This window comes from Sarcophilus harrisii, chromosome 3 (genome assembly GCF_902635505.1).
Source record: "Sarcophilus harrisii chromosome 3, mSarHar1.11, whole genome shotgun sequence".
NCBI lineage: Eukaryota > Metazoa > Chordata > Mammalia > Dasyuromorphia > Dasyuridae > Sarcophilus > Sarcophilus harrisii.
In genome coordinates this window covers 28,374,824-28,519,002 of record NC_045428.1, presented here as the reverse complement: position 1 = coordinate 28,519,002, position 144,179 = coordinate 28,374,824, and the positions used below count along the sequence as shown (strand labels likewise).

Here is a 144,179-nt window from a genome sequence, read left to right as displayed (position 1 = left end):
ATCAAGATATGGAAGGGAACTCAGAGGGCATCTAGTCCAACTTCCTACTTTTGCATATTAGGAAACTGAAGTTAAGTGGCTTGCTCAAAATCACACAAATAGGAATCATCAGAAGCAAGATTTAAATCTAAACTAAATGACTCCAGGGTTGCTGATATTTCTACTGTTCCACTGTCTTTCATTCTATTATCTTTGTATCTTCTTAGGTAAGTGACTTTATTTCCCAGATGCTTCTATTCTTGATTTTTTTTAAAAAAGGTGCTAAGAAGGACCTATCAGCCAAAGAAATGACAATAAAGAAATCTCAGTCCCTGAGTCTCTATTCTTCCATCTGGACCTTCCCTGGTGAAATGCTAGGGGTCTGATCACAGCAACTCGTGGTGACTATATACAAAGACCTGGAAAAGTGGCAATTTGTTCTTTTAGAATGAGTACCCACACTGATGGAGTCAGTGAACCTGAAGTCAGGGTATGGGTTCAAATCCCACCTTTGGCACTTACTACCCAATGGACCTTGGGCAAGTCATTTTATTTCTCTAAGCCTCAGTTTCCCCATATGTGAAATGATAGACTTGGACGGAATTGTTTCAGTGATTTCTCTCTGATGCTAAATTCAAAATCCTGTGATTTATACAAACTTGTAGAAGTTGCAGAACTTTTAAAGTGCAATGTTTTTGTCTACTGAGAGAAGAAATTAGTGAAGGAAAAATTCATCAGGTTATTTACTACATCTTCTGGCTTCCGGCATTACACACTCTTTGTTGGGAGCCATGTTTATTTAGTTATTTCTTGGAGGGAAGCCATTACAGCAGATTATTTATTGCTTAGAGGCACCTGAATTTTAGCTGAGGAGAAAGTTACTGCCTCTCAGATGAAAAATATTAGATTTTAGCTGTCTTTCTCTTCAAGGACTGCTCTTTTTTATATTCTAGTAAATAATGAGTGTGTGTCCTATAGTATTGAGAGTCAGGCTTCCAGCACACAATATCTCATTCTTGTGACTACTTCCAGCACCAGTGCATATCACAATCACTCTACATCTCAGTGGGCAATATGCAGAAACTATCATGGCTGAAACCATTCGTTACTTACTAGCCATCCTTCGGATCTTGAGTTTTGCCAAATCTGGCTGGGCTGGTTCTCAGTGGACAGATGCCCAAATTATACTTTAAATCTTTCCAGCCCAATAGAACCTGCTGGAATCTACCATCCTTTTACTTTAAAAAAAAATTTGGTTTAGACCTATGATTTCATCAATGTGAGGATATCTTGGTAAGAAAACAATCCCTTGGAACAAACTAGCAACTTTTAACCGATGAACTTCCTCTTACAATCCTCATTTGAACATAGGTCATTTCTCAAAAGCTCTTAGCATGATGGGTGAGGGAGGAATTCGGTTTAATACAAACCAACAAACTTTCTTTGTAATCCAGACCTTTGATTATACTAGCATAAAGAACTCCTTTCATAGGGAGGTTAATTGATTTGTCTGTGTTTGTCACACTCCGTATGTTTCAGAGATGGGATTTGAACCCAGGTCTTACTAAACAACATGGAACACTCTATGTTGGAGTATACTGGACTCACCTGATTTCAGATCCTCCTTCAGACACTTAGTAGCTGTGTAACTCTGGGCAAATTAAATGATCTTTTTCAACTTCAGTTTCCTCATTTGTAAAATGGAGATAATAATAATATCTAACTCATATAGTTGTTTTGAGGTTCAAAACAGATAATATAAAGTTCTTTGCAAATCTCAAAGAACTATATAAATGTTACTATTATTATTGCTACTATCTTCAATACTGGCTTATTACCATGATACATTGTCTCTCTACATAGATTTTTGAACTAGCACAGTGACTGACACATAGTAGGTGCTTGATTGATACTTTTTGAATTAAAGAATGAAACAAGCAAGCACACTTCTATAGACTTCAAAGCTTAATAAAAATGCTTTCCTCATACTAAATCTGTAAAATGTCCAGGGCTTGGATTACTATCCTTTTTTTGCAGATTAAATTTATTTATTTTTTTTATTAAAGCTTTTTATTTACAAAACATATGCATGGGAGATTTTTCAACATTGATCCTTGCAAAGCCTTCTCTTCCAAATTGTCCCCTCCTTCCCCCAACCCCTCCCCTAGAGGGCAGATAGTCCAATACATGTTAAATATGTTAAAATTACTATCCTTTATAAAATAGATGTTCCAAATCATATTCACAGTATAAGTAACTAACAGCATTTATTTAGAAAATATCCAATCAGAAAAGAAAGTGGGTGAAAAATAAAGAATGAATAACCCTGGGTACCCATAAAATATTTAAAGATCTCCAAGCACCATCGAGTATTTCAGGCAGCTCCTCTATTGAGAATGAAGAGGAAGACATGGACATGTATGGCTGCATGTATGATACCATTAGAGATAATATCCATATCTATGAGGCTGCAAATCCCTGGAAGCAGTAAAGCATATTACAGATGAAAAAATTAAGGCTACATATTTCCTTATCTCTAAAATGAGGGAATTCTTTGGGTCTTTTCTCCCATGATTCCATATGAAAGAATTCCAGATAATTCCATGGAATCCATAGGATTCCAGGATCCTAGGGTGTTAGAGAGATTAAGTAAATTGTCCAGGATTGTACAGCTTGTGTTCAAATGGGATCTGGTATCATCCCCAGGCCACACTTTTCTATTAGGGTGGGGCTTTAGTGAAGCTTTATCAGTAATAACTGCACAGTAAAATAAATAAATAAATAAACAGAAGCTATATTCTCTATTGATTCAAAAAGATAGCCAGCTATAGATGTATGTAAGCCCCTAGAGGTTTTAGAATGAGAGGATTGAGATCACTGCAATAGGAATGAAGAAGGCCCAAGATGGGTCACAATCCAAATAGAGCATTTTTTTTTGTTTTGGTCTTGTCCCTGCAATGAGGGAAGTGGGAGAAGATAAATGAAGGATAGAGGGAAAAAACAAAGAAGGGGAGAAAGGGAGAGCAGGGCATGAAAGAGTGGTTATTTCTGTCAGACTACCAGTCTTGTGAGGGTCTTCCCCTTGATATCCTTGTACAGGCTACTCCAAGAATCAAGAAAGGCATAGGCTATTCTATCCCACTATTCTTCCCAGCACACAGAAATTCAGACCAGCCTATTAGTTACCCCCACACTAAGCCCTGCTAAGTATCATAAGTACCATGAGCAAAGATGGACAGATTGTTCCTGTAAACTCTGTCCCATTGGCTCACCTGGGGAGCAAGAAGTACATCTGGCCTGAAGTCCTATAGATCATAGAGAATATAAACCTTTACAAATGTAGTTATAATTTCCTGTTCTTTTCCTTTTCCCCTTAAATAAGCAATTGTCCTTTTGTAGCCTTGGGGACCTGGTTGGAATTTATGATTATACAGAAGCTATTTGTCCCTGAATGCTAAAGGAACTTAGCTTAGCCATGGACACACACATATTAATTAGAAGGCAACTGGTGACATCATAGTCTGACTATTTTCTGAGTTCTCTTTTTCCAGGAATAATTGGGCTCACTTTAAGTGTTTTAATTGGTGGTTACTGACAAAAATGAGAGAAAAACATTATTCTGAACTAGCAAGTCAATAAGCAAATGCATGAAAATTAGCTAAGGCTCATTTGCCCAAAGGAAGGAATATTCCAGTCTAAGGCAATTCTTAAAAGGGTGCTTTTGCAAGAAAATATCAATTGATTGTTTAGCAGATGAACAAGCTGATTTTTATGGGCTAGTCTTTCCATTTTGTTTTTTAAATAAATCATAAGTGATAAGCAATTGCCTCAGTGCTGCTAATTACAATATGACTCTCCCATAGTCTCCATCTTTGGGAATAAGATCTCTGTCCATTGTTTGTAGGGTAGAATCAAAGAATTAGAGAAGCTCTATACCAGTGCCATACTATTTTCTTATGTTCTTTTATAGCTATAGAAACTGAGGCCAAGAGGAGGGGAAAGAAGCTGCCCAAGACCATACAGATAATTTTGTGTGAATAAATGAGAAAATGCCCTATACAACTTGAAAAAGGTGTCGATCTTTTTACTAGTCATGCTATATATTCTCCTCCTTCAGACATTCTACAATTTAGTGGAACATGTAAGAAATAGGCCTTCTTATGGTACTTCATTCATCTCCCATCTTCCTTTGTACTTGTTGGCCTCCTTGCCTGGAAAGTCTTCCCTTCTCACCTGTAGCTCTTAGATGTCCTTATTTACTTCATAATGCAGTTCAAGCACCATTTTCTACATAAAACTTTGCCTGATCTGCTCCAGACCCCATTCCCTACCATTCTAGTACCTTCTCACATAAAACTACCTGCTTTTTATTATACAATTCTTTGATAGAAATAGCTGTTTAAGGACAGCACTAAAAGAACACTTTTACTTTTGCACTTAGCACAATGCTAACATAGCAGGCTCTTAATAGATGTTCATTTTTTAATTATATAAACATGCTTTGGAAATCTTAATACATTATATATATATATATGAATTATTATTATTATCAGCATCAGAATGAGAATCCACTGTCTTTTCCATAACATCCTACCTCTTCCCCCTCTTTCTGATTGAGATCCCATGATGAAACCTAAAGAGCCTAGGAAGGCTAAGAGCTTTGTTTTAGTCAATAATTTTCCTATTTCCCCTCTATTGTCCCTTTCATTAGAATAGAAACCAGATAGAAAAGAGGAGTTCATATAGTACTTCTTTGGCGTTCCTTCCTCTTAGCAAAGATGCTGAACCTTATAGTCTAATCCCCCATGCCTATTTAGCAGATCAGGAAATCTAGACATGGAAAGATCATATATGGTCATACAGCTAGTGAGTGGTAAATCTGGGGATCTTCTGTATCCAAATCCAACATTGTTCCCAGAAGGCCAATGGCCCAAATAATCTATAATCTTCTTAATGAGCCATCAAGAAATTCAGAACTGATTCAAAGCCCCAGATTTTCACCAAGAGATCTCCTAAGAATCATGACCTTTAATCCCATCACTTCACAGAGTGCCCAGACATCCTGGATGACTGTTGTGCTCCATTAATAATCAGCACAGTTTAAGGGAAAGACTCTATATATTCTATCTCTAGTTTGCACTTGCACAGTGAGAGGATGGGGAACAAGACAAGAAGGATGAGGCTGACATCAACACAAGACCTCCAGCTCTTGTCAAGGCTGTGGAGGTCGGGGTTACTTACATCAAAGATGAATGATATTCCTTCTTTTCATCCCCAGCTGCCCTATGGCCTCATCAGTACAGCACGGCCAGGCCATTTGCCAGCTACGACAACAGGGATGGCCAACTGGCTTCCTTGTCTAGGTCAGGGAAGGCATCCTGTGATGCTGCCAGATGCAAAGACTCACAGGAGGGCTGCTCAGCTCAAAGAGGCCGAAAGGGAGGCAGCCATGTAGTGACACTTTCTGTGTCCCTTGTAGGGCCTCCATGGATTCCAGAACTGGAAGGAACTTCTAATTAGTCCTCTCATTTTACAGAGAAAGAGCTGAGTCTTGTAGTTTCCAACATTTGCTGACTCAAGGCTGGAGTCTACACACACACACACACACACACACACACACTCAGTCCAACTAATCTGCCAAGTACTAATAGGATTACCTTGGCAAGCTCTCCTGCATCAGTCTCCCACCTCCAGTCCTCCTGGGAGGTGCCACCAGGCTAGCGCAAGCCCTTGTCACCTCTTACTTTTTAATGGGCTTCCCTGCCCCAGTATCTCCTTACTGAAATTCATCTTTCACACTCTACCAAAAATGATCTTCCTAAAATCCAATCCTATTGCTTATGGCACTCACTTGCTCAAAGACCTTCAATGATTCCCCACTTCCCAGGACCTTTAGTGTAAGTGAGTGGCTCTAGTCTAAGCTTCCTCCCTTTGAAGTGCTCTAAATTGAGTAAAACTGTGATGCTAGTTATCCCTTGATCTTATCCAATGTTGCCCTCATGCAATTGCACATGATTGGCATGTACCTCTCTCTTATCTAAACTACTGAGATCCCCCTTTTCCTTCAAGTGCCAGCTTGGTGCTGCTTCTTCCAACTCCTCAGGTAAAAACAATCTCTCTCTCTCCTTTCTCAAATTCTCCTAAATTAGGGGTTATTAACCTTTTTGTTGGTTCATGAACCCCTTTGGCAATCTAGTGAAATCTATGGATCCTTTCTCAGAATGTTTGTTTTTTTTTTAATTTAGTAGAACATGTATGAAATTATCTGTCACCTCAATGGATAGAGAAAGAGTTCATAACCAAAAAAAAAAAAAAAGAGGTAAAAGATTCACAGGCTGCAAAGTGCAATGTCTTGATTATATTTAAAAATGCAGCTAAAATTTGAAGAAAAGCAGGAAACTGAAGCAAGGAGGGAAGAATCTTTATAACATCTTTCCTGATAAAGTTTTCACTTCTAAGATATATGGGAAATTGAGTCAAATTTGCAAGGAAAAGAGCCACTCCCTAAATTATAATAAATGGTCAAAGGATATGAATAAGCAGTTTTCAGAGGAAGTAATCCAAGTTATCGAGAATCAAATAAAAATGTTCTAAATTGCTAGTAATTAAAGAAATACAAATGAAAACAATTCTGAAGCACAACCTCACATCAATCAGATTGGCTAAGATGACAAAATAAAATGAGAAATGCTGGAGGGGCTGTCTGGAAACAAATATACGAAAGCATTGTTGGAGCTATAAACGAATCCATTCGTTCTAGAGAGCAATTTGGAACTATATCCAAAGAGCTTTTAAACTGCATTCCTTTGACCCAGCAATAATGCTGCTAGGTGGTTACCCCAAAGGGGATAAAAAAGGAAAAGGATTCCTTTGTACAAAAACTAATTATAACAATTCATTTTGTGGTGGCAAAGAATTGGAAACTGAAAATATGCTCATCAATCGGAGAATAGATGAACAAGGTATGTAATGTGCATGTAATGGAAACCTGATTGTAAGCTATGATGAAGATGATGCAATTTGTATGAGTTGATACAAAGTAAAGTCATCAAAATTAGGAAAACAACTTCTACAATAATAGTAATATTATAAAAATAATCAACTTTGAAAGATTTAGTAATCCTGATTAACACAATGACTGACCACAATTCCAAAGGATAGCGGATGAAATTTAATGTGTATCCAAATAGAGTTGGTGGACTCAAAGTGCAGATTTAATGATACTTTCTTCTCTTTGGTTTTATTTTTTTTTTAGCATTGCTAAAGTGGAAAACACATGCTTGCAATATGTTTTGTTTTTCTTGCCTTCTCATTAGGGAAGAGAAGGGAAAAGAGAGGAAAAGAATTTGGAACTGAAAGTGAAATTTAACTCTAAAATTAAATAAATTATTTCAAAAATTAATAACTGAAGGGCATGTTCAATTTTGATTAGAGATTGATGAAAAATTTCTATCAAAGTTGATAAACTATCCTAGTACATTTCATCTCAATCTTTCCCATGCCTTTATCACATTCTAGCCCATATCATGTCTGCCTTGGATCCTTTATTGGAATGAAAATTCCAAGAGGGCAAATTCTATCTTGTTTTTAATTTCTGTATGCCCAGAACCCAGCGCATAGCCTTGTACATGATATTCACTGGATGAATGTTTAATAAAATGAATCAAATTTGGGAATATAGATGAAAATCTATTCAATATTCTCTTTCCTGGTATTGGACTTGACCTTCTGACTAGACAGAAACTTCCCGGTGTTCCTTTGTGAAGTTCATTCCAGGTCTCATTTTTCCCTCTTTGCCAAACAAACCATAAATACAATGGAAATTTTAATGTATGTTGAATTTACTAATGATCTTCCTGGACTAGTTTTGATTCAACATATAATGTAGCATATCTGATCAGCTGAGACTATTATGATACCAGCCAAATAGTTTTTTAATCTAATGATTCAAGCTTTTCAGTTGATGAGCTGGCTCCAGTTTTCACCAAACTGCAGCTAGAGAATTCTTAACGCTACTTTTGAATCACAGGCTTTTTTGGGTTACATCATTCCAACAGTTGTCCCAAAGGTTTCCTGAGGAAAGATTTCATGGCCAAGTCATTGACTCAAAGTCTAGCGGGACTTGTGTTTCAGAGAATTACAGAATTTGAGTTTGGAAGAGACTTTAGAGGCTATCTAATCCAATTTATATTTGAAAAAGATCTCCCTCTATGGTATTCCCAACTAGTAGTCATCCCAATCTCCACTTGGAAGTAGAAACTAGCTTCTCCTTCAGCAGCCTCTTCTATTTTAAAACAGCTTTAATTTTTAGGAAATTTATACTGATACCAAACTCAAATTTTCCTCTTTGCAATTCATCCCTCTGCTACTACTTCTGACTTTTGGGGCCAATCAACAAGAAGTCTCATCTCTCTTCCTAAGTCCTTCAGATTTCTTTCAGTAAATAATTGAATGAATGAAATAAGGTTGCTATCCTGTGCAACAAACATTTATTAAGCACCTACAAAATGCAAAACACTGTTCTGGCTATTGGAGATGCAGAGAAAAAAATTAGCATGTGGTCCCTGACTTGAGAAGCTTACAATCTACTTAAAATGCTCTCTATTGAGTCCAAAAATGATTCTAAGCAGTAGTCCAATAGAAAAAGCAATTGATTTATAGTTAGAGGATCTAGGTGTAAACTTAATCTTTGTTTCTTTGCTTCTTTTGTGAGCCTGAGAAAATCGCTTTGCCTCTCAGAGTTTTAGTTTCCTCAGCATAAAATTTGGAAGGATATGGAATTTGGAAGATATGACTTCTAAGCTCCCAGCTTTAAATCCATTTTTCTATACGCTTATAGCATCATCATTCAATGATGTTTATTAATATCGATGCTGCTGCTCAGGATTTTTCTGTTTGATTTTTCAAATAATAAAGCACTACAGCTAAATGAGAGAAAAGAAAGTAGGCTATTTCCAGTCAACGATATTAGTTTGAGACATTTTGACCAATGTGGAATCTTCTCCTTCATCAAAGTCCTCTTCGGATGTTTCATCATGGTATGGATGGGAGCCTAGTTCTAGAAGTCAATGCAGCAAAAGCTCTAGCAAATCACAAATGGAGCAGAAATGGAGATGTCTTTGAGTTGGGACCCCATAATGTTCAATGTGTCTGTCAAATGAGAGCCAACCCAGCTAAGCTCAGAAATATTTATTATTAGGTTAGCTACAGAGTGATGAATATATATACATACGCATATGTATCTATGTGTATGTATATATATATCTATATATACATATATACTACATATATGTATGTGTGTGTATATACACACACACATACATATATGTAGTATATATATATATGTACTTATGTATATGTATATATGTAGTATATATATATATATATATATATAAGATTTCCTCACCATCCCTCTACTATCCATTATCTCTTTGATAATGTTTTAGTTAATACTTTAGTTTAGTTAAAACAATAAACTTAAATATATATATATATATATATATCAGTTTAATTAAAACTTAATATTAAGTTTTAGACAGCTCTATGCTTTCCCTCAATATGCCAGAATTTCCAGATGTTCACACTGGAGAAAAGATATTCTATTATATTATGAAATCTATAACTATTAAATAAGGATAGGGACTGAATCTATAATCATATTTGCAAAGAAAGTTCTCAGGTAAAGACTCATCCCTCCCAATGTGGTTTCGCATCTTCTCTGCCATTTATAAACTTAGAATTGTCTAGACTAGAACACTTGCTCGGTGTCACAGACAGGATTTGACCCCAGGTTCTCCTGGATTTGAGGACCAATCTTTCTAGTTCACACTGGAAATAATAATAAAAAATATATATTTTTTATTTTTAATAGCCTTTTATTTACAGGTTATATGTATGGGTAACTTTACAGCATTGACAATTGCCAAACATCTTGTTCCAATTAAAAATATTTTTTAATAAAAAGAAGTTTAGTGTAAATAATAAAAAGTTATGCCTCCTGAAGGAAGGATTGATTTTGTTTTTTCTTTGTATTTCTAATTCTTAGCACAGTGACCAAAACATATTGCATGCTTAATAAATACTTATTTGTGGCATGAGAACTGAGTGATTTGGTGGATAGAACATCAAGCCTAGAGTCAGAAAGAGCTGAATTCAAATTCAGCCTTGAACCCTTACTTGAACCCTGGCCAAGGTACTTAATTCCTGTTTGCCTCAGTTTTCTCATCTGTAAAATATGGAAATAATAACCTATGTCTAAGAGTCATTATAAAATAATGTTTATTAAGTGCTTAGCACAATGACTGACACAAAGAAAATCCTAAATAAATGTTAGTTCTTATTATTGATAATAATGTCATATCATTAAATTGTGATTAGATATTTGTATTATAAATTATTATAATGTGTTTGTTACCATATTGTTTAATATTATAATTATTCATAAATTTTATTATGTAATAATAGCTAACATTATATAGCACTTATTATGTGCTAGGAACTGTCCTAAGTACTTTATAATTATTACCTCATTTGATCCTACCAACAGCTTTGGGAGGTATATGCAATAATATTATCCCTTTGTTTTATGAAGAAACTAAGGCAAACAGGGTTAAGTGACTTGCCCAGAGTCACACAGCTAGTAAATGTCTGAAGCCAGATTTGAACTCATGTGAACTAGTCCGGAGCTCTAGTCAAAGTACTACCACCGATTGACTAGTACATAGTAAGGACTTAATAAATATTTGTTTTTTGGTTAACTGAGTGAATATAAGCATACAAGTTGGCAGCTGAAAGGAATGTAGGGAGTAGCTGGTCCAGCCTCCATATTTCATAAATGAGGAAGCTCTTGCTAAAGGTTTCATAACACCTGAAGAGCAGACAAAGGTCTCAAACCCAGATTTCTTGATTTCCAGTCCTATAAATGATCTGCTTCACTGAAGAGCCTTCAAAAAGAAGTGAGTCCCTACACATATCAAAAATGAGAGCTTAACAGGCTGTATGTCCACATTAGTCATGTTAGGAAAGAAAAATCATAACAAAAGGGGAGATATGTTTTAAAAATTATTGTATACCTATAACCTATATCAGATTGCTTGATATTTTAGGAAGGGAGAAGATAAGGAAGGAATTTTTTTTTGGGGGGGGGGAATTGGGTCTCAAAATCTTATAAAAATGAATTTGAAAACTATCTTTGTATGTAAATGGAAAAATAAAATACTACTGAAGAGTTAAAAAAAAAAACCACTTCTGTTACAAAAAAAAAAAAAAAACAGAAAGAAAAGAAAATGGGACCTAAAAGGTCTCAGAGAGAGCACTTATCTTCTAGATTCTCTCACCATTTTGTTTACAAACTGCAGACCTGACTCTTCACTCATCTGTCAGTACTTTCATCAAATTCAAGGTCTTGAATTGCACTTGGCAGTGAAGTAGGACTGCATATTTAAGAATGTGAGATTGACAATCCTCCCTCCTTTTCCTTCCCGCCCCCCCCTCCCCCCCCCCCCCTCTCTCTCTCTCTCTCTCTCTTTCTTTCTCTCTCTCTCTTCATCAGCCCAGTGTTGTAGATGGAAAGCTAACCTTAAGGTCAGGAAGACTTGAATTCAAGTCTTCCCTCTAAAAACTACTGACCATGTGCCAGAAGTAAATCATGTCACCTCTCAGTGACCTAAAACAACTCTCTGAGATCTTAAATTGAAGAATAGGCCCCCATCAGCAGTGGAAGAAGATTCCCTTACCAGCAATGAAATAATATCCCAGTGATAATACCAGTGAAATAATAGATCCAGACAAAAAATTGCAAAAAAGCAGCATTCTTTTTTATTGCATAATTGTATTGGGAGGGAGCAATATGGATGATTGTACAGGTGATATGGAAACCAATGGTAATTGAAGTCTTATCATCATCCCAGACACTGAAATTTCTTTGGAGGCAGCACAGTATATTAGAAAGAATATTTTACTAAACTTAAGAGTCATAGAACCTGACTTCAAATGCTGTTTATTCCACTAAATACCTATGTGACCTTAGGCAAATCAAGTCACCTCTCTGTGCTTCATTTGCCCATCTTTAAAATAAGGTGTTAGACTATCTTGCCTCTAAAGTTCTGTCCATTTCAAAAGTCTCTGAGATTTTAATTTCTATAAGATTTTTATGGACAAAAGTCCAGATTCCTATGATTTATTACAGATTTTCAGAACTTCCACAAATCAAATTCTTTTTTTTTCCTTTAGGCAACTTACGTCTCATTAATGCATGTCTATCTTTAGAACATTATTAGTTGGTGGGCTTAATCCACTGTCAATTTGTATGTAGTGATTTCATGTTGTTTCCCCCATTTGATTATAGACAGGAATTTGCCCTTTTTTATACTCTCAGCATTTAGCACAGCATCATGTATACAGTGGGTACTTAATAAAGGCATTTTTACTTAGTTTGATTTTCAAATGAGTATCCAAAATGCCCCATATTTATCACCTCATCCATCCTCATTCAGAGTTGTGAAATTGAGACTACATGACCCAGGTTTTCTGAGAAGATCCAAAATTTAAGAAATCATTTTTTATTATTTTTAACAGTTCCCTAAGAACTCCGATGGCTCAGGTATATTTAGTTAAGGTAAGAGGTGTGGTAAAGGAACAATGGACGGCCCCCACTCGCCCCAGATCTGGTACAGTTTTACAGAAAGAAAAGGTGGCTAGGAGACCTGTCCCCAAGCAAAATTGAGTCCCATGCCTCCCAACTGCAGAATAACATCTCTGTAACATGATAAAGATCAAACTAGATGCCTCAGTCCCTTCTATTCTACATCAAATGCTTCATCTTCAAGTATAGTTCACATTCAAAGTTTACAAAGCTCTTTCTTTTAATTTTTTGTTTATGGAATAAAACAAACATTTAATAACAAAATACAATAAAGAACATGATTATACAAGAAAGTGCAAATCTACTATACACAAGTTGCTGTTCCTTTCAAATATACAACAAAATTATCATATAAATTTCTGTTTTTTCTTTCTCCCCCCATCATAAAAATGGCTACCATTATACACAAATAGGTATAAATTATATATGTTGGATGTGTATGAATATATATCTACATATACATCTGTATCCACATACATTTGTATAGATAGATATAAAATTATTCTATGCATATAGTTCTTTCTCTGCATGCAAAGAGATTCTTTTTTCATATGTCCTTCATAGTTAATTTAGATATTATATAGATATATATAGACATATAGATTGGACTACCTGATCACTGAAGTCCTAATATTCTATGAGTACAATGCTATTCTCTCTCTCTCTCTCTCTCTCTCTCTCTCTCTCTCTCTCTATATATATATATATATATATATATAACTTATTTGTTCAAAGTCACTCTAAAAATATTGCTATTAATATATACAAAATTCTCTTGGTTCTGCTCATTTCACTCATTATTTCATGCAAATCTTTCAATATTTCTCTAAAATCATTGAATTCATCATTTCTTATAGCACAATAGTGTTCCATCACAAATTTCTTTCTTCAGAACCATCCTATATTCTAGTAAACAGGGGGATCTTAATCCACAGAAAAGAAGCCCCAAGAGGAGGAGAAATATGGGAGCTGTCTTGAAGTAGCTGAAGGCCTGTCATGTAGAAGAGGAAGGATCTGTTTTTCCCCAGAAGGCAAAATTAGAGCAATGTGGAAGTTCCAGAAAGTCAAGTTCAGGTTTTGTGTCAGGAAAACCTTGTTAACAGTTAGAGCAGCCAAAAGCAGAATAAGCCACCTTGGGAGGTATTGCCCTCCCACCCACCACAATGGAGGTCTTTAAGCACAGGTTGAATGACCACTTTTTGATTATTGTGTGATGGAGCTTCTCCTTAGGGTATAGATTGGACTAGCTGGTCACTGAATTTCTTTCTAGTCCTGATATTCTGTGAGTACAATGCTATTCTCTCCATTTTACAGATGGGGAAACTGAGGTACATAGAAGTTATATAGGAATAAGTGTTAGTGCTAAGAGTTGAACCAAGACTCCTGGTTTCAAGTCCAATAGTTTTTACCTCTCTCCTTAAATAGTCAAATAAACAGTTTCTCTGTTTTAACTGGTGGTTTGGGGATTTATATTAAGTTTTACCCTGTTCACACAGTAGTTTTGACAGTGTTTCTATTCCAGGGACAAAACTCAGTAAAAGAGGGAGGGAGAAGAGAATCTCTGAATTAGTAAGAAGAATCATGTCAAAATAAGGTCTAAGTATAGGTGGCTAAAATAAACTGCCCTAGTACTCAACTCTCAAAGCTAAATTTAAGCAGTGACAGTACTATTTTCATGAGTGGTCCTGTTCGATATATATTATAATAATATTGCTTGAACTTGAATGGACCTTAGGACCGTAGGAGTGACTTCTTAAAGACTGGAGTCTTATAACATGTGTGTGTTGTGTATGTGTGTGTGTTGCTAAGTCTGATGCTTCAAGGTGTTAAGGATTCCTTTTACAAAAGTCAAAAATGATTCATAAATTCAGTATGATTCTGGCACTGTGTTAGGCAATGAGATACATAAATAGTAAAGCAGAGCCCCCTACTTTGCCAGGGATTCCCATTCTGCTGATGATGTGGGGACAAGAGGAGGAAGTGAGAAAATACAAAGTCATTTCAAGAGGAAAAGAACTGGAGTGATCAGGAAGGGTCTTGTGTTCAAGATGGCACCTGCTCTGTGCATTGAGGCAAGCCAGCGACATTATCAGGAAAGAAGGAAAATACAAGGAAGGACTAATTATTCACAATTATAGTAATAATCACTTTTATTTCTAAAATAATGTTTTCAAACCACTTTCACTCACATTATCTCATTTGATCCCCATAACTTCAGAAGGCAAGAGGCTAAGGCAATGTTATCATTCCCATTTCACATATAAAGAAACTGAGGTTCAGGGGGGCAAACGATTTGACCTAAGCTGTGCATTCCAAAAGTAATGAGCTCTGACTAAGATTCATTCCTAACAAGGTGTAATGGATAGAGTAGCAGACTTGGAGGCTGAAAGACCTGGATTCAAGTTCGACCTTACGCAATCATTCTCAGTATACTCATCTATAAAATGGGGATAGTAATGTCTGTAGCATCTATCTCACAAGGTTATCGTGAGACTGAAATGAGACAAGAATTACAAAATTGTGCACTACTTTTGAAGCACTACATAAAATGTGATTTACTATTATTCTTTCTATTGAATAATGCCATCTTTAAGAATAATGAATATTCATTATATTATGTCATTGTACCATATTATTATTAATCATCATATTATTATTTTAGTTATATATTATTATATTGTACGAAGAACAAATCTATCACATTACTGATGGAGTCTACTGTATAAAAATTTAGTTTGCTATAGAGACTCATATGCATACCAGATAAATATGTTAGGTCCAAATATATAATAATGGGTACGAAAATGTTTCCAGTCAAACGTAAGCTTCCTTAGTTAAATGCAGGAAGTGTTTTGAACCTTTCTTTTTGCATACCTACCTCTGAGAACATTGCTACTCTCATAGCAGATACATTATAATTGCCTGTGGAATTGGATTGAAATGAACTTGGGTATCAAAAAATTGCCTAGCAACTGAATAAACTCAACCTTCTATAAATTTTATTAGTCTACACACAAAGAAGAAGAAGATAATAATGAGCATCTGTTTTACAGGGTTATGGTAGAGACTGAACTTTTTAAAAATCTGCAAAATAACGAGTTTATCTTAGATAAATATAGAGCATAAAAGCAATGTTAAAGATACAAACTAAAGGTGGATTGTAATATATGTTACCGCTTCAGGGGATGAAGGGCCAAACTTTCAAACTTAAAGGCGGCTTCATGTTTATGGACAACTGGCCAAAATTGCAAAGCATAATTGTCCCTTTGCTTGATTAAGATACATTAATATTCTCTATATTAAAGATTCATTTTCATTTGCCTAGAGAAGCTCATTTATTTTCAGGGTGGCTTATATTCTTTGATTAACACAAAGCATAAAAGTAGTGCAAGAAGATTAATAAAATGTAATTGGATGACTGATGGTAAGAACAGATACTTACTCATCAAACCAGCCAAAGGCTGGAGAATATGAAAGGAAGGGCAATAATTTGCAAGGCTATTATGTTCAGTTTGAGTGCATCTTAAAGATTAATCTCATTGAGGGGTTTAAAGAAATTCTAGGTGTTAGAGAGGATATCAAGAATGAGACAAGTAAAAATGAAAAGGAATCAATTTTATTGTAAATCCTTAGTCTTGAAATGAAGAAAGAGCAAAAAAAAGAGACAGAAAAGACATGGGATTTTCCATTACACAAAGACTTTAGAGCAGTAATCTGTCCTTGGAAAGAGATAATGTTCTTTAAAAAAATTTTGGCTACCTCTCTCTTCCCTATCCCACCCACAGTTTTGGATAATTCCATTTGTTTACAGTCTTTAGAAGTCACTTTCATGAAGCATTAACATAAACTCATCACTTAATGGATTCCAACTTGTACCATGTCTTGAGATCTGATTTATAAGCAGCCTGTCAGCTGAGTTCCTCCTCCCTTGCATAAGAACCAAATGTTTTCTTGCATAGAGAACAATCAAAGCGAAACCTTCGGAACCAAAAAAGAAATTAGTCTGGGGAATATCCCAGCTCAAGGTGTGTGCAATGCCAGCTGTCAGGTAAAAAGCTGCAAAACTCTATTTCAATTTATATAAAACATAAGCCTCTTAAGGATGGCGAGGACTGTTGCCTTTTTGCCTTTGATGAATGTGTGGAGATTCTTTTAAGGTTTGAATTTGCTGTCATAACAGCTTCCAGCCCTAAAATTATATAATTCAGTTGCTGTGGTTGTGTGCCCCATGCCTTAATAATTCCAAGTGCTTTGGGGAAGAAGAGAGATTAAACTTGGGATTTCACTGATATACAGAACTACTGGTATGGAAAATACCACCTGTGATTCACATCAGCAAGTTGTTTATAATTTAATTTTAATGAGTAACCTGAGGCACTGAGAAGTTAAATGATTTAACCAGTCATATAGAGAGTATGCATAAGAGACCAGACATGAATTTCATCTTCTTAGTTCCAAGCATGGCCTTCTGTTCTGTGAACCACACTGCCCTGCACATAGTATACATTAAAAAAATACTTTTTGAGTGGAAAATCCCCAGGAGTCCTTGATATCATGGAGAGTGCTCATGAACTATTCAGCGCCCTTTTGTTGTCGTTTCAATTGTGTCTAACTCTTCATGACCCCATTTGGGCTTTTCTTGGAAAAGATTCTCAAATGGTTTGTCATTTCCTTCTTTAGGCCATTTTTTACAGATGAACAATTAAAACAAACAAGTTTAAATGCCTGGCCTTGGGTCACATAGCTTGTATGTGTCTGAAGCCAGATTTGAACTCATGAAGATGAGTTTTCCTGATTTCAGGCATGGTATTCTATCCACTATACCACCTAGCTGCCCTACTGGTCTCTTGCTAAGCCCATTCCCAAATAGGGTCTCAGAATATGTTTTAAATGAACCATAAAATTGTATCTGTCAAAACTGATTTCATCAAGAGTTTCAACTTGAGTTACCATTTCGGATTAATCATTTTAAAGTGGATGAAATCGAAAATAGTTGTCTTGTTGTTTAGAAATGCTTTTTTTAAAAAAATGTGTATTTATTTCATCAATTAGATCCATTGCTAGAATTTGCAGCACATAAAGTACCAAGAAAAATTTAATTTTTACTTCCTCTTTCCCTTTTTCCCATTCATTTCTTGAATGCTAGTTGATTTTTTTCTTCTTTTTTCTTTCCTGGTAAGTGTAGGGAAGGAGTCATTTCAATTGGAAGACAGACTGAACTCATTAGCTTATCTACAGAACAAGGGAAGTATAAGGTCAACACAGTTAGCACTTTCCCATGTGGTCCTGCTGGTGACCTTTGTTTCTGTGTGGGCTAAGAGAAGTGTCAAACTCAGCATCTCCTCCTATTTATTTTTATTATGCATTTCCTCCACTGGTTCACATTTACAAGGTTCTTCACAACACTCTGGTTTAGCAAAGTCATAATTATCTTGAAAATGAAGAAATGGGGGCAGCTCGGTGGCGCAGTGGGTAGAGCATCAGCCCTGAAGTCAGGAGGACCCGAGTTCAAATGTGACCTCAGATACTTAGTACTTCCTAGCTGTATGACCCTGGGCAAGTCACTTACCCTTAATTGCCTCAACAACAACAAAAAGAAAAGAAATGAAAGTAGGGAGATTCAGTGATTTGCAGAGATCTCTATGTTTAGATTGAAAATATAATATGAATACATATTATTATAGGTCTACCTCACTGCAGAAGTCGGCCAATAGGGATACAGATGCCTATGATTTCATCTTCCATGCTCCAGAACAAATGTTAGCTCTAAGAATAAACCCCTGAGGTTATTGCTTATTTCCTCTGGAATTGGGCTTAAAATTGTCACTACCCCTTCAGTGACCCAGATTGAGAAGCAACACGATGTACACCGCACTTTAGAGTTACAAAAAGAAGAATTTGGTGTGAATCATAATTGATTCTAGGTGTATGATCTTGGGCAAATCATTTAATCTTCCTGGGTCTCAATTTCCTCATTTGTAAAATGAAGGGTCTATACTACATGATCTTTAAGCTAGGTACTACAGTGGTGCTGGATTTGACATTAGGAAGCTCTAGTTTCAAATCCTGTCTCGGACACTTAGCTTGTGGGATCCTAAGGACATCACAACCTCTGTTTACCTCAGTTTTTTCACCTGTAAAATAGGAGAAAAATAGCATCTATCTCAGAGGGCTTTTGTGAATACAAATAAGATAAGATACATAAAATAGTTTTAAAACTTTAAAGCACTATATAAATGCTGTTGTTGTTATAGTTCAACTTTAAATCAGAGCCCTAATCTTGGTTCTTCCATTCACTATATATGTAACATTGGCCAAACCCCTTCACTTTTCTGAGTTTTCCAATTTTTTAAATGAAGACTTTGGACTAAATGACTTTTTTTACTCCCTTTCCTAACACTTACATGATCTGTTTTCAATAGACACTTCTCTGGTGCTCGTTTCCAAGCTATTCACTTGACAGAGTCATTGTAGGGGAAAAAAACTTTAAGTTAAATTGTTAACAGTGACTGCCAACCAAGGACCCATAAGAAATAAAAATGAGAAATTTCTGAAATTACTGTGTTACTCAAGATTCAAATGTAATTCCATCTACAAAAATAAAATTTACACATCACTCTTTTGAGATGCTGCTGTTAAGTAGCATGAGGTATACCTATAGAAATCTATTACAGAAGATGGACTCAAAATATCTAGGTTCAAATGCTCCTTTTGTTAATTATTCACTGTGCAGTTTTGGACTCTAGGCTTTAATTTCTCATTTCCAAAATGGAAACAATAATCTATCCCCTCAGATTATTGTGAAAATCAATGAGATAATATATATAAGCAATTTGATAGCTACAGAGTGCTTATAACTGTAAACATTGGTGTAATAGTGGTGATTATGAGAATGATTGCTGGTGGTTATGATGATAATATATCATGGTGATGAATGTGATGATTTCAATAGTGACAGTGTGATGACATTGCTGATACTGATGATCATGATGATGGTAATGGTAATTGATGGTAATGATGATTGTGATACAAGCGTCACCCTGATGATAATATGGTGAAGAAAATGATCTTGATGGTGATGGTGAAAATGGCAATGATTATGTGCAACATGATAGTGATAGCAATGATGATTATAGCCCTGATGGTGATGGTAGAAGTCATAGAGATAGTGATAGTAATCATGAGGGAGTGCTGAGGTTCCTAATGGTAGCGATGATGAAGAATGGAGTTTGGGTCATGTAGGAGTTCATGATGAACCCAAAATTGGTTAGAGAAGACTCCAGGAAAATGAATTCGACAGTGTCGTTTAAAAGTTAGAAGGAAGAGGATAGGGTTTTGTTTTCTATGACAATGGAGGCTTGTTTGGTTGGGTTTTTTTTTTTTATTCAATTCAACACACTCTGAAGTGCCTGCTTGTGCCAGACTCTGTGCTTGTTGCTGGAGCTACAAAGACAAAAATGAAAGGCACTTATGTTTTCAATATAGAATCAAATAAATATCTGTGGAATTATTTAAAAAAAATAACTTGGAGGAAAAAAGAAAATCAACAACTGGAGCAATCAGGAAAGTTCTCTTATATAATAGAAATGACAACTGAGTTGAATCTGTAAGTAAGCTAAGGATTATGTTGGACAGAGGTAAGAAAAAAGTGAATTAAATATAATAGAGCTAGCCCTAGAGTCCCCAAAGTGACACCATATGATCATTAGTCCTAGCCACTCCTCACCACATCAGAAAGACCTGAATTTTGGGTCCTTCTGTTCTCCACATATGTGTGGATTGAGAACCAGCCTGGTTGAGTTATCAATGAAGTAGGACAATGGGACTTTTTAATATGAGAAGAATTCCTCCTTAAGTCAGCCACAATTCTCAAAAACCTTCTCTCTAATTAAAAAGGAAGTGTGATCTCCATTGGTGGAAAGAGGCTCCACATTGTACATAAATGTCACCCATACAAGACAGAATGTGATAAATAGAAGAAGAGATCTTGATAAAGTCTGATGCGAAATTCAAGGAGGGAGACTCCAATACCCAGTGGATCTGTGATCTTATCAATGTGGGTATTCCCTTCTGCAATGTAAATGGCAGCCCATCCATGCCATCTGTGAGGCTTATCCTTTTATCAATCTTCTCTAAGTGATCCACCAATAATTCTGAAGGCTTGACATCATTAGATTGACCACATGGTCATGAAAGGGGTCCCTGGTCCACACAACCCATGAAACAAAGAAAAGCACAAATCTGCTACAAGTCCTATGTAATTACCCATATCTGCAATAACTACTGCAAAATATCAAGGCGGAGGCAGAAGGTGCTAAGACTTAAAAACTTTTTAATGTATAAATGTTAAATTAGGAGAAGTTTATGTAAGCAAATAATGACTGGTTCAAACCCTGTACACACAAAATACCACTGGTCTCTGTTTCCCCCCTTTAATTCCCCATAAAGTCATTATGTCGAATGAGAGTGTTATTGACCTTGAAATTCAAGATGGAAAAAAAAGAAAACATCATATGTTGTCATGATGATGTATTTGCCAGTCTCTCCAAGCCAGACTATGGACTAGCAATTAAAAAAATCTATGGCATTTAATTATAGCACAGATTAATAAATACTCTTCCTGAACTATGGCAAATGAGTGTGCTTTCAGATAGAAATAAATTGAACTGGTCATACGGGGGAGTGTTTGCTCAAAATAAAACAATTCGATACAAATTAGAGTCTATATAGACTTTCCATTTGTTAATCAGATAGAATTATTTAAAAGATAACATTGCCTTTTTAAAAACCAATTGGCCCAATCAATGGATTGAAAGAATCATTTCTTTCATCTTTTTCATTTCTTTCATGCCTGAAAAAGATCCTCATAACACCTTGTAAAAATTGGCTCTTTGATAAAATCCATTCTCTCTAATAGGGCTACAAGTAGGAAGCTTTATTTTTCCTCTACCTAAATGTCTTTCTTTGGTGACTAGATTAACTCTTTCAAGTCATAGACTTTGTTTAAATTTTTGTTATTGTTTTGTCATTTAGTCATATCCAACTCTAACCGACTCTATGGAGCTTGACACATCAGACCCACTGTCCATGGGGTTACCTTGGCAAAGATCCTGGAGTAGTTTACCATTTCCTTCTCCAGTGGATTACCTTTTATCAACTTTCCTGTCTATCTTGGGTAATCTTGCATGGCACAGCTCATAGTTTCATTGAGCTATATAAGCTCCTTCACTGAGGTAGTGATCTAAGATTATTATACCTATGCTATCCATAACCTGCGTTGGGATGGAAAGGAACAGGGAAAATTTCAACCAAACATGCCCAGAACAAACAAAACTAAATGTGTGCTCAGGATTTAGCACAGTCCCTAACACATAGTACGCACTTAATAAATTTTGATTAATGGTGTTCTTAAAACAACTTTATCAACAAATTCAGTTGGTGATGGGGAGATATTTCAGGAAATTATCTCATGGTAGAAAGATTAAGACACCAGAATATGACAAAAACACTGCTAGGAAGGAATTAGTGGGATAAAAACATTCTAGCTTCCTTCCATGCTAAGAAAAGTATGAATTCTCTCAGGCTCTCTCCCAATTGCTTCATCCTCTTTACCCATACTGGTAAGTAATATTAATGGTAGAGTTTAGTTCAGCACATGAGTTTTTCAGTGTAGAAATTCTTTTGGCCAAAAACAGATTGCAGTCTTAATAGCTGTGATTAATCAGAGTTCAATAACTATGATTTTATGACTTCTCTGAGACTCAATTTTTCCATCTGTAAAATGTCTCTAAAGTCCCTTTCAGCTCTACATCTGTGATCCCATGAGACTGAAATGCAGAAGAAAAGATAAGTACACAAATAATTATGATACAAGGAAGAATGGAAAAGTGCAAAAGAGAGGGGGAAGTCCCAGCAGTGCCATTAGGAGATTGCTTAATTTGTTAGGCTAATATTAACCATTGATATTCACATAGGACTACACAGTTTGCAATGCACTTTCTCATTTGAGCCTCCCAACATCCTTTTGAGGGAGTTACAAATGTTATCACTCTTATTTTACAAAGAAGAAAACAGATATTCAGAAAGGTTAAGTGGATGACCTAGAGTCACACGTTCAAGAAGTATTAAAGGAAGGATTTGAAAACAAGCCTTTCTGATTCTAAGTCTTTTTCTTCAGAGAGAAAACTTTTTTGCTTGAAAGAGTAGCAAGGCAAGAGTAGAAGGGTGAGAACTGGTTCCTGTGAGAAATCTAGGTCCAAATTGAAATTTTAAGTGTAGGGAAATCCAGGTCAACTTATTTTTCTTGTTTGTTGTTATTCCAGATTCGTGATTCCATTGGCAAAGGGAATTCTTGGTGTGGAAATTCCTTCTGTTGGTGCAGGTTGCAACTTCACTGTAATTTATAGTCTTAGAGAGTTGCCAGAGGACCAGTGCCCAGGGTTACTCTGCTAGTACTGGCCCAGGTAGGAATTGAACCCAAATATTCTTGACCTCAAGTCCACCGGCCATCCACTATACCATCTTACTTCACAGCTCAATCTATACAACAGGTTTATATATAGCATTATCATAATCATTAGAGTCAGACTAAGTCCTTAACTGGAGAAGCTTAAATAAATCATTATCATCTTTACAATATATATTTATATAGTGATAGTTTTGCACGGTCTTTTAAGGTTTAAAAAGAGCTTTGTATTTCTTTATCTCTTTTGACTTTCTGGTGAAATTCAGTGAGACTGAAGGAAACAAACACATAAATGTGGTACAGTGGCAAGGATGCCGAATTTTCTGGTTCTGGCAAAGTGCTTCACTCTAGACTTCAGTTACTTCATCTAATTCATCAGGGTTGTAGAGATCAGAGTTCAGCCTCTAAGGTCCTGCCTAATTATAATCTATAACCAGCACTGGGTTTGAAGTCTGGAAGACTTATGCTCCTGAGATAAAATCCAGGCTCAGAGTCAGTTACAAAGGAGCTGCATCAGTGAAGGAAGCTAACTTACCAGGAGTTTCCTATCTGGTAAGATAAATAAAAATAAAAATTGTTTTCAAATCCCTTTGAAATATTAGCCATAATGAGACCTTGTGACTGAAATTCAGATAGAAAGCTCACTTTCTTAGCATAAAACATGTCACTTAGTAGAATAGAAAAATGGTCCATCCATTTTCCACCATCATCTCCCTAGTGCCATTTTACCAGAGGATCTATCAAGCTGACAATAGGCCTCTACATTAATTATAAAGAAAAGGCCATGACTTCAGAATGAATTAATAAAGTTTCTATGTGCACCTCAGCAAAATGGAAAATAATCCTGAATATTAGAGTAGAGATACGATAGGAGGGGGCTAGGTTATGAAGGGCTTTGAATGTCAAACAGAACATTTTGTATTTGATTCTGAAGGCAATAGAGAGAGACAGGGATTTATTGCATGACTAAGACTGCATTTAGGAAAATCACTTTGGCGACGGAATAGAGAATGGATTGGAGTGGGGAGAGACTTGAAGCACCCTGACCCTCCACGGGATTATTAAAATAATCCAGGAGTGAGGTGATGAGGGACTGCACTAGAATGACGGAAGTGTCAGAAGAGAAAAGGGGATATATTCAAGGGATATATTCAAAATTATTTATAAAGGTGAAATCTACAGTTCTTGGCTACAACTTGGGTATAGAGCAGGCAGTGAGGAATCCAGAATGGCTCCTAGGATGTGAGCCTGGGGACTGAGAGGCTGGTGGTATTCACTATACTAATAGGAAAGGTAAAAGAGGATGAGTATTTAGGGGGAAAGATGACGAGTTTCATTTTGACCATGTGGAGTTTAAGTTGTCTGCTGGGCATCCAGTTTGAGACGTCTGAAAGGCATTGGAAATGCAGGATTAGAAGTCAACAGAATTTGGGACAGAAAAAGTAGACTGGAGAATCCTCAACATGGAGACAGTCATTAAATCCGTGGAAACTGATGAGATCATTCAAGCGAGATAGCATAGAGGGAAAAGAGAAGAAGTCCCAGGATAAAATCCTAAGGGACACATAGGGTTGGAGGAGGTTCCAGAGAAAGAACAGTCAGAGACGGAAGATGAAAAGCAGGAGAGAGAGAAATTCTCAAAACTTAGAAGGAAAAATATCAAGGAGGAAAGAGTGATCAACTGCACAGAAGTCAAGGAAAATGAGGAGTGAGAAAAGGCCACTGGATTTGGTATCTAAGAGATCATTGGTAACTTTACAGAGTTTATAGTCCTTACTAAAGTCTTGTAAATAATGATGATGATGATGATAAACAGCATTTATATAGTTTATTTATATATTTATACATTTATTGCTTACAATATCCCTTCGAGTGGATGGTTTTATCATCCCCATTTTAGAGATGGGGAAACTGAGGCAAGCAGAGATGAATTGACTTGCCCAGAGTCCCATAGCTAGAAAGCATCTGGGGCCAGATTTGAATTCAGGGTTTCCTGATTCCAGACCCTTCTACTTTGCTACCTACCTGTCTCCAGATTACTTATTAATTATCCAAGGTTATGCAGATAATGGATTTGAATTCAATTCCTCTGACTCAGATTCTAGCTTTTCCATTGTACTAGATTTCTCCTTCTTTTTATTCCCAGCAGAATAGAAATTGCTGAATAAATTGTGATTGAATTGAATTGAGTGAGGATAAGACAATCTTTCACGGTTCTATAAGCCAACCCATGATATGAAAACAGAAAACAAATCAGCATGGGGTTATCCTTTGGACACTGAAGCCTTTTCAGAATTCTTGGCTAGCCTCACCAGTCAAAATGTCACCCTTCTGTGCCCTTCTGTAATTTTTTTCATCTTTCCAATCATATTTTACATGAAACCAAAGCACCCAATAATTCACAAAATAACCTCTCATATTTGTACCACTTCCCTGCCTGAGGACACGGCCAGGGACCCCAGTGTCCTGGCTCCTAGCCAGGCCAGTGCTCTCTCTATCCCACTCACCCCATTCCTATAAGAATACTATGGCAAAAGCCCTTCCATGACAAAGCCAGAGGCTAAATGCGTTTCCAGGATTGCACAGCAAAATCAGGGCTCAAACTAAGATCTTTGGATTTTATATGATCTCATTTGGTTCTCACAGCAACCTTGGAGATAAATGGGGAATCATGAATCCCACTTCGCAGAGAAGCAACTTGAGGTTCAGGGAGTCCCCCAGTTAGTTGAGTGACAAATTGGGGAGAATTTGTGACTGCTCCTTATGGAGTGTGGTAAAGTGTGCCAGTGAATTTATGTGCATTATTCCATTTGACCTAGATTGGACTGAAATCCAGCATTCAGCTCAATCCAGTCTCTTTCACTATCACTGTGCTGCCCATGATAGTAGAGAACAATAATAGATGTATATGATCGACCAATGGCAAGATGTAGAGGTTTGACAGCCATGGGACCCTAGTTCAAATCCCACCTCTGGCACTCTCTGGGTGACCTTGGTTAAAACATTTCTCTTTTCTAAACCTCAGTTTATTCTTCTATGAGATGAGAGGGTAGAACTAGAACATCTCTGAAGTCTCTTCCTCAAAATCTTCAATCCTATAACTGGGCCAAAGATATCCATGATATTTCAGATGGAATCTGTATTCTCTTAGCCATCCTGAAAATAAAAATCATAAAAATGCTTTTAAACTCATCCTTAATTTCTATTTCATAAAAGAAAAGTGGGCAACCAATTGTGGGCATTAATTTTCCTAATTAGAGAAATTCAAATTCAATTCAATTGCCTTGAATAACTTGTTTCTGTGACTCGATCTGATAGAATATCATGCCTTCCTATAGTCCTGGAGCATACAAAGCATTTGAAATGGAATATTCATTTTGTCTTCCCAACAAACATAGTGAATGGGAGAATTATTATTCCTCTTTCCTATTTTAAATGTTCCCATTTTATGAATGAAGAAACTGAGACCCCGAGAAGTTCTACGAAATGCATAGCAAAGCTTAAATTCAACCCCAAATCTCTTGATTATCCATTCCACAATTACTCTTCTTGTTCACATAGACAAGGAAGAACTGTCATGGTGAACATGGGATCTCTCAGAAGGCAGGTCCTTCATTTGTCTAAGTGGTCTTTGCTTCTGTAAGATTCCCAGGGAATTAAACAGCATGAATGGAGGCAGTATATAACAGAAATAATATCGTCAAAGGATTGGAGTCTATTAGCTATCGTGTTTACATTACTTTGGAGTAAACACTGGAGTTTATTAGCTGTGTGGTCTTGAGTAAGTTATTTAATCTCTATGAATTTTTTTTCCATCTATAAAATGGAAGAACCATACTAGGTGGTCTCCAAGATGCTTTTTAATTTCCCAATTCTTTAATACTTCCTGTACGCTTTACCCTTCTAAACAGATGGTGAGCCATCCATGCCATTGATATCAATCAATCAGCATTTATTAAGCACCTACTATGTGCCAAGTACTGTGATTAGTGCTAGGGATATAAAAAGAAGTAAAAGACAGTTCCTGCCCTCAAAGAGCTTTCAATCTAACATGGGAGATAACGTGCAAACAAACACATACAAAACAAGCTATATTCAGGATAAATAGGAAGTAATTAGTAAAGGTTAATTGATGGAAGATGGTCATGAGCTGCAATAGTTGAAAAATTCATCCCTTGGAGATCAGCCCACTGCTTATGAGCCTTTCTGAACTCAGAACCACACAACAACCCGATGAGATAGGCAATAACAAGTTTTTTTATGCTCGTTTTACTGATGAGGAAATTGAGGCTCAGAGAGACCCAGGGTCACACAGCAAGTAACAGTCCGAAACAGGATTCAAACCTAGTTCTTCTTGACCTCAAGTCAAGCGCTCTTACCCATCTAGTATTTGTAAAAGCACTCAGGATGGTACCTAGTGCACAATAAGCACTTAATAAGTGCTTGTTTCTATGCCACGAAGTCTCGTGTAATATCCATGCAAAATCCAAGCAATAATTATACTATCCGTGCCATAGAGAGTCAGCCCCAGAAAATGCCTGTTCTGACTCCCAGGCCATGCGGCCATGGACAGGGAGACACCAACAGCTCTGGGTGAGAAGGATGGCTCTCCCTCGCTCACGGCCGGGGTCTTTAGAACAAGGGGATGCTTACGGACTGGGCTCTGACTGGCATGCATTGGACTTTGCCCTAAATGAATTAAACCCCAGATGAGAAGGAGGGGGAAATATTGGATTGCTCAAGCTCCCAGCAAGAAGGCCTTGTTCCTTATCTCCAGCAGTCTGGAGCCACGCTGACTCACACTTAATTTTATTGTCCCCCTATTGAATTGCCTCATTGACGTCACCGCTTTGCTGGAGAGCTTGTAACAGAAGCAGGCCCTTCTAATCCTCCACAACAGCTTCAGCCTTGTCAGGGATGAGCAGAGGAGGATGGAGGGGGTGGAAGCGACCCCCCTCCCAGGCACTGTCCCATCTGCTCCTCTGCCCTTTCCTCTCCCCTCACTCTTTCCATTATATTTTCTTTATGCTTAAGGACCTGGGCTTGAAGGCCATCTCACGATCCTCAGGTCCTAGGACTGGAAGGGACGTCACAGATCATGTAATCCAACCCCTTATTTGAAAAATGGGAACTCTGAGTCCCCCTCACCCCAATGAAGTGATTTCTCCAAAGTCACATGGGTAGAAATAGTCAAACTCCAGCAACAAAACTCCCAAGTGACCAGAACCTGAGCAAAAGACAATTAGGAAATGTTTAATTAAAATTATTTTAATTGATTAATTAAAATGAATTTAATTAAAAATAAAAAATACAGAGTTGGATTCAGGTGGTTCTCATTCCTGATTTTAGTGCCTTGGTTCCCTTTTTGGGGAAGAGGCAAGGAGATGTTATGGAAATTTTTTAAGATTTGGAAGCAGAAGACTTGGATTCAAGTCCGAGCTCAGCTATGGAATCCCTGTGTGACTCTGGGCAAACTGTGTAGTCTCCTGAACCTCAGTTTCCTCATCTGTAAAATGGAGCCACTAGGTGGTACAGTGATCAGAGCACTGGCCCAAGATTTAGGAGAATCTGAGTTCAAATCCATTTGATACTGTCTGTGTGATCCTAAGTAAGTCACAATCCCAATTCACACACACACACACACACACACACACACACACAAAATGAGGAGGTTCTACACATGGATTGAAAAAAGGCAAATGTCCCAATTTTCAAAAAAGAAAAGAGAAAGCAGAGTCTACAAACTACTCTAAATGGCCTATGAGGTCGCTTCCAGTTCGAAATTTATAATCCTATGATTCGGATCTGGTATCTTTGAGCCGGTTTCTTACTGTCTTAGTTTCTCTGTCCATCTATGTTCAGTGCTCAGACTTTGCTGCTGTTGATACGAACAAAGGGTAATAAATCCTTGGGTGCGGTGTGAGCCGTCAATATTTCAGGGGATCTGGGGCTTTTCATATTTAATGAGCAGCTCCTGGTTTTCCAAAGAGAATGACAAACAGCTTTATTAAAGGAAAGAGAAGACTAAGCAATTAACCAGCTTCCATTGGTTCCCAGCAGGCATCCCACAGCTCTGAACTGAATTTACTCTGTTTTCTACATCAGGTAATTCAGGTTATAATTAGACTGAATATAATCAGACTGAATAATCCAATCCAACCCAATAGACATTAAGAAACCACTATCTGTCAAGTGGAAAATCAAGTGGATGGTGAGTAGCCAGAGAGTGAGGAAGACTGTATTCAGATCCCATCTTTGGGATTTGTTATTTGTTGTTATTGCTCGTCCTTCATTCTTGAAGAGGACCATGACATCGGTGAGGTGACGCCATGACACACAAGTAAATTGGATTTAAGGGAGAGAGGGCTGGGCAAAGTGACCTGGTGCACTTTCTTCCCCCAGCCATCAGGGCCCATGGCCAGATAAAGATCAGGGCAATTGGAGAGGGCCCTAGATTTTAGCTGCCCTTAGCAACCCACGTTCTTTCTTAGAATATGGTTACCCTTCCCAGACTTGAGACTCACAGCCCACATTGCTTCTTTCCTCTTCTCAAATGTTCCCACCTCCTTAACAAGATTATCATTCTATTAAGACATTTTACAAGTTATCCACAACATCAGAAAACATATTTCTCCAAACTATACACGGAATAGTTTTTGTCCCAACAGGTTAGTGCCAATTTTAATCACTTCTCCATCATGCGGAAAAGTTGTTGTTTTATAGATTGCTTGGGTTTAGACCCACAGAAACCAGTAACAGATGTAAAGTAAACAAACCTTAACAGGTAATCTTATAAAATTTTAAGTCAGAATAAAAAAAAATCCCTTTCTTCCCAATTTAAGCTCGCTATATTACGTATTTAATATAATTAAAGAATCATTTCAAAATAAAACCTACTGAAATGCCAATTTTAAGTATATTTGAAGTGATTTACTGTTCATATATGCAACAAGTCTCAAACTTAGCAACTGAAGGTGATGAAGATAGAGTAAAAATGACTAATTTTTTTCTCTATTAAACTTCCAAATCCCTTTATATTTATTATAAACTTGATTTGCATTTATATTAATTATATCCTTCATCCTCACAACAACCCTTTGAGGAAAGAAGCCAAGTATTATTAACTCCATTTTACGGATAAGTAAATTTAGGCTTAGAAAGATGACTCTTCATGTCTATATCACTATTATCAGAGGTGGGTTTGAACTCCAGTTTTCCTGAATCTAGATCTAAAGGTATTAGTCAAGGCCAGGTTTTGTGACTCTAATTTAGCAGTTGGATCCATTATAAATCCCTCAGCCCATAATAGGATTCTAAGGCAAGTTTTCCACTGTAGTTTAAGCATCTCTTAGATGGTATCTGTACCAATACTTTCTCTGGTTTTTGGAACAAGGCAGACTTTCTGCCTCTGCCTCTGGGGAAATCACTCCAGATTGTGTCTGGGTTGGATCCCGCTCTGCTTGACTGGTTGGGGCTAGCACTATGTCATGACGTCTGATTTTTTTCCTAATTACTTATATAAGGGGAAGCTTGGTTATGTAAACACTGGGACATTCAACCCAAATTACCCCAGGAAGAAAGCTTGGGGGGACTGATGCAAGGATTACATAGGAAAAGTGGTCAGGTCTTGTCATGTCATATATTTCAGAATCAGACACGTGGTATTTCCCATCTCCACTCTGGGAAGCAAAGGGCTCCACTGTTGGGTTAGAGAAGGGGGTCCCTGTTCAGCCTGTCACTGGAAATTCCTCAAATGCTCTATTCCAAATTGCTGGTCAGTGCTCATTATACTATATACTATGTATTATATTATATATAATTATTAAATGTGTTAAATGCAATATATTAAGTTATGTTATATATAATATATATGCATGTATTATTTATTATATTACATTACATTATATCATATCATATTATGGAATATTAGAGTTGGATGAGACTTTAGAGGTCAAATAGTCCATCCCAACAAAAAGTTCTCACTCTCAATAAGCTTACATTCCAATGGAGAATTTTGACATATATGTAAATAAGTAAGTTACCTTATATTTACATATATATATATATATATATATATATATATATATATATATATATATATATATATATATATATTTGGGGAGTATAGGTTAGCACTAAGTCCTGGATGAATCAAAAAGGGCTTTTTAAAGGAAGAAGCTCCTGAGCTGGGCCTTGAAGGAAACTCAAGATTCCAGGAAGTAAAGGGTTGAAGGGAATGAATTCCAGACATGGCAAAAGCTTGTGTGACACTATAGAGCCTGGAGGAGGAAAGTTAAGTTTGAGAAACAGCTTGTAGACCAATTTTGCTGAAATATGCAGGGCCAAAGGCATGAGAAAAGAAAATATCTAGAAGAGGACGGGGTTTGAAGTCAGTCAATATTTATCAAACAACTACTGTGCTAAGTGTTAGGGATACAAAGACAGGCAAACAAAACCCACTCTTAAGGAACTCACAGTCTAGCGGGGAAGACAAATGTGCAAACTGTGTAAGAACAAGATCTACATGGGACAAAGTGGAGAGGTAAGGCGCTAACTAGAGAAGATGGGGGAAAGCTTCTTGCAGACAGTGAGATGTTTGTTGAGACTTGAAGAAAACCAGGAAACAGATGAGAAGAGAAACAATTTCAGGCATGAGGGAAAATGCTTGGATTCAGGAGGTGGAATGTCTTGTGTAAGAAACAGCCAGAAATTGAATCATAGAGAAAAAGAAGGTGTGAGAAGTCTGGAAAAGTGGGTGTAAGAAGTCTGGAAAGGTAGAAGGGGGCCAGAGAATGAAGGATTGGGGATGCCATTTTTTGCAAACCCAGCTTGTATTTTCTTTTTGGGAGCCACTGGAAAGTCTTAAGCAGGTTAGTTATGGCAGCTATGACAAAGACTGAGCAAAGGAGAGAAATTGGGAGATTATTATAATGCTCAAAGTGAAAGGTGATGAGATCCTCAATGAGGTAGTGATAGTCTAAAGAAAGAAAAGCAAATTCAAGAGAGGGTGAAGAAGGAAAATTTATAAGACTTGGTAAGTGACTGGAAATAGAGAAAGAGAAGAAGGAGGTTGAGAAGGTGAGAATCTGGGTGACTGCCATGCTTCTTCCAGACACTAGAAAGTGTAAAGGAAAGAGACATTTGGGGAATTGGAGCCTTGCTGAGAGTTTGGTTCCAGTTATGATTCAAGTGCTACATGGGAATTGGTTCTAGAGTTAGAGCTTTTTAAATGGGGACAAAGTAATGTGGAAATTTGTTTTGCTTAACTATATATTTGTTACAAGGGATTTTTTTATGAGGGTAGGAAGAGGTGGTAGGTAAAGTGGTAAAGTAGAGAGATTACCATTTGCCTTCCCACCCCAACATTTAATTTTTTTAAATATTTTTTTAATTTTTAAAAAGAAAGAATACTGGAAGGAATCAGACAAGCAGGACAGATTGGAAAGTTACATATTAAACTTTAAAAAAGCAAATTCTGTATAACAGAAATTCAGTTTCACATAATTTTCTTTTTCTATTCAACTATCTAGAAATGTTCTTTTCATTTAGAGTTTAAGTTTGGGATAGTGGGGTTTTTTAATTATTAAATTAATTTACTTCAATTTAATGGGGGAGAAAGGTAAGTATTTTCTCTTAGACCACTGAATTTGTAGTCAGGAACTTGAATTCAAATGCCAACTCCATCTTTACAGAACTCAGAAAGCTAAGCAGCTTCCAAGTGATCAAGAAAATAAAATGATTTCTGTCTTAAACCAAATATTAGACATCAGCAAAGTTTAGAAGGAAAAGAGGAAAGAAGGAAAGTTCTTCAGATGAGGGCCAGGAGACTGTGGATCAGTTCTGAAAAGCTTAGAACTTGAGAAGTCATGACTATGGGTCATGACTAGTCAAGACAAGAGTCTTGTCTTCCATCAAGACACTTAAGGGAGACTCTAGTTGCCTCAATTTATACCATGACTATCATCACTTAGTAGATTAGAGGCTGTGAACTTCAAAAAGGAGTTCCTGAAATTTCAATCAAGTCCAATATGTGGATCTATAGCACTAAACTACTGAAGCATAACTAGGGTGGGGGAAAACAGGGCATGGAAATGTATAGGGCACTAACAAACCCTTTCATTCAGGCAAAAGGATTAACGAAACCTAGCACCTATGGGCAACAATAATTAGTCCAATAGGAAGCTCCCAGATATGTACTTCTTTCCCACCATACAAATCCCCTAGCCCGTCCTATTCCCTCTCTCAGCAACCTCCTGCCCAACAACAACTACTAAATCAGCATATATGATGTGTGGTATCTTAAACTCAATGCTTCATCCTATAATTGCTGAGGGTTGGCAGACAGGAAAGGAGTGAATAACCAGAAATCTCATTGGTTTGAGGAACTCCTGGTATGACTCTTCCCTCCACCAATGCAGCTCAGCAACTTCTTTAATAACTACAAGTCTTAGAGTTGTCCCCAGGGAGCTGAAAAATTAAGTGACTTTGTCTCAGATCACTTTTCTCAGAGGCAGGACTGCCTATCCCACGATGCCTCTTTGTAAAAACTATTCTCTGGATATTCTATTAAATTATAGACCACGATGGAAAAAGAGTGAGAAAAAGGTAAACCATTTTTAAAAAGATGTTTTATATCAGATTTGAAAAGTGAGGAAGAACTGGTAGCATTGGATCAGGAACAAAGTAGGAGACCAGTGACGAGTCATTCTGGACAAGGCTGCTTCTCTGTGGTATTCAAGCACAAAGAAGGAAGGGAGGAGTTCTTTTAAAAACCTTTTTCCTCTCTCCCCAGCTGGTAGTTGATTGACTCCATCCTCAGCCTTGTTCATGAAAAAGGGATTGTGCTGTGTGCCTGTGGTTCTGTTTCAATCCTTAACTGCCTCCTTCCCTATCTGGCCACTTTCAGTGAAATTGGACAATGGAGCACAGAGCTCAAAAGCAAGGGAAGGGCCCATTAAATTCTACAAGGACAATGGGGTTTTTGACCCCCTTTATCTCCGAAGATTTCAGACTCATAGGCAATAGTGCTTTAATCGCAGTGCCTGACACATAATACTGGACATGTAATAATTTTTTTCACTTTTATTCATTCAAATTTAATACAGCACATTTTTCTTGTCTTCCAAGAAGGGATACAAGATGCTGAGAGTACAATGGTACAAATAGAGCAGTACCTGCCCTCAAGGAACTTTGCATTCAAATCCAAGATGATAAATGTAAGGTCAATTGAGAAGAAAGCCCTGAACCTGAAGTGTTTTTCATTGTTAGTGAGAGAAAAAAGATGAAGCATTATGGGCAGTTATTAAATTATATTAAGAAGGAAGAACTCATTCATAATAACTGAAATTTCTAACATCATTAATCATTTTACAAATATAATCTAATTTGATCTGCATGGTCACCTGTGAATAGTTATTAGAGGCATTATGTCAGTACTTCAAGCACCTGCAATTTCATTAGTGTAGCAATCACAAGTATACATAGCACATGGGTGGGTTGTGCCAACATATCGTAGGGGAGCATTATCAATGGTCCTTGACAGGGGTTTGCCGACAAATGTTTAAGAACTGAGTTTCTAGGGAAAAAAATGCAAATGTGACTCACTTTTAAGTTAAATCTGTAGTATTGATACTTAATTACTTCTAGACTAAAGGATCAGGGATCAGTAAACTATCGCCTGAAGGCCAACTCCTCCTCTCTGTTTTTGCACAGCTTATAACTAGATATAAAAACAAAAGAGGGAAAAGATTTGGCTGAAGGGCCAAAGTTTACCAATCTGTGATCTAGACAATCTACCAAACAATAAATCAAGCCTTGATTCATAACATTTGCCTATTTTCCTGGTATAAATGCTCACATTGAAAATTTAACAATAGCTCAAGAGCTCCAGTATATATCTGGTCTTAGACTTGAGAGGGAAGGAAAGGACCCTTGAGGATGCTTCCTCAGGTTCTGCAAGCTCACTTGTCCAACTATGGTGAGGACTCCATCTTAGGAGTGAATCACAACTTGTCTAAAACTTCATAAGGAAATCAGAGTTGTTTGAGATTCAGAGAGATGGTCACAAAACTAGGATGTGTCAGAGGCAGTTCTTCCCAATTCCCAGACTCATTCTCCATCCACTCTGCTCCATTGCCTCTCTGAAATGTCTTCATGAGAAAGGATATAAGTAGAGTGAGAGCCCTTTTGTCTCATCCCTGTCTCTACCCTCAGTTATTCATTACTGAGTTGGGGTAGAGATGCATTTTAACTTATGAAATAGAATTTCCACTTAACTGGACGTGGAGATTTTCTGCGGCAGCATGATGTGTAAGTGGGAAATTCATTTCAAACCGACGGAATAAAACCTGGCTCTCCTCCAGACGCGAGGACTGATGACAGTGAAAGATGCTTGCCTCAGCTTTCCAATAGTCAATGGAAAGACAGAACGATAGCCAGAGGCAAAATCCAGCAGTGGAAAATAGTCTTATGGCTTTGGATTTAGAAAGTACCATGAGAGTCTATATAAGTTCTATAGAACCAGCAGCCCACATGGGACCCAATGAGGCTATCCAAAAAAGGGGAATTGGGGAGCTAGAAATGAGCGATGCACAAAACAGGGTGAATCAGAGCCCCTCATTTTTTACCAGTCTTTCAACTTTGTCAGAAGCATCGACTATTTTCCTTTAGCTGAAAGAAATCAGTGGAGCAAATGTGAAATAGAAAAATGGATCTTTTCTTTATAGAACACATCTTATTTTGGAAATTTGGGAATTTTTCCCCTCTTAGCATCACAAGATATTTGAAAACCCCAAGTCAGATCAAACAAATTAAGATGAATGAATAAACATTTATTAAACACCTACATGTGCCAAGCACTGGGTTAAGCTCTGGTTATACGAACACAAAAATGACAACAAAAAAAGCTGAATAGCCTCCAAGTGAATGGACACCAGAAAAGTGCAGGTGACAAAGGGACAACTTGTCAGGAAGGAATCAGGAAGATCTGAGTTCAAATCCAGCTTCAGATATTTACTAACTGTACCATCCTGGGTTAATCACTTAGCTTTTCTGAACCTCCTGGGTTAGTCATTTAACTTTTCTGAATCTCAGATTCCTTGTTAAATGGAAGAGGTAGTACCTACCTCTGAGAGCTATTGTGAGAGCCAAACAAGATAATTTTTGCAAAGTGTTTTACAAACCTGAAAATACTACGTAAATACTACCTGTTGGCTATTACCATAATTATATGTAATTATATATTAGGTACTACACAAAAATACCTGTTAACTAGCAGAGATAGTGTGAAGGGTATTCATAGTAAAGGACATGCTGAACAACATGGCTTCAGAGATGTTGTGAACAAAGAAGGGATATAACAATGATCCTTGACTCCAAATCCTCTGATGTATTGTTGTCCAATGAACATGACCTTCTCAAAGTTCTCAAAGGCCAGATTAAAGGCCTATAAATCTGGTCTTACTAATTCAAGCACTTACTACATGTCAGGCACTGTTCTAAGTGCTTTATATAGAGGTAAAGAAAGGACAAACTGGACTTTGTAGCTTTGTTGTTATAGGGAACTTAGATGAGACGGCTTCTAACAATTCAGGGAAGCACCTGCTCTGCTAGAAACAGAGACATTCCCAGTCCTCAGAGAATTTGTGTTCTTCTGAGAAGCAATATGTTCCTACCTGTGTTATATATTTCAAATAATCTTGCATATATATATATATATATATATATATATATATATATATATATATATATATATAAGACGCCTTGTTGGAAGACAGGTTTTAAGGAAGTGTTTTGCTCTACCAAATCAAAAGCTTTTGTGGTCAAGAAGCAAAAACCACAGTGGTATTTTGTAATCTTTATATCTCTCAGTCAACTGTATGTCAATTCTGAAATAACACTTGTAAAATCCATCTCGATCCTTACACATACCTTCATCAAGGATGCCTTCAATGGATATGGAGACTGCTTTCATGAAATTTTTCTGTACAGTCTGTAAGTCAATCAGTCATCAAGCATTTATTAAGCACTTACAATGTGCTAAGTATTGTGCTAAATACCAGTGATACAAAAAGAGGCAAAAATCTCTGCCCTACAGCTCACAACATAATAGGAGAGACAATAAGCAAACAATTATATACCAACAAATTATAGAAAAGATAAATAGGAAATAATTTAAAGAGGGGAGGCAACAGAAATAAGAGTTGGAAAAGGCTTCCTGTAGAAAGGGGGGATTTTTCAAGTTAAAATTTGAAAGAAACCAAAGAAATTGTTAGTATTTTCTCAGTTGACATTTTTATTAATAAAATGCTTTGATATCTTCCCCTCCTTTAATGCCCTGCAAATAAATCCCTGTGTCTCCATAATTGTGTCCCCTTTTCTGTGTAGACTTATGCCAGATACTTTTCCCATCCCTGTTCTCTTTGGGGTTTTGTCTGCTTCTTCCCATGAGCAAATCCAAGACTGTGATCCAAGAGTGGCGATTCTATTGACCTTTGTTGGGGAAGTGGGTTTGGTATAAAGCCTCAACAAAAGTCCGTCTTTCTTCTGCTAGTTGTCTTCCTTCTAGTTTTGTCCACAAATGCCCTTAGGAGCTCAATGCTCACTTAGGGTCTCTCTTTCTTAAAGCCTTTCTTTAAATTGACTTTGCCTTCCCTTTTATGAGGCAATAACACTGACAATCTTCTGCCATTCTTTGTAAAATTTTATAAGTTAATTTATAGTCTTACCCTATAGTGTTCCCTGGACTGCCATGTCTCTCCACTTGGCAAGCAAGGTCAGTATTTGCTGACTAATGTGCTTGCAACGTTCTTTTTTTTTTTATTCCCCCATGACAGCAATTAGTTAAACTTCTATGTGAAATTACTGTAATCAGTGTTTATATCATTTCCCTATCTAACTTCCATTTTTCATTGTCAATAACTTGGCTTAATGGGTTACATTGAGTTGTTCTAATTTCATTCTATGCCTTTTTCTCTTTTTAACTCCACCGTTTGATAATTTCTGTCTTTAGTATACTTTGAGCTTTAACACTCAGGTCAGGCTGGCCTGCTTCATTGACTTTAAAGGGTTTTTGCTTGTCTTTCATGAGCAGAAATGATATGCTATGTTTAAGAAAATGGTGGACCTACCATTTACTAACTGTGATCTGAGGCTGCTAAACACTGAACATTCAAATTTTCATTAAATTCCTTAGCTTTCAAATTTGGTTATAAGTATTATGATCAACTATCAGTTATCCACACTGGCATATAAAAAGAGAAAAAAATTTTTAATTCTTTTAACTTGGAAATTGGGGTGTGTGGGGGTGGAATTTGTCTTCTAATTTTAAAATTTGTTTTTATTCCTTATGTACTTTCCAGGAATATTCCTGGAATACTAATACAATAACACAAATAGTTGAGGGAAGTCTTAGAGAGGAATGAATTATTATTTGTCATAGATGGATGTCAGATTGTCATAAAATTATGGAAATTTTCTGAAATTTTACATGAGAAGGGGAGAATTTGTTATTTCCTTATTCTACATCCTTTCATGAAGGAACAGAGTAAGATCTTAAAATCTCCCTTTTCTCTGTGTAACCAATTGCAATCTTCGCTGTTCCACATCAGTGGTCTGATTATATCATCAGCTGATTGACTCTCATATCAGGAACGAGTCATTTCCTGTCTGCTAAAATGAAAGCAATTTCTTTTTTTTTTTTCTGGTGTTGCTCAATACTCACCATTTCTGGTGCCTTCTAACTTTCATCTTAAGGAAATTATTCATGCTGTAGAGGCATGAGGGTTCTGGGGAGTTTATAAATCTTTTATTCTTGATTCCTGTTTTCCAGTTTATTTGTCATCATCTTTGTCTATTTCTACTTAAGCGCTGAAGTCCCCAAGTATCAAAGTAAATATAGATTTAATCTGGAAGGTTTTACCTAACTCTTCATATAATTCCTTGCCTCTTCATCCTTTGCCACAGATGTTAATGCTTAAAATGGAAATAATCTTTATTCAGTCTTTTCTCAAATTCTATGAGCACTGCAACAGGAGCAGACAGAACAGCTAATGAAGTGATGGTTTTTATTGTTATTGAGAAAAACCAATTCCATCAACCAATAAGTAAACATTTATTAAGCACTTATTGTATGACAAGCATTGTATTAGGCACTGATGAGATTAATACAAGAAGAGAAAAAATCCTATTCTCAAAGAGCTTACATTCTAAATGGAGGTGACTACTGGCTCAGTGGATAGACCACTGAACCCAAAGTAAGAAAAACCTGGGTTCAAATTCAGCCTCAAGTTATGTCTACTTCATTTTTCTTCTCTCTAAAATGAAAAAAAAATAGCTCCTATCTCCAAGGATTGTTGTGAAGAACAAATGAGATAATACTTGTAAACTTTAAATCACTTTAGAAATGTTAGTTGGTATGATTATTGTTATTGCCTAATCCTAGACCAACTATTACCTGTGTAACTGTGCAAGGCACTTAATTTCTTGGGGCCTCAGTTTCCTTATCTGTAAAATCAAAAGGTTGCACTAGAGTAGAAGTTCTTAATTTGGGCTCCTCTCTCCCAGGCTTCTGTGGAATAGATTTCAGGGGGTCCATGAAGTGGAATGGGGACAAATTACATCTTTATTTCAGTATAATTGGTTTCCTTGTAATCCTCTATATTTTATTTTATGCACTGAAAAAATTCTGCTCGAGGGCTTCACCAGACTGCAAAAGGGGGCCATGACACAAAAGAGCATACTTGTCTATTTCCATTTAGCAGGTTTCTCTGTAGCATTATCTACTATGCTTCAAGCAATCGAATTCATTTGAGATCAGAGAACATTAACATGACCTATAAAGGTCTTAATTTTACAAAAGAGAAAATCAAAGCTAAGAGATATTAAGTGGTTGTCTAAGCTTGAACATGTAGCAATTGGAACTAGGTCCCATTCTGTTGATGGCTTACAACTCAATATTGTCAAGTCTACTCATTTATTAAATACCAATATATGCCTAAGCGGGGAGGATACAAAGGAAAGCAAAAAAAAAAAGTCCCTGCTCTCAAGGAACTCTCAATCTAAAGAAAAAGATGGTAAGTAAACAATTATTGCAAACAAGATGTTTATGAGGTAATTTGGAGATATCAACAGAGAGAAGATACTACCATTGAGGCAGATTGGGAAAAATTTCACAAAGATGGTAGATTTTAGTTGGGACCTGTGGGAAGACAGGAAAGCTGGGAGATAGAGATGAGAGAGAGAGAATTATAAGTATAAAGGACAGCCAGTAAAAATGGTCAAAGTCGGGAGATGGAATGCTGTATGTGAGAAACAGCAATAGGACCAGCACCATTCCATGGCAGATAACACCAAGGATAGTTAGGAGTAAGAAAACTGAGATGGAGGAAAAAGTATAAAGGACAGAGGACTTTATATTTGATCCTAGAGGTTATAAGGAAACCACCTACTGAAGCTGCCTATGAATAGGGAGAAGATGTGTGACACGAACCAACCTGCACTTTAGGAAGATCAATTTGATAGCTGAGAAGTTGATAGACTGCAGTGGGAAGAGATTTGAGGTAAGGGGAACAGAATGAAACCTATTACAATAGTCCAAGTGTGAAGTGATGAAGCCTGCGTTATAGTGGTAGCAGTGTCGGAGGAAAGAATTAGATATATGTAAGGAATATTTTGAAAGTAGAATTAAATCCCATATCTAAAGGGACAAGAAAAAAATTATTTTCTTGATGCTTCTAAAAATCCCAGATTCAGCTAAAAAGTTATCTGAGATAATAATTTTAGCAAAGTAGCAGGATAGAAAGTAAATCCATATAAATCATCAGCATTCCTATATACCACAAACAAAACTCTGCAAGAAAAAATATTAAGAGATACCTCCACTTAAAGTAACTCTAGAGAGTATAAAATACCTGGGAATATCCCTGTCAAAACTATATGAACAAAATTATTTTTTTAATTTACACAAATAAACATTTAAATAATTGGAGAAATATTAATTGTCTATGTATAGGCAGGGTCAACATAATAAAAATTACAGTTTTGCCTAAACTAACTTATATATTCAATGCCATATCAAATAAATTACCAAATAATTGTTTTACTGAATTAGGAAAAATAATAAAATCCATTTAAAAGAACAAAATCTAGAATATCAAAGGAACAATAAATGTAAAGGTTTGGCAATACTGCTCTGAGCAATTATAAATTATAATGAAGATTACAAATTATGGGGGCAGTTGCTGATCTACATTGATGATAGTTTTCTTACCAGTATTTTATATCAATGACATACATACACACACACATACATATATATAGATATATATATATATATACATATATCTATATATGTATCCAGTTTAAACTGAAGAATGGATTCTAATTAATCGTATATTCACTACATATTATGTATATGCATAAGTATGTGCATGCATGCATGTGAATCTCTCTATATAGGGCTCTTTCTACAGGGCTTTACGTTTTCCAAAGCAGTCTCATATTAGTTATCTATTAGTATTTTTGAGAACAGTCTTATGAGATATCCAAGGCAGGTAATTTAAGTACATTCACTTCAAAAGGAGGCAACTGAAACTTGGAGAGGTCACACAATTTGGCCAATGCCATAGAGCAAAAAGGCAAACTGAGAACCAAAATGAAGAGCTTGTAACTCAGTCCAAAGTCGAAGAAAGTATGAGGGAAAATAATATGAGATAAGACTAGAAAGATAGATGAGAACTAAGTCATGGAAGGCCTTAAAGGCCAGACTGAGAATTTGGCATTCAATCTTGGAGGCCCTAGGGACTCACTGAAGAATTTTGAACAGGGAAGGGATATGGTCAGATTTCTACTTTAAGACTATCATTTTGGCAACTATGTGGGAAATTATTCTGATATCCGGTGGTTTTAAAGATACAGTCGGGCAGGTGGCAACAACAGACTTTGGCAACATTTCTCACCCTGAGGGACATTTCAGACAGCAGAACTTCACAGAGCAAGCAGAGTATCTAGCTCCAGAGTGTCCAGTTCTACTGGACCCCAACAGAAAGACCATGGCAATCTAAGTTTGCATTACTCTCCATAAGCCAAGTAGCTGGAAATCACTCTTTATTGAGTGTCTTCATTGGAAAGCCTAAAGACTGAAGAATAATCAAAGCCAATCACAGCGCCTAGCCCATAGTAAACATTTACTAAATATTTGTTAAGTTGAAATTGAATTTGAGGTTTTAAAAAAAGCTCTTAGCTTAGGGAATATCTCTTCTGTTCCTTCACTCAATTGAATGATTAATTCAGTTGAATTGAACTAATAGGAAAGACAAATGAGGAAGTAACTCCAAAAGGCAGAAAACCTCTCTTAGAGTTAGTCTACTAACCATGCAGGGGTAAACAGGTCTTGTTTTAGCTAAAAAGCCAACAAATGAATTTCTTATTGCATTTCCTCAGCCTGCTGCCACAAGATGAGTTTCAGATTCACTCCATGTATAAGGAGAAATCAATATTTATACTTATCTGGAAGGAAATTAACCAAAGCAAAAAAGTCAGGGCTTGTTCAGAATAAACTGAATTTATCTAAGCAGTGAAAATTTAATTTAGGAGGGTAGCAATGGATCCGAATCCTGGAAAGCATCCACATCTCATTTGTACAGGCTCCCATCCATGTAAACAAAGGTCATTTCAGAAGCCAAGCAATTTGACTTTTATGGGTGCCACTAAATTTGTTGCCATGTAACTCTGATGTTTTATGACAAAGCTGACCTTTGCAGATATCCCAAGTAGAATAGAAGTGCTCGCTTATGTGAGACTCAGCAGCTCACAGTGCTATAGACATAATAAATATTCACTATTCACAGAATGATAAGAAGATTATTTATATTGTTTATTGTTTTTATCATGTTTTAATGTTTGCAAAAATATATATCTTATCTTATTGGTTCCTCCCATCAAGATGTGAGGGAGGTACCATATGCATTCATCTCCATGAAGAAACTGATACTCAATAGCCAGTGAATGCAAACAGACTGAATAAAGGCAAATGTCCAAATATTCTTTTTTTTCTTTTTTGCTGAGACAATTGGGGTTAAGTGACTTGCCCAGGGTCACACAGGTAGGAAGTGTTAAGTGTCTGAGACCAGATTTGAATTCAGGTCCTCCTGACTTTAGGGCTAGTGCTGTATCTATTGCACCACCTAGCTGCCTCAAATGTCCCAATTTTGAGACAGACAGACAGACAGACAGAGAGAGAGAGAGAGAATATCCATAGTCTACAAACTATAAGCCAATAAGTTTGACTTGAATCCCTGTAAACACTCTAGAATAGCTTATTATAGACATGGTTGGTAAAGACCTAGAAAGGGAAACAGTGATAATAAAAAGACAGCGTGACTTTATCAAAAACACGTTAGACTAGATTGGTTTTCTCTTTTGATAGGGGTACTAAAATGATGGATGAAGGTGATGCTATAGAGATTTAAACTAGGGTTTCCAGACACTTCCTCAAAATAACAGTTATTTCCATTGACCTTTAACCAAAATTTAACACTTCTATTATCCATTGCAAAGCATTATTCTGAAAGGAGACCCATAATAAGGGATTCACAATAGATTATTTACCCAGCTTTTTAAAAGACTTGCTAGATCCACATTAGGGGAAAGGGAAGAGAAGATGCATTTATTCAGATAGCTGCTATTTGCCATGTACTATGCTAAATGCTTTACAAATAATGTTTTATTTGATCTTCACAGCAATCCTGGGAATTGGATACTATTGTTATCCATCATTTTACAGTTGAGAAAACTGAGGCAGGCAGAGTTTAAGTGACTTGCCCAGTTAATAAGCACCTGAGACTGGATTTGAATTCAAGTTGTCCTGACTCCAAGCTTAACACTTGTAATACAATATCTCATACGATTATGGAGAAGAAAGGAGACATGGATTGGAAGATAACACAATTAGATAATGTCAAAGCTGGTTGCATGACAACTCAAAGAACAGTCAGTAAAGGCTTCATCCTCCCATAGATTCATTTCATCGGAGTGGGTTCATATGGATCAGAGTCTAAATGCACTCTCTACTATATTTAACTGAGTTCATCTCATTCTACCCTGGGAAATTTTCCAACAACAAGGGAACTTGTAGGCTTCCTGTCTGTTTCAATCCAGGGGGGTGTGAGGAGATGACATGGACAGAATAAAGCCATAAGGCACTGTCGCCACTCTCCGCCCCCATTCCAGACAACTTTCTGGGCTTCCCAGAAGCATTTCTTATGATCAAGAGAATCACACTCAAGGAAAAGCTACCAGATCACTAACAAGTATGATTCATTTCCTAATGTCCTCTATGATAAGTTGTGATGGATATCACATCGGGACAAATAAGTGGGCGATGGATTTAGAGACAATGGCGCGTCTAAAACTCCTAACCCATCGGGTGGATCTGTCCAACATGCCGAGGAAGGAGCAACTATTGCCTCTGGCTGACTCTGCAATTATGCAGGTGCTATTTCCATGCCTTCATTACAGCAGGGTACATTTTAGGAATTACACATCATATAGGGTAGTCTAGACAGCCGGAAAATCTTTTTTTTTTTAAACCAATTCACAAAAGCTGGCACTGATCCTTCCTATGTCTGCCAAGGCAGGTTTTTCCCTCCTTCCTAGCTACATATACAACTTCTCATAATTTCTTATGTTGACAATGGCTCTTTTTTTTTGGCCATAAACATATTTAGTCTGAGTTATAGTGGGCAGGTTCCAGAAAGCGAATCAGGGAGCTAAGTTCCATCCCTGCCACTCATTAGCTATGGGATGCTGAACAAATTACTCATCTCTTTGGACATCAATTTCTTCAGCTGTAAAATAAGCCTACATAATCTCTAAAATTCCTCCAAGCTTTAATAATGTCGGTATCTTTATTTAATAATAATATTTAACACATAAGGAAGCACTTCTCTTTGGAAAAGTTATAGGATCTTTCAGACAACTAAATCGTGACTCCATAAGTCCCAGGGAAGTCCTTTACTTCCCATGCTAGAGCGCCAAGATCCTAGCACAGATAAGCAGTGAAATGCAAAATTCCTCCGCGTTGTTCCCCCACATTCTCATCTCCTGTAACAAACTTGCCTACAGACAAATGGAATGGTGGCTATTGTTGTTGAGTCATTTTCAATCATAACTTTTCTTTCTTAGGAAAGATGCTGGAAGGGTTTGTCATTTCAGCAAATTACAGATAGGGAAACTGAGGCAAATAGATTTAAGTGTCTTGTCAAGGGTCACATAATTTGTGTCCAAGATCAGGTTGGAACTCAAAAAGATGAGTCTTCTAACTCCAGGTCTGGTCTTCTATCCACTCACTGTACCATCTAGCTGCTCAAAGAGAATGGACTACTCTATAAAAAAGAATCAGATTTTCACAATACTATCAGCAGTAGTGGGTAGCACAGGACACAGATTTTTTTTCATCTAAATAGACCAAGAGGGAGGAGAGGGGAGAAGAAGGAAGATGTCCCCTGAGCTGCCATGCTCCATGGGGATATGAGTTCCCTTCTCTTACCAGCAGACAACCAGGGAATCCTGGGAAGGACTTTTGAAGGAGATGGCACTTAAACTGAGCAACTGTTTTCTTCTAGTAAGCCAAAACTGAATGTTGAGGCTATAGAGCAAGAGAATGCACAGCTTGGTGCATTTCAGTAGATATAAACTTTAAGGTAGGAACTACCTCATTTCTATCTTTGTTTCTCTCACACTGGGAGCTAATAAACATTTGCCAAATAGAATAGCACTAGGCCATTCCGGTAAACTGATCCATTAACATTTGCAGCCTAAGAGCCATCTGAATCCAGAGAGAAGACTATAGGGATTAAATGTGGATCACAACATAGTATTCTTGCCTTTTGTTGTTGTTATTTGCCTGCTTGTTTTTCTTTCTCATTTTTCCCTTTCAATCTGATTTTTCTCATGCTGCATGATAAATGTAGATATTTGGTTAGAATTGCACATGTTTAACTTATATTGGATTACTTGTTGTTTAGGGGAGGGAGGGAAGGGAAGGAGAAAAATTTGGAGCGCAAGATTTTGCAAAAGTGAATGTTGAAAACTATCTTTGCATGTATTTTGAAAAATAAAAAGCTTTTATTACAAAACCAAAAAAAAAAAACCTCATTTGCAGCCTAACACAAAGGGATAAATTGGGAGAAGAATATATGCTGGGGAACAGATGGGCAGAAGCTGGCAACCCCATGAGAGTTTTTGTAGAAAGAAGGCGCATCATGATCCACCCTGAGAAATGAGAATCTAGATTCCTGCCTTCCCTACCTCCAATCCGCCTTCCAGAATATTTATCCCAACTCTAATTTCTCCAAATTACTGAAGCAAAATAATAATAATAATAATAATAATAATTAAATCATTGGCTTGAGATGTAAATAAGCATAAGATGTAATTGCTTTACAATAAAAAAAAAGGAAGGAAACTCCTATAGGCACAAGTTCTCTTTGCCAAAATAATCTAACTCACTCAATCTACGAGATTTTCCTTTAGAATTCCAGGAAAGAGGGGGTCCAAAAGAGCCCCACAAAAAAACAGGCTGGAGAGAACTTGGTAACTAGGAAACTACTCAGTAACTTAAGTGATTGGTCCTAATTGGTTTTAACTGGTCTCACAGCCAATTAGGCTGGAATTTGGTGTGCATGGGGATAATGTTAGATCAACCTGGAAAGGGAGATGCAGCCAGATTGTGAAAGGCTATAATGACATCATAGACATTGATCAATGATATTGATTATAGAGGTAATAGGGAACCACCGAGATTTCTTGAGCTGAGGCACAATATGTCAGACCTGCATGTCTAAGGATCGCAACTTGATTCCAAATCCTGAAGTCTTCCTCTAGACTAACTTCACTAACTTCCTATTATTAGCTGAGTAAACTCATTGATATTCCTTTAATGACCTCCACAATCTTCCACTTGCTTAATGACCTCATCCCTTAAAGAAGACCAATGGCTAACATTTAATTGTTTGCATCTCATCATCCTTGACAATCTGATGAATTGCTTTAATTTGCACCTTGATAATTTTAATTTGCATTTGTGATTCAGAGCATTTTTTACTTAGGGTTGTATATAGTTTTCATTTCTGTTTTTTAAATTCACCCTGTTGTGTACTTCAATTCCTTGCCTATTAGAGAATTGCCCCTGTTCTTTAAAGAGTTGTATCAATTTCTTCTGTAGCTCAGATATCAGATCTTTATCTGCAAAGAGATTGCTCCAATTAACTGCTTCTCTTCTCATTGTAAATCCATTTATTTCCATTTCTGGTAAGTAGTTTTCAGTTTCATATAAACAAAATCAAATAAGCAGATTGATAAATAGAGTCAATACCTATCTAGATGCTAGTTATTAGGCACAAAGTCAAAAAAAATTTTCTGAGCTCTGTTTTCAAAGTGCTTACAATCAATGGAGTTGGGGTGGAGAACCATATTTCCAAAGAGAATAGTACTATACAAATTAGAGAAACAAGAAAATCTGAAGAGAGATCAAGAAGTAATAATTAGATCCTATCATAATAATAATTTGATCTTGTGGTAGCAGATAAAAAGATGCTATTTTTTTCTTTCTTGATAAGAGTAATGCTATTTCAGAATTTTATTATTAAATGGCCAGGCCCATCTAACCCTATATCTTACCTTCCTTTAACTGGGTTCTTTAGGCCAGAGTGATCAAAAACAGGCTATCTTGTCTTAGACCCATGAGGCCAGTGAGAGACTAGATTAAATTTAAAAATTTCAGTCTCCTCCCCAGGAAAAAAAATAATTCAGTCATTGAATGTTTGTAAATCAGTCTGGCTATCTCTATATTGTATGCTACAAGGACCTGTAAGAAATGGCTTATTGGCAGATATCCATAAAGACAGATCATCTGCCAATGGATACGCCCCCCCCATCACTACTACACCCCCTCCCCAATGTTACACAGAGAAGAAAAAACCTTTTGCTAAATTGTATTCTAAATGTTGATGAAGTGGATAATAAACTTCAAACAACTCTGTGAGGGAGGTATTATTGCCCTTCTTTTACAGATGAAGAAACAGATTCTGACTTGTTCTTTGGGTTTGCAGCAAATAAGAGCCTGAAGTGAGATTTGATCTCAAACTTTTCGCTGCAAGTTCCTTTCTGCTAAAACACTTCACTTCTCTAACCAGGATGTCAGTGTGAAAGTTAAGCTTTTCTCCCAGACATTCGGGGAGCCATTGAGCTATTGTTCAGACAAGAAATACACAGTGAACGTGCAGACTCTAAAATTCTGACTTATCTGAGATGTGAAACCAAGTAAAGCAACACTACCCTACTCCACTCCACAGCCACCTTATGAACTGCCACGTTTCCCCTGACTGTTAATGAATTAGTGTTTCTAAATACTCTAAAAGCTGATAATCATTGTACCAAGTGCTAAGTAGTTTTAATTAATGGTGTTAGTAAGTTCATGCAAAAACCATTCCCAAAGGGACTTACTGCAAGAGAGGCAGCCTAGCATAACAGATAGAGAGGGAGCCCTTGGAATCAGAAAAACCTGTGTTCAAATTTTACCTCTGATCCAAATTAGCTGTGTGATGCAGGATAAGTTACTTAGCCAGTTAATGCTCCTGACCAGCACCCTAAGGTTGTAAGATGTAAAACAGTCCTCATCTGAATTGGCTGAGGAAATTCTTCAGCCGCAGGAACTTTACACATTTTTTTAAATCAAGGTCTGGTCTTAAAATTAGACAGACAGATAGATACATAGATACATAGATGAATGGATAGATGGATAGATATATGTATACATACATACATATATATATATATATATATATATATATAGCAAAAGAAAAAGTCTTGGTCACATCAATCATATACCTAGAATTGATGCTCAATTCTATTCTGCGTGAATTTCTGCTAAACTGGTACGTTTATAATGCTCCCATATTCCAAGAAACTACTCATGATTTTTATTTCATTCAGGTCAGTAAGAATTGATTTCATGCCTTTTATATAAAAGACACCGTGCTAGACTCTGCAGATAAAAAAAAAAAAACAGAAAAGACAGCACTGCTTGCCTTCAGGGAACTGACATTCAAACCCATCCCACTCTCAGCAGTCAAATTCATCTTTGCAAAGCATAGAGCTGACCACGTCGAATTCTCCCTCTTCTTCCATTTCTAGAGGCTGCTTTGTACTTCCAGCATCAAACAGAAAATCCTGTCAGACATTCAGAACCTTTCCCAGCCTGACCTCCCTCTGCCTTTCCAATGTTCTTCTCCTTCCACCCCTATTCCCATCCAGTGCCACTGACCTCCTTACTATTCCTAAAGCAAGATGTGCCATCTCCCACCATTCCAGCTGTTTGCCCTGGCTGTCCTCCAGAACTGAAATTCTCTCCATCCCCACCTCCTATCCTCCATGGTTTCCTCCAAGTCCCAATGAAAATTCTGCTTCCTGTGAGAAGCCTTCCATCTTCATTCTGGTCTCTTTCCTGTGTTGATTGTCTCCACTGGATTCTGCATTTAGCACAGTTACCAGAATATAGTAGGTACTTAATAAGTGCTTATTGATTGCCTGACTTATTAAGAAATCTTCAAAGATATATAGATAGATGCAGACACACACACAGAGATACACAGAGAGAGACAGACACAGAGAGAGATACAGAAAGAGAGAGAGAGAGACAGAAACAGAGACAGAGACAGACAGACAGACAGAAAGAGACAGAGAGAGACAGAGACAGAGAGAGAGACAGACAGAGAGAGAGAGAGAAGGTTACACAAGATAATTTCAAGAGGGAGTTTTGGAATTCATGTAATTCAATTTTTTCTTTCCCAAATGGGGAAACTGAAACCCAGAGATGTAAGTGACTTTCAACACTGGAATTCTTTCATCTCATTAGCCTTTAGTATGCCTTTGCTGTTTCAGACAGTTGAAGTCTAAGCTGAAAGATCAGGGTGAGGGTGAGGGATTTTGGATAGCAGTGCCATTTCACAGATGTAAGATTTATCCTGTATAAGCTAAGGATGGACCCAAGGAGAAGTTAAGATAAGGATAAAACAGATAAAATAATCCATCTTTATGGGGGCTAGGTAGTATAAGAGTATTTTGCCCATTTTACAGATGGGAGGACAGATGGAAAGAACAAGTAACTTGACCACAATAAGTCAGTGGCTGAAACAGGGCACCCTGGGTAAGTAACACAAAATACCTCATCAAATCAAAGATAAAGAGTTGAAGAGGTTGGGGAAGCCCATTGGAAACAAGAAGCCCTAGGGAAGAGACCTTGGGATCCCTCTCATGGAAGAGAAACAGAAATCCCAGGATGCTGCTCCTGTGGCACAGATCCTGAGAACCAATGAGGTCACAGCGGGAGAATCTAATACCAAGGAATGGTGCCAGTTGATGGCACTGAGGGATAATGAGAGAATAAGGCAGGTCTGGGTCAGGGAAAGCACACTATCTTCTAACTCCTTATTTTAACCCATCATCATTTGTGTTCATTTGTCTTATTGTATTGTGCATATTTGTTGTATACAAGGGAAGACTTCATCTGAAGAAAAAGAATAAAATGTGTTGGGGTAGTAATAAAGATGAAAAAGGAATATAAATAAAACTTTTTCTTAATTTGCAAAAGCAATTACAAGATGCAGGAGGGAACATAAATAGAGCAATTTTGTTAATTGCCTTGTTAAATTTAGCAATGCAGCCAGATACATACATACTTACTTTTTAAATCAAAGTCAATAGCATTAGCTAACTCTTCTTGCTACCACCTGCTAAGCACATTTGTTTCTATATGGTTAAAAGGATATAAGCATCACCAAGGCCTTTTGAATTTCAATGCCCAGGAGCAGAGATCCACCTGCCATACCCTAGTTATGGCCTCGGGCTGAGCTGAAACTTTGATCCACAGTCCTCTGCTTTTGCTGTTCTTTCCACCATTCCTTAGTCCTTCAGACTCAATGTGTTGCTTCCACTTGATCTCACTCACAGTTCTCTTTTGTCTTTTTCTTTTAGGGTTTCCCACAGGATTCAGGGAAAGGAGGAAGCGTATGGCTCAAGCATGTGGCTGAGGGACCCCTTGGGACTTTTCTGAAAGGAGTCTCTCCTCCCTTGAAGTTGATGTGCTCCTGAGCCATTGACCAAGCTCTCCAATCTCTCCAAGCAGCTGGCATCTGCCTCCGCCCCTCCCCATCACAATGAGTGGCTTCTTTGCCTCTCTGGACCCCCGGCGGGTCCAGTGGGGGGCCGCTTGGTATGCCATGCACTCTAGGATCCTCCGCACTAAACCCGTGGAGTCGATGCTGGAAGGCACGGGAGGCACCACGGCTCATGGCACCAAACTGGCCCAGGTGCTCACCACCGTGGACCTCATCTCCCTTGGAGTTGGCAGCTGTGTGGGCACAGGCATGTATGTGGTGTCTGGGCTGGTGGCAAAAGAAATGGCGGGACCCGGCGTCATTGTGTCCTTCATCATTGCAGCTGTGGCTTCTATCTTGTCAGGTGAGCATCTCAGCCTTGGGGCCGGCATTGTGGAGGTTGGGGCAAGGAGAACCCAAGGAAAACTCACTTACCTCAGATCAGTTCCGGTTATACTCCCAGAGCGGAAGGGGATGGGATTTAGTAGAAACAGAGTAGAAGGGGCTAAGAAATAAGATGGCAAAGAGTAAAGATTTCTGGCTCTCAGTTCACTGAATCAATGAATGAATGAGTAAATGAATAAATAAAAATCATTTATTAAGTAATTGCTATGTGAGTTCAATTCAAAAAGCATTTATTAAGCACTTACTATGTACCAGATACTTTGCTACATGAGGAAATGGAAAGGCTAAATGAAAACATGCTCTTCCCTCAAAGAACTTATATTCAAAGTTCATAGAATTTCACAGAGGTAAGGGACCTCAAGGGCCTTCTAACCCAACCCATAATAAATAAGAATCCCCCTATAGCACAATCTGCAAGTGTTTGTCTATACCTTAATCTTTTCTGTGTTGGGATCCCTTGGATAGTCTGATGAAAACTAGGACCTCTTCTCTAAATGACACTTTTATGCATTTAAAAATTAAATTAAAATTTTTAAATGCATAAAATAAAATTCAAAGGAAACAAATTATAATGAAGTACAGTTATCAAAATAAATATATTTTCAATTTGTTGTTCTTCAGTTTTAAGTCATGTCCAATTCTTGATGACCCCTTTTGGGGTTTTCTTGACAAAGATAATATACTAGTTTGCCATTTCCTTCTCTAGCTCATTTTACAGATAAAGAAACTGAGGCAAATAATGTTAAATGATGTGCCCAGGATCACATAGCTAGTAAGTATCTGAGGCCAGATTTGAATGCAGAAGATGAGGCTTCATGACTCCAGGCCTGCGCTTTGCTCACTGCACCATCAAGCTGTCTTCTTCCCCTTCCTTTTTTTTTTTTTTTTTTATTACACGCATGTATTTTCTCTCCTCACCTTACCTGCAATAAAAATAATTAAAATATGCATTGTTCCAGGCCCAAATTTCTCTGATAAAGGTCTCATTTGCAATGTATAGAAGAAATGGCTTCAAATTTACAATAAGAGCCATTTCCCAATGGACAAATGGCCAAAGGCTATGAACAAGCAATACCCATGTCAACAACTGATCCCATGTAGCTGGAGACACCAGCTCTGCCCAGATGGAGAGGGAGCTCCTAAGAACAGGGATTATTTCATTTTTTACCTCAAAAATAGGTATTTTTTTTAAACCATGTTCACAGACATCAAAACACAAAATGTCTGTCCTCTGCTTTGCTTGAAGATCTCCAGGAAGGGGAAACCCATTCCCTCTGAGAAATCCATTCTCCAAATCCCATCCTCCCAGAGAGGATTTCCTGACACAAAGGCTAAATTGGCTTCAAAGCTCCAAGTCAATGTTGGCTTAACATTTTGATGGAGGGACTTCGAGTTAGGAAAGACATAAGGAACAGCAAAGTCACTAGGACCTGGGAGAACCCCCACCCACATACCCAGATACAATTCTGTGGTGCAACAATAAAACCAGCTTTCTTCCTCTCTTGCCTCTTTTGCCTGCTCCTCCCCCTACACACACACACACACACACACACACACACACACACACACACACACAGGGATACTGGAATAAATCAAGTCAACTGATCTTTATCCACTGAAATTCTCCTCTGATGACTCCCATTGGGTAGAGCTGACTCTGGATGAAGTTGCACCATCTGAGCAAAATACTTTAGAGGCCTTATCCAGCTAGAAAGGCTAGAGGAAAATGATGATGATGATGATGATGATGATGGCAGCATTGATAGCTTGATGTTTATTGTTTTAAGGTTCACAAAGCTCTTCACATAGATCATTTCCTTTGATCCTCACAAGAACTTTAGGAGATAGGTGCTATTAATAAGCCCCCTCCCATTTTACCCATGGGAAACTAAGGCTTACTGACTTGCCCAGAGCCACATAGCTATTAAATGTCTGCAGCTATGAATATTTTTTTCTAAAAAAAAATGGTGGTTTCATTAACTATGAATCATGAAGAGAGAGAGCAGTTGAGAGCAGTGTGGCTCAATGGAAACCCACTCTGGAGTCAGAGGAATTGGATTTAAATATTGTTTCTGATGCTTACTGCTTATGGCTCTGGGCAATCCTCTTTAACTCTTGAAAGTTCAGGTTCCTCATCTGTAAGAGGAGGGGTTGCCTAAACAGCTTCTGAGGTCCCTTCCAGTCCCCAAACCTCTGGTCCTAAATTCCTGAATTGTGAAAGGAAGAAATTTCTGGTTTTAAGAGTTCTAAGTAAGATTAAGAACTGTAGGATGCTACCTTCAAGATGTTGAAGAATTCATATGGGTAATGAGCCCATCCTTTCTCATTTGGCTTTTATTAATACTCATTTCCACTCTCTGCTGCTTCTCCATTAATCATGTGCTACTCTCTTCCAAGTTTTGAAGAATTCTTCATAGCAATGGGGACCAATAATCCATTTCGATGTGTGCCCAGACTCAGCATTTCCAAAATCCCTTTTGTTAATGAGCAATGATAAGTCAAGAGCACCTCTGCTTTTCTCAAAGTTTGAAGTTAGCAAACCTCATGTCCTAATGATGTATTTTGTACTGCTTTTCACAATCTAGAATTGACAAGGGTTCTGTGACTATCGAGGGGAAGAAAAAAATTAACAAGGTTCTTTAAATTGTTCTAAAATGAGGTTCAAGAAACATTTCCTGATGACTGATATCTAAAACTAGGATAGTAAAAAGCTTTTTACTAACTATAAAAAAGAGCACAATTGGCCAGAACACTAAATTACGCAGGATTGTACTTGTATTCAGACAGGTGCTGGTAACTGTTTAACAATCAGATCTCTAAAAAGTGTATGGAAGAACCATACACTTTTAAGCATAATCTTGCATTAGTGAGAATCAAAAAACCAACTGATCAAATGCTGCTTTGTAGTGTTTGCTGGTTTCTAAGATGTAAATGCTCACGCTGAAAATCATCTCCAGTGAATCTATACAGCTGACTCCAGCACATGTCTGCTTGTACTCAGCATTTGTGTTCTCAATGTTTGGTGATTTTCCAAATCCCTGTCATTTCCCAGTCCTTCTCTAGCTCACCAAACTCACCTGTGTGACAAAGAATTCAAGTTAAGTAAAATGTCCATGTTTAAAAAACATAGTTGTCATTCAACTCCTATAACTCACCTTCCCTACCAAGAAAGATGTTTCTTCATTAGTCCTCAAAGAAGAAAGATTATCATTGCATGAATTAGAATGTGTTTTTCCTTTACATTATTATAATCATGAAAAATATTCTCTTGCTGCTACTTTGCATCAGTTCGTGCAAATCTTAAGTTTCTCTAGATTTTTCATATTTTTCATTTTTTACAGTGCCATAATATTCATAGGATTCATGTGTCATAATTTGTTCATTCATTCCCTCATCAAAGGTCTCCACTTTGTTTCTGGATTAATTTTATTGCTATAACAAGTAAGGCTGCTATAAATATTTTGGTACAGAGAGAGACAGAGACAGAGACAGACAGAGACAGAGACAGACAGAAAGAGACAGAGAGAGAGACAGAGACAGAGTGAGTGTATGTGTGTGTTACCTTTCCTTCTGTCTACACTTTGGAATAAAAGACCAGTATTATTGTTATTACTCAGTCAAAAGATATGAACATTTGGGTTTCTTTGGGAACATAGTTCCAAAATATTTTCTAGATGAGCTAGATCTTGATCTGTTATTTCACCAACAACATAATAATGCTACCTGTGACTTCTTGAGAGAAACAAATCACCAAAAACAAAAACAAACAAACCCATACCACGGATTTCTTTGTTTAGCTAAGATTGACCTGTGCTTTTATTGAAATGGAAAGTTCCCAATTAAAAAAAAAACTAATTCCTTGTACCCAATGCAGATGAGTACCCGCTTTGTAACTTCAGATGTTGCTTGGAGCACTAAGAACTTATGGACTAAGGATATATAGTTAGTATGTATTGGAGGGGAGATTTGAATCCAGAGCCTCCTGACTAACAGCCCACTGAACATACACAGAAACATTTTCAGAGTATACACATTGATACCATTCTATAGCTTCTCCAGCATCCTATAGGATTCTTCAATATCCTCACCCAATAAGCAAAGACTAAAATAGATTCAACACCCTGGACTTTCTAAATCAAGCAAGGTTTCTGAAAGATTTTCAATAAGTGTTGGAAAATTAATTTTCTACTTAATTTTCAATTAACCAGAAAATTCCAACTACCCTCACACAGCATAAAGATTGGATTTTTCTGTATTTTCTTTTATTACAAATTAATTTGTTCATGAAGGGTTGAATGTGACTCAGTATAACTGAAACTGATGCAATCTGGACTAAAGAGGGAAATTTGTAGAGGTCTGAGTCTATGTGCTAAATTATAGCATTTATTAAGTACCTATTATGCCAGGCATTGTGCTAAGCATGGTGCTACAAAGAAAGGCAAAAAACAGACTTTGTCCTTGAGGAATCTACAGTTTAGGGGAGGGGAGAAAAAAGGAAGGGAGATACAAACAACTCCATACAAAGAAAATAAAGATAGGATAAACTGACGGTGATCTCAGAGGGAACGCAGGAAGATTGAGTAACACTAGAAATCAGTTTGTCCACCTCCCTCAGATTACAAAGGAGGAAACTGAAGCTCACAGAGTTTCTAGATGAGTAGGGGAAAGGGAGTGGAGAATACAGTCAAGCAGGGAAGCATGTGAGGGAGCAGCAACCTGATGTTTGATGATGTGGCTCAATAATTGCATCATAGATTTCTTTTTATTTGAGTCTAAGCTTTAGAGCAAGCTAAAAGAGAGAGAGAGAGAGAGAGAGAGAGAGAGAGAGAGAGAGAGAGAGAGAGAGAGAGAGAGAGAGAGAGAAAGGAAGGAAGGAAAGAAGGAAGGAAGGAAGGAAGGAAGGAAGGAAGGAAGGAAGGAAGGAAGGAAGGAAGGAAGGAAGGAAGGAAGGAAGGAAGGAAGGAAGGAAGGAAGGAAGGAAGGAAGGAAGGAAGGAAGGGAAAGAAAGAAAGAGAGAGGGGGAAAAAGAGAGAGGGGGGAAAGAAAGAGAGAGGGGAGGAAAGAAAGAGAGAGAGAAAGAAAAAAGAAAGAGAAAGAAAGGGGGAGGGAGGGAGAGAGAAAGATTCATGTGTTTTGGATTAAACTGAATATAGTCAAGCCTAAAGCTGATTACACATACACACGCATATATATACTCCCACCACATGGCATAATGCCAGGCACAGACTAAATAAATATTAATAAATGCTTATTGGCTAGCTAAATTAAAAATATATACAAAACATATCCAGAGTAATGGAAAAGAGGAGAAATTACTCACCACTAATGGGATCAGGAAAGGTGCACCAGGGAGCTAGTGATTCCAAAGTTGAGAGGAGGAGAGTATTCCAAGCATAGAAGAAAGCTTGTTCAAAAGCTTGGAGAGAACGCCGTGCCCACGCAGGAGTAAAAAGACCAATTTGGCAGGCCCAGAAAATGAATGGGGAAAGAATAATGTGCAATCAGCCTGGAAAGGGACACAGGAGCCCTATTTTGCAAAGCTTTAGCTACCAGAGGAAATTGTATTTTGATCTAGAAGCAGAGAAGTCAGGACTGTCCCTCTGGCAGCTGTGAAAGGACGAGAATTCAGAGGCTATTATGATAAACCAGGCCAGGTGAGGGGTGATGAGGGATTGAATGGGGGTTGTGGCTATGTCATTGTGTTATTTCTGGGTTTGGGGGCTCAATTGTTGAATTTCATATTTTTTAAATTCCCTGATCTATTTAGAGCCATAATTAAGAATTTTAGAGCCTGGAATAAATCAGTTGTAAAGTAAACCTAACAGAGACCTGGACCATGATGCCTTGTGTCTCACAGGAAGGCAGCTGGGAGTTGTCAGGGAAGAAGGCAAGGGAAAGCTTCAAGGTCCCCCTTTGCTAGCACACCCTGAATGTTTTGCAGGTAGAGCGTGAGTCCTTAAGCCCAGTGGCATGGCGGAGAGTGAAGCAAGCAGTCTACCTTTGTCAGGTAGTTACCTGGCTTTGGGTGTGGTCCTTTCCTAACCTTCCCCCCCATGACATTAATTGCCATCTGCATCCCCCCCCCCAGCTTTTCAACCCCATGAAATTAGGGGGGCAGTTAAAGGCAGGGAAAAAACAGCAGGGAAGAAGGTATTAGGGAAAGATGAACCATGGGAGAGGGCCACCACAGCAAGAGATCCTGGTGGCGGTCATATCATATAGCATAGAAATACCTAGTCAGAGCATTGCTGCAGGGATGAAGGGCAATCCCCTACTAAATATTGGCATCCTGAGATGAAGCCCAAATTGCCCTGCCCTAGGAATGATTCTGGCTACAATCCTCAATTCTAACTTTCCTGACCGATCGATTTGCCCAACTCAATCTACAATAAACTTGAAGCTCTCAAGACCTAGAGGAAATAATGTGGGCAACAGAGGGTACAGAACAAAGGTCGCCCCTTTCTTTGATGCACTGGCCTTAAGGCTTGTGATGGGAAGAGTCTCTCTTCCAAAATATCTGTCTCGGGGCTCCCACATTGCTTAAACATGGTTCTCAGTGTCCCGACTACTCATCTTGGATTGTTTTTTCATAGCAGCAAGATTGTTGTCTTAAGAAATAGAGATTATTTAGATAGCCTAACAGCTGGTTTTCTTGTTTGGCTGTTCCCAGTTGTTGCCAAGCTGAGACAGGATGTGGGCACTGGACCCTAGGAGTCCAGTCGGTCACCAGGTTTCTATTTCAGGCTTGCCTTCCAAAGGCCTCTCCCAGCAATCAAGGAACTGCATGTAGTTAAACAGCACAGGGCCACCACTTCAAATATGCCTTTCAGACTCAGAAAAGTTGGTACTTCCCATAGAGCTCTGCTCACCAGAACCCCATCCCATGCTCTTTTCTCTACAGCCCCTAGACAGAACAGGGCCAACAACAGACTCTTCCCCCTTGCTTTGAGGAGACCCCCTTCCTCATGTTCCCCTCTTCAACTTGTGCCAGAGAGTTCATTGTTCCAGCTACGTGTAAATCAGGACATGAAAAGGGACTTTTCAATACATCTATCACCTGCCGCAGGTAGAGAAAAAATAGAGAAAAGCCGCTATGAAGAAAATCACAATCGCATCTAAAATGCTGGATTGACATCCCTGTAGGCTGCAATATCTACTCTGTCAATTCTAGGTCCAGAAAACATGAGCCACTAATTTTAATAAAAATTTTTGCAAGAACTTCAAACTATCCTAATTGTAAAATGAATTTAGCAGGACATGGATGATAAGGACACATGATATTGTAGAAGGAGCCCTGGGTTTGAAGTCAGGAGAATTGCATTCAAATCTCACCTCTAATGGCTTATCACCCATGTGACCTTGGGTTTTATGGGCCTCGGTTTCCTGATCTGTAAAAATGAAGGCATGAGATGTTCTCCAAGGTACCTTCTAGATCTAGGCGCCTATGAAATAAGATGAGTGACCAATGTATTCTAAGGGATTCTCTCTTTGGAAAAACTAAGCTCTAGGCTTTTTCTTATTTCTTTTTCTAAATTTCCCACATCGTCTATTATTATGAATATGTAGTTTATTTATATAAATGCCCAGTAGAGTAAAGACTCATCAAGTGTGATAATTTTTTCCCAGCATCTACTCTCTTGTCTATGCAGGTAATCAGGCGATATTTATTAATTATTAGTGAATATTCTCCCTAACTACCTTGGGTTTATTTTATATTTATTCTATATATAATTACATATCTTACATATAATTATTCTGAAGATACATGCTATTAAGATCTATATTAAACACCTGCTGTATGCCCATATTGATATAGCCCCTGGAATCAAAGACAAAAATGAAATAAACACTAAGGAAGTTCAGAGAGGACAGGAACACAGGGACAAAGATAAAGGAAGATTCATTGGAAAGGATGAGCACCAGCTGGAGCACACATTGCACCTGAGTTCAAATCCTGTCCCTGACACCTAGTACCTGAGTAACCTGGGTCTCAGTTTCCTCACCTGTAAAATGAAGAATTTAAGCCAGAGGCCTCTGGGATCCCTTCAGATCTATAATAAGGAAAGGATTATATCAAACCACTTAGGAAATGTTTATTTTTTCCAAAATCAACATCCAGTCCACAAAGATTTATTATTTCTAAACCGGTCTGGTATTGACTAAATCAGCTACTGTTTGCCACCTTTGGACAGCATCCAAATGTAGTTATTGATTTTTTCCTATGATTCTTTGAGTAGTCCCTATCTTTAAATCATGGCAAAACCTTGTAAGCCAAGCCCGTGGAGGCTAAGAGGAAATTAGGGCTTGATTTGTAGTCAGAAGATCAGGGTTCAAACTTCCTGAGAGACCCTGCTGGATTTCTTGGGCCTCAGTTTTCTCATCTGTAAAATGAGAGGATTGGCCTTGGTGAGATTCCTTCCAATTCTCACTGTCTGATCTTAATAAAAAGCACTTCAATATTTGCAAAGCACCTTATATCTACTGTCTCCCTTGAGTCCTATGAAAGGGCTAAACTAGGCATTATTTACCCATGTGGTGGATGAACAAACTGAGATTCAGAAGAGACAAGTAAATTACCCCTGGTTATGAGGCTAAGTGTCAGAGGTAAGATTGAACACAGATTTTCCTAATTCTGGGTCCAGTGAGCTTTTTACTAGGACAGTATGCCTCCTCAAGCACTGATCGGGTGATTGGCTCTCTCTGTCAATGCACATGCAATTATTAAAGGATAAATAGACAAAATCTATTCTACCAACTCTTTAATAATAACAGCTTACATTTATACAATGCTCTTTAAAACTCTGGCAAAGAGATTTGCAAATATCTAATTTTACCCTCATAATAACCGTAAGAAGTAAATGCTACTATTATCCTCACTTTACAGAGGAAACTGAGGCACACAGAGGTTATAGCATTAGTCAACTGTGTGTAGTGGGGATTCTTCTTTAAGCATGGATGGCCTCAAATAGATGATTACCAAGGGCCTTTAGCTCTGGATGGCCTCAAATCTAGATGGTCACCAAAGGCCTTTAGTTCTGGGAAGCTCTGGTTCTTTGATTTTCATTTTTCTTTTGCTAGCAATTGGTCTATCTGATGGCAGGCTAGAAACTTCTGTTGTTAATGTTTTCTTGATTCTGTCAGACTTTAGCACATTAGTCATTCTATTCAAGCTGGGAAGGAGCTAAGTTATGAGGAAGGTCACTCGGCCAAGCCCACAACACCTAAGTCAACAAAGGATAATGCTGAGTCTGGCTTATGGCCAATGGCAAGAGAGTGAGGAACAAATCAGGCAGAGAATTATGAGAAGAAGGCAGTGTGCTTGGATGTGGAGTATGAGAAGAAGGCAATGTACTTGCATGTAGATTATTAGAAGAAGGTACTTGTGTATTTGAATAGAGAGGAGTCTAGACCCCCTTCAAACACCCTAATGGGGCTTAGAAATGTTCTCAAAATAATTAAGTACCCTGACCTGCCCACAAATCCACAGAGGAGTTCCATGGAATCCGGCAGGGACTCTGGGATACATATCCAACTCAAAATACCCTCAAGCTATCACAGCCCATTGGAGGGCAGACCTCCATCCTGAGGACTTTGGGGAGACACTTAAATCAGACCTAGAATCTCAGAGTCTACTATCCAATGAAATGCTAAAAAGGAAATCCCTCTCCAATACCAACCAACAAACTTATATAGCCTCTGTTCAAAAGTCTCCAGTGAAAGGGAACTCACTCACACAGCTGTAATTGTCCAGAAACCTTTCCTTTCATTGATCCTAAATTTATCCCATTCTACTCTGACCCATAATTCCTAGCTCTATCATCTGGGACCAAGCAGAAGCTGTCTCCCCCTCTCTTTTACATAATAACCTTTCGTTTGTATGTATCTCTTTCTCTCAGAGACAATGTATCTGGTCATGATAAAAATTAGTTTTCTCTAGTGATGGTTCCTGATAGCACAAATATTACACGGCTCCCTCTCATCGTGAGACAGGTGAAGTTCATGATGGCAGCCAGATGTTGATACCAACTTGTCAAGCTGAGTCTGCACTTCTATGTGTATCCACCATTCCTCAACTATCTCTGCCCAAGCGCTTAGCAGCTCCATCCTCCCCCATCTCTGAGAATAAGCTGTGTATTCATAATAGAACCCAAATAGAATCACAAAACCATAAAACTTTGACCTAGAAAGAAGCTGTGCTATCATTGAGTCTGACTTCTCATTTGACAAATGAGGAAACTGAGGAATGAGAGCGATCAAGTGACTTCCTAAGAGATAGCAGCAAGAATACAAACCCATTTCCCCAGACTTCAAAACTATTACTCGTGTCCCAGTTCAATCCAAGTCAACAAATATTTACTGAATCTGGACTGTATGCTGAACACTGTGGTAGGCATTTGTTATACAAAGACAAAAATATATATGTATAATTAAGTTGTGAGACTTGAATTCACACCCTTCTTGCTTTAAATCCAGTTCTCTTATATATGTATGAAAGGGGAAAATAATCCCCCTCATAGACAAGAGAGTTTTCATTTAAGCAAATTCATCTTCCTTTTAGAATTCTTCTGTCACCCAAGCATATGCAGTATAACCCAAATCAATATTTCACACATCTGGGAAGATCTTGGGTTAAGTTACAACCTTGAAAACTAATAGCTATGTTACTAAATAACTAAAACCTGATACATCTGGCTCTGCCCTCTTTTGATAAAGCAAAATAAGCTTTGGATTTGGAATCACAAGCCCTGAATTCAGAACCTGAATCTGTTTATTATGGGCTGTGTCTGATCTTCAGCCGGTTGCTTTAGCTCTAACTTCAAAGCCCTCCTCTGTAAAATGAGAGGGAAACTAGAGGATCTCTAAGTTATCTTCTAACCTTGAACCCTGTGATTCAATTAAAAATATTCAGCTGAATTATAAAGGATACATATAGTAATAGCAGAGTTATAGAGGATATGTATATATAGAAATATATAGGAATACACAAAAACATACATATACACATGTAGGTACCTACATATGTGTACATGTAAAATATTTATACATGTGCATATGAATTCTGGATCTTGAAAGTGAGCCATTCAGGCTTCTATGCAAGTTTATATCTTTTTTTTTTTTAAGCCCTCTGGCTGTCAAATAGATGAGAGATCGTTGTGAATTCCAAGCCTTGCTCCAATAGACAATCCATCAGCACAATAATATAGTCAGCCTTGTGTTTCAGAAGAGAAAGGAAAAAAAGAAATAACAAAGCCAGAATAATCCATATTCTTATGAGAAATTTTTCAAACGTGCACCTTTTATTTGGGGAGAAGGGCAACCTAGGAAGGGCACAGACATAAAAGAAAGAAACTTTGACATTTTTTCAAAAGTTGTTTTTTTATACAACTTTTCAGAATGTGGACATTTTAATAGCTATCCTAAGAATGCCATTTCTTTTTCATTTTATGTTCATTTTTTTTGCTTTTATTTCACATTGACACTCTTTTAAATAGCATTATAATTTAAAAATCCTCATAGAGATGGGGTGGAAGCTAAGTGGTGGTGCAATGGATAGCTCACTGAGTCTGGAGTCAGGAGACTCATCTTCCTGAGTTCAAATCTGACCTTAAACACATCAGCTGAGTGACCCCAAACAAGTCACTTAACCTTCTTTGCCTCAGTTTCCTCATCTGTAAGCTGATCTGGAGAATAAAATGGCAAACCACACCAGTGCCTTTGCCAAGAAAATTTCAAATGAGGTCACAAAAAAAGTCAGACATGACTGAAAACAACCAAACAATAACATGGAGATATGGGGACATGGTGAAAACCAACCCAAGCAACTATGCCCTGGCATTATGTGTGTAGAGACAGCATTATTTAGAGCATCACAAGAATAGAAAAGACTGATCTTTTGGCTGGCAGTCAGTTAGGCTGGCCATAACTTTGCTACTTTCAAATGAATTTAGTTTTTCAGAGAAAGGGCCAGACCCAGAAAGCCTCAATTTCTTTCATATGCTATACTGTTACTCAACAGCCAAGAAAATATAAACTGCTTGAGGGCAGGGACTGCTAGGTTTTTTACTTGGAACTGCTAAGGTTTTTACTTTGAATCTTCAGTACCCAACATCTAAAGAGCACAAAGGAGGCATTTAATAAGTATTTATTTTTATTTGTTATTTATATATTTCTCCCTTTCTCTCCCACTTTATTTCCTACCCACTGAGAAGACAAGTAATATGATATCAGTTATACATGAGACATCATGCAAAATTTATTTCCATATTAACCATTTTTCCCAAAAAAGAGCAAAAAAAAAGTTTGAAAATCATCACTTAATTTGCACTGAAAATTCATCAATTCTGTATATAGAGGTAGATAACATTTTGTCATTGAGCCCTTTGAAATTGTCTGGGATCATTGTATTAATCGAATGAAAAATCCTTCAAAGTTAATCATCATTATAACATTTCTGGTACTGTACACAATGATCTCTGGGTTCTTCTTACTTCTTTTTGCATCAGTTCACAAAAGACTTACCATTCAGTTTTTTCTGAAAGCACCCCTTGTCATTTCCACAGCACAATATTATTTATTCCATCACAATCATATGCCATAGCTCATTCATCCATTCCTCAAATTGATAAGCATCCCCTTGACTTCCAATTCTTTATAACCACAGAAAGAGTTTCTATAAATATTTTTACACAATGAGGTCCTTTTCTTTTTCTTTCATCTGTTTGGGATACTGACCTTATAGTGGAATGGCTGGATCAAACTGTATTCACGGCTTTATAGCATATTTGGATAGGTTGACAAATGGTTTTCCAGAATGGTTGGACCAGTTCATAACTCCACCAACAGTTCATTCCTTCCTTCCTCTCCAACAGTTGTCATTTTCAAGTGTGAGGTGATAATCAAAGTTATTTTAGCTTACCTTTTTAATAAATAGTCACTTAAAGCAGTTTTTCATATGACTTTAAATAGCATATCTTGATAGCACAGTGGGCAGAAGGGGAATTTTGAGAGAGTTCAGGTGAGTTGATTCTAATATGCCATCTTGATTCCCTTAACAAGTATTTATTAGGCTCCACTATATGATAATGCTTGAGAAACAAAGAATAAGGGAAAACAGCATTTGCCTGCTAGATCCTAGAAGAGCTAATATTCTTATGGAGCATGCAGAATTAAACTATAGGACCACTCGATCATAAGCCAAGGGTTAGAAAGAACTTATACTATTTTTCCAATATTCTCATTTTACAGATGAGGAAACTGAGGTTTAGAGAGATAAAGTGACTTGATGAGATCACATAGGTAATAAGCATCAAAGACACAATTTGAACCCAAGTCATCTGACAGTGTTATTTCCAGAAAAATAGAATTGAATTTTATAGGGCCCTGTGTTCACTGGAAAACCCTTTTCCAAGTTTCTATTTTTCTAAAAGTGTGCCATAACGAAGAGCAGTGCAAGACAAGGTGGAATTTCACAATGTTGCTTTAAATAGTATGTCTTTTTTAAAAAACCTCACTGTTTATGGGATTCTAGGAGGAATGAGCCTGTTGTGCATGTAATTAGATTGTTGTCCCAGTAACATATATATTGTCCCAGTAACATTGGGGTATGTTGAGAGATGTGCACTGGCTTTTTGTTTTCATCCTTCTACCTTAAAATATACATAAATGTGTGGAGGTATATATGTATATATGGGTTACCTTGAAATACACACATATATGCGTGTAAACATTTGAATCTGAATTGAATTTGAATCTATTTCCTCTTAAAAATAGAAAATGCCCTTACACCACAAAATTCATTTCACCCTTCAGTTTGCAGAATATTTTAAGGGGATGATCTGTGCCTTCTCTGAGCAGTGCTTTGATAGAGTAGCTGACACTCAGCAAAAGTCATTGCAAACACACATCAAAAATATTTTCCAAAGGAGCAGATCTCAACAGTTTCTACAGTAAATAATTTGTATTACCCATAATATATTGAGTTATATAACCATATATGTGTATTTATGTATACTTACATGAACAATTTCAAAGATGATCAGGGAAATGTATGATAGGAAAAGACAGATTGGTCATGTAATAAGGGCAAAGAATATCAGGGGAAAATCTAAATGCTTTACTGGCCACTTTAAAATATTAGAATTCAAAGAAGGCCTCCAGAACCTTAGGTGGACTGTTTATGGTGAAAAGGTGGGAGAAAATTGATTAGAGAAGCATATCATGGGCTAGTTGCAACAAATTGCATTGATTGTTGAAGGGAACATTGAAATTGATTAAATAACAGGTCCAATTGGATCCATTGGAGTCCTTGAATGTTTTGGCTTTGGTACTTTCATATATCCATGATTTCATAGATATGATCAGTCTTTTCACCTGTTTCAATGACAATCCAATCTGTCCTTCTCATTCTGTGTGACACTTTTCCATCTTACCCTATAAATTCTCTGTGGTTAATACAGCCAACATCCTAGAGGCCTTCTCCTAGTTTGGGTAATCTTAACCTTTTGGAAGGCTATGGACCTCTTTGTCAATCTGTTGAATCAAATGCATAAAATACATAGGATTAAAAAGAAAATCAATTATATTGAAACATAATTATAAAAATGTTTAAAAAAAACAAATTAAAGACCTCCAGTTAAGAATTTGTTTTAGGCCAAGATAGTGAATTAAAGGGACTAACCAGCCAAACTCTCCCAACATTCATGTCCAAACAAATAAGACCTCAAAATGAAATTTGGAGGGATGACCTCTGGGTGAAACATGTTTCCAGCCAAAGACAACTTAGGAGGTCAATAAGAGAGATCTGTGACACTGGGAGGAAGGCCAGCCCAGAGCAGACACAGCAGACAAGCAATGAGCCCTGGAGATGATTGAAAGAGCAGCAGCAGCAGCTTCAGGAGCTCTCAGCTTAGAGACAGTAAGGAGTTCAGACAATTGGTCAGAAAAAGATTTCAGGAGACCTTTTGCTGGCAATGGATGCAGCTGGCACTGACTGGCAACTCTGGGACATAAACATAGTTCTATGTTGGAGTTCCAGGGCAAAGAGGAGCACTTGTGGTTGGTCACAAGGGAACAAGGGCCCTGGTCAAAGTTCCAAGGCAAAAAGGAGTACTAGCTCTTGTACTTGTGTCTGAATAAGAGCAGGGGATCTGTTCAGAGTTCCAGGACAGAGAGGAGCATTAGCAGTTGTGGTTGTAGGAGACTAAAGAGCCCTTCCCAGGTAAAAAATAGAGCACAGACTAAAAGAGCACTGATCACACCTCTTCCCACATCACATCACCTTGGAGGCACCAAAAACTTGTAGAACCCCAGAACTAGCTCTGAAAACAGCAATACAAAAAAGCCTTAAATTTAGAATAGTGCTTCCCCCATGTGAGCAGAGACCAATTTTGACATAAAGTGTAAAGTCAAGAAATAGGCTTAGAAAATCAGCAAACAACAACAAAAAAAGAACTTAACAGCTTGATAAAAAGAAGTACAAAAAATACTGAAAAAATTAACACCTTGAAAAGCAGAATTGGCTTAATGGTAAAAGGTACCAGAATTCACTGAAGAAAATAACTCCTTAAAAGCAGACTAGAAAAAGAGATACAAATGAAGGCATTTTTACTAAAGAAAATAATTCCTTAAAAATTAAAATTGGGCAGGTTGAAGCTACAGAATCCATGAAACATTAAAAAACAATCAAAGTCAAAAAATGAAAAAAAGTATGAGAGTGTGAATTGATTCATTGGAAAAACAACATGAAAGAGAAATCATAAGGGATTCAATAACATGAAACTGCTTACATTCCTATATGGGAAGATAATACATGTAATACCTCTGAACTTTATTATTATCAGAGCAGTTGGAAGCAGTCTACATAAACAGAGGGCATAATGTGAATTAAGTTGGGAGTTTCTCAAAAAATGAAGGGGTAAAAAATAGAAATGCAATGTGAGAAGGGAGAATGGGAGAGGTAAAATAGGGGAAATTATCTCACATAAAAATGATATACAAGAAAGAGCTTTTAGTAAAGGGTAATATGGGCAGAGCGATTAATACTTGAAACTCGCCCTCATCAGAATTTGTTGAAAGAAGGAAGAAATTTTACACACACATACACACACACGTGTGTGTGTGTGTTCATGTGTGTATATATAAATAAATATAAATGTGTGTCTAATAGAAAAAAATAGAAATCTATTTTACCCAACAAGGAAGTAAGAGAGGAAAGGAATAAGAGACATGGGGGTGAGTATGACAAAAGGGTGGACAGATTAAGGGAGGTAGTGGTCAAAAGCACAACAGACTTTTGAAGAGGGATATGGTAGAGAGAAAGAAAGATAAATGAATTAAAACAAGATGGAGGGAAATACAGTGTTAACAATCATAACTGGAACTGGAAATAGGATAAACCTATCCTTACAATGGAAGTGGGTAGCAAAATGGATTAGAAACTAGAATTCAATAATGTTATTTACAATAGACACACTTGAAACAGAAAGATACACAGAGAGAGTTAAAATTAGGAAATAAACCAGAATCTATTATTCTTTTGCTGAAGTAAAAAAAAAAAAAAAAACAGAAATAGCACTCATGATTTCAGACAAAGCAAAAGTGAAAATAGACCTAAGTAACAGAGATAATTAGGGAATCTACATTTTTATAAAAGGCACCATAGACAATGAAGTAATATCAAAAATTTTACAGGAAAAAATTAATATGCTATTTCTCAACTCTCTTACTCAACAAATGTTTTTTTAATAGCCTTTTATTTACAGGTTATATGCATGGGTAACTTTACAGCATTAACAATTGCCAAACCTCTTGTTCCAATTTTTCACCTCTTACCCACCACCCCCTCCCCCAGATGGCAGGATGACCAGTAGATGTTTAATATATTAAAATATAAATTAGATACACAATAAGTATACATGACCAAAACGTTATTTTGCTGTACAAAAAGAATCAGACTCTGAAATATTGTACAATTAGCTTGTGAAGGAAATCAAAGATGCATGTGGGCATAAATATAGGGATTGGGAATTCAATGTAATGGTTTTTGGTCATCTCCCAGAGTTCTTTCTCTAGGCGTAGCTGGTTCAATTCATTACTGCTCCATTGGAGATGATTTGTCAACAAATGTTAACACACACACACATACATAGATACATACATACACTCCATCTCTGTAATACCAAGAATCTTCATTGTGACAAGACCCACACATATCATTTTTGTAAGCCAAGCTAAGAACTCTTGATGTTTTTCTTACCCAGGAACTTCTGGGAAAAGTCCCTCACAGATCCCAGAAGTATTCTCTATTGTACCTACTGGGGTTCCCCACTAAAAAAAATACATCAATGATATGACAGAGGGCACCATGTGCTTTGCTGGAAACAAGACCCTGGGATAACTCCATTCCTATTTGAAGGATCCTTTGGGGAATGAGGATACTACAGGTATAGTTTGTATTGGAAAGGGAACCTATTCCCCCCTTATAGACCAGTAGGTGGCAGTGCTCATTTCATCAGTGATGATTAATCTTCATTGCCCAGAGTACACAGTCAGACTGAGTGGAGAGGGGAGTTTTACTGGCTAAGGGAGCCTAGGATACATAACAGTGAGAGGAAAAGAGGAAGGAGTCATTGGTTCTGAGCTGGAGGGAACTTTGTACATTATTCACATTAACCATTTTTGCATCAAAGACTTCTAAAAAGAAAAAAGGATTTCTACATTTAAATTCTTGCACTCTTATGGGCATCTTCATTACTTCTTAGAACCCATTATAAGATTCTAGGAGCCAGCCTTGCCCCTCTCCATTAAGCAGATATTGATGAGTAAATCAGTATCTGATGCCATTGTCTCATCCCCAAACTCTTGGCAGATCTTGTTTGGAAAGAAGGAATTTCTCTCAGGAAATTTTCTCTCAGGCAGTGCTGAGATATCCATGGTAAATCATAATCTGTCTGAGATCAAAGGAAACTGAAAAACAGCCAAGCAGGGAAGAGAAGAGCCAAGTGAGAGCAGTGTCAAAAAAATTTAGGGAGAAGAAAGAATCAGGAAAAGAGGGTATTAAAAGTGTCAAAACCTGCAGAGAAATCAAGAAAGATAAAGATTGAAAAATACCAATTTGGCAATTAAGAGATCATTTGTAATTTCCAAAGTTTCTCTCTCTCTCTTCTTGAAGCTGGTCCCAAAGTGAGTCTGCAATCACATATATTTCTTTACCCAAAGGTCTGACTCAAAAAGTATTTGGAACCAACTTTGCCCCTTATATGAGTCTACAGTGTTAAAGAAAATATTCTCTCCATCACTTAGGAGCCCATGAAGAGTTTCTTTCCCAAATACCCAAAATACTCAGACTTGGGTCAAAATTCAGTTATTCAGGCTAACATTCATTCATTCATTTCTTCAGCATAAAGTGCCTACTATGTGACAGAAACTAAGCTAGGTGGTGGGGATACCAAGACAAAAAAAAAAAAAGACTAAAACTAAAGCAAAACAGAAATGTACTAAGCTTTCAAAGAGTTTCCATAACCCAAGAAGAGTTACAGTACAACGCAAGGAAGTTACAAAGGCCATACTCAGTTAACTTTGGTTCTTTGTGGACACATATGGTAGAGAATTAGGCCTATGTTTTTTCTTAAGCTTTTTTTCTTTGTCCTGATCGACGCCTGTCCTTAAAGCAATCTGGCTCAATAATTTCAGAGTTCCATGTTAAATCAATCTATCAATAAACATTTATTAAGTACATATTATGGGCCAGGTTCTGTACTAGGTTCTAGTTATTGGTTTCTAGTTAATGGTTTCAGCATGGCAGCATTGGGTAGGTCTCACCCTCCTGGAATCAGCTTCCGCAGCTTTATCCATAAGAGCCCCAAGCCAGGCCAGGTGTTCTTTCTTTGACCCCACCCTTGATGATTCCATCGCTACCCATTGTCAATAGCCCTAGATGATAACTACATCCTTTCTTGGCTTCCTGGATAAAAGCTCTTCTGTCTGTGGTCTTGCTGATTTACTGGAAGCAAGTTTGTGCACTACTTTTCCTGGCCGGTTCTGCCCTTCATTATGAAGTTGATTTCTCTGCCCAATGGTTCTGGAGTGGAGGTTATATGACCCTGTGAGTCCATGATCTTGGCTTAATGTGATCTTCTCTTCTGATCCTGGCATCTATGTGCTGCTCCCAGCATGGGATCCCTCTCCCATATTGATCTTCATTTCTTGTTCAGGGGACCATCCCACCTAGAGATGCTCCCACCCAATTCTTGTTTCTCTCACACCCTGAGAAAAGTAAACAATGAGAACCCTCTCTTGGCCTGCTGCTTGCTTAAATCCTGCTCCTTCTTCTCAGAAGCCTGAGTCCTGGTTCATGACCCTCCCTGGGACAGCTGCTTCCTAAATTCCAAGTTTCATAATAAAAAATATACATATTGGCAGACACAATACATAAAAGCAAACAATTCCCACCCCTCAGTAAGGGCAGGGTCTGACATCAAAGTCTTCCCAAAAAGAATTATAATTCCATCATCCCTGGAAAATGCTTATGACATATCCCTCCATCCTGCAGATGAATACCTCTCTCCCTGCTTGGGCTGTCCCTGAAACTGACCTTGACCTGAGACCAGTACCTAAGGCTCAACTCAATTAGCTTAGGGTTAATCAAGGTTTCCTGCCATGTCAGGTAAAGAGAATGCTGGACTAGGGGTCAGAACTTGCCTCCTATACTCTGATACAACAACTTCCTAAGCCTTAGTTAACAATAATAATATCTACCTCATAAAATTGTTGTGAAGATCAAATGAGATGTCTGTAAAGTACTTTGTAAACTTTAAAACACTCTTCAAATAAGAGCTATTATTATCTTCTGTCTCCTCATGAGGGAAAACAATTGGGCCATCTCCAAATTCCCTTATCCATTAGTGTCACAACTCTTGTCAGTTTCTAAAGCCTTTTTCTTCTTTTTCTAAAGCTCTCCTTACTTACAATCCTCATATGCAAGGCAACTAAAGTTACAACACCTTTCTTTGCACCTTATAAATATATCTCCTTCCCTAATTTTATATATTGGCTCATGTTGACAGTTTATATTCTCTCTCCCCCAGATTCTGGGTGTCTGTCCCTTGCCTTTGTCATCACTACCTATGGGGAGAGAAGATAAAGAAAAATCACCTATTCTCAATTATTTCTGCCCATTGTGATTCCCTCTTGGGAAGCCCGGTGTGCTTATTCAACTCCATCAGAATATCTTTTTGAAATATCTAGTGGAAGGAGAGTGCGATGGACTACCTCACATGGGAGACAGAGTGAGAAGAAGAATGGGCAGTGCTCAATATATAATAATGAACAATAAAGAAAGGATAATAGGGTTTTTGCTTTTGTTTTTTACCATATTGAGCACATAGTATGTACTTAATAAATGTTTAATGATTGATTTAACATGGAACTTTGAAATTATTGAGCCAGATGACTTCAAGGAGAGGGATCAACCAGGACAAAGAAAAAAGCTTAAGAAAAATCAAATCCTAATCCTATATCATAAGTGTCCACAAAGAACCAAAGTTTCTGATTATGGTCTCTGTAGACTTTGTAACTTCCTTGCTTTGTATTGTAATCCTTCTTGGGTGATGGAAGCTCCTTGAAAGCTTAGTACATTTCTGTTTTAGTTTTAGGGGGTTTTTTTGGTCTTGGCATCCCCACCACCTATTAGTTTCTGTCACATAATAGTTTGTGTTTTTTACTCACTTTACAGATGAGCAGATTAAGGCTAAGAAAGATTAAGCAATTTCCCTTTTAGTTATAAAGGTAATAAGTAACCAAAAAGTAGAATTATCAAAGGAATGTTTTATGCCAAAATGGAAATGATAAAATATCCCCAAAAATGGTATAAGAAGAAATTAAGAAGAGGTGGCAAGAATACCCAAAAAACCATCTAAGAAAGATCTTAAATCACTAATAACCATAGTGGTGTAATTACTAATCTAGAATCAGACATCCTAGAGAAGGTCAAGTGGTCTTTAGGAAGTTATTTTAAATCCCTAAAAGATAACGTTAAGTGCTATATTCAACACGCAAGAAATTTGAAAAGCTCAATAATAGCCACTGGATTGGAAAAGATCAGTTTAATCTCAATTTTAATGAAGAGCAATGTCAAAGAATGCTCAAATTATCAAACAATCACACTCATTTTACATGCTAGCAAGGTTATTCTTAAGATTCTGCAAGCTAGGTCTAGCAATATATAAACCAAGAATTACTGGAAAAGCAGATTGATTTTAGAAGAGGTAGAAGAATTAGAGATCAAATTGCCAACATTTACTGAATTCTGAAGTTCCAGAAAAATATCCAGTTCTGTTTCATTGACTACACAAAAGCCTTTGACTGGGTGGATCATAACAAAATGTGGCAAGTCCTCAAAGACAGGCGAGTATCAGATCATCCTCCCTGCCTTCTGAGAAAATTGTATGTGGGCCAAGAAATAAGTTAGAACTGAAAATAAAACAACTGATTGGTTTAAGATTGGAAAAGGAGTATGACAGGGCTATATATTGTCACTTTATTTATATATTTGTCACATACAAAATACCAGATTGGATGAATTAAAAACTGGAGTTAAGATTGCTGAGAGAAATATCAACTGTCTCGGATAAGCAGATGGTACTTCTCTGGATGACAGAAAGTGAAGAAGAATTAAGAAGTCTCTTGATGAGATTGAATGAGAAGCATGTGAAAATTAGATTGAAGGTTAACATCAAAGAAATGAAGATCTTGGCAACTGGTTCCATCACTTTCTTGTGGAAGCAGTGTCAGGTTTTATATTTTGGGGCTCACAGATCACTGCAGGTGGTGAAAGCGGGGCTGAAATTAAAACACTTGCCCCTTGGAAGGGAAGCTATGGCAAATCTGGGCAGCTACTAAAAAGCAGAGATCCCATCTTTCTGACAAAGATCTATACTAAGCTATGGTTTCTTTAGGTGAGAGTTGGACTAAAAGGAAAGCTGAGCACCACCGAACTGACACTTTTGACGGTGCCTTGGACAGTAAGGAGGTCAAATCAGTCAAAACATAAAAAATTAATTTAGACTATTCATTGGCAAGTCAAATACTGAAGCTGAAGCTGAAGCTCCAATATTTTGGCCACATAGTGAGAAGACAGGACTCACTGGAAAAGAGCATGATGTTGGGAAAGATTGAAGGCAAAAGAAAAAGGGGACGGCAGAAGATGCGATGGATAGATGGTGTTGGGCTATGAGTTCAAGTAGACTTCAAAAGATAATAATGAGTGGATAGAGAACCAGCTCTGGAGTCAGAAGGACCTGAGTTCAAATCCAGCTTCGGATATTTTATATTTACTAGCTGTGTGACCCCGGGCAAGCCACTTATTCCCTGATTGCCCAGAGAGAGACAGAGATACAGAGAGAAATACAGAGAGTGAGACAGAGAAAAAGAGAGACAGAGAGAGGGGGGAAAAGAAGAAGAGTTTTCAGCCAGGAGTCACAAAGGGTTGGATAGTACTGAACAACTAAACAAATAACAAATTGATTCCAAATTCAGCACTCTTTCCAATATTCCATTCTGTATCTTATAATAACTATGGTGCTATAAAAGCTTTCCCCTGATATCTGCTTATTGGATAGAAATTTTTTGGATCACATCTATGAGTTCTTTAGTATAGGGAAATGCCAGTGAGGACACTCTTTCTATCCGTACAGTCTGGCTCCTATTCTTCAACTTACGGACAATTGTCGGCAGCCATTACTGACTCATTCCAGGGTTATGTGGCCAACAGGCAACAGAAACGTGACTCTAACTAAGGCAATAGAAAATAAGTCCCCAATCCTCTATCCAATATTTCTTTCCATGTGAGTTGTGCGGGAAAGGGTCACATTGCCACAATCGGCGAGCAACAATACATAGGATTTCTTTTTGGCTTAAGTCATCATTAATTCAAGGGCACCATGCATGATTTTAAAGTCAACCTCCCTCAGAGTTCCTGTTACATGAACCTTCCAGGTGCAAGATGATCTGCTGAAGTCTGACATTTGGAGTCTACATGCTTATTAGGTCAGTTCTGAAAGAACACACCTCATATTTTGCATGAGGTTAGACTGGGCATTTGGGAAGGCTGTGGCCACCCGCTGTACAAGAATCCAGTTTCAAATATGTTTCAAGGGACTCAAATCACAGGGTCTCTCACAAATCTCAAATATGAGCAAACTGGGGACTGGGGAATGGTGTGGATACAGTAGGATGGTGCAGAGAATTTTGAATGAATTCAGGGACAGAAAATGTAGATTTGAATTTCAATTATGCTACATATCCTGTGACATCCAGCAAGTCATTTTGCTTATCTGAGCCTCCATTTTCTCATCGGTCAAATGAGGGGCTCTAAGGCTCCTTCTTCCTTTAAATTCTAAAACCTAAGTAGAGACAGGTGAAATAAGCTTGGAGAGAAAAAATATAGGCATTGCTTAATACCACAAAAGCACTGAAAATGTAGCCTACTCAACAATCATTTCTGGAAATAGAATTCTATTCACCATAGTTGGAAGGAAAAAAATGCATTTGGAGAAAGCTCCTGGTTTCAAATTCTAGTTCTACACCTGTGCACGACCCCAAAGCCTCTCAAGTTCAAGTTCATCATCTCTAAAATGAGGGGATAGACTGGATGATAATTTAACTTTTTCCAGCTTTAAATCTATACAAGATTCTGTGATTCTATGAACCGCAATGTAAGAATTTTGCAGTAAAGGGAAAGTGGAGTGTTCATTGGTCCTTGCTGAAAGTCATTCTCAGATAATACACTGGCAAATCTTTATTTTCTATTCTGTTTTTTTTCTTTTTGTTAAGGGTTTTTTTTTTGGTTTGTTTGTTTGTTTTTTTTGGTTAGGCAACTGGGGTTAAGTGACTTGACCACAGTCACACAGCTAGTAAGTGTTAAGTGTCTGACGCTAGATTTGAACTCAGGTCCTCCTGACTAAAGAGCCAGTACTCTATCCATCTACCTGCCCCTTTATTTTCTATTCTTAAAGAATCTCAGTAGACCCTTTGTGTGTTATGATCACATGTGCCGATTAGTCTCAATCAAAGACAGGTTCATAGAATAAGAGGTCAAAAATATAGACTTGGAATGTTCTTAAAACATCATCCAATCCAACCTTCTCATTTTACAGATGAAGAAATGGAGGCCAAAAAAAGATGAATAGGCTTGCCCCATGATCACAAGTTTAGCAAGTGGATGAGCTAAGATTTGAACCCAGAGCCTCTGACTTTTAAATAAAGCACTCTTTCATTATCCCAAAACTTAAAAGAGATCAGTCCTCTACATATTGGGTAATTTCTATCACCTGTGATTCATTTTTGATAAATTAGATGCCATTTTTCAAGGCACTGGAGAGTTCCCCATTCATTGGCGAATTCTGATTACAGGATGTCAGGCATAGAGTAAATAATAGTTCCACAAAGCTCTATGATTGATGGCAGGCCCTGCCATTTAAATATCTGCTGCTGCTGTTCCACTGGGGATATCTGGACAGCTGCACCTAGATCTCTCTGCTCAGCCAAAGGGAAGGAGATGAGAAAAGACATATGCATTTCCTAGACAAAGTACTTTTCTTCCAGACACATTTGTAAAAACTGACTGGAAACTGACTGGAAGCCACTTCATCACAGGTGATGTAACGATATAGTCGGGCAAAATATCCTCTATGGGGAAAAAGGACAGACAGTCTCAGGGAGACAGAAGAAGGGGAGAAGCTCATGGATTATTCTCCAGAAATGAAATCAGCCCTTTGTTTAGCTAAGCAAGAGTACCAATTGTGGGATCAATAACTTCAACTACACAGGACAAGTATGACCAAATTGATTTTTCTCAGGAGCCGGCAAATTCTACTCCCCAGAAAAAGTAAAAGTGGCAGAAGCATGTCATCCCTAGCCACCAGAATTTCACTAATGCAGAGAAAACGATGCCCTAGAGACTAATTTTTTAAAAATCAATCATTCTTCCTCTTGATATTTCCCTGGCTTTGGGTAGCTAGGTTGTACAAAGGGTAGGAATGCTGCCCTTTGGAGACAGAAAGACCGGAATTCAAATCCTCCTTCAAACACCTACTAGATGTGTGACCCTAAGCAAATCATGAACCTCCTCTCATCCTCAATCTCCTCATCTACAAGATGAGGGAGTTGAATTTGATGATCCCTAAGGTTCCTCCCCATGTTTCCCTTGAGATTAGGGCTGCCCTTTGTCTTTCTTTGAATCACTAGCACTTTGCACAATGACTGGTACATAAGAGATAATTTAATAAATGTTTATTAACTGATTTCTAACTCTAAATCTCTGATCTTATTTTATTTATGAACTGGAAGTTGGTCTCTATCAAGAGGGAGAGGGAGGAGAAAAGGAAAAGAGAGAGACAGAGACAGAGAAATTGACAAAGAGAGAAACAGACAAACAAATAGAGAAGAAGGGAGGGAGGGAGGAAAAAAGAAAGGGAAAGAGACAAAGAAAGACAGAGACAAAGACAGACATGGGGAGAGAAGGAGGGAAGGGAAAAGGGAGGGAAGAAGAGACAGACAGAGACAAAGAGACAGACAGATGGAGGAAGGAAGAGAGAAGAAGAAGAAGAATGAGGAGGAGGAAGAAGAGGAGGAGAAGGAGGAGGAAGAGAAGGAGGAGGAAGAGGAGGAGGAGGAGGAGGAGGAGAAGAAGAAGAAGAAGAAGAAGAAGAAGAAGAAGAATGAGGAGGAGGAGGAAGAGGAGAAGAAGAAGGAGGAGGAGGAGGAGGAGAAGAAAAAGAAGAAGAAAGAAGAAAAAGAAGAATGAGGAGGAGGAGGAGGAGGAGGAGAAGAAGAAGTTTGCTCTGATAGCCTTTTCTGCAATAACTGACATTCATGCAGCTATTGTAAAGTTTGCAAGTCGGTTCCCCTCCCCCTCTGACTATGAGCCACGGTTATGTTCATGAAAAAAGTAAAAGGAGACCTTGGCAGGCTTCCTTCATCCCAATCTTTGCGCTGAGTTAGCACCTGGAAGGTAATGGACATCGCCCTCTCTCCCGAAGGTTAGTAGTTTAGTTGTAGTGGGTGTGGCCTCTTAATGTCTCCTATGGATTGGTGACTCCCTTAAGTAGGCTGCTACAGGGACCTGTGATTTCTGGGAGGTCTCTTGGAGTTCTTTCAGTAAGTTAGCAGGGATGCTCAGCCCTTCCAGTCTTTAATGCGTTTCTCTTCGGGGTGAATTTCTGTTCAGATTGCTTTGGAAGCTAGAGAACTAGACTTGGGTAATACAAGAGCTCGGGTGAGAGGCTCATTGAAAGCTTCATATTCAGTCCCTCATTTTAGAGATGGAATCGTTGAGATCTAGAGGGGAGGGATTTGTCCAAGGTCACACAATTCATAAGTAGCAGAGTTGGTATTCAAGACTTCCTTGACTCCATAGTGACTTTTCTTGTCATTACACCAGCTGCCTGTCCCAGTTAATAGACCAGGATAAAGTGAATAGTCCTTCACTTATCAGCATTTCAGCACTGGCCAGTTCCAACTAAAATGGTAAAACTGTTTTTGCATTCTCCCACTTTCCTTTCCAAAAGCTTGTACCTCCTGAAATTTCCTCTGCCCCTCCCTTCCCCTAGAGTACTTGCTCTCACACTGCCTCCAGGTTACCATGGGACAACCAGGCTCTCCCATCTCCAAAATTACCCTCCACATCCCACCATAACCCTAGAAAAATTCCTGTTCCAGTCAGGCTTCTATTAGCTACTTGGCAGATAGGAACTTAAGCTGGGAAATTAATCTGTAGTAATTAGTAATCAATAATCATTCACTTATGGGGAGATCTATTAAAGAAAAATAGTATGTTAAAAAAATAAATCTTTAGTGATAGAAGGAAATTTAACTACTATGACAGGTTATAACAATAGTATTCATCATTTATACAGAATTTTACATATTTTACCTTATTCTATCCTTACAACACTGTGAGGCAGGTGCTATTATTACCTCCATTTTACATAGAAATAAATTGAGCCATGGAAAGGTTACATGACTTGTTCAGAGATCTACAGCCAGTAAGGGTCTGAAACCAGATTTGAATTCAGGGCTTCCGAACATCAGCTCTCTATTCACTGTGTGTGGGCAGGAGTGATTAAGAATGTCTGAGGGTGGAAAGATAGACCATAATTAGAGAATAAGCAAGGAAGTCACTAGAACATCAGGTTCAATGATGTGTAAGTTGTGGCAAGAGAAGAAAAGGAGTCAGGATGACCTTGGAAGAGATTCCCTGATCTCTAGACTTGCCCCTTCTGGGCAATAAGAAGCTTTCAATTCATTTCATTCTATCGATCTTTCATCCTCTTCAAGTCAGGGTAAGTAAGTTAAGGTCAATGGTTTGGATGACAATATTATCTAATGGCTAAGGTCACTGGTCTGCATAATAATCTGTAGTAATCTTATCTAATTGGTTTCCCACTCCTAATGACATAGGAGGGGAGAGGCTGAGTTGCTACTAAAGAATACCCACAATGCCACATTCCCATATAAATCACAAAGTAAGGAAGTTTCCCAAAGTGGTCCTAGATGGATTCATCAGGAAGAAGGTGTACACTTAGACAAAAGCTTTCTCGATCTCAAAGAGGAAGGAAATACAAATATCCGAACCATTCAGTGGATTTTAACAGACAAATGAACTAAATATACATACAGAATAACTTAGAAAAAGGAAATGGATTTCAGGCTGTCCACTAAGATCAGAAAGGTATAGAAACACTGATATAATCTTGGTTCTTCAAAAGATTTTAAATGGAGAAATTTTTTTGCTTGTTTTATTGATACCTTTTGTTTTTAACATCACAATCATTTCTAAATCTGTCCTTTCCAGGGATCTTTTATTTGTAAAGAATTTTTTAAAACAGCTCAGCAAGACAAACCAATATATCAACTGTATTTGACAATATCTACAATATGCCATAAACATGGTCCTCCCAACTCCACAGCTGAAGGAGGAAATAAACTTTCTTGTCTTTTCTATGAGACCAAGTGTAGTCATTAGGGTAACACATCAGTTAGAATGTGTCTAGCAGATATTAGGTTTAAGCCAATACCTTATGCCATATTCCACAATGAAGTCTAAATTGATGTGGTATGTAAAGACCATACCATAAATAATCCAACTATATTCCCTTAATAACTATAGCTAAGAGATTTATTTCTAACCAAACAAGAGAAAGAGGTAATTACAAAAGAAAAAAAATTGAAAAGCTTCAATGCAAACAAAATTAAAGCAATAGTGTGGGGGGAAATTTTTTGTATCAAATTTCTCAGATAAGGATTTGTTATCTAAGCAATTCAGTCCCAAAATCTTCCCCAAACAAATAAGCAAAAAAAAAGCAAATATGAACAAGTAGTTTTCAAAAGAAGAAAGGAAAATTATTAATAAACATATGAAAGAACACCCCCAAATAATTGATAACGAGAGAAATACAAATCAAAACAACTCCGAGGTTTCACCTCACATCCTACAAATTAACAAAGATGAGAATGATGAGAATAGTCAATGTTTGAGGATTTATGGGAAGATAAGCACACTAATGCATTGTTGATGGAGTCGTGAAATCAATTTGGAATTGTCCACATAAAGTGAATAAAGCGTTCAAATCCTTTGATCCAAAAATTCCATTACCAAGTTTATACCTCCAGGGAGTTAACTACAGAAAAAAGTTCTCATATACACCAAAATATTTATAGTTTCACTATTGTGGAGCAAAGAACTAGATGGATATCCATTAATTGATGAATGGTCAAATTGTGATATATGAAGGTAATAGAATATTGCTGAGCTGTAAAAATCAACAAATATATGAAAATAGAGAAGTATGGAAAGATTTATGCAATCTGATGTACAGTGAAGTAAGCAGAGCCAAGAAAGTAACATATCCAATGATTACAAGTATATAATTGGAAAAAACAATTGCAAAACAATCAAAGGTGAATATAGCAAATCTATACAGGACAAGCATAGCTTCAAAGAAGAAATATAAGGGATCATTCTCACCCAGTTTCTTTGCAAAAGTGGAAAAGTCACAGTTATAGTACCCTGCACATCTTTTTCAGACTTTTTCAATGTATTGAACACCATTTTGCTAATTTTCTATATTTTTTCTTTTTAAAATATTTATTACATATGATAGCTCTCAGGGAGGAAAATGAAGGGAAAAATTTTGATGATGCAAAAAAGACATCAGTAAAAATTTTATAATAATCACCGCATTCGGGTTCATTTGTTGTCCTTTCTCCTTAAATCACTGTAGTCATTGTGTATATCATTTTTTGTTTCTGTTATTTTTCTCTTTAAATCAGTTAACAAAATTTTTCCTAGCTCTTCTAGATTCTTCATATTCATTATTTTTATGGTACAATAATATTCCATGGTATTCACATACCACTATTTGTTTAGCCATTTACTAATTCCTGGGTACTTTTTTCCCCATGTTTTTATCTCTCACAAAATGATACTTTTTTGTGTATATGGTGATTTTCTTTTTGTCTTTGACCACATTGAGAAGTCTTGCAGAAGAGATGCTTAAAGAGAACTCATATTTGTAAAATTTATATTCTTAGAAGCATCATATTATTTCAAGTAATGATCATTTTGCTACCTTTAAAGCCCAGATGCGTGATGACCAAAAGGCTTTCTCTCATTTCCAATAATTTCAGTCTCAAAGGAACATCTTGTACGTGTGCCCCATGCAGGTGTCTGCTATGCTGAATTTGGAGTTCGAGTTCCCAAAACTACTGGGTCAGCCTACACCTACAGCTACGTCACAGTGGGCGAGTTCGTGGCATTTTTTATTGGCTGGAATCTGATCCTGGAGTACCTGATTGGCACCGCAGCTGGAGCTAGTGCCCTAAGCAGTATGTTTGACTCCCTGGCAAATCATACCATCAGTCGCTGGATGATTGACAGCGTGGGGACTTTAAATGGCTTGGGTAAGAATCCAAGAAGAGAATGAAACACTTGCTCTTTAATGGATCCTTCCATCCCTTTAGTGGATCCTTACATAGCCATCTGTCTAGACCCCGTGCAACAGATATTTCCTATGGGACTTCAGACATGGAACTTCAGACTCATTCTATCTCTTATTAGTCCCAATTAGATATTTATTAAATCCCTACTATCTGTTAAGCACAATGGGAAAAAAGATAGATAAAATCCTAACTACAAAAGTTTATAATGTAGTTTAATTGAATTTAATTCAACCCACTTAAACAGTACCAGAAGGAATACTTTTGAGCACAAAGGATTCTGGACCCAAGTTTGAAGGACCTGAAATAGCCCAGTATCTGGTCTTGTTATTTTAAAATCAGAAGAGCTGAGTAAGATTTCGTTGCCATTTCTGGATCTTCTCCAGAATATTTCTACAATAATAGGCAAGTCTTTTAGGATCATACCTTCACATTCAAAAAATCCCTTCAAAGACTAGCTAGTTCAACCTCCTCACTGTGGGGAACTGGGACCCAGCAAGGTGAAATTCCTTGCCTAAAGTAATGCAGATGGTAAAGAGCCGAGGCAGGATTTCAACCAAGGTCCACTAATTGTCATTAATAATATGTTTATCTATATTATAAAGCAGCAGTCACCAAAACCATTTGGTATTGGCTAAGAAATAGATTAGTTGATCAGTGGAACAGGTTAAATTGACAAGACAAAATAGTCAACTATAACAATCTAGTGTTTGACAAACCCAAAGATCCCAACTTTTGTGATAAGAATTCATTATTTGACAAAAACTGCTGGGAAAACTGGAAATTAGTATGGCAGAAATTAGTCATGGACCCACACTTAACACCGTACACCAAGATAAGATCAAAATGGGTTCATGATTTAGGCATAAAGAACGAGATTATAAATAAATTAAAGGAACATAGGATAGTTTACCTCTCAGACTTGTGTAGGAGGAAGCAGTCAAAGGTTCTGATAAAGGCCTCATTTCCAAAATATATAGAGATTTGACTCTAATTTATAAGAAACCAAGCCATTCTCCAATTGATAAATGGTCAAAGTATATGAACAGACAATTCTCAGATGAAGAAATTGAAACTATTTCTAGCCATATGAAAAGATGCTCCAAGTTATTATTAATCAGAAAAATGCAAATTAAGACAACTCTGAGATACCACTACACACCCATCAGATTGGCTAAGATGACAGGAAAAAATAATGATGAATGTTGGAGGGGATGCGGGAAAACTGGGACACTGATGCATTATTGGTGAAATTGTGAACGCATCCAACATACATACAGTCTATATGCACATACATATAGTCTTTTCCATTCCATACTCTATTCTCTCTCACCCATATTTCTCTCAAAAGCAATGCTGTCGGGGCAGCTAGGTGGTGCAGTGGATAGAGCACCAGCCCTGAAGTCAGGAGGACCTGAGTTTAAATTCAACCCCAAACACTTAACACTTCCTGGCTGTGTGACCCTGCAAGTCACTTAACCCTAATTGCCTCAGGAAAAAAAAAAACACAATGCTGTCCCATTATTGGGATGCCCATGAACATTTTTCTCTGATTACCCCCAATAATTGGTTCCCCACTTCCTCTGTGTTACAGGAAAAGGAGAAGAATCATACCCAGATCTGCTGGCCCTTGTCATTGCCGTCATTGTGACCATCATTGTTGCCCTGGGGGTGAAAAATTCTGTCGGCTTCAACAATGTGCTCAATGTGCTCAACTTGGCTGTCTGGGTGTTTATCATGATTGCTGGTCTTTTCTTCATCAATGGAAGCTACTGGGCTGAAGGACAATTCCTGCCTCATGGATGGTCAGGGGTAAGCTTCTTCCAGCGTCTCGGTGGGTATGGTAACCCCTCTGATTGACAGTCAGTCTAACAAGACAAAAGAGGACACCTCTTTAATAATAATAGCTCTCATGTATATAGTCCATTGAGGTTTTGTAAAGCATTTTATATCTCATTTGATCTTCTGTGAAGTAGATGGTGTTATTATTCCCATTTTACAAATGAAGAAACTGAGGCTGAAAAAGGTTAAGGGTCTTGCCCAAGATCCCACAGCTACTAAGTATCTGAAGCAGAATTTGAACTGAGGTCTTCCTGACTGGAGGTCCATTGCCCCACTAACTGCCTCTTTTTAATGCCTCAGTTTCTTTTTCAGAGTGCATTTAAACTAAGGCTTAGGAGCTGGATGGAGGAGGATTTATTAACTAGTTTGACAATAGCCACGCATTTGATAAGCGCCTACTATGTGTGAGACAGAGCATTGTGTGCTGGAAATTCAGAGACTAAAACAAAATCATTCCTGCCTTCAAGGAGCTTACACTCTAAATTAGAGAGGGAGTTCTATCTTCTTAGCTGCAGGGTATTCTTCAGTTCTTTCTTTTAGCTTAAAAATGAAAGCCAAGCAAATCAGATTTTAAAAAGGCAATGTGGTGTAATAAATAGGGATATGGGCTTGGAGTAAGAAAACCCACCTCTGATATTATCTTGGGACCATGGGCTCTTTGAGCCTCAGTTTCCTCATCTGTAAAATGCTATACCATAGACCAATCATGTCTCCTTGAGGGAAATAATTTGTATCATTCAGTAATAACATTATTTAACAAAGCTGTTATAAGGATCAAAATGAGATAGGTTTCTAAGGTGCTATACAAATTTTAAACATTTCATAAATAATGATTATCATTGGACAGAAGAAGAATCCTAGAGTCAGGTGAAATCTGTTTTCCCTTTCTTGATACCCATTAGCTGTATGATCTTTGGCAGATCAATCAACAAGCATTTATTAAGCACCTACTATGTACCAGGCCCTTGCTTGGTGCCATGGATACAAAGAAACAGAATAAAATGCTCTCTGAGTTCAGAGAATTTATATTCTAACAAAGATGCAACATATATATATATATATATATATATATAATTAGCTATGGAATAAATACTAAGTAAATGAGATTATTAAATGCAACTTACTAAGGGAGGAACACACTAGGAACTGGAAGGATCAGAAAAAAACTACAAGAAGTGTACTTATCTGGCCTCGATTCTTTCATCCATAAAATGGGAACAATAATGACTACAGTACCTCCATAGTAGGCTATTAACAGAAACCAAGTTATAAACTTCAAAGTGCTGTCACTGTCAATTGTTTCTTGCCATAGAGGACATTGAAGGAAGATCTAGTTCACTTTCAATAAAATGGCCTTAGATGCTTGTATTTATTTCATGAGATTTGCCAGAAAGTCCGCTTTGGATGGTTGCTGGAAGTGGCCCTCCTTCTGAAAGATGAAGCAGCAAAGAGAACAATAGATCCAGCAGCAAATGACTGTGATCAAAATCTCACTTTTGCTGCTTATTGCATGTGTGTGCCCTTGGGTGAATAATTTCTCCATTTCCTCATCATGAGAAGACTGGGTTGTTCTACGATCCAGCTTCTTAAATTGTGATTTGCAACTTTATATGAGATCTCATGATTGAAGGTGAAGGTCACAAAATTATGGTTTATTATCAGTAAATGTTTGATTTATTATTTTGTATACTTATATATCCAGGGTTCCACAAAAATTTCTCAGGTGATCACCAGTGGGAAAAGTTCTAGATGGAATCCCTAAATCTATAGTCCAATGAAGTACAGATCCAGAGAGGCAAAGTGATTTGTCCAGGATCGCAACAGTGACACAGCTAGTGTTTGAACCCAAATGCCAAATTGTGAACTTTGAATAAAGGTATTAGATAGACTAGATGCCTTGTCACATCACTTCCTATTCTAAATCTATGGTCCTAAGACCAGAGATCATGTGGGAGGACATGAAACAATTTTTTGTAATTACATTGAAGCTCTGATAATTCCTTCTTAATTCTGTGGAGTAAAAGGAACTTTAAGAAGGTCCCCAAAGGCTATAGAAGAATAGTACAAACCCAATGAGAGTCTGCCAAATGGGAAATTCTTGGAACACACTTTTACTATTCTCATTCAGACATAAAAAATGGAATAAAACTTCAAAGATAAGTGAATAAACCACTAGGATGATGTAGTTTATTATCCCACTTTGACCAGCCTTTTAAACTCCCCATTTTAAGATTCATCCATTATATGGGGACAGCAAGTAATTGACACCAATTATTTTAAAAGAAATAAGAGGTCTTATTTTTAAAAGAATATGGTGTGGTAGTTAACAGCTATAATGATAGATGTCATGCTTTAAAATAGGATGTTCAAATGTGAAGTTTTTATTTCCCTATTCAACCTCAAAGTGACAAAGTTATAGACTCTTGGCACCGGAAAGAATTTTTAAAGATCCTTCAGTTCATTCCATGGTCTTCAAACAAGATTACTCTGGACTCATCCCAGACCAACAAGGATGTCTTCTATTTATTTGATTTGCCATGGAATCCTAGCAATGAAATGATATCTAGTCCAAACCCACCCTCCCTTATGTGAAAATCCTCTCTGCATTCTCACCAACAGGTAGTCATTCAATCTTTCCTTCAATTTCTTCAGTGATGGGAAAATCATTACTTATGAATCACTTGCTGGGCATTTAATAAATGCTGATTGACTGTCTTTAGAAAAGGAATTTGTTTCATGGGAGTAAGTAGCATATGGGGGGGGGGCTCTATTTGTTTTTTAATTTGCTCAGTGTGATATGGTGGGAGAGAGATTGGTTTTTAAATGCTTTTTATTTGAAAAGTAAAAATAATCTTAAACTATTGTGTCCATTCCCTCTTCCATGTAACTTTTACCACATTCCAAATTCTAATCCAAAGTGGCTCCATTGGAGCCAAATAGACTAGACTAAATTTCCATTTGACAGCCTTTCAAACTCACCCCACTCCCAAGCCCACTCTTCTCCCTAAATATTCCAATACTTCAAGTATCCTTGCCATCTCAGTTGCCTTCTTCTGGAATAACATTCTAGTCTGTCATTTTCTGTTTAAAAACATGATACACAGAAGGAAATGAAACACACTGTTGTTTCCTGAGTTTTATACATTCGGAGCAGCCTTCCTCATATCTATCATGAGTGACTCATGCTGTAGTTTCAGTTCATTTCTTGGCATCCAGCCCTCAATGAAATGAACAAGGATTGTTCATGATTCTTCATGTCTCTCATCTAAAAGGCTTTAGTAAATTCAGATTTCTCGTGATCTCCAAGATGTAAAATTTGAAGTCTTTGGGTGTGCTTCATTTCTACTCATTTTAAGGGTCTTTGGTAATTGCTCCCTGATATCTTCTTATCCATCCTCAAGTTTGTCTATAACTTAGAATTCTAGAATGGAGCAAACCAGGGCATGAATAGGAGTAAGAATTAACTCAGTGATCAATGCTCTTGATGTGATGCAATAGAAGTAGAATTAATTTAAACCCCAAAGAGTTGAGTCTAAATCCCAGTTCAACTACTTCCTACTATTTATGGCCTAAGATAAGTACTAAAGTCCCAGTCTCAGTGTCACAGAAAAGAGTCTGGGGAATGGATTAAATATCTCTGAGGTGTAAGTCCTATCTTATTTAAGCATCCATAGCTCAGGATCGGACTCACTTTTTTGTGATAGAAATGCATTGTTGGACTGACTTTCTCCACTAGACAGAAGGCTATGTCTGTGAGGATGTGAGACTGAAGCTCCATTTTTATCAATTAGCTTTGATTTCTTCCCTGACTCTAGACTACATACCTAACCCCAGCTAACTATCCTATATAAAATGACATTAGTCACCTTAATCACATGAAAAGAATGTATCAATGTATCAATGTAATGCTCTTACTGTGACTTGAAACCCAATGCCTGGGCACTATTGATGAGAGAGTAAAAAATATCAGAATGAGACTTTTTTTCTTGGACTTGGCTGATGTGAAATTTTGTTTTGTTGGACTCCGCATATTTGTTATTTGGGTTTTCTCTTTTTTCTTTTTATTGTTCAATGGGAGAGTTAAGGAGAAAAGAGAAAATAAATGCTTGTTTTTATAAAGTGAATAAGAAGTATCATCTTTGCCTCTAGACATTAAGAATTGAACTTGTTCAGCAAATATCGTTTAAGAACTTTATGCAGAACACTATGTTTCGTGCTGAGAGAATTCATATCTGGGTGGAGAACTAGTGCAAATGTTCCCTCCTCCAAAGCAGATCATTAGTAATGTTAGGAATCTTGGGGGCACCGAGAGATTATATTAACGAGTTTGGCTTTCTATCCACTATATTATGCTCCTTTTCTCTGGAAGAGCTACAGAATGACAGATTTAAAACTAGAAAGAACTATAGACATGATCCATATCAAACTACTCATTTCATACAAAAAGAATCTGAAGTCAAGAAATGAAGTGATGTTTCCAAGGTAATATGGGTAGTAAGTGAAAGAACTTGTATTAAGCCCATTTCCTCTGATTTCAAATCCAAGGCTCTTTTCATTGTACCACATTGGATCCAGAAAGTTAACTAAGACATGATTCCTGCCCTCAAATAACTTACAGTCTACAAGGGGAGATGGGCCATGTTTACAGATATATAGACTATACGTTAATATACAATAAGTGTACAAGAGGTCTCATAAAGTGAAATGAGAACAATTGAGGAAGAAATCATTTCCAGTTAAGGGTACCTGGGAAAACTTTATGGATAAAGTGTCATTTGAGCTACACCTTGAAGGGTAGCTAAGAAGCCGACATCCAGGTCCAGGAATGATATAAGCAAAGGTATGAAGACTAAAAATAGGATATTTGTGAGAGACTGTGAGTAATGTTGGCTGTATAGACTATGGAATGTGAGAAGAATAAATGTGATAAAGCTAAACAGGTCATTTAGACTCAGGATGTAAAGGGTCTCAGGTGCAGGGTTGGACTTATCCACTTTTTTAGTTTGGACAGAGTCAGGTCTTGGATCTATATATTCGGTGTTTTTCCTCCCCATGTGTATCATTCTGTGTTACTTTTTAAAAAAATTATTCGGGCTCCTGGCCACTTTTCCAATATACTAAGGTCACTTTGAATCTGATCCTATTTTCCAAAGTGCTGGACACCTGCCATCATTGTATCATCTACAGGTTTAATGAGCTCGCTCTACATTTCAGTAGCCAGGATTAGCAATAAGTAATTGCTGGGGATGTAGTGATCTCATGAAGACATTCCCTCCATCGATGTCATTTGCAACCCATCCATGCTCACTTGTCCCTGTCCTCTGATACTTTCACCAGAAATGACCGACCCAATGTCCTAAGAGTGGGGTTCTTCCTTTACTTTTTCTTGACATCACAAATGGGTCTCAGTGACTATGCATCAGTTAAATATCCCTAACTCCTGCCATATCCAGTCCCTCTTTTTTTAATCATTCACATAAATCTTTGATACTACTCTTTCCATCATTTTGCCTTCATAATTCCTTGTGTTCACGGTCTAAGTAAGTCTGTTCATGCTCACCGTGAGCCTTTCAGCTGCTCTCTGAGAGATCCTCAAACTAAAGTCTTTGGAGACCTTCGAGTGCCACAGTTCAAAGACACACACCCATGAAAACTTTATGGTACATTTAGAGGAATATTTTGGGAAACTATTAAGAATTGTTCCTGTTTCTTTTTGTGTTTAAAAAAGGTGATAAAAATGTATAATTGTATATGATTTAAAGTGCAGCTTGAAAATTTAGATGAGATCTACAAAAAAGCACAACAAATTCTTTTTGTTTAAAAAAGCAATAAAAGAATTGTTCCTTTTATTGACTTTGTTGCCTCTAGCTGGTAAGATGATCTGGGAAAAAAATATTTTGTTAACAAGGACTTAGATTTAAAACAAAAAGGGACTCAGAAGTTATCAAGATCAAACATCTCATTTTCACAGGTTCATCAGTCTAGACCAAAAGGGACTTGGTGGGCCATTGAGTCCAGCTCCCAGATTTTATAGACAAAGAAGCAGGTAAAATGGTTTGCTTGGAATCACATAGCTAATATAGGTTTGAACTCAGACCCATTCACCATGCCATCTACCTACCTCATTTTGTACTTGGCAAAACTAAGTCCCAGTAGAGTCTTGTCATTTGTCCAAGATCACTTTTCACCTGGGCCATGTCAGTTGCCTCCTAATTGGTCTTTCTGCCCTCCATAATGACTTCTCAGGCATGGATCTGTTCATGGAGTCTGATCACCCTCCTCACACACACTTATATCCTTTGTTTGGCTCTAAAAGCTCTCACATCCTGGTCTCATTCATCCTTTCCTGGCTTCTCCTTTCTCCATCTCCTGCTTCTCTTCTTTTCAACTGGTTGTCTACCTTGCCTAGCTTCGGTAGAAACTTAGGGCTTCATTTTCCTTGTCTGCAAAATGAAGAGTTTGGGCAAAGTGAAATCTACCCTAAGTACTATATGATAGGCCATCTCTAAGCTCTTAGAGCTCTAGCCTCCTCATGCTCTCCAGAGTGGCTTAAAAGGGTTAATGAACATTGTGTCCATCTCTTTCTAATTCTTCCCCTCACCTCCCCATCCTCACCACTACCTTTCTTAGTTCTCATGAACTAAAGGAACAGTTTACTCACATACAAGATCTGGGTCAAATGCTTCTTTGGTCTTGAACAGCTCAAGAAAAATAAACATCTCCTTCATCCCCCATATCAAGTAACGGTTGTCCCTTAAATGAACTCCAGCCACCATCTGCAATTCCTCAGCCTCCGGATGCTGTTTAATATGTATGTGCCTTATATTACTTGTTCCCGATGCTATCTTTTGTATTTTTCTTTAACCAAACAAGATATTTTAACTGTCCAAATAACTCCTGGGAAAAACGACCCTGATAAGTAGTACAGGGAATGTCTGCAATGTCCAAACACAGCAAAAAATTGTTTTGAGTGTGTTCTATATCACACTGCATTTATCTTTAACTTATTAGCACATTCTCCTACCTCACCATGTGTAGGCTGCTAATGAACAAGGGGGACCGACAGCTCCAAATTCCCCTTTATTTCAGAATTGGGTCTTTCTAGCACTGGGAATAAGTATGCTGTGGTGGCTAATTGTGCACTCAGAGTCTGGTGAGATGGCTGGTCAAAGACTCGGCATTAGTAAACTGCAGTAAGGTCAGCTTTTTGCCACCATACATTTGGATAGATGACCTAAATGGTGTGACTGGTTTTGCCAGTTAATGAGGCACTAGCTCTCCAGCAACTGGGACCCAAGAAATGATGGTCCTGGCAAATGAAGGGTTTCTGACATGAAATTCATTCATGGAATTCAATTCAGTAAACAGTAAGTGCCTACTAGGTGCTCACCATTGTGCTGAGATACAAAGACAAAAGGTCCCTGCTCTCAAGAAGCTTATTTTCTATCAGAGCTAAACCACATATCCACAGGTAATAATACGTATCCAAATACATATTTAATGATAAATAATATATAATAAAATAATTTGAGTCATCAAAGTAGGATCACAGGTCCAGATCTTGGAAGCTATCTTGTCCAACTCTCTCTTTTCACAAGGAGGAAGCTGAGGAAATGACTCACCTGAGATCACACAAGTAGGGAGTATAAAAAGTGGGATTTTAACCCAAGCCTTCTGTCTACTGCCCCAAATATGTACAAAATAATTTGAGGGGAAGGAATCTCTAAAACCTCAGGGGAATCAGGAGGGATTCTCCAAATGAGCCTTAACTAGAACGATGCATTCAAAAGAGGTAGAGGTGAAAAGTAAACCATTTCAAGCAATGCTTCAGGATTAGATTGTGGGAAATAATTCCAGAGATTAAATTAAATAGCTTTCAATGGTCTCTTCCAGAGAAGATTGTACCTGAGTGGGTCTAAAATGGGTCTGTGAGTTCTAGAAGTCATCTCTTTTGCTCAAGACACTTGACTCTAGAGAAGAGTCCTCTCTCCTGGAAGATGCAAGCTCCTTGAGGGCAGGAATCATTTGATTTCTATTGATATTCCTAGCCTGGGATAGAGAATATAACTTAGCAAATACTTGTTGAATTAAATTGAATTTAAGCAAAAATATTCACTACAAACAACAAGTAGAAACGCCAACTAAATCATGAATGCCATTGGATCCAACCTGGGAGCCAGGAAGACAAGTTTAAGCCTTATCTCCGTACATACTAGCTGTGTAACATTGGACAAATCACACCCATCCATTTGAACCTCCTTCTCCTTCATCTGGAAAATGGAGATCCTCACTCAGTGGAGCTGCGAGGCTCAGGTGACTTAATGAAAGTCAAGGGCTTTACAAACTTTAACAGACTCTAGAAATGTCAGCTATACTCTCTTCATCATTGTCAATAGGTTGACCTTCTTCCCCACCTTCTCTCCAGCATCCTCCATAGATGGCCATCCAAGAAGACCTGAATGCAGATCCCACCCCTGCTGCCCGCTCTCTGTGCCTTCTCTGCAAGTGAGAGGGGCTCCCCTAAGATCCTTTCCAGTCCTAACTCTATGAGCCCATGACACCGTGATGAGAGCCATCAAGAGGAAGCCCCGGTTCCTTTACAAGGAACCCTTTTCCTCTTTGTTTTTGAGCTCTGCCCACCCTGGCCTTGATTCCTTTGCTCCTTGACTGGCACAGAAGTGGCACAGAAGTGGGGACAAGGAGGTCTGGAGCAACAGCCACTCCCAGAGACTCTCCTCTCCTAAACGATCATCAGAGAGCCCAAGCTCAAGCTGATTTTCTGATGCTGGAAGGAGATCATACAATTATATTAATTCTACTTTAATGGATTCTCTGGAGGAGAAAATAAACTGTCAGATCAGTACGGGAAGTGACATGCTTTAATTTATAAAATCACAATCCCCCTCTTTTGTCTACTGTCAGATAAATTTCCCTCACTTAGGTTCTATATCACTGCCTCCACTTTTGTGACACTCCCCCCACACACACTTCCATCATCCATGTTCTTCACGTTCCCTCAGTCACCCTCCAAAAAAGGTCATCAGTAGCTTGCTAAAGAAAGCAGCCCGGCTCCCAGCCTCAAAAAGGAAGAAAATGCTGAATTGTGAATCCTTAATCAAGGACCAATGAGTCCATCTATACCTTTTAGTCTTAGACAGAGTTGCCTGAGACTCTGGGAAATAATGCAACTTGCTCCTGGGAAGGTAACAAGCAAGCATTTATTAAGTACCTGTTAGTAACAATAGATAGAAGTTTCAAGCAGCTAATATTTATATACTGTTTACTATGTGCCAGGCAGGGTAATAAGCACATTACAAATATCATCTCATTTAATCCTTCCAACGAGTCTCTGAGGTAGGTGTTATTATCATCCCTATTTTATACTTGGGGAAACTAAGGCAGACAGAGCCTTACCCAGAGTCACCCAACTAATAAGTGCCTGAAGTGGTATTTGTTGAACTTGGGTATCTAGGATGGAATATGAACCCAGATTTCCCAGACAACACTACACCATCTGAATTTCTGGGAGATGCTTGCAAACCTTTGAAATTTCATTGAACGTCAGAGATCATAGACCCCTTGAGATCATCACATCAATAATCCCTCATTTTAAAAAGAAGGAAATAGGAGCCCAGAAATATTTTAAGTGACTTGCCTAAGATCCTGTGGCTATTTAATGGCAGCCTTGAAACAGGAACTCCAGAAAGCTGACCCTGGAGCCAGAGCCCAGGTCCTCAATTTCCTCATCTGCAAAATGGGCATGAATATCTATCAGACTTGCCACAGTTGCCGTGAGACTCAAATGAGAGGATTCTCATCTTTGTAAACTTCAAAGTATGCTAAAACCCTCAGTTATTTTTGTTAAAACTCCACAGTATTTTCGTAACCTTTTTCTTTGGTCGATTTCCAATCTTTGTTTCCCACTGAGTGCAGGGTTATCTCACATGTCTCGAAGTATGTGTACCAATGGGCTGAAACCATTTGTTTATGAACAAGAATGTTCTAGCTGGGTTCTACCATAGACCATGAGTAAGACATTTACCCGATATCACTATCCCTGCTCTCTGCGTGATTGTGTCCTGAAGCTCAATGAGAACAAATTTATGGGCTTGGGATTCTTCCAAAAAAATAATAATAATATTATTCCTGTGTCTTATGATATCCAATATATCATAGCTTCTACATGATTTAAAGTTTTACAGTTTACAAAACATCTTGCATATTTAATCTCAAAGCAATCCTGTGAGGTGGGTCAGTCAACTGACTTAAGTGCCTACTATGTGCCCTTAGGATACAGGGAAGGGCAAAAGCTTGACAATCTCATGGTCTGAGAGGGGAGGAGAGAGAGAATGCAAACAACTATGTACAAATAGGCTAAGAGGGGAAATGGAAATAATCTTGGGGGAAGACACTAAGATTAAGGAGGAATGGAGAGGTCTTTGGTAGAAGATGAGGTTCTAGCTGAGAGGGTATGCTGGGGATGGAGGAAAGCCAGCAAGTCACACCCTGGAGAGGGAGTGACATATATGGGGAAAAGCATTGGAAACCAGCATTATTGGCTCACAGATTATGGAGGAGGCAAAACGTGTAAGAAGAGGGAATATGTAGGAAGGAGTCAGGTCACGGGGGAGGCGATGCTTAAAAGTCCCACAGAACATTTTTTATTTGATTCTGGAGGCAATAGAAAGCCACTGGAGCTGGTTGATTGGACAGATACTATGGTCGGACTTGAACTTTAGTAAGATCAATTGGAGCATATGATATAAGAATATAAGGTAAAGGGAAATGGGGACGCTTTCTCCCAAAGTTCAGCTGTAATAAAGAGGAGAAATATGAGTTAGGGGAGGTGGACATTTAAAGTGAGGGGTTTGGGGAGAGTTAGAGAGACATGGCCAAGTTGTAGATAATAAGGAAACAGATGGAGACAGGGAGAAACTGAAGGTGAGTAATAGAGTGGGGATTAAAAGGCAGCTAGGTGGCCCAGTGGATAGAGCACTAGCCCTGAAGTCAGGAGAACCTGAGTTCAAATGTGACCTCAGACACTTAACACTTTCTAGCTGTGTGACCCTGGGCAAGTCACTTAACTCCAGCTGCCTCAAAAAAAAAAAAAAAGAGTGGGGATTAAGTGGGCACAATCTTAGAAAAAACAGGATGGAATGGGGTCGTTTGTGTATATAGATTTTGCTTTGGAAAAGAGAAAAAAATCACTTCATAATGGGTAAAGGAGCAAACAGTGACAAAAGGCATCTGAGTGATATGAAATAAAGAGGAAAAGAGAAAACTTTCACCAAATCACCTCAGTTTTTTTCAGTGAAATATTAGGCAACTCCTATTTCCCCTTCAGGTGAGAGGGGAGTCCTGGTACATTCGAGGAGGCTAAGTAAGTCAATTAGAAGGTTTAAAGGATTGCCTGGCAGCTGGGAGAACCCAGTTTAAATTATGTCGCATAAATTTATAGTACTTAGTCATCGGGATTTCATGATTTTCCCCATCTTTGTTTGGCAGCGGGTAAATCTGTCTTAGAAATCAGGAAACTTGTGGTTTCCTGAAATCAAATGACTAAGCCAGGGTCACATGGCTAGTAAGTGATCAAAGATCTACAAAAGCAAAATATTCCTAGTGATGTCAGTGACTATCCTTAAAGCATTTTGATGGTACAGAGAATAAAGCATTAGCCCTGGAGTCGTGAAGATCTGAGTTCAAATTCTGATCCAGAGACTTACTAGCTCTGTGACCCCGGTAAAATGTCACTATGCCTCAATGTACTAATTTGTAAATCAGGACAGAAGAAAACCTCTGCTACTTCCCTTGCAGAGCTGGACAGAGGTGCCTGTGAGATAATGTATCTGAGATGATAACATAAATCACAGCTCTTGTTAATTAAGAAGAGAGAAAGGGTGGTGTGGTAGAATTAAGGTCAATCGTAGAGGCAGTTGACTTAGTGACTCTAGGCAAGTCACCTAACATCTCATTCTAGAAAATTGAAAGTTGCAGAACCACATGAGACCTTCATTGAGCAGAGCTCAAGTAGGAGCTCCTTACGCACTGAAATAACAACTCCAGGCTCCTCCCTCAAAAATGATGAAGAAAATACATAATAATGACATAAAGCTACTATAAAATCAATAATTTTGTTTTATTTTGTTTTGCTGAGGCAATTGGGGTTAAGTGACTTACCCAGGGTCACCCAGCAATACTACTTTAAAAAAATATAAATTGCTGCTTTATTTATCCACCTTAGGGTCTACATACTTTTGAAAAATAGAAGTACAGATTGTTCCAAAAATCTCTGATAAGCTTTAACAACTTAAAACTGCTCTAAGACTTTTGGGACATCCTATATTTCTGCATTTGAACAATTATTCAATCTACAGGATAAACATTTACTGATTTATGGATTTGTGAACCAACCCCAACCAATGGACAGGAGGACCTTCCGGCACCTTCCAACACTGGGTCCAACTCTATGGTGCTTTGAACCCAGCCCCCTCTCCTATGAGTCACCATATTCTTTTCCCACCCAGGTCCTCCAAGGAGCAGCGACTTGCTTTTATGCCTTCATCGGTTTTGACATCATCGCCACCACAGGAGAAGAAGCAAAGAATCCCAACACATCCATCCCTTACGCCATCACGGCCTCCTTGGTCATTTGCCTCACGGCGTATGTGTCTGTAAGTACCGAGACTCGCAAAACCAGGGAAGGATGGAGGGGAAGCGGGGACTCCTGGGACGGACGGACGGAAGGAAGGAAGAGAGAGAGGGAGGGGGGAAGAAAAGAAGGAAGGGAAGAAAGAAGGAAGGAAGGAAGGAAGGAAGGAAGGAAGGAAGGAAGGAAGGAAGGAAGGAAGGAAGGAAGGAAGGAAGGAAGGAAGGAAGGAAGGAAGGAAAGAAGGAAAGAAGGAAAGAAGGGAAAGAAAGAAAAAGAAAATTGTGCTACCTGGGTTCTGCTGCTAGACCTGCTGCATGAAGCCCCGGGTTCTAGTGCCTAAGGGTCATGTCATGTACACTCCCCCTTGGGCAAGGGGCAAGAAATACATGTAGCCGGCAGATTATGAATGTTTCTGAGACTTGAGATCCTCAGTGCTTGTCCCAGTAGGCTGCAGTCAGACCCATCTCCATAGTCCCCCCTTTTGGCCATGGACTTTCATTTCTCCACAGCAAATACAAAGACAAAAGCCTCTCAATCCACCAGAACTGCTCTTCTCAGCTCCGCTGCAGAGGGGAAAATATCACAACTTGATGTTTCTTCAGAGAAATGGTATCTCCCTCTCTCTAGGGCAGGCATGGGAAAATCCAGAAATTGGACTAGAATAAGTAGATAAGCTGAAGACCCCTCTCTCTCTCATACACACACACACACACACACACACACACACGGACACGGACACTCACACTCATTCCCCTGCTCACACAGTTTCACTTCTGATCTGGGCCAGAGTGACCCAGGGAAATATTCCACGTTTGGGCCACTGTCCAAGGCAGCACACATCATAGACTGGCAGTAACGGGTGTGCAAGGCCAAGGCATTGTTCAGCCCCGCGGAGGCCCACGTCAATGGGCTTCTGTCTTGGGAGCCGGTCCATGCCGGAGAGTCAGAGTGCGCTGCCGCAGAAAAGAAGGTAAATCACCATCGGCTGGGAGCCCCGGCCTCTCTCTGTCCCGGAGAGGAGAGCTTTCCCTGGGAATTCTGGAACCCAGGGGATACCAGCCACTTTATCTGGGACAAGCAACACAAACCATGGCCTTTGTTGGGAGAAAGACAGAGGCAGAGGGACAGAGACAGAGAGAGGAGAGACAGAGACAGAGACAGAGACAAAGAAAGACAGAGAGGCAGACAGAGACAGACTGACAGAGGGATGGAGAGAGAAAAGAGATGGGGAGACAGTGAGACAGACAGACAGGGAGAGACACAGACAGAGACAGAGAAGATATAGAGAAACAGAGAAAGAAAGGAACAGAGACAAAAATAAAGAGACAGAGGGACAGAGAGAGAGAAGATATAGGGATACAGAGATATAGAGAGAAATGCAGACAGAGATACAGAGATACTGAGAGACAGAGACAGAAAGAAGATATCGAGTGACAGAAATAGAGACAAAGATAGAGGGAGAGAGACAGAGACACAGACAAACACAGAGAGACTAAAACAAAGACAGAGAGAGAAAGACAGACAGACTAGACAAGAGAGAAAGAAAGAGAGAGGGAGCTCCTGAGATACCAAGAGGCTGCTTCATGGGAGGCTGCCATCCAGGGTAGGGTAAGAAACAGGATGAGCTGAAGGAGGAGCTCTCAGTGACCCACCATCTTGTAGCTTCCTGTTTTAACAAATTATCTTTGCTAAGACATAGCTAAGCTCAAATGTTTCTATGCTTTTGAAGGCTTACAAGTACTAGCTCAATACCCTGAGCCACGGCCCTTGTCACCCCACCCTCATTCTGGCTTGGTCCTTGAACCTGTCTACAATTACCCCCATCCCTTCTGTGGTACATTCCATCTGGTTCTGATCCCATTTGGCACCAATGCTAATTAATCCCTGAGGCTCTTCCCAAATCCCCCATCCTTGTCTTCCTAGGTCCGTGTGCAAAAATCCAGGGATGTCCCTAACTAGGGAGGAGCTAACATTTTAAGCCTTGGCCTTCTCTGCCCCTGCCTAGTGCCAAGGCCGGACACATCTCTCCAGGGCCAACAGGCCCTCACAGGCCTGAGAGAGAACCAAGCCTGGCTAATGGGCCGTCTCCTCATCCTAATCACCTTGGGCCAGACCCACAGCACTATTTCCTGGCCCATTCATTACCACAACAAAATCTTTGGGCTTCTGCTTGTAAATCACAGCCAGGGATAACTACCAAGCTTCCCATCCCTCCTGTCATGTCCTCATGAAAACTCTTTAGCAATTTCCCCCAAAGAAAAACCAACTAGTTAAAGGAAGGGGGAGGAATTGACTGGAAGATCTGCGGAGCACATTCGAAACACTGGCTATTTGGTTCATGGTCACATGGTTTTTTGGTTCAGATTTAGAGCTGTAAGAAAACAACAATTCCATGCGCCATGGAAGGGTCTCTGGAGACACCCCATTCTAACCCACTGTTCTTAGTGTTCATCAGTTCCCCCCCCCAATGATAAACACTTATGAGACACCAGCTGTTTACAGAGCATGGTGCTAACGAGAATTGAAAGGTACTAAGATTCCCATCTTTCTGGATCTTACGATCTAGGGGATCCCATCATATCACTGTAATATGTAGAACTACATAATTTGAGAAAGTTAGGAAGCAATGGCATCCAAACAATCAATAAAAAACTCTAATTACATGGGAAAGCATCTACCTTCCTTGCGCTCTGAGTCGCTCTGTCTGGGGGCCTCCCAGAACCCTGCAAAATGATTCTCTGCTGTGCCAATCTGCCCCACTCCATATCCTTCTAATCTGGTGTGTTCTCTTTCTCTTTTTGAACAGGTGAGCGTGATCTTGACCTTGATGGTGCCCTATTATGCCATCGATACCGAGTCCCCCCTCATGGAGATGTTTGTGGCCCACGGATTCTATGCTGCAAAATTCATCGTGGCCATCGGCTCCGTCGCCGGGCTGACAGTCAGCTTGCTGGGGTCCCTCTTCCCTATGCCCAGGGTCATTTACGCCATGGCCGGTGATGGGCTTCTCTTCAGGTCAGTGCCCTGTTTCTGGAAATGGCCTCCGTTCTATGACCAGCCTGTTCCCAGACTCTGGAGGTGGCTGCCTGTCGGTCACTCCAGCACCGCAGCTTTGGGCAGGTGTCCTAGGACAGCTGAAGGGTTTAGAAGGGTTTACGAGAAGAGGGGCAGACCCCCTCTTCTCTAGGATTTTGTCTTTCTTTCTTGGAGAAGGAGAGGAAAGTAAGGAGGCAAGATAGATTTCTTTTCATTTTATTTTTTATTATAGCTTTTTATATATAAAACATATGCACGGGTAATTTTTCAGGATTGACAATAACAAAACCTCCTGTTCCAAATTTTCCCTTCCTTCCCCCGCACTCTCTCCCCCAGATGGTAAGTAGACCCATACATGTTAAATATGTTAAAATATATGTTAACTACAATATATATATACATATTTATACAGCTACAAGATAGATGTTTGTTAGTTGAAAAATCAAATAAAATTTCCAAAAAAACCCAAACGGGGAGATGACCCGTTGGTTGGCTCAGGAGTCAGACTAATGGTCCTTCCAACAGAACATCTTCCTTCCTAAGATTAAAGTGCCCTCAAAATTCAGAGTGCCCAAAATACCAAAGGAAAGGAGGAAATAATCTAGACTCCAGGAGAATGCTGGATCATCTAGAGCAGTCCCTCCGACTCCTACCAAAGCGGGTATTACTGTGACAATCTGTAATGATTTATTAAAGCCATCATACACACACTCACGATGGGAAACCTCTTTGTGTCACTGGCAGATCCCATCACCTTATCATGCCAGATATCCAAGTAAGGGAGAGGCTGGGAATGTTTCCAGGTGGGCTCCAGCTCACCATAGAGGCTCTTCCAAGAGCCAAATCCTTGAGCCCAACAGAAGTCGGTTTTAAGGAACCTACTTATTTGTCAGCAACAGGTACTGAGTGTCAGCCAATAGCTTTGGCATCAGTCTGCTTCCGCCTCACACTCCTAACGCGCTGAGGCTCCGCCTGCCTCGGTTCCCTCACCTGTTATAATGAGGGCAGCTCCCGGCCAGGCCGTCGGGAGGCTCCATGAGCCGAGCTGTGGAAGGCTGCTCTCAGCGGAGTGACTAAGCCCCGCTTCTCCCCCCCTGTAGGTTCCTGGCCCACGTCAGCTCCTACACGGAGACGCCCGTGGTGGCCTGCATCGTGTCCGGGTTCCTGGCGTCCCTCCTCTCTCTCCTGGTCAGCCTGAGGGACCTGATTGAAATGATGTCCATCGGCACCCTGCTCGCCTACACCCTGGTCTCGGTGTGTGTCCTGCTCCTCCGCTACCAGCCCGAGAGTGACATCGACGGCTTCGTGAAGTTCCTGTCCCAGGAGCACACCAAGAACAAGGAGGGCGTTCTGGCCGAGTGCGAGAAGGAAGTCTGCTCCCCCATGAGTGAAGGGGAAGAGTTTTCAGGCCCAGCCACCAACACCTGTGGGGCCAAGAACTTACCATCGCTGGGAGACAACGAGATGCTCATAGGGAAGTCGGACAAGTCCGCCTACAACGTCAACCATCCCAACTACGGCACCGTGGACATGACGTCCGGCATAGAGGCCGACGAGTCGGAAAACATCTACCTGATCAAGCTCAAGAAGCTGATTGGACCTCGCTACTACACCATGAGGATCCGCCTTGGCCTCCCGGGCAAAATGGACCGGCCCACGGCGGCCACTGGCCACACGGTGACTGTGTGCGTGCTCCTGCTCTTCATCCTCATGTTCATCTTCTGCTCCTTTATCATCTTCGGCTCCGACTACATCTCGGAGCAGAGCTGGTGGGCCATCCTGCTGGTCGTGCTCATGGTCCTGCTCATCACCGCCCTGGTGTTTGTGATCCTGCAGCAGCCCGAGAACCCCAAGAAGCTGCCCTACATGGCCCCCTGCCTCCCGTTTGTGCCCGCCTTTGCTATGCTGGTGAATATCTATCTCATGCTGAAACTCTCCACCATCACCTGGATCCGGTTTGCCGTCTGGTGCTTTGTGGGTAAGCTTTTCCCTTCAAGAATGACCTGTTCTTCTAGGATTTTTTTTGGCTGAGGCAATTGGGGTTAAGTGACTTCCCCGGGGAAATGTTAAGTGTCTGAGGTAGGATTTGAACTCCGGTCCTCCTGACTCCAGGGGGACCCCTGGTTTCTACATTAATGAAACAAATCAGTCCTTTCCCATTCAGATTAACAGACTGTTCCCTCCAATGACCTTGTCTCTGGAATGATAATGACAATCAATTCAACAAGTATCCATTAAACTTCTGCTATCTGCAAAGTGATGCTTTAGAAATACAATATAACAGAGTAGAAATATCACTCAACTAATCATTAAGAGATGGGAGTTTGAACCTTGTCTCTGCTATTTAGTATTTAATCCCAGGCAAGCCATTTTCCCCTCCCTGGTCATCATAAAGCAAAAAAGGGGAGATTTAACTCTTTTTTCATCCCTCAGATCCCTTGGTAGCAGCTAATAATAATAGCTAATATTTACATTGCTCTTTGCACATGTTCATCCATTTAATTTTCACCCCAACCCTGTGGATAGGGTAGGTATCATTATCAAGTCTATTTTTCAGATGGGAAAACTAAGGCTAAGAGAAAGTAGTTGACTTGTACAAGATGACAAAATTATATGACTGAGGCAGAGTTTGAATTTGGTTCTTCTGATTCCCAAGATAACCTTCCATCCATGTATCCCTTGGGTACTGCCTTCTGCAGTACCATTCTCAGAGTAATGGTAAAATAAAATACATAGGATTGTATTGAAATAAAGATGTAGTTTTCCCTCTGACATTCATAGACCCCACTCCGGGACTTAAGAATCTCTTTGAGCCCTAAAGTCTATGCAGAGACAAGGAGTGTATAAAATGAACGGTCCCCTTTGATGGGAATACGTAGTCAGAATTACAGAATGTTTGAAGGGGGAGGGACCTCAGTGACCCTCTAGTCCAACCCCCTCATATTGAGGATGAAGCAACGGAGGCAAGAGAGAGGATGCTCTTTATCCAAAGTCACACAGCCAGGCAGAGGCAGAAATGAAACCAAGATCAAAGGTTCCTAGTTCCAGGATAGGGTTTTCTTCTGCATCATGCTGCCCCCCAGTGGAAGTTTTCGTTTTATCCTGGCATTAGATCTGTGTTTGTTATTTTTAGTATTTATGTATTATTATTATTTACTAATTATTATACAACAATATCCTCTTCTTGCTGGAATCAGAAAGGACTATCTATACTGTAATCCACTTATTGCCCCCAGCAAAAAATAATTATGAATTTAGGAATCCATCAGAATAAGATGCAGTGATATAGATGACCTCCCTTATCATTAATTATCTGTCATTTAGAGATTCTGAGCCATATAAATCTCAAACAAATTAAGTGATTCACCACCAGCAGTCGCATAGGTAGGAATTAGTCAAGGCAGAATTTGAACCCAAACCTCTTCACTTCCCCAACGGTATTTTTTTTTTTTTTTGCATTCTGCCATAGAGAAAAACTCTGTATTTAAAAGCTACTCAGCAGACAATCATTTCAGCAAAGATTCTCCTTTGAGAATCTAGGGAGAGGCAAGCTGCCCGAAGCAACCAGGTGGCAAAATAGAGTGCCAGACATTAGTTGTGTGACTATGGGTAAGTCACTTGATTTTTATGATGCTTGAGTCCTCTCATATGTAAAATAGAGGCTAAAATAGCATTTACCCTACAAGGTTGCTGAGAAAATAAAATGAGATGGCATAAAGTTAATATCATATGTATATATAATATATTATATTATTATGTGTATATAATATAATGTTATCATTATTAATATTTTATTGATTATTTTATTAATTTCTAGTCTTTCCCATATCCAAACTAAAAACTCTTCCCTAGAAACTGCTCACACTCCCTAAACATCTAAGGGACATCCTTGGATTGTCCAGTTCAGGGAGGATTCCCTTGTTGAGTTTAATGCCCCAGAACTTTTGATCACAGTGAAGCAAAATGAGGGAGTCTGGCTATTTGCTGCCACCATCTTGCCATAGATCTGTAGATGAGAGGACTTCCTTCTCCCTCTCTTTGGTCATTGGGCTCCTAGTTTCTTGGACTGCTCAATGCTCACAAAATCCCAGAAGCACAAAGGTCAGAGTGAGAAGGGAGCTTTGCAGCTATCATGTCCAAGCCATGGATCTTGGGTCTTGCTGAACAATTCTCGATGAAAACGGAGTAGAGGGGTCTCATCTGGGAAGAATGCGTGACTAAGAGATGAGCAGATGAACAAACAACCTCTCTGTTCTTGCTTTACTACCAGGTAACCCTCTCTGTTCTTGCTTTACTACCAGGTAACATAGAATAAACACCCAATATCTAAATATTTGAGCCTCAACTCCTGACTTTCAGTCGTTCCACTTTGAAATCCATCAGAGCTAGTGCTCCTAAAGCAAAAGTCAGATCACGTCACCCCAAAGCTTTGATAGAGCTCTAGTGCCTCTATGACAAACCCCTCTTAATCCAGGCTTTTTAAACCATGGATTGACTTCAGTAGGTCTAAATTTGGAGTTTTTTTTAATATTTTGGTGACTCTATTTCACTATAATTGGTTTCCTCTGTGATCCTGTGTATTTTATTTTGTGCATTTAAAAATATTATTCTAAAAAAAGTAGAGACTTTCCCAGACTAAGTCCAAGACACTAAAAACTTTAAGAACTCCTTTTCTCAGAGAAAAGACAAACTCTTCTATTAACATTTAAAGGCAAAGCCTGATTCTAACCTATTTTTCTAGGCTTATTAATAACCTCTCACATACTACATTTCAGACAAAGTGATCTAGTTTTCTGAACTCAGCATTCTGTCCATATCCCACTTCCATGCCTTTGCCCATGCCTGGAATGCATTCCCTCCTCACTCACAGTTCTTAGAATTTTTAGCCCCCTTATAGACTCGATCCAATAGGTCACCTCATTTGGGAAAACTTTCCTGATCCCACCGATTATTAGAGCTTTCTTCCTCCTCCTCAGATTACCATCTGCAAATGCATTTAAACTGATGACATGTAGATCCTGTTTCCCATTAGAATATAAGCTCCTTGACAAAGAGATTGTTGTTGGATTTTTTTTCTATTGTTGAATCCCCAGCATCTCACACAGGTCTTGACATATAAAGGCACCTAAGTGCATGTTGGGTTGAATTAGGTTGGATTGGATTGGATTAGATTAGATTGGATTGGATTGGGTTGGGTTGGGTTGGGTTGGGTTGTAAACTTTAGGGTCACAGGCTTTGAGCTGAAAAAACTCTTCAAAATCATCTAGTTAATTCTTTCATTTCACACATGGAAAAGCTGAAGTCCAGACAGGTAAGAAAAAAAAAACCTGTCCAAAGTTTCAAAGGTCATAAGAAGCAAGATCCAAGGTACAAATTTGAGTCCCGACACTCAAGATCTAGTCAACTTTCCCCTAAAGCACAATCCTTTTTGGAAGGCCAGCAGAACTATTTCCAAACATAATTTCTCAGAAACATCAGCTTCTTTGGAAAGTAAGGATTCCTAGGTTAGTTTCCACATTATGATTTCTTCACAAGCTTCTTTAATGTACATTTTTCTTCCCTCACTTTTGATAAGCAAGGATTCACTAGATCATTTTTTTTGCAAGAATGTTTTGCTAAAAGTGTTGACCTTCAGAAAGAACAGAACTCGTGCAGTATAATGTAGCCAATGTCCCTACAGAATCACCCAGCTTTTGTTTCTTTTTCTCCCAGAGCTGAGAAAAGGAATACAAATATCAAATGTTCATTAAGGCCCACAAAGGGAGCCCCAGCCAAAGAATATTTTTGTTTTGCTCACTGGTAATACATTCGTGTAAAAGAAAGTCTAGTATTGTTCATATGGGCTTCAGCTGGGAGAGATTAAGCGAGCGTGAAAACATCGTTAGGAAAGAGAGAGCACAATTGTCTTTCCTGTGGCATCTTTTGAGCCCAGGGGTCAGCCATTCCCTGAAATGCTTTATCAAAATTATATTTTTCTTGTCATAACAAGTATCCAACTCTTGCCAGTTCTGAATCTTTTTTAATTCTCTTTTTGATACATAAACCAGTGACTTTTTGTTCACTCAAGTCTCCAGCATCATCTTGTGATTTGAGACGCAGATATTCCATCTTTTTCATTTGGCCTAAACATCCAAATCTTGTCAATTCTTAATGCAAAAATTACTTTATTTAATATGTGGAGGAGTAACAGAGTGAATATTTGCTCAATCAAGTCCCCAGGATCACCATGTGATTTGAACCATAGATGTCTGGAATTCCCCATTAAAATGTAAGTGCCCTTGAGAAGGGAACAAGCTGAAATCCTTTTTCTGTGAATACTTCAGCCACCCTTTCATGGAAGGAATGAGGATGCTGGGAAGAACCCTGACAGTAATCCAAGGAGCAGTGGTTAGTCAAGAAGACCTAAGTTCAAATCCAACCTCAGATACTAATCAGGTGTGAGACCTTGGGCAAGTCCCTTCACTTTGCCTCAGTTTCCCTATCTGGAAAATGAGCTGGAGAAGGAAATGACAAACCACTCCAGTATCTTTGCTAAGAAAACCCTAAATGAAGTCTCAAAAAGTTAGACACAAGTGAACAGGCTAAACAATAACAATAACGAAAGTCCCAGGTTCCATTTTTAATTCTTAGGATTCAAAGCTGTAGAAATGAGAATGAGAAAGCCCACAAGGAACCTCAAAGTAACTTACCCAAAATCACACAGCTACTAAAGAAAAACTGGGATTGTAATCCAGGTGTTCTGATTCCAAATTCAATCTACCCCACACCAGCAAGAGAACTTGCTGGCACAAGTCATTTTACATCTCGTGACTTTGGTTGATGTATTTGTAAAATTAAAAAAGATGTTATTTCTGGTGGGAAAACCTTGGGGTTCTACAGAAATGTGGCTTGGTGCCATTTTACACCCTAGCTAAGGTCAGAAGCATGGGACACAGGAGGGGCACTTAGCTCTGCCCCCCTCTTCCCAGCCTTCTTTCTTGCAAGAAGTGCCAAAAAAGAATAGAGAGAAATGCTGGGTTTAGTTCAATTGAATAGCATTTGTTTAACACCTACTAGGTGGCAGCTGCTCTGTTTGGCACTAGCGACAGGGAGACAAAAATAAACGGTCCCTGCTTTCAAAGTGCTTACAGTCAGCCAGAAAAACACATATAACATATCCACAGATGGGTGTGTGCAAAACATATTCATAGAGAGTAAATAAAATGTAATATTGAAAAACAGGGAGCAGTAGTGCATGGGAGAAACTGAAAAGGCTTGACCAATAATAGGTCAAGATAGGTCGACAAGTTTTTTTTGTTTATTTTTTTAGTAGTATTTTATTTTTCCAAATACATGCAAAGAAAGTTTTCAACATTCATCTTTGCAAAACTTTGTGTTCCAAATTTTTCTCCCTCTCTTCCTCCCTCCGCCATCCCCAAGATAGCAAGCAATCTGATAAAGGTTAAATATGAAATCCTTCTAAACGTTTCCATATTCATCATATCGCACCCAAAAACATCAGATCAAAAGGGAAAAAACACGAGAAAGGGAAAATAAGCAAACAATAACAACAATAAAAACTAAAATATTATACTTTGATCCATATTCAGTCTCCATAGTTCTCTCTTTGAATGTGGGTGGCACTTTCCATCACAAGTCTATTGGAATTGCCCAGGTTAACAAATATTTATTAAACTTTTATTATGTTCCAAGCAGTGTGTTCCAAACTGTGCTTTAAAGGAAGTAAGGGTGTCTGTGGCATGGTGATGAAAGGAAGGAGTATTCCAAGTTTGGGGCACAACATAGGCAAAGACATAAAGGATGGAGATGTACCAAGAAGCCAGCTGTAATGGAAAGTGCTTCGGGGGGAGTAAAGAGGACCCAACCTGAAAAGATAAGTTGGAGTGAAATTGGAAAGGGCTTTAAATACCAGGCAGAGTAATGCACTTTGTTTTGAGGGTGATAGGGAGTTACAGAAGCTTCTTGAGAAGAGAAATAGCATGGCCAAACCAGCACTTTAAAACTTTAGGAATTTGGTGGCTATGTGATGGTTTGGTTGGAGAGAAGAGCCTGGATATAGAGAAACTAACTAGGTGATTGCAATAGTGACGAGGTGATGAGGTGAATTAGGGTTTCAGCTATGTGAGCAGAGAGTAGGGAACAGGTACAAGAGATATCAGGGAAAGGGATCAAGAGGATGTGGTCCCTTTGCCGCTTTTGTCCGTTCCTTCTGCCCACAGCCACAGCTAGTGAGATGTCCATAAAAATCATTCCTCATCCCACCTAAAAGTCTATACTAGAATCATAGAAACTAAAAAGGACCTTGAGAGTATTCTGGACCAATCCCTGGCCCAGTACAGAAATCTCCCCATTCACATGCCCAACAGTTGGCCATTGACCCTCATCTGGAACATTTCCAATGATGGGGAAATCACTATCTTAGGCAGCTCATTTCTATTTTCAAATATCTTTTCTTAATGAAAAATCTCCTCTTTCTAATGAGCTAATATATACTTCCTGATAATTTCCATCCATTATAGGATCATATATTTAGAACTAAAAGGGACGTTAGAGTCCATCTAGTCCAATCCCCTTCTTTTACAGAGGAAGAAACTTAGGTGGAGAGAAAATAGGGTCATACAATGTTTGAAACAGGATTTGAATCCAGGTCTTTGTCACTCTGGGTTCATTGCTCTGCACAAGACAAGTTTAAGTGCCATGTCATGAAGACCCCTTTATATGTTTGAGGATAATCCTCCCATTATCTTCTCTTTTCAGACTCCCATCCATATTTCCTTCATTAGTCCCTCATGTGATATGACTTAGAGTTCCTTCACCTTTCTAGCTCTCTCTGGAAATGCATCTGTTTAGTGATGGCCTTTCTAAAATATGGCCTTCCGAATTGAACCCAAGTCTTTATGGCCCCACAGCTAGCTCCCTATCCTTGGTAGAGGCAAAGATACTACTATGTATGGAGTAACTGGAATTATCATCCAGAGAAAATATACCTGTGGACACCATGCTGCCAAGGAAGTGAATCTGACCCAACTCAGTAACTGAATGCATTTGAGAAAATAGGAGAAAGCAAAGCTAAACATATACAGATACAACACTGGGAAATGGTGATGAATTAGTGGCATCAGAAAGGAAAGTAAGATAATAAACCTGGTTTAGAACCTGATGGGATATCCAGGTAGCCCTCAATTTTAGGTAGCAGGAGATGAAGATCCAAAGTTCACAAGTGTCATCAAGACCATGGATACATATTTGAGACTAATCTGCATGGGAGTGGGAATAAATGAGATTACCAAGAGAAAAGAAGGCCAAGGACACATCCTTGGGGGAAATCCACATTAAATCATCAGAGAAAAGATAAGGTACAAGTGAAAAAAAAGAGAAGGTGGAAGAGAGCCAAGACAGCATGGTGAGCTTTGAGGAGATAGTTTCACTAGACTGGTAAGGGCAGAAACTAAACTATACAAGAGAAGAAATAAAGTGGAAACATCAGGTATTTGGCAACTTTTCCAAAAAGCTTACAATGATAGGTAAAAAGATAGTAGTTAAATAATTGGATCAGATAGAAGGTTAACAAAGAGCTGTTTTTAAAATTGGGAAGTTCCAAGGATTTATAAAGCAGAATAGAGAGGAGTCAATGGAGGAGAAATTGAAGCTGCATGAGGAAGAAGGATTGACTGCTGGATCAAAGTTTAGAGAGGAGAGGAAATGGTATCAGTGGTGCCATGGAAAGGATTAGTCTTCATAACAATTCAGGCTTTCTCTTCCTTTTGTAAACAGAAGGCAGGAAGTAAGAATGTGTGATAATGTTGAGACTGTAGTAAGGAAAGTGAGAGGGTTCACATTGGATGGCCTCAATCATCTCCATGAAATAGAAGGTTGGGAAGAGAGAATAGCTTTAAAAAAAAAAAAAAAGGAAAGGAAGAAGGGGAAAGGATAAGAGGCTAAATTATATGCTACAAGTGTAGAGAAGAGGGTGGTTATTAGATGTGAGACTAAGAAGAAAAGATTTGGAATCATCTGTAGAAAATAAAATAGAACAATCATAAGAGTACATCAAAGAGTAGATTGCCAAAAAGCAATAAAGACCCCAGCTGAGCTATGATGATGAGAAAGGCAGAGAATGGTGAGGGATATTACTATTTCCCCTGATTTGACCATGAGTGGAACAAGGAATACTAGTGAAAAGCTTTTGACCAGGAAGCAGAAGACCATACCAGTTATTAGTCCAAAAACTATGATAACCAACAGATGGTAAGGGGGCATAAGCCACATATGGAAAACATCATCTAAGATCCAGAAATGCAGATCAGTAGTTTGAGAGCAACTAGATGACTCAGACAGCTAAATGGCTCAGTGGATAGAGCACTGGTTCTAGAGTCAAGAAGACCTGAGTTCATTTATTAGTTATGTGACCCTAACTAAGTCACATAACCTCTGGGTGCTGTAATCCACTGGAGAAGGAAATGGCAAAACACTACAATATCTTTGCCAAGAATATCCCATGGATGGAATGCATATGGGGTCACAGAGTGAGACAAAACTGAACAAAAAGTTTAAGAGTATTGCAAAGGGGCAAAACTGGCAGGTATGATCAAGGTTTGAGGAAGCATTCAAAATTCAGTTGGGCTCATCCAAAAGGAAATCCTTTTATCTCAGTTTCTTGAATATTTCTCTCAGTTTCTTGAATTTTCAATCAATAAACATTTCTAAGCACCTACAATGTGCCAAGTGCTGCCATTCTTTTAAGTATCAGCATTTGGGCTAATATAATATTGCTTACCTCATTCTTTTGCCTTAACTTTGCCAGTTTTTCTTTTTTGTTTTATTGAAGCTCTTTTTAATAGATAACTGGCACTCTCCAGTAAGTCCCTACCCATTTCCATAGAGCACTTTCTTATTACCAAGTCAAATTAAGCAAAAGGAGCCAACCCACGTTGGCCATTTCTGACAAAAGATGACTCATTCTGAACCACTTAGAGAGAGAAAAGGGTACATCTTAGCATCAGTCCTCTGAAGTCACAAATGATCGATTATTCTTTCTGGTCATTGTGCAAATAGCTCTGGTTCTGCTCACTTTACTCTGCTTCAGTTCATACATGTATTACTAAGTTTCTCTGAATTTTTCACCTAATAATAATTGCATATTTTATGCACTTTACAAAGCACTTTAAAAATATTATGTCACTTAATCCTCACACAACCCTAAGAGGTAGAAACCATAATTATCCCCATCTTAAAGCTGAGGAAACAGGCAGCTAAAGATTAAGTGACTTGGCCAAGGACACACAATCACCAAATATCTGTAGCCAGGTTTAAACTCAGGTCTCTCCAACACTGGGTGGGTTCTACTCAACTTCTCTTGTATAGTTTAGTTTCTGCTCTTACCAGTCCAGTAAAACTATCTCCTCAAAGCTCACCATGCTGTCTTGGCAGTTCCCCAATATCAGTGTGTTTCCATGAGTAACAGAGACCTTTGGATAGCTAAGGACATTGCAGATGAAAGGAGGTTAAATTAATCCAAGGAGAAAGGATAAGTGGCAGTGGGAAATGAATCCAACAAGACTAATTCAAGGTGACATAGCTAGACTCCAAGTTACATAGAGGTGACGGATAGCTACAGTAGGACTGTCAGCACCCAATGGCTTCCGCAAAGCTGGCTATTTACTCAAAGGGAAAAATGGAAGGAGACAGGATCACAGCAAGAATAGAGCAGAGAGGCAGATCAGGTATTGGACCTGATCCAAAGAATGAGCCCAGAACAGATACATGGTCATAAATGAGATGGGAAGAAAGCAATACCTACTCTTCCCAATCTAAGGTAGAAACCGGGGGAACCAAAGGTGATGATTCTACCAATGGAAGTGAACCAATTGGAAACAGTAGAGTGATTTGGAATAATCTCCCATAGTTCAATCGTAATGCACTAACAGGGATGGACAATCTAAATAAAAGGATAAAGAGCTAACAGCTAAAATTGGATGGGCAAAAGATTCTGGAGCTAGCAAATATTTCTTGAAAATCAAGAGGGGTGGAAAGAAATGGGAGATTTTGTAAACCTGTGGATGTTGTAAGGCTAAAAAGAAGTTTGAAATCTCAGAGGAAAGCAATCTGGAAAAAATGAGTGAAAATTCACACTGTAGTTAAAAGCCAACAGTTGAGTTGCAAGCACAGGCAAAGGATCCCAGAATGTTATTACTGAGACATCCTGCCAAACCCTCTCATTTGACAGATGAAGACATTTGCTCGAGGTAACACAGTGAAGAAATGTGTTGAGTTTTGGCACAGCCACAATTCAAATCCAGGTCTTTTTTTCCCCAGATCAACATTCTTTTTGCTAAATTCTAATTCTCCAAGTCCTGGGGATCACCCTAAGCTCTTGCCTAGCCCTTGCCCATGACTGATTAGATGTCCTATAGCATGACCGCATCCATCTCTCCCTGCTTAGAAACTGCCACCTGGAAACACTAAGGTGTAATACTAATAAAAACATGACTAAAAATAGTGCCATTCCTCCCAGTGTCCTAGAGACCTTTGCTAAAATTATAGCCTAAAATTAGAGAAAGAGAGAGCTAAAAGAATATTAGTATTATTTTATCTATCCCCCTTGGACCTATAAAAAGACATTCAGACTATGGACCACAAAGACTAATTCAAGACCAGCTAACATAAATTTAAGGATCTCCAAGGAGGAAGAGTCCAGTTTCCCCTGGGAAACTGTTCTTCTGTTTCCAACGTCCAGTTGTCTTATTCAATTCCAGCAATCTAACTTGGACTGGCAAGTTGGATCCCCAGAAGGGAGCTGCTATGTCTTTTCTCTCAGGATTCCAGAGGTAGACCTGAGGAAGTTGAGTTGTGTTTTATTAATCCATGAGCCCCCACCAATGTTTCCCTTCTTATTTATAGTAAATATGAATTAATCAACCAGACTTAATGAGCTTCTAGAAAAGTTTTTCTGCTAAGGTAATATAGTAATAATAATATTAATAGCAATCATATAACTCCTTGAGATTTGCAAAGCACTTAATAAATGTTTTCTCATCTTATCCTTACAAGTCTAGAAGGTAGGTACTATTATTTTATAAATGAGGGAACTGGAACAAAAATTAAGTGACTTATTGGGGGGGTCACACAATTAATAAATATCTCAGATTAGATTTAAATTCAGGGCTTCCTGACTCTAGATCAAGCTATCAATTCACTGCAGTTGGTACAAAACTTCCCCTCTAACAATCTATGACATTCTCTCCTACCAGTACATATAGAATCCAAAAGGAAAGTGGGCTCAACCTTTAAGTACGCATGGCAGAGGTAAGCTCTCAGATGTCCTTTTGCTGGAGTTTGCAATATGTGCTCAGTTATTTCTCATGAACTCTTTCGAGTCTTGAAGATCTCTTCCTTAATTTGTCCTTAGCTCCTGATGCAGACAGCTCTTTTGGGGACTAGGAGACTAGGACACCAGGGAACAAATCCAAATATCCCAACATTCGTGACGTATTTGTCCAGCCAAAGTGGGAGTTGAGGAAGAAAACTGAGATGGGAGAGGAGTGAGACTGGAGTCTTCTCCTTTCCCCCAAGTAACTCCTTCTCAGGAACTTGACAGGGGCTCCCACCTCTAAGCCAACAAATCCTTGAATGCTCAATTTGAAACTGGCTCATTGGTTGAGTCAATCCCAGTAGACTCCCTATTATACCAAGGTGAATTGCCTTTGATTGATTCCAAACTTTATTTACACTGATCGATCGATTCAGATTAAGATGTATTCTCACAGATACATGTGGGGTGATATAGGGACCCAGCCCTCCACTCCCACCTTTACTATGAAATTGTGCTGTCCTGATTTCTGATAAGCATTAGCAAGACTTTGTTAAAGCCTAATAGAAGTCACATCTCCTATAAAAAGAAGATAACTGAAAAAAAGAATTCCTATTTTCAAGTAGGAAACTGAGGTGGGAAGTAAGAAAATATCTTCTAACTAAACAAGCATTTATTAAGCACCTACCATATGCAAGGCTCTGGTGCTGAGCACTAAGGAAAAATAGCAAAATGAAAGACAATCCCTACCTTCAATGAACTTGTGTTTTTCAAAAGGGGGAGGAGGGAAGAATACAGCATGAGAAAATAAATTAATATGAAATAATTTGAGGAGTGACATAGACCTAAAAACTGGGACATCTAGAAAGGATAGGAGGTGAGCCTTAAAAGAAGTTTAGGGTTCCCAAGGGTGCGAGGAGGTCCCTCATAAATAGAATACTGAGTTCTGAGAACAAGCATTGGCAAGAAAATAGAATGTATGAATGAGATCAGCGTGAAATAAGACTTAAAAAGGGTCTTAAAGGCCAAACCAAGAGCTGATAGTTTATCTTTGAGGCAATAGGGAGCTATTTAAAATTCTTGAGCAGGGGAATAACATGACCTCTTCTATAGGAGGATTGCTTTCTCATATTGACTCTTTGTGTATTGAAATGTTCATGTTTGATGATGTTAGTTAGTTAATAATAGCAAAGAAAAAAATTAAGATTACTTTGGCAGCTGTGTGGAGGTTTGTTTGGAGAAGGAACAGACTGGAAAGAGGAAGTGTCCAGTTTGGAGGCTGATGCAATAGCCAAGCGGACGGGTGGAATTAAGGGGACAAATAAGAGATATTGTAGAAGTCAAATTCACCAGGCTTGAGTTTTTAAGAGGCAAGAGAGAGAAAACTGGAAGAAAACTCCAAGACTGCAAGATGGGACGATAAAGGACAAAATAATGGAGAAATAGGGGACTAGGGTTTCCCAGAGACCATAATGAGCTCCTCTGGGGCATGTTGACTTGAGTATAGATATTCTGCATCATATCAATTAGAAAGCCAATCTGGTTCAATATTTTACCTTCCCACCCTCAGTGATCCCTTTCTGGCCACACAGTGCTAAATGGAATAAAAAATAAAATCTAATTGCTCTTGTAACTCATCAGGAATACATGTTCTTTTTTTAAAGCCCACTGGGCCAATCACCTCATTACCATCCTTTCTCCATTCCTCCATTACACCGTTCTGGACGGGCCTGCTTTGGAAATTTGAAACCAAAGTCATAAAAAAGAAAAAAATCCACCGGCCAAACAAAAGCCCTGTGGTTATCTGCAGCAGGCAGGGCTTCCTGCAGGGAAGGGACTCCCCAGGAAGAGGGGGACCCACCCAACCCAGGGTCAGGTGGGCCTCCTCCCTCCTAGACCCCGTTGGAAAAGCTGCCTGATTGAGGCACCCACCCATGTTCTGTGCCTGGGGGGCCGCGAGGATGCCCACCATTGTTTACCCAAACACACCTCTTTTTAGAACTGGATCTTTGTCCTGGATTTCGTCCAAGGGCTCTGGGGCCCACGAGTGATGGATCTTTGGTTCAGTTTTGAGTGTTGTGCCTGAGGGACTCTTTTAACTTCAGAGTCAAGTTTCCAATGGAAGAGAAATTAGTTAAAGGTGTTTTGAATTTAAGTATTAAGGCACCAGACCCTGAGAGAATATTGGGTGTCTTTTTCTCTCCTTCCTCTTCCTCCTCCCCACTCTCCCCACCAGCCTTTTTTCCCCCAGTCACTGAAATAATAAAAAGAGCAACAGCCAGTATTTATATCGCTATTTAGCTGAAATCACCACAATAATGACTGCTCACATTTATATAATATTTCCAGCTTTTGCAAGAATGTTTTCCTCCCAGCTCCAAAAGGTAAATAGTATATTATAATCTTCATTTTCAGAAGAGAAAACTAGAGCTCTGGTGGGGTTATGTGCCTCGCACCTTTTAGGCACTTAGTAATGCTTGTTGGCTGACTGTGAAAAGCCTTCATAGACTCCCAGAGTCTCAAGCTTGGAAAAGGACGTGAGGAGTTGATAGAATATCCTAAAGGCAATAGGGAGACACTGAAGATAATTGAGTGAGGGAGTAACTTACCACTAGTATAAGAAGATTATTTGGGTTCTTTGCATGTTGAGATTTTTGTGTTTGGTGATGTTTAAGTTGCTAATTTTATAAAACTGTTATTCTTAGAGGCTTTCTGGTCTATTCTAAGAAAATGTAAGCCCCTCAAGAGCAAGGGCTGCTACATTACTGTCTTTATGTTCCCCATGTCTAGCACAGTATCTGGCGCATAGTAGGTACTTCATAATACTCATTGATTGATGACTGGCAAGAATATGGATGGTTTCTAAGAGCTCCTCACCACTATAATAGTGAGCCGCAAAGGGGACTGCACTGGGAAAGCATAGAATGCTGGGACTGGAGGGTTGGAAGCACCTCAGAAGCATCAGATTCAGCTTGAGTCCCACAGAACTTTCTTTATAACAGCCCCAAGTGGTCATCCATTTTCTGCTTGCAAACCTTACGTAAGGGGCGCCCACTATCTCCCCAGCAACTCCAAGGGAAACCTTACAGCACCTGTGAAATGCGCGGTCTTTATATATTTGGACTCTGACACCCAACCCAGTCACAGCAAAAGGGCAGCTCTTCAGCACGAAAGGGACTGGGAGGCCAGTCACGAGTGCGAAACACACTTCTGCCACTTATTGCTCTCTGCTTGGGACTGTGAGTCATCCACGAGCATTTATTAAGCACCCACTTCATGCCAGGTCCTGGACACACATACACACATTCACACTGTATATGCACATACATGTGTGCACACATGCACACACATTGTTTGCACACATGCACACACACATCGTGCACATATATGTACACCATATATGCACTGCATTGCACACGTGTACATCCGTGCATTGCTTGCATACATGCATACATGCACATATACACACATTGCATTTGCACACATTGTGCATACACACATGCACATAGTACATGCACATACGCATGCACACAGTGTGCACACGCACAATGTACATACATGCACACACGCACCGTGCATGTGCATATACATCATGCATGTGTGCACACCATATGTGCACGTGTGTTGCGTGCATATACATTCATTGCTTTTGTGCTGCACATGTGCACATATACACACATTGCAATGTGCATGCACAGTATATGCACATACATATGTACACACAATGTGCTTGCATACATATACACACATCACATGCACAATGCACACATTGCATGCACACACATCACACATGCATCGGGCATGCATGCCATGCGCACCGCACACACACATACACACACACTTGGGGCCCAATTTTCTTCCTCCAAAGCAATAACAAAAACCCTCCGTGTTTCCCCAGCACTTTGAGGTCTGTTTAGCGGGCTGCAATAATAGCTCACTTCATCTGAAAAAGGGGGTAGCCCACGAGCCTCGGGCCCTTCCAGCTCTCAGGCCTCGGAACCGGCCCGTTTAAACTGCTCATCCAGGCTTTCCCAGGCGTTCCTTCGGAGTTCCCCTTCTTTATGGAGAAGTCTTGGTTTGAGGCAGGGTGTGTGCTCCCTCACTGGACTCAGCAGCTCCAGGGGTACAGTGGGTGGAGCACTGGGCCTGGAATCAAAAGTCCTGTATTCGAATCCAACCCCAGTCACACAGAAACCATGCAATATTGAACAAGTCCCTTAATCTCTGTGCCTCCATTTCCCTCTCTGTACCTGGGGGTGGTAACAGCGCCCAGCTCCGAGGGGGTTGTGAGGACCAATGAGGTCATAATTGGGGGGCTGGGCTCAACAGTGTCCACACTTAAGAAATGCCTCCTGTATACCGTAGTAACCCACCTTTATATAGAACTTTGGGAAGGGAGACTGCCCTGAACAGAAAGCTCACCTTAAAGCCAGGAGAGCCGGTCCTGTTACAGACTCTCTGCCTGGCCCTAAGCAAACCACTTAAACTCCCCCACTCCAAGACCATGGTCAAGCTCAAAGACAAACGGGGGCCTAAGGATCCCTGTGGGGCTCATGCTGACTTAGGAAACCACATGACTTAGGAAACATTCTGCACGTTTTCTCGTATCTTTATTTATTTTGTTAGATATTTTCCAATTACACGTCAGTCTGGTGTATTGGGGAGGGGTGGGGCCGACCTGCCGCCAGTAGATCCCAGGTAACCCTGTGCTCTAGATATTGCTCTGAAGATAGAAGCCGAGAAGGAGAGAGGCAAAGGATAGAGCTGGGGTTGGAGCTAAGAAAACCTGAGTTCAAATCCTGCCTCAGACACTTACTAGCTGTGTGATCCTGGGCAATCACTTAACCACTCCGTGCCTCCATTTCCCTCTCTGTAAATGAGAATAGAATAGCACCCCTCTCCAAGATCTGTTGTGAGGATTGAATGAGTTAACACATGTAATGTGCTTTGTGAAGCTTGAAGTTTCTGAATGTTTAGTTATTATTAGTATCAGGTGCTGTTCTGCATCGGGAGAGGGATTTCCTCACCCAGGAGTTCCCTATCACCAGTGACGGCACAAACCCTATTCCCAAAGAGCACTTTATAGAGAGAGAAAGGTCAGATTAAAAGGCAGAAGGGCATAGAAGTTAGAGGATTCATCTTAAATTAAGGAAAGCCTGGCTTCTACTCCTGATACAAGCAAGAGACCTGGCTTCAAGTCCTGATACATGCAAGAGACCTGGATGATAGTCCTGATATATACATATAGAGATAGATAGATATAGATATATTCCAAAAACCTGTCCAAGATTCAAATCCTATTATACATAAAAAACTTGGATTCAGTCTTGATACACACAAATGACCTGAATTTGAGTCCTGATATGTGTAAGAGTCCTGTATTGTAGACCAGATAAATATAAGAAACCTGGATTTGAATTCTAATATAAATAAGAGACCTAGATTCAAATCTTGATACATATAAGAAACTTGGATTCTAATCCTGATACATACAAGTGACCTGAATTTGAGTCCTGATACATGTAAGAGAGCTGTATTCTAGATCTAATATATACAAGAGATCTGTATTCAAATTCTAATATATATTTTTTAAAAAACTTGGATTCCAGTCTTGATACATATAAGAAACTTGAATTTAAGTCCTGATATATGCAAGAGAACTATATTTGAGTCCTGATATGTGTATATATATAACCTGGATTCAAATCCTGATACATACAAGAGATCTGGATTCTAGTCCCGATACATAGAAGTTGCTTGACCATGGATGAGCCATTTATCCTCATTAGTGCCCCAGACATCAGTGGAGGGAGTCAGCACACTGGAAGCTCCCTCTGTTGACAAAATAAAAGGTCTGGACCACCATGCCTGCAAGAGATACACATACATATGCACATAATACACACCTGTCATATGCATGTACACATATATACCGTGTATATACATATATGCATTGTCTGTACACATGTGAACATGGAGGTATATATCTATATCCTGTTGCAGTGTGTGCATTATACACGTGTATATGTGTGCGCACACAGACACGCATGCCTATAGATACGTGTACATATCCATCTAAATCTATATCTGTACCTAAATATATGTTATATGTGTGTGTATACACACACCCACACACATATTCCTCTTCATTGATTTACAGCTGGAAAGCATCTTGTCCAATCCCCTCGTTTTCAAGGGTCAGAGGGTTAAATCACTTCCCCAGGGTCACCAGCAGTTTCAGCCCAGATGCTGTACCTTGGAAGCCGGGGAGGGCTCTGTGCTCTTGCTGCCTTTCTCAGAGAGAAAACGAGTCTTTTGAGGCTTCCAGATACTTGCCTCCCAACCATGAAAGTCCACTGATGCAAGCAGTGACGTCTCTGAGACTCTGACTTCTGATCCATCTCCGGCTGCATTCTAGCCTGTGACCCTGGGAGAGTAGTCTGCCTCTCTGTGCCTCAGTTTCCTCTCAAAAATACAGACCACACTAAGCAACCTGGCAGGGCGGTTGTGAGACCCAAAAGAGATGATGGGTGTAAATCATCACCCACATTCGGCAAGCATTCCACGTGAGCGAGCCGTCTTCAGCATCATCACCATGTAGGATGCTCGCACCTCCCATACCACCTAGTCCACCCCCCTCATCCTGCAGATGAGGAAATCAGCTTTCTGAGCTATCACACGCCCCCACGACATCACAGCTGGAAAGGCACATCCCTTCCTTGGCACTGTCCCGGGCATCCCACAGGTGAGAGCCTTCCACTTCTTGCCGCCCGCTGGATAGGTCCTACTGTCCGCTGTGATGAATTCCTAACCCTTGCCTCTCCTGTATCGATTCTGAGGCAAAGGAGGAGAAAGGAGAAAACGTTTCAGCAGATCCCAGACTCCTTTGGCAGAGGCAGCTTCAGCCATTTCCAAGGGCCCTCGGTCTCATGCAGGGGCTGTAGCACAGAGCAGGGACCAGCCTAGAGCACAGGGTCCTCAGATGAAGGGCTTGCATGTTGCCTGTGTTCTTTTTTTTTATTGAATTTAATTTTTTTTACTTTAAAATTTTAATCACATTAAATTTTAACTTTAAATTAAATTTTTAATTAAAATTTTTACTTTCAAAACATATGCATAATTTTCAACATTCATTTTTGCAAAACTTTGTGTTCCAAGTTTTCCTCCTCTCTTCCCCCTCCTCCCCTAGATGGCAAGTAATCCAATATATGTTAAACATGTTCAAATATATGTTAAATACAATATACGTATACATGTTTATACAATTATCTTGCTACACAAGAAAAATCAGATCAAAAAGGGAAAAAAACGCGAAACAAAACAAAATGCAAGCAAATTGTTAAAAAAAAAAAAAAAAAAAAAAGAGTGAAAGTACTATGTTGTGATCCATACTCAATTCCCACAATTCCTGTCTCTGAGTGCAGATGTTGCCTATGTTCTTTTTTTTCCCCCTGAGGATTAAGTGACTTGCCCAGGGTCACACTTAGGAAGTGTTAAGTGTTAGGGGTCATATTTGAACTCAGGTCCTCCTGACTTCAGGGCTGGTGCTCTAGCCACTGCACCAACTAGCATCGTTATCATATGCCATAACTTGATCAGCCATTCCCCAACTGTCAGGCATCCCATGATTTCCAGTTTTTTGCCATCACAAAGAGAGATGCTATGTTTTAGAACATATGGGTTCTTTTCTGTTTTCCCTAATAACCTTTAGAAATAGATCTAGTATTGCTAGTTCAAAGGTCATTCAAGACCGTCCTGCTTGACACAAATTAGGAGTTTCTAAATCGATAATCAGTGAAGACAACAAATCAGGATTTATATCCCAACTTCATCTTGGATGGACTGTATGAACTTAGACAAGTCAATTAAATTCCTTAGAAAATCTTTAGACTTCCTTTTTTAAAAATTTTATTTAGCCCTGAAGTTAGGAAGACCTGAGTTCAATCTAGACTCAGACACTTAACATTTCCTAAGTGTGATCCCAGGCAAGTCACTTAACCACAATTTCCTCAGCAAAATATATATATTTAGGATTTTATTGTCCTCATTATGTATAAAATAATTTTAATATTTGTTTTTAAAACTTTGAGTTCCAAATTCTCTCCCTTCCTCCCTCCCCACTTCCCTTCATCAAGAAGACAAGCCATTAGTCATGCAAAACATCTCCATATTGATCCCTTATACTTTCTGAGCCTCCTACTTGCCCCCAAAAGGTTGTCATAGAGACATCACTTTAGACTCGAGACTTCAGGGGACCTCAAACTACAGCCCGCGGGCCAGATGTGGCAGCTGAGGATGTTTATCCCCCTCACCCAGAGCTATGAAGCTGAAGGGCTATGAAGGGCTGAAAAGAAACTATGAAGTTTCTTGATTTAAAGGCCCACAAAACAAAGTTTTTATTTTTACTATAGTCCGGCTCTCCAACAGTCTGAGGGACGTGAACTGGCCCCCTATTTTAAAAGTTTGAGGACCCCTGCGAGAGTAAGGTTCCATGACTTTGTTGTTTAAGGTACTCCACAGCATCAGGTGCAAATTAAAGTGAGAAGGCACTTTTCTCCCAAATGATGCTCCTCAGGGGGGAAGAGGCTATTGAAATCACCCGTTATCCTAATGCCTCATCATGCCAGGGGCGGACAAAAGCTGGCCGTCTTACACTTTTTCTAGTTTCAGGAACTGCCCCGTTCACTCCTCACACTCACTCAAGAAAAACAGCAAGAGCAAAGGGGGTGTTACTCCCCAGGAGCTTTTTAGCAACTGTGTTCCTGCCTCAAACACAAAGCCTTCATTTATGGGGCAGAAACAGAGATATAGAGAGAAACATAGACACAGACAGAGAGACAGAGAGAGAAGGAGGGGGAGAGACAGACGAACTGACAGAAAAACAGAGAGCCTAAGACTAAGAGACAGAGACCAAGAGAGAGACAGAGATGGGGGAGAGGGGGGAGAGAGAGAAAACAGTACATGTTTCTCTACCCCTTCATCCTTTTCTCACTGATTCTCCTACACTCAGTTTTTTTCCTCTTTACTTCTTTCTTTCCAATCTCTCTCTGGTTTTCTCTGTCCCTCTTTCTCTTCCCCTCTCCCTCTCCTTCCCTCCATCTTGTCTTTCTATCTTCCTCCACTCTTCCTCAATCATTTTTTCTTTCCCTGACTTTCCTTTTCTTTTTTCCCCACTCTCTTCTCTCTAACCTTCTCCCTTTCTCACACCTTCCTTCTTTTCTCTTTCAATGTCTTTCTGTTTGCTTTTCCTACCTGTTCTTTCCCCTTTTTTCTACCTCTGTCCTCCCTTACCTTTTCCTCCTTTTTACCTTTCTTTTTCCGCTTCCCTCTACCTCTCTATCCCTTTCTTTCCTCCTGTCTCTCTTTTTTCTTTCTCTCCTTTCCCTCAACTTTTCCTTCTGTCTTCCCTCTCCCCTTCCCCACTCCTCCCTCATTATAGCTAAAGTAACATGGCCCAGACTTTTAAGGCGGCACAGATGCTAAGATACCCAGAAACCAGAGGATCCTTGGATCCAAAGGGAGTTTGAGCCTCCTTTTTCCTGCCCCCTCTCCCAGCTGCTTTATCCTAACGAATCATCTTCAGGATGCTGCCCCTTCAATCAACATTAATTATTTCCAGCTGGACAGCAATCCCTTTTAAAATTGCTTCTTTGAGCCAGTGTTTCCTGAGTCTTTCAAGTGTAAGGGCTTAACAATAGTCCTGGAGCCTCAGTGATCACCATTGTGCTGTTAGCATCTATTGGCTAGAATAGTTGATGAAACAAAGCTGCTTTGGATGGAGGAGCATGTTTAAATGTGTTTGTGTTTTGTTCAGGTATTAAAAGTATTTGTGAAGCACCTACTATGTGGCAGGCACTGTGCTAGGCACTGGGGATCCAAATATAGAAAATGAAAACATCCTTGCCCTCCAGGAGCCTACCTTCAAAAGAGAGAAATGACACATACAATCTTTAAAAAAAATAATGAAAAAAATTACATTCAATCTTAATATAAAGGGTACAAATATGGAATTAGGGAGAAAGGGCATTGGCAAAAGGGAGGGTCATTTGGCTTCTCTAAGCCTCAGTTTTCCTCATCTGTAAAATGGGGAAACAATGCTGTTGTGAGGATTGAATGAAGTGCTATCTGTAATATACCTAACCAACTTTGAAAAGTCAACTGTTATAAGCAAAGTGTTATTTATATTGCAGAAAGGACAAGGGCTCAGCGTTATTCTAATCCTTTCAGACTTAAAGTTTTTAAAGCACTTTACAGATATTATCTAATTTGATCTTTACAGCTCTGGGAGGGAGGTGCTATTCATATGCTTATCATTTTACAGGTAAGGAAACTGAGGCAGACAGCAATTAAGTCCAGAGTCAGACAACCAATAAGTGTCTCAGTTTGAACTTAGATGTTCCCTGACTCTTGATCTAGTGTTCTATTTTCTGCACCCTTCACACTTAGAAAGAATAGTCATTGATATCCTTGTGGTCCTTTAAACTTTACAAAATGCTTTATGTACATTTTCTCACTTGAGTCTCACTGCAGACTCAGGAAGGTGATAGTACTCCTATAGCTCAGGAAAATCCAGCCAGGGAGTTTAAATGACTCAGCTAGGGTCAGGAGCAAGATTCAATGGCCTTCCTAGTTCTTTTCTTGCTTTGTCCCACTACCATTCAACAGTTCCTGGAAGATTTCCCAATAATTCAGCAAATTGATTTCAGAATCAATGGTACTGGGACTGGGATTTCATTGCCTGTGGAGAAGCTCCCTCTAGAAAGCAGACGGCATCTTTCTGCAAACTTAGTGCTGGAGAGTTCCCTCAAGCTCTGAAAAGCGAACTGACTTGTTCTCATGAAGCAGGAGAAGTAAGAGACCAGAGCTTATGTCTCCATTACCAACTCCCCGTATCCTGTGTCTCTGTTTCTTACATAACAGATTGTCCAGCCCTAGTAGAGAGCCCGAATGTCCATAGTCTGCAGGTAATAAGGAGAGACAGCAACAGAGATACACAGGGACAGAGAGAGGAGACAGAAATATACAAAGAAATAATCAGAGACAGAACATCAGAGTCACAAAGAGAGAGAAAAGCAGAGACAGAAAAAGAAAGAAAAAATATCAGATTGTTATTGTTGTTATTATTACATAGAATTTGGAAGGTGTCTGTTTGTAGTAGGAAAGGCAACATGATGGAGTACACAGAGACTTTTAGTCAGAGGACATCAGGGTTCAAATCTCATCCCCTGCACTTACTAATTTTATGACCATTGACAAGCTTTACCCCTGAGTCTCAGTTTTCTCATCTGTAAAACAAGACTGAAAAAAAAAAAAAAAAGACTGCACAGGATCTCAGAGATCCTCTAGTCCAATCTCTTTGATTCACAAAAGAGGAAACCGAGCCTGGCAAAGAAAAGTTGGTTAAGTAACTTGCCCAAGTTCACATAGAGAAAATCATCTCCTTACTCAACTGTTGGAATCCAAGGAAGAATTATTAAATTTCCCAAAAATCAGAAGGAAAGAGAAAAGCAATTCACTCCTAACGTGTTCAACATATTATACGAACTGTCCTTGCCTAACATGATCTGGCCCATCAGGACATCAGACTAGCCTACAAGTTTGTTATAGATGTGACTGAAATGAGAGACAGAGACAGAGAAAAGAGAAGAGGAAAAAAGAGTAGAGGAAAAAGAGGAGAAAAGAAAGGAGAGCAGAAGAGAGGAGAAGAGCTTTTGTACTACTCTTATATTTTCCCTTAGAAGCCAATAATATTCAACATAACCACAATCACAGGGATCAAGGGACCAGCCAGGATTCACAGTGTTCCTCATATCCTTTACCAATGAACCAGAATACTTGTCCCCACTGGAAGGGACCAGAGCTCATGGCAGGATCCACAGAGGGCATAACTGTCCATCTCTAACCTCCCTAAATTCACACACATACACACACAACAAAGCACTTTGAAACACTATTAAAATGTCCATTATTTTCATTTATAGGAGAAAAGTCAGCAAAGTGTCAAAAAAAAAAAAACCCACCTCTAACAGATCCTTTGATTTGATTTGTCTCTGCAGCTTCCATTCAAGTCAGCTCCTAAGATGCCAAGATCCTACTTGAGAGGCAGTTTTGGGTAGCATTTATAGCAGCTGGATTTAGAGTTCGAATCCCACCTCTTTCGAGCTGTGAGACTGGACAAATTGCTTACCTTCTCCGAGTTGCCTCATCTATAAAATAAGAGGAGTGGATTCAGTGGTGGTGAAGATCCCTTCTAGATTCAAACCTATAATTCAGCTTCTTTATTGATAAAATGGGAGGGCTCACAGGCCATGATTCAGAGTATCTGAATCTCTGATACTCCAAATGAAGATCTTCAAGTCTGGGAATATTGATCCTTTTATTTAAAAAAATAAAATAAAATAAAACCCGACACTATCCCATTTTCCACATAGATTTTGTCTGATTTCTAAGACTTCCTCTCTCTTCTCCATCCCCCAACCCAGCATTAGAAAGAGCAGATACCCAACAGAAAAGATGGAAGTGCTGTTTAAGAAGCGACAGGCCACATCTGCAGATAATTAACTCTAGGATTCATTACCAATTAGGTCTATCAATCTCTGCTTACTTTGGCTCCTGGAAGGATGATTTCACTAGGGCTTTACGGAGAGTCAGATGAGACATTAGTGAGAAATTCAAGCTTGAAAAGGAATACTTACCATCCAAAAGAGGTCAGGATTTCTCAGTCGCCCAGGGCAGCAAAAACAAGCTGGACCTTCTGGGGTCCTGGGCACCCAGCGGAACAGAATGGCAGCGGGTTAAGGAACAACAAAGAAATAGGGGCCGACCCACCAAAGGAGAGGCAGGGATGGTGAGACTGGGCCAAGGGGCAGAGCTGACAGCTAGCGGCCCTTTCGTTCATGTTGGGGGTCCAAAGCCATCCAGATTGGCGGGGCCATCGGAGCTCGATGCAAGAGGTAGAAAATGAACATTTACTGAGTTGTGTGTGTGTGTGTGTTTGTCTGTTTTTTCTGACTGGATCGTGGCTCTGAGATGAAAGGAGCAACATCCGATACCATCTGTGTCTTTCCCTATAGGTATGCTTATTTACTTTGGATATGGCATATGGAACAGCACGCTAGAAATCAGTGCCAGGGAAGAGGCCTTGCACCAGAGCACCTACCAGCGCTACGACGTGGACGACCCCTTCTCCGTGGAGGATGGTTTCTCCTACGGCCCAGAGATCGAGGGCCAGCAGGACTGGGCAGGCGCAGCAGCTGAAGACAAAGGCTTCTATTACCAGCAGATGTCAGAGGCCAAGGAAAACAGCCGGACAAGTAGCAAACCGAAAAGCAAAGGCAAACACAAACAGAACTCGGAGGCTCTGATTGCAAATGATGAGTTAGATTACTCACCAGAGTAGGATCAAATAAATAAAGGGTGGAAGAGATGATGATTATGGGCAAGCTAACCTGGGGGGTTAGGAGGTAAAGGCTTTCTCGGCTCTCATTTTGCAATCGTCCCATAAGTCAGTCCCCCAAATCATAGCCTGTACCTTGCTATTTCCCTCTTCAAGATAATTCTGTAAAAAATGGTTTAACCTGAACCCTATAATTGACCCTCTTCTTCCATCCTCCCCTTCCCTCCCAACTAGTGCAAAACCAAACCCAATAAGACTGCCAGAGAATCTCTCTTCATCACAACTGTCAAAAGTGATCTGATTGATAGTTTCTGACCCTTTTACTTTAGCGGTTGGCTCAGAGGTTCTTTAGGGCCCCGTTGAGACACTAAGAAGCATAGAACAAGCTCCTTGGGCAGCTCAATGCTTCCATCCCAACGAGAGAGGTGCCAAAGCTGGTGGGTGAATGACAAGTCACCGGAATCAGTCCATCCTCTGAGTCGGGGAGGGCACAGTCCTTTCAGCTAAGAGTCCCTCGCCACAGCTGAACCGGTGCAAACAAGTTAGCTGTCATTTTCTCAGCAAGGAATAGTGTGTCCTGAAAGCTCACCTGAATTCTGGGACAAGATAGGTGCCTCTGTGTTTACTAAGGGACTTCACCCACATGCACCAATGGACCAATCAAAGATCAATGAATCCAGACACATCCCCCGATGGCCCAAGTCTACAGTGACGGAGCCATGTAAAATAAGTGACATGCTACCATAAAGTTTTCAATGGGCTTCCAGGGCAAAAAAAAAAAAAAAAAATCCAAAGAGCATGGGGAGAAATCACGTTAGCCACTTCCTTTGCGGTCTGCAGTGTTCCTTGCTGCTATGAAAAGGGAATATCTATTCCCCACATTCATGAAATTTGAAATCCATGGAAGCCTTTGCTTTCAGAACAAGCTCAAGATGTCTAACCAATATAAAGGTTTTAAAGAAAAGGCAAAGATAGTTTCAATCTCATAGGACTCGGTGAAAAATTAGACCAAAATTTGTATCATCACTGGATAAAGGTCTTAACATATAGATACCCCAATCGTTAAGATCTCCCAGAAAATTCTTTTCCATTTTAAAAATAACAAACTGTGCAGTATTTGGATATATCTTAAGCATTTGACTAGTGGGTGCTATTCTGAAAAATGCTGACATATGGCTAGTCGGATAATAGCATTACACAAGCCTCCATCCCACCTCAGAACCAGCTGATCTAGGGGGTACACACCTACAGACCAATGTTCTCTTCCAGTACATTTCCCCAAACTGAAGTCCCTAGGGAGGGGAAAGCTCTCACCAGGTACTAGATCTGGGCTTTACAAAGTAAAAATCAAACTTCCCCCCTCCCACTCCTATTCCAAAGTAGTCTTGGAAGTATTAAAAGTAACACATAACTAACTGGGAATTCTCCCCTTAGGCTATTGGCTGCCTCTCCCTCAGGCTTCACTGTTCCTTGCATGTGAGCTCAAACAAAACCGTTTCACATATTGCTTTCAGCTAAAATCTTTGCAAGAATGATCCCCAAAAAAGGGGAAGGGGAGTTTTTTCCTTCATCCTGCTGGTTTCCCAACTCCATCAAACAACAATATACCCTGGTCCTTCCCCTTCTAAACACCTGGGCTTTGTGTTCTCAGCCTCCAAGTTTGCTTTGGGATGATGGTGAGAAGACAGCTACCCTGGACAGGGACAGACGGAGCAGAGCCAGGTTTGTCTCGCAGAGAAAGGCTAGAGCATCCCATCTCAGCTGACCATCACTATAGCCAAAACATGAACTTAAACGGGTAGAGTAGCCCTTCAAAATACAAGAAAGCGCCATAGTGCATGAGTAGCTATAATGCTCCCTGAACTTATAACTACTCCTTTAAGGAAAAATCCTTTGTGGTTCTTGTTTTGAAATTTTGGTTGCCTGTTGGTTTAGGATGCTGACCTCCAATCAACAATATTGTTTTTCTCTCACCTGAACTACTTAGGGAGACAGTACCTGACCTGAAAGGAAGAGGAATTTGAAAAAGCAGATGGGTAATGAAATTCATGTTTTTTATGTTCATTTTGTACACTGGAGAGAGATAAACACTGGTAAACTTTATGAGGAGGGGAAAGAAGGTGATGGATTTATTTTAAGACTTATCAACCCTCTCTTGTTTGAATAAGTCCAAATCCATTTTAGATCAGCTCAGAATCTAGAAGGGAAAAGTAATGATGAATTAGCATCACAACAGGAGAAAAATGGGGGGGATAGCAAATATTTTAGTGTAAAAAGTAGAGATTGGCAGTGGTTTGTTGGAGGGTTTGGTAGATGGTCTGTCACTAGCAGTATTCCACAGTTCGATTCAACAAGCATTTATTAATCACCTACTATGTGCAAGACACTTTTGATACATGCTGGGGTTACAATGACAACATAAAAAGCGGCCCATTTCCTCAAGGAGCAGGTACTCGGCAAGAAAATCATTGAAGTAGAAACTTCGAGGACACAAAGTCCAATCCTTTCATTTTATAGATGAGGGAACTGAGGCTCAGAGAGATTCCTAAGTCATAGGATAATAGACATAAAGCTGAAAGGGACTTGAGAAGCCATCTAGTCTAACTCACTTACTCTACAGATGAGGAACTGAGGCTCAGAGGCATTCCTAAATTGTAGGATAATAGATATAGAGCTGGAAGGGACCTGAGAGGCTATTTAGTCTGACCCACTCATTTTATAGAAGAAACTGGAATCCAGGGAGGCGGTGATTTTTCCAAAGTCACAAAAGTAATAAACTTCATATTCAGAATTTGAATGCAGATCCCCCAATTTCCAGGTCAATGTTCATTGCACTGTACTATACTCACCCTCCCTCTTGGTATGCAAGTAAAGAAATACATGATCATTTGGAGAGGAAATTAATGAGGGGAGAAGACAAGAAAGGCTTCTTAAGGAAGATGGCCTGAGATCAACCTTAGAGGAATCTATAAAGATTCTCAGAAGGAAAGATGAGGAAGGAGAAAATTCTAAATATGGAGAAAAATCTGAGCAAGACACGGTGAGAGAAGATAGCGGAAAGTTAGGGAAACAATGACTTGGCCAGTCCATTTGAAATAGCCAGAGAGTAAATGAAAATAATAAACAATCCAAGTGCAAAAAAAAGAAGGATGTTTTGTGTATTATGCATAGATCACCAAAGCTTCTGTAATACTGGGAGAACTGTTGCAGTAGAATACAAAGTACTTTCTCCCAAGTTACAGATAGTAAGGAAAGAGTGGGTCATTGAAATTCCCTGATAATCCTCAAATCTCATTTTGCTCTATCATTCCACCCACCTATTCTGTGAAACATTTTATTGAACTTGACTCATAGTTCAGTATATATTTATTAAGTACATACTATATGGCACTAAAGTGACAAGGATGAAGAGATCTGTCCTCCAGGAGCTTATTGAAATCTCTAGGAGACAGAAAGTCTCTGGATCCGTGATCTTTCATTAACCCTGTGACTGACTGGCTTGGATTCTGTTTCCTGAATTGTTTCCTTGCCAGTTGTATCCCTCTGGAGATTCTGTTGGTAGTGCCATAACAGCTGACTCTCAAAAGGCAGAAGGAAAGGGAGAAGTCAGTGGCTCAAATAATCCTTCAGTTTGGTATTCTGCTCCTGACTTACTCAGCATTGTATGAGAACTGCTCTTTTCTAAAAACTGATCTGGTTTTTGGTTTTTTGTTGCTGTTGTTTTTAAATCAGACCAGTCTATTTGCTGTGTTTAAAATAGAATTAAATGATCTAAAGGAACTCTAGCACCATTTGTATCCCATTTCCTAAATGTGCTGACTCAAATAGTCAGCTTCCATTCAATATGCCAAGAGGGACCAAAACCATAAAATTTGTGGGATACAAATTTGAAATTAAAGATTTGCTCAAAACCATTGAGAGAAATCAGTGAACTTATTGTACTTTTTAGAGATTCTCTTTAGGTCTAAAAAAGAAACCAACAAATTTAAAAATTTTTTACAACATACCTGTCATCCAAATTGTGCTGGAAAAGAATGCCAAGAGAAATCTCATAACTGAAACCATCTGATAAGGGCAGAACATGAGTTTGACAACTTTTTTTACACTAGACCTGGGTGCTAGAAAAATTCTGTCTTCAGCTATGGTTTCCTGGCCTTTTTTTAACATGAGCTTTCATTATGTATGATCTGTTGATGTAAATACATAATAAATCACAGAAAACCCTTGGGGTTTCCTAACAGAAGCAAGGGGTCAGAAATATGCCCTTTTTAAATAGTGCATGCTGCTATTTTCATGTCCTACTTTTGGTGTCACCACAAATTAAGCATGTCGAAAAGCATGAGCTATTCAATTTTTACATTTCATTAAGATATAAGCTCTCGGAGACATAGACTGTCTGGCTTCTCCATTTGTGTCTGATATAGAGTGCTCACTTAAAAAATGTTGATTGACTGATTTATTGGACACCCCAACAGAAATAATAAACAAAGGCATAGGTATATGACATATAGATTATTCTTTTAATCTATGAGAAAAATATAAGCCATAAGACTAAAAATAATCTTATATTGTTATTTGGTCTATATGGCAAAAAAAAATTATTATTATAAGTAACTTTTTCCGATTAGGAGCATTCTAAATTAATGAGAATCTAAGGGATAGGAATAGATTGGACCGGTGATTTCATTATTATAGGGAATTGTTGGATAAGAAAATTCTCTCTGCCAAAGAACAATGGCACCTTTCCTGAGCAGGTTAAGTGACTTTCCCTTGGGACTTTCCCTTGGGGTCATATAGCCAGTATGTGTCAGAAGTTATACTTAAACTACCAGAGTCTGGAACCAGCTCTGTGCCCACTATACAACACTGCCTCTCATTCATGTCTTTTTTCTAAATTAATAAAAAAATGATGGAAGATTTCTTCCAGAATCCATTTTTAATAATCTACAAGTTCCCTTAGCAGTTGTCACAAGTGCTTCCAAGTGTTTCCAATCCTTGCTGAAACTGCTTGATTGGCCAGATAAGGTTTATCTCTAATTAAGAAATCCATTGGCTTATGAAACCTCAAGGTGCTGACTTTGGTACATTGTTTCTGTATAAACCAAATAGAAACTCCTATGGACATTATTCCCATGCTCTCCTAAAACTGTTTGACACAAGTGACATAATTTAGAACACATTTGGCTACAATCTATGAGTCAGCCCCTTGCCTGTACTCCTTTCAGGGGTACGTGTGATCTCCCAAGGTCACGTAAGCAATGTGGGTCAGAAGCAAGATTTTAACCCAGGTTTTTCTGGCCCTGAGTCCAGCTCTTTTTCTCTAGTCAAATCAAGTTGAGCCAAGTCAACTCAAATCAATAAGCATTTATTAAGTACCTATTGTGTGCCAGGCTTTGGGGATCCAAAGAAAAGCAAAAAGAAAAGTCTATATTCGTAAAGATTTCACTGCCTGATGAGAAAATAAAAACATGGAAACAACTGTGTATCAACAAGATATATAAGGCAAGTTGCCTCTTATATTGTTACTATTTCAATATTTTATTTCCTTTGAAAATTCATAAGAAAGGTTACTCACATTTTCCTTTCCTATATGAGACACTGTATTTATTTATTTGTTTAGATGAGGGAGTGGTAGGGCTTGGTGTAGATCATTCTCAAACTCCTTCCACAAACAGGTAACTCCTTTGGGACTGCTGGGTTAAAGGCTTGCCTGGAGACACTGAGGGTAAGGCAGTTTGCCCAGGGTCACACGGCTAGTGTTTGTCAGATATGACTAGGTCTTGCTCACTTCAAAGGTGGCCCTCTGTCCATTTTGTCATGCTGCTTCTCGTTTTCTTAAAAAGAAAAAGGTCTCACTTTTCTTGGTCCTGCTGAGAAACCCAAGGAAGGTATCTGTACTATTGTTCATTTTCTATCTTTGACTCTTTTTTTCTCTAAAAATTAGTCCTCCTTTCTCTTCTTAGCTCTCAACTTCCAGAAGGTAAAAAAAAAAAAGTACTGTCTTATTCTTGCCTTAGTTTAGGGAAGTTTGTGGGGTTTACCTGATATTGATATATGTTCTGAAATGGACATATATTCTGCTGTCAACTTACATGGTGTAGAAGCCATAAACAGTGTTCTAGATGGATGGAGAAAAGATGGCCTGGAAATCTCTCCCTCTAAGGAAATCACCCATGAATTCCACTACAGAGAAGTGAGACTTTCTCGAGCTGGTAGCTTATTTATGATCCTTATAATCCCTCCAATGCAGGAATTCTGAAAAGTTTTTTATGCCATTGACCCTTTAGCAATCTGATGAAACCCGTGGATTTCTTCTGAGATCATGTTTATTGCCTTGGTTCACAACTGAATGAAATGCTAAATCAGAGTTAGTGAAAATAAAAATATATTTCATCCATCCAAGTTCGCAGACCTCCCCTGAAATCTATCCACCGCTTCCTTAGGGATGCATGAGTCTCTGATCTTTGGAAAGGCCAAGGAAAGAAACACAGCTCTATTCAGAACTAGGAAATAACACAGTTGGAGGATCATTCGCCTCTCTGAACCTTTCCCCACCAGTTATCTTCATGGGTACCATTTGCACCAGCAAAAACGTGAACCTAAGAGTCATTTGATTTTCCCAGGAAGTATGATCTTGCTGAATCCTTTTAATTTTAATGTACAGGTCAGGCACGAGTCCCCTTATGGTGGGTCCTGGGAGCTGACTGTGCTCATACCTTCCCTGACAAATAGCAAGGAAAGATTAAACTGAGGAGGAATCCCAAGCTCCCATCTTCCAAAGCAAACACGCTCTTTGGTTGCTGATCATAAATACCTCAACTGTTTTTGCTTATGTAAGCAACTCCCTAAGGTTTGCAGAGGACATCCCTGGTCCTTATTCCACTTGGTCACAACTGTCTGATGATGAAATTCAACTTCTAGCTTTCTCACTGTGGAAAATATAAGAGAAAAATCACTGTTTGGTTCGTATCTGATGTTATAAATACAGCTTGTAAATTCTATCGACTTTTCGTTTTGTTTGGTCTTTGAGAAGTACAACTTACTTTCTGCAGGTGGTATTTTCTGGTGTCCATTCTCTGATGTTTTGGTTATGAAATTGCTGTATTTGCTTTTAAAAGTGTTCCTTTTTGTGGTTTTCAATTCCCATTGGTGCACCATACAATGGGGCGTTGTTGTGTGTTATGAAGAAAGAAAAAAATATATGCAGATATATATTATGGAGTGGAATTTATGTTCCAATGACTGTAGTGTTAATATTATATTGACTTATTGAGAATCTGGGGAAATTCTAAACTTAACAAAATGTGTCTATTTTAATAAATATATAAAGCTTTATTGTGTGCCTTTATATTAAAAACGGGTTTATTAAAAGACTCCGGAAGAGAAGTGTCTTGCTATAAATTTCCAGAGCAATGTAAAACTTTTACACAGATATTTAAACCAAAACAACAACAAAAATAGTGGAACTTTCCCAAACAGATTTTGTTAAGCTTAACCGATATATCTAAGCTCTGACATTTTTTTTTTGATCCCCAAATGAAAATTAAAAAATGAAATCTGCCTTGAATGCTTTAAATCCTTTGCAGAAAGACCACTTTAGAAGAGCTAATTTGGGCACTAATTGTTTTGTTATGGAAAATGGTTTTAGTTTACACAATAAAAACATAAATTTTTTTTTTAAATCCAGCAGACTGACTTTTAAAATGTTAAATTGGAGAAAGCCAGTTGCATGCTCTCCTTGGAAAGATCACTAGCTCTGTTGTTAAAAGATCTTAGTTTTGAATCCTTCTAATACTTATTATCTGTGTGACTCAGCAAGTAAATTAGCCTCAGTTTCCTTATCTGTCAAATGAAGGGGTTGCAAAGATGGTCTTTTGGACCCTTTCTATCCTATGATTTGAGGTATACTGGAGAGTCTCCTTCCTTTTATGAGGACAGATATCATTTTTCTTAATTATTTATAGTTCTCCAAATTTGGAGAGGCTCATCATCAGGTTGGCCACAAGGGGAGGAATGTTTAGACCAGAGCAACTCTCAAAGTTCTCTCACTGAGTGATAGTGGAGTCTACTCTGCTTGAGTGAAAGTGCCCACAGCAGTGGAAAAAAAAAACATATATATATATATATATATATATATATATATATATATATATATATATATATATATTACACATATACACACACATATATACATATATATACATACATATATATATATATATATATATATACTGTAGGTTTTCATAGGATAAAAGATTCTGAGCTGAATGGGACTTTAGAGTCCATCTGGTCAACTCCATCCTATAGATGAGGAAATAATCAAGATAAATTCAGAGAAATAAATTATCTTGCTTCAGGTCACACAAGAAGTAAGTAGCCAAGCCGGAATTCAAACCCAGTTCAATAAAGCATTAAAATCAGAACAAAAGAATACATAACTTCCAGTTTCTTCTCACCATTCTATTTTAATAAGGACCCCAAAGATTTCATTATCATGCTAGAAAGAGGCAGGTCATTAATCTCACCTCCCACCCACCATCAGTCAATCCATCAGCAAATTAAGTATTTCCTATAATCAGGTTCTGGGCTAACTGCTGGGGATAAAAGAAAGGCAAAAATCTCCCTGACCTCAAGAAGCTGGCATGCTCACCGGTATGACAACAGACAGGTGATTGTGTTTGAACAAGTTATTTACAGAATTAATTGGAGATAATCACAGGAGGAAGATACTTAGTATTAAAGGGATTAACATCCATGTCGGGGATTGATCATATTGTTCAGCATCAAAATGCATTTTCTCTGGAAATGCAACTGAATGTGACAAAAAATGAAGAGAAGGATTTTAAATGGGAGGCAGCTTAGGTTAGTCAATTTCATATGGCCTCTGATAGATAACTTTAAAGTCCTCTTTCCTTTCTAAATCAATGATCTTCTGTGGTTCCCCAATACCATTGTCATGTCCAAATCACTCTATCTATTTATCATGAGATCCTAAGAGTTAGGTCTAGAGTAAGATCTTAGATTTCATTTTAGCTCAACTCTTACTTTTCCAGAGTTGTACACAGAAGCCTGGAAAAGTTCATTGACTCTTGAGGTCACACATATCATTGTAGAAGGGATTTTTTTTTAGGGCCACCTGCCCCTGTTCCCATGTCTAAGAAGCAGAACTAACAAACCAATACCAAGACTAGTAATTGCATTTTTTTTTACTCTCAAGGTCACTAAAGACCAGACAGACTAATGAAAAACATGCTGTTTAGGGAGCTCTCCTATGCAAGGTGGTGCTTCAGAGACCATTGTTAGGGTTAGACACACCACTGGAGATTCAGAAAAATAATATCCTTTCATTCTACGTATTCAGTTGCCCTCATTTCTATAACTCACTTCCAATTGCAAGTGGGTATTTTTAGTTCCAGAGGCTCCCACCCCACATACACACACCCCCTCCTTGCTCTGTGCAAGATTCTTCTGGTTCTTCCTGGCCTCCCATTGACTTCACCTCAATCTAGATCTGAAGGCTCATAAAGACCCTGGAAGCTGGGAGTTCCAGAAAACTATAGCATGCCCAAATTTCATATAATCATGTGCAAGCCTGGTGTCCACAATGCATCAGGGAAAAGATATTTGGGACTCTTTCCAAGTTCTTCTCTGGGAAAGGGGAGTCATTGATATAAAGTAGCCCAACTACATAAGTACTACGTCAGTAACTGCTCTGAGAATGAGGGATGAAAATGACTGAAGGTTCTAACTGACATCACATATGATGACAGCAAGATACTTTAGAAGTGAAATCCAAAAAGGAAACAAAACTCATCAACAAGACTGCCCAAATGGAGCACAGTGGCCTGGAAAGCTTTCAATAGGCAGCAGCTGATTCCCTTCCTCAGAGTGATGTTCTGCCCAGGAAAGGAAGGAAGGCAATTGCTTGGCAGTGGGATTTTCCTGAGTTCATGAGGCCCGTTTCCAATCAGTTCATGATAACACCAATGCAGTCCTGGTGTCCTCTGCAATCTGGTTTCTCTTTACCAATGTATAACCAGAAGAGGTTGGGAGAGGGAGATGGGAGTAAATACTAGGCTGCTAGGATCCATAGAATAGCAGTGAACACTGAAGCTGTCTGATTCAATTCCTTCCCTTTACAGATGAATAAACTGAGACTAAGAGAGGAAAGTTGATTTATTCCACTAACAGAATATAACAGTAACAGAGATAGGTCTTCTGACTCCAAACCCTAAACTCTCTTCACTGCACCCTGCTGTTATGATTAAGGAGGAGAATAGGAACTAATGGACTGTTAGACTGAAAGGTCTTACATCTACCAAGCAGAGCAACAAATTTAAAGAAGGAAATATGAGGGAAAATAAAAGGAAGGCTATTTTCACCATCAGTAGTAATTGGAAAGAACTTTTATCTAGAGAGAGCTAAGAAGCACAATGGCTAGAACATAAACCAAGGGAGTTCAAATCTGGCCTCAGACAATTATTGTCTGGGTGACCCTTAGCCAGTCACTTAACCTCTTTACCTCAGTTTCCTTTTTTGTAAAAGAACCATAAGAATGGTACCATCTCCCAAAGCCATTGTGAGAATCAAATGAGACAACATATACATAGCAATTTGCAAACCTTAAAGTGTTATATAAATGTTACTACCTGCAAGAGGTGATCAGGTTGAAAATATAACTAAGTTCATAAATATGATTAACCACATTCTTAGTAATCAACCATAATGAGTTATTAAAGTTACAACCCAGGCAATCATTGGGCTTTCTTGACCTTTTCTTTATCTGCCAAAATGAGGGGACTCCTAAAGCAAGGAGCTCTGAATCCACGGTCCCATGAAAACCCCAACTGCAAGAAGTTTTGCGAACTGTCTAATCCAGATGAAAATGAAAAAACTCAGGATCAGAGGGATGAAGCTATGGGGCCCAGCCTCAGGTCCACAGCTAGCTAGTGAAGGAACAGGAAGCAGAAGCCAAATCTATCCAGTGCTCCTTACATTGTGCTTTCTCTTGTCATTTCATGCTCCATTTCTGGATCAGGTCACACAACTAACCACTGGAGGACCTAAGATGAAAGGATTTCAAATCCATTTGGTATCTTAGAAAAGATTTAGCCCAAATTTCTCATTAGACAAATAAGGATATTGAATCTCAAAGTTTAAATGAGTTACCCAACATAGATCAGTATGGAAGAGAGCCAGGATTTGGATCCAGATTTCCTGACTGTGAATCTAGTGTCCTTTCCACAGCATTTCAGAAAGAGAAAGATTCCTGCCTACCAAGGCCTCTCTGACTAGATCTACAAGCAAAGCCCAGATGAACAACTATGGGGATATTATAGAGGAGTACTCCTGTTCATACATGCATTGAACTAAAGGGCCTCTGCAGTTCCTTCCTATTTAGAGATTCTTTTTTTCTCAAGCTGATTGGCCCAATTTTTGACATAACTTTGCTAGTTTAGACTTGGTCATGAATTTCTGTATATGACATTTTCCAGCTGATTTATCTGTATTTACATAATGCCTCATTATAACAGAAGCTGAGAACTGGCATTTGAAAAGTCTGTTTTCAAGAAGTTTGGACACATGAGAGATTGAAGCCTTCAGTACAATTCCAGCCAGAATACTCAGAGACTTAATCTGCCTTACACATTCATCAGAGAGTGCAAGCAGAAATCAGACAAGATCTTTCCTCCCAGTCTCCACATTTGTTTTAGGGTCAAACTCAAAGATACCCTCATTCATGAAAGCATGATCTTTAATCCAAGGAAACTGGCTAGGTTTCAGTGCCCACTAACTCATTGACACAATAACACTCATTAAGCAAAACAAGATAACTGTGGTATTAGTTGGTTGGATGATTGGTTGGTTATCTCTCCTTCATTTTCAAAGAAGATGTCTTGACTTGAAAAAGTGAGGTGGGGCTGTGCAAAGTCATCAGTGTCACTCTCTCCTGAGAGTTGTTAGAACCCAGTAGCAGGACAAAAGCCAAGATGAATGGTGATGGTCCAAGATTCAGCGAAGTGTAGTGAGCAGAGCTGGTCCCAGGTCTTCCTGACCCATCTCTGAAACATAATGACTTCCTGACTTTGGGCAAGTCACTATCTCTCAGTGACCCAAAGCCACCCATGAAGATCATCAATTGTACAACTATATTGGGAGAGGGAGTTTTCTCATAAGAAAGCTCCCCACACTGATGGACCAGACTCAAATTGGGAAGATATGCTGCTAGACACTGGGGAAGACATAAAAATCATCAACCCATAGTGTCTGGCCTCAAGGAGATTATAATATAATATAATTAATATAATAGAGGGAAAGAAGCCATTTACAAAAATAATACAAGGTTGAATTCAATAAACACATTTAGGGACAACAGAATTTCAGAGCTGGAAAGGACTTCTGGGGCCATATTGGCCAGTCCCAAAATGGAAAAAAGAATCTTCTCCATAGCATCTCTACAAGTAAACCAGTCTTTGCTTAAAGAACTCAAGAAATCCTGATCACAATGATGAGAAGGAAAATACTGAAAAGCTTTAGAACACCAATGAATGTGAAAATCAATCAAGATTTCAGAGGGCTGATGGCAAAGGACAAGTTCCTCTTTTCTTCAGAGAGAGAGGGTAGACTATGGGTACAGAATGAAGCAGAAAATGCCAGACCTAATCGATATATTGATTTTTTCACCTGAATGTCACTTGTCATGAAAAAAAGGTTCTGTCAGTGATAGGCAATGGGAAGTCACAGTGACATAAAAACAAAAGTACTATCTGAAAAAATTTGCTAAAAAGCAAAAATTGTTTAAAAAATAAAAACAAGAAAAAGAGACCTCGAATGAAGGAAACCTAGCTCCCTCCTAAAGGGAGCTTTCATTCTACTTTTAGACTGTTAGCACATTTTTCCTGACTATAAACTTAACTTTACTTCTTTGCAATTTCCACCCATGACTGCAAGATCTGCCCTCCGGGTCCAAACAGAATGAGTCTATTCCTTCTTCAATATGACAGCCCTCTAAACAATTGAAAATAGCTTTCAAAGGAGCTGCTAATTTTTTTTCTTCTGCAGGCTAAACATCCCCAGTTCTTTACCTTCTGAGTCTTTCACCCTGTTTCACCCTATTTCATCCTAATAGGATGTAAGTTCCTTGAGAACAGACGCTATTATCATTTTTGTCTCCATGTTCCAATTGGCACACAGTAGGTGTTTAATAAATGCTTGATGGCTTTTTTCCGATGGGAAAGATATTAACAGAGCTATTGATTCCATCCGCATTATTAGATTTTAAGACAATCACCAAGAGCTATTAACACCTTGCCTTGCTCCATGGTAGCAACTTGACTCAAAATCACGTTCGCGAGCACCCATAGAAATGCCCCATGTCTGAAACCTTATAAATGTAAGATGAGGCTGTCAGGCTATTTGGGGGAAATTTTCTTTTATCTTTAACCCAGTCATAAAGCAAAGCTAAGATCCACATATACCACACACCCATCACCCCCACATTAATTTGTCTTCACTCAGAGTGATTCAGTAGATTTTCTTTCTGCAGCATTCTATGGGGCAAAGCATCTCAGCAACTTGTGTTGTCAAAGATTGGGTGGGAGGACTGAGGGCTGAGATAAAGTAACTGCAAGTTGCCCATTTAGGGAAAGAGAGACTTCTGTGCCAGAAAATCTTTTCACAAACTGAGTTCATAAATTCTTTCACACTGAGGCAAAAATAACTGATAAAAGGCATAACCCCCCCCCCCCCGACATCGCCAACGGTTACCTCTTCCATTATTGTGGCCTAGCAGCTACCTTACACAACACTGAGAAACAAGTCAAGTGTGTGTGTTTCAATACTTTATAATCCTGTTCTCAAAATCTTCTTAGAAGTAACCCCTCTGCCCTGTCCTCAAACACAAAACACACACACACACACACACACACACACACACACACTTTCTCATTCTTCCTCATTTTTTTTTCCTGAGGCAATTGGGGCTAAGTGACTTGTCCAGGGTTACACAGTTGAGAAATGTTAAGATTTGAACTTAGGTCCTCCTGACTTATCCTTCCTCATTTTCAAAACCAACACTTAGAAAAGAACCTGATAAATTCATAGTAAGGTGAAAATGCCTGGCAAGTCCTACTATGCTGCTACTCTTTCGGATCCTTTTCTGAGGAATATTTGCATCCTCAGGAGACAAAGCCTTAACCAATAGGAAAATATTTAGAATAGTGTTAGTGAGCTGAGTTCAGGATATGTGGAGGAAGTGAGAGGGAACCTTCCCAACACTAATAAAACCACATCCATAGGCAAGCAGATATTTGACCAATGTGAGTGGCCCATTCTGCCATGAACATGAGCCTAGAAGCCAGAGCTTACAGGAGAAAAATCTTTCTTTAAAATAAAATTTCCCATTTGCTCAACAAATAAATCCAGTACCTTTTAGTTATGTCTGGATAAGATACAGATAAAATTCAGTCCCTGCACCAAAACCTTAAAATCTGGTAGAGATGGTCTCATGTTACCAGAAAAATAACTTGATTTTTAACAATTCTTCTCTTGGGCATTTATCTCTGTTTCTCTCACCACTAATAACTCCTCTCTTCCTTCAGAAGGAATATAATATGACATTCAGAGGTTGAGGAGTGGGGAAGCATCATAACACAGTTGAAATCATGGCCCTAAGTTCAAATCCCACTGTGAACCTATATGACCCTAAACTTTCTGGGCTTTTCTTTCCTCATCAATAAAATAAGGGACTGGATTGATTCAAAGACCTTTAAAGTCTCCTCCAGCTCTAGAGCTATGGTGCCTAGGGAAAAAAATGTTTTTAAAAGTTTTAAAACATTCTGAAGATTTTACATTTCCACATTTTTTTTAATTTTTTTATTTTAAACAAGACTGGGCAATAGGGAATTTGGCCCAAGGCACACAGTTTAGAAGGCATAGTTCTTGCACCTTTGGCAGTATAAAAATAACAGGGCTTAGTATTTTGCTCCCAAGAATAATTGATTTAAAATTGGGAAGTTCTCAGGGATCAGTTTAAGACAGTTTCACTCCTAGCCAACTCTTCCTTACTCTCCTTATGCAGCCTCCCCAGTAGGGACCTTGATTAAGGACATATCTTTTGTTCTCTGTCTCCCTCTGATCAGGTATTGTACACCCCCCACTTGCTGTAGTGATATTTGCGATACTTGACCTAGACATTAAAAAAAAAATCCTACTTATGGTTCTGCCCTGAGTATGGAGAGGAGACTGGTCCTTCCCTCCACAAGCCTCCCCTCCCCCAATGCTTGGTACACAAAGCTCGCTCTCTGACATTCTGTATGATATTGAAAAACATAGATTCCTCAAGAGATGCTATTCAGGCCATGGACAGCATGGGAGAAGCATACAATCCACAATCCCCATTCAGTCTCTATAGAGCTGCACATCTGGGTGTTCCATAGTCCTTTGTGGGGGCCCCATCTCGAGAATCAATGGCAGCACTGATTCTGCCTCTCCTGACGGCCGTGAAGCAGCCCCGCTGTACTACCCAGCATGTGAGGTAATGGGCACGAATGTCCTGCCAAACATTTAAGGAGTTACAGTCCACATTGCGTACATTGTATAGAAAAACAATATGCAACCCAGATTTAAAAAAAATACAGCACGAGATAAAACCAAACTCTGTTCTTTTCTGTTCCCTCCCTCCCACCCACTAATTCAGCACAAATGTAGAGATTGTGCCCTTCAAGTACACAACCTTCTTTCTCTAATACTAGCATACCTCCAGTAAAAGATTAATTTGAGACGTTTTGTTTAATCAGCCTCTCCTACATTTTCCAGAAAACCACGAGCGACATTGGACCATTTTCAAACCGACGATCCCCAGTCCACAATCTGCTCACAGGAAGCCAAAGAAAAAACTCAATGTACCTCTCAAGGCCATCCTGCCTTCCCATTATTGCCATGATGAAAAGGGCAGTTCTAGGGTTATCTCAAGACCAGAGGAGCAGTGGTTCATAGGCACAGAATGAGCCTAAGCATTAGAAGAGAAGTTCGGGGCTCATCCAGTACAGCTCCTTCATTTTATAAGCAAGGAAACTGAGGGCAAGTCAGAGACTTGGACTTGTACTCTTTTATAGGATATTCTATAGCCCCAGCATTCAGACACACAAACTTTGATTGCCCTTATTTCATAGATGAAAGTGTATCCTGATTTGGGCTATCCACATGAAAGCACTTGGGGCCAGGTATTCATTTCTGTGCTCATCAACATTGCTAATTTCCATCCCAGATCCAGAGTTCATGCAATAGTTAGTTATAAACATATATACTTAACATATATGTGTATTGTGTACATTCATATATAGGTACAGATACAGATACAGAGAAAGATTTAGCTAATACAGATCAGTGGTTCTCAAACTTTTGTTCTTAGTATATGCTATTAAAAATTATTGTGGATCTGTCCAAATAATTTTTATTTATATTGATGATATTTATAGATATTTACCATATTAGAAATAACTAGTTTTGAATTTGTAGACCCTCTGAAAAGGTTTCAGAGATCCCCAAAACTCTCTAAACCACACTTTGAGAACCACTGATAAAGATAATATAAAACTGTGACTGCTAGGTAGGGAAAAGAAGGGACATCAACTGGATAGAGTCACTGAGGATTAATTAAAACTCAATCTGTTAGTTAGATATGGAAAATGGCCATTTCAGGTTCAGCCTAGAGAGTATTTTGAAACTTAGTGACCCTTGCTACTAAGATTATCAATAGTTCCTTGAGAGTAAGGACCTCTACCCTCTACTTTATCTTTGGGGCCTCAACCCTTCTCATAGTACCTCCATAACACAATAATAATTAATAAAAGTGAAATTAGTCAGTAGGAATGAAGATATCTGAAACTTGGGTATTACATAGTCTTTAGTGGGGCCCCTATCACATGAATTAATCCCCACTTGCTCTCGTAACTTTGAGTCTTCTTCCTCTATTCAATAAATTCCAGTAGTTCCTTAGTGCCTCCAAAATCAAAGAAAATTCTATTTGTCATTTAAGGTCCCCTTCCCACTTCTCCATTTTCCTACTCCTTGCTGTTAGTCTCCAAATACAACCCTCCCATCACTTGATTCTAGGCATTTTCAATCAACATCCCCCATCCCAGAAATTATCTCCTTCCTCCTCTCCACATTCTGGCTTCCCTGGCTTCCTTCAAGTATTGGTTAAAATCCTTTCTTTTTTGTGAAATCTCTTCCCATCCTCCATAATGCTAATACTTCCCTCCCTCCCCGCCCAATTTAGCCTGCATATACCGTCTATGTACATAGTTGTTTGCATGTTATCTCTCACCACTCAGCTAAGCTTCTTGAGAGCAAAGACTATTTTCTGTCTTTCTTTGCTTGTCCAGCACTTGGCACAATAACTAGCCCACAGTATACCCCAAAAATGTGCTTAATGACATGATTTGACTTGACTCTGTTTAATTACCCACTTCTAGCATAAATTTTCATCTATTTTACATTTCCTTTTTCATTGATGGGAGGATGATTGGGAGAAAAATTAATTCTTGATCACTGAAAAAATTTATGAAATAATTAACTACCTCATTAACTAAACAATCTTTCATAGAGATTTTTCATAACTTTCATAGAGTTTTTTTTTTTGAGGGATAGGGGAAAGCTAAGTTTAGAATTTCCAGAAATAATCATATATAATTGTAGCTGTAACACTGCTGAACACATATACTGGCCAACAGGAAAGTTATTTGGTCTGTACAAATAATTTTGTGAATGTTTTACCAAAAACAAATTAAGCATCTTTGATGAGAGGCCAGAGTCACTGGAGTATTCAACTGGGGCCACCATGTTCATGATGGGTACAAACTTTCAAACCGACCCCATGGCAAATAAAATGTTTATGCATTCCCTGATGACTAGAACAGATGTTCCCAAACAGGAAATGTTTGGCAGCCGTTGGATCACCGAAGTATTTGAATTTCACTTTTGATTGGAAGGGGAAAGGAAAGCAAACAAAGCTGGGGTAGCCTATGTTTTCTCAGAGCAGACCCATATCTATAGAAACCACATAGGAAAAAAAATAAAAACTTAAAAACTAAATATTTACATTACCCAACATTTACTGCAGCCCGTAGGAATTGACTCCTATTTAGAAGCTACAACCTCTTTAAATTCCCAAGGATACCTTGAGATTGGGTTTAAACTCTGAGCTATCTCTTTAACTTTCTTTTGAACAGAAGGAACTTTTGATGAATAATTCTATTCGTAGCCCAGTCTCCACACTACACAACCAAGCATTACAGCTTGGTGG

General features: G+C 38.9%; 1 protein-coding gene and 1 long non-coding RNA gene across 2 annotated transcripts; one reads left to right on the top strand and one right to left on the bottom strand.

Annotated features, from left to right (window-relative positions):
- The first annotated feature begins 51,301 nt into the window (after positions 1 to 51,301).
- On the top strand, positions 51,302 to 127,404 carry SLC7A14 (solute carrier family 7 member 14). Its single transcript, XM_003766160.2, has 7 exons — positions 51,302 to 51,605; positions 81,368 to 81,604; positions 83,235 to 83,452; positions 96,007 to 96,153; positions 98,938 to 99,146; positions 100,268 to 101,145; positions 125,550 to 127,404. The coding sequence occupies exons 1-7, from the start codon at positions 51,302 to 51,304 to the stop codon at positions 125,873 to 125,875; spliced, it is 2,319 nt and encodes a 772-aa protein (XP_003766208.1). The 3' UTR covers positions 125,876 to 127,404.
- LOC116422200 lies at positions 83,403 to 96,968 on the bottom strand. The gene is made up of 2 exons (XR_004232754.1): positions 96,420 to 96,968; positions 83,403 to 83,508 (listed from the first exon to the last, which is right to left on the bottom strand). It is a non-coding gene; the product is annotated as an uncharacterized LOC116422200 (long non-coding RNA).
- Positions 127,405 to 144,179: the final 16,775 nt, after the last annotated feature.

Excerpts from the sequence above, each read along its gene's own strand:
- SLC7A14 (XM_003766160.2), top strand. The coding sequence starts at position 51,302 with ATGAGTGGCTTCTTTGCCTCTCTGGACCCCCGGCGGGTCCAGTGGGGG. Across the intron at positions 81,605-83,234 it reads GGGGACTTTAAATGGCTTGG|GAAAAGGAGAAGAATCATAC; the intron begins GTAAGAATCCAA and ends TCTGTGTTACAG. Across the intron at positions 99,147-100,267 it reads GGTGATGGGCTTCTCTTCAG|GTTCCTGGCCCACGTCAGCT; the intron begins GTCAGTGCCCTG and ends CCCCCCCTGTAG.